At 40.8% G+C, this 144179-nt stretch overlaps 2 protein-coding genes across 5 annotated transcripts in view; both read left to right on the top strand.

The window, feature by feature from the left end:
* Window positions 1-3063, top strand: part of pard3bb (par-3 family cell polarity regulator beta b) — a 321269-nt gene extending 318206 nt beyond the window's left edge. For all 3 annotated transcript variants that reach the window (XM_053627241.1, XM_053627242.1, XM_053627240.1), the window contains one exon: window positions 1-3063. This exon is cut by the window's left edge and continues 2213 nt beyond it. The gene's annotated coding sequence lies outside the window, so the exon portion shown is untranslated.
* Window positions 3064-27451: 24388 nt separating this feature from the next.
* On the top strand, window positions 27452-105655 carry nrp2b (neuropilin 2b). 2 transcript variants are annotated; one of them, XM_053627238.1, is made up of 17 exons: window positions 27456-29566; window positions 35575-35749; window positions 48913-49094; window positions 58515-58742; window positions 60540-60695; window positions 61769-61938; window positions 64421-64576; window positions 76269-76413; window positions 77654-78003; window positions 78446-78590; window positions 89770-89847; window positions 91942-92085; window positions 95602-95867; window positions 97050-97146; window positions 98724-98756; window positions 104760-104822; window positions 105195-105655. In XM_053627238.1, the coding sequence occupies exons 1-17, from the start codon at window positions 29494-29496 to the stop codon at window positions 105494-105496; spliced, it is 2763 nt and encodes a 920-aa protein (XP_053483213.1). In that variant the 5' UTR covers window positions 27456-29493; the 3' UTR covers window positions 105497-105655. The 2 variants fall into 2 exon arrangements, with proteins under 2 accessions (XP_053483214.1, XP_053483213.1); XM_053627239.1 differs by lacking the exons at window positions 104760-104822; window positions 105195-105655 and adding an exon at window positions 100450-104753 and having other exon boundaries at window positions 27452-29566.
* The last annotated feature ends 38524 nt before the right edge of the window (window positions 105656-144179 follow it).

Below are 144179 nucleotides of genomic sequence, written 5' to 3'. Positions count from 1 at the left end.
TTTCTGTTATTCTAATGAAGTTTCATAATTGGAGAAATGAGAGTTGTGGTAATTATTGTGCAAACTGTGATATCTGATGAATTATTGGCTTAGTTCTCTGGCCTGAGAAGCGTACACAAAACCCAGAACATTGCCAAATTACATTTCTGAAGATTTCTGCTATATTCCCTTTTTTTCACTCTCCAACAGAACATTGCCACAACCAGCCTTCATACATGACTAATAATTATACACAGTCCATACAGGATTTCAGTTTTTTGTGCTTTTTTCTAAATTCTAAATTGAACTATATTGTTTTGTACAGTCTTTTGCAGTGATGTTTGTTGGTAAGTGAGACCTTTTAGTTGTACTCGTATTCGACACAGGTTGAATCGAAGCGGGATTTGGCTGCATGCGTGACGTCACATGACGCATCTTGGCCCAAATCTGTGGGAAATCTGCGGTAATTTTGAAAAATCGCAAGCTCCTCTGAATCTTGCGAAGTTTCCTTGATTTTGCGTTAATTTCTGTGATCGCTAAATCCTGGAGAGGACTGTACATGTTCAATTAATATCTCATATGATGCCTTTCTCAAACAGGATTGCTTTTCAATTTTGGGAAAACACAGAGACAAAATGGTGATAAAAAGATTCGGTTAACCGAATCCTTCAAAAGTTTTTCTTCTGATCAGATTTCATCTGCACAGGTGATAATAGTCCAGCTAATGGCAGACGCTGGCACGGCTCCTGCAGTCCACACAGCCACAGGGACCACACAAAGGGTAGAGAGCGCTGAGCAGTCCTGAGACCGCTCAGAATACTTTGGCGGCATACAGTTAAAGGAGCACGGTCGAGGATAATTTCCTTGCCATCATCGACAGCAACAGACACGCTGGTGGTGATCAGGCGCTGCACTCGGTCTACAGCCAGACACTCAACACACATGGCCAGAGGAAATCTTCTGCTCAAGCTTGGGTCTGGAGCTCTGCCACAACCGGTAACCAGAGGACAAATTTAATACAAACCATTAACCAAAATACAGACAGGAAAAGAAACAAACAAATAAATGGAAGAAAGATGAAAAGAAAGAATAGAAAATCATAAAGAAAGAAAAAGCCCCAGTGAGCAGCAGCACACACAGTATACTCTCAACCAGAAAGATGGGAGCTCGAAGATGCATTTTTGTAAAATATTCTGTTTTCAAAAGATTGGTTGTAGTTTTGTAGACAGCCACGTTGTTCAAAATGAGCATAGGACGTGCACACAAACACGCTTCTTGGTTTGACACACTCTTCAAATGAATAACTCTGTCCAATGCACTAACTCCAGATTATTCAAACATCAGGTCTCATAACTTCATTTCACCACGTCTACACACGCCGTCTGCCTATCCAGTTCTATACAAGTCCTACACAAACACAATTTCAGTGATGGGGCAATTTCATAGATTCAATTTGGGACCATTTTTCACCCAGCTGCAGGTTCGTTTGTAAGCCATAATGAAATTCTTGCTGTTTTTCATATTTGTTTTTCTCTTTTTTTTTCTTTTTTTTCTTTTTTTTTATTGTTCCGGTAGGGTTTTGTGAGGCACAGATTTCATTCATATTGCCTTCAAAAAGAGCACTGCTGTAATAACTTTGTCTTCCAGCTTTCCCAGAATCCATTTGGGATGTGTAATTATTACAAGTTATTATTAGGTGAAGTTTTAATTAGCATCGGAGGCCAAAGTAATTGCGCTTTTGTGTTTGATGTGGCTTGTTCGCACACTGTCACGGTTGTCAGGAAGGGAGAAAGCTGCGTTGTATTATCCTGACCCAGTTTGTGATCAGTCTGCTGAGTGTGTCATTTACATGATGGACGTGCTCCATGTTATTTGTGCTTTTGTCTTGACTGCGTTTTCTAATTCCTCTAACACAAGTCACAAATTTGTGTCAGATCCACTGGCATGCTGTAACTTCTGCAGGCAGTTACAGTGTCATTGTATAATGTTGTCAAAGTGTTACACAACTTTGGCACTGAAAATTCGAAATGTATGTGGTCCCACTTTGGAGTGTTTACAACTCAATCAGTTCTTTTGGCAGTGTGTGTTATCTGGAACATTCTTCCTGAGTGGAACGGGGAAGGAGGCATCCCTTAGAGAGATGTTAAGCTCGCTCAGTGGAAATGTACAGTGAATTGGAAGTGAGTGTGTGTGTGTGTGTGAGTGTGTGTGTGTGTGAACGAGAGATCAGCTTTACGATGGGTGTGTCGGACAATCTAGACCCGTTTCCTTCCCGCTCCCCATCAGGTTTTTAGAGCTTAACACCAGAATTGGTTCTCTCTCTGTAGCCTGGCCTGCTGTTTTACAGTGCCTATAACCTCTAGTTTAATCCTAGCAGTAGTGGAGCTGCGTGTGTGTTCAGTTAGCTGTGTGTGTTAGTTTTAGTAAGCACTATATATTTCTGCAATCCTCTAAAAGTATGAGTCATGCAATACACTGCCTATAATCTGTCTGTCTTTTTTTTCACACATCCTCTGTCCCTGTAGAATAAGACTCTGTATGCTGGGAGTTATGAAGCCAGTGTGTTGTGTCGAGCTGCTGTGCCAGTGTCAGGTTCACAGAAGTATGGCCGAGCGTCTCCGTGAACCTCACACCTGCAGATTTAGACCTCGTCAAGGTCACTGGTTGTGTATTAAGATAGTACGCATTATCCTACTAAAAGTGCACTAGCATTTGGGAACTATAAATTCTATTTTGTGGCCCTCGTATCAGTCTCATGGTGCCTGCGAAAACCACAGCAGCTGTTTCCTTCCCCTCTCTGCCTGACCCAAGATTACAGTAGAGAGTAAGTGTGGTTTGAGTTTCTTCTTTCAGTGAGCGTGCATTTTTAGGAACATACAGGCCGTTCTTTGTCTCCTGAGCCCAGTGGCTAGGGGCTGATGGGCTTATTTTATTTATTTATTTATTTATTTTAATTTTCCACACATAAAGACACAAAACCCACTATTGGCAAATTTTCACCAGTAAGACATAAGAACCAATCGAACTTTTAAATACAAGGTTATTTATTGACTTACTTATGTATTTATTTATAATGTTTTTGGCTTTTTTTGAGAAATGCATGATTGTGGTTTCTGAGCAATCAACTTTGTGAAGGAAGAATTTGCTGACAAATAATTAAAAAAAAAATAGATAAGGAATAACACAATAAAAGATGGAGTGTCTGTAAAATAAATAAATAAATAAATAAATAAATAAATAAAATTATTTAAATGATATTTTTGATTTTTTCCCCCCGTATCTAGTTCTACATTATGATTCCCAATAATTTAGTTGCAGGTACTTTGTACTTTATAGAATAGTAGAATTTCTTTTCTCATGTGCAAAAATTAAATAGACATAAAAATATGAATGAACATAGCTAGGTAGAAATCAGCCAGTTGTCCACTCAGCAGGAGTTTTTCTTATAAAGCCAGAGTTACTCAACATAATTCGAGCAATTTACAATGGGTGAGTTTTTGTTTGCTAGATGATGACATAATCTATGAGCGCTCTGCTTTCTCCTTGGTATATATACATTAGGTATAATTGGTATGTGTGTGTGTGTATATATATATATATATATATATATATATAAGTTATAAATGTTGCCAATTTGTTTCCAAGCTTAAAAATCCCCGATGTGCATTTCTCACTTTTTTCTCCAATGTAGGAAAAAAGGAACAAATAGATTTGTATTTAAAAATCAAGTCTGATCAGCTCTACTTTCTTGCTTCTCTCATTAAATCGCTTTTTTTCCCCTTCTTCTTGTCGACCCTCTGACTGTTATTTGATAAGCTGGCTGTTTTTGTGGAATCGAGTTTGGAGGAAAGTGGTCCGAATAGTTCCAAGCTCTTTGCGAGAGCAGAATAATGAGGCTGGCAAGCAGGCAGCTTCGTGCATTTCAAATGCCAAAGGAGCAAGGACTCACTCGTTTAAGCTCCTTGTTTTTTTCCATCTCTACTGAACACAGAATGCGATTATTAACTGTGGTTTTGGTTTTCGAAAGCTTAGCTGTGATTAGACAATGTCCAAATATGGTGTGGATAAATACTGCAGTTACCAGATGGAAGCGAAAAAAGACATTTAAAAAATGTTCTCACATGGGAGGAATCCTTTCTATCCTATAGCGATTTAATGGATGTTACCTGCATATCATAGAGGTCAATCACTACCTGCTCATACAGTGCTGGGGGTGTGAGTTCTGCTGCACAGAGTCTAATCATCATTCGTTACTTGAAGCGTGTTACAGTAAAAAACATATTGATTTGCAATAAGTGTCAAAAGTCAAAGAAAGTGCTGTTTGAAAAGGCCTGAGATTCCTTTACTTTTCTGTGACATTGTACATGGCCTATGCAGACATGTGCTCGCATTTAAAATAACTTCAGATTAGTGGAGGTTAAAATCTAATCCAAAATTACTGATGTGCCTAAGCAGCATGGTTTGAACAGGCAAAGTTGTCTGAATCTGTTCTTCACAGATACCGAGTGTCAGAACTGTGCACAAGCTTGCATTTTACAAAACTCGCAGATCACTTTCACTCTCCACAGGAAATTATTTAAGTGAGTAAAAAGCCAAGAAGAGATTTTCCACCCTGAAAAATTCCAGGCCTAGATTACTGCCATGTGGTGTTTTGTGGAAAGCACGATAATGGAAATAAATAATTAAATAACGACGATGATTGCACAAAGAAATCCTGGATTTCACACTTTGCCACAAACTTAAAGGTTTTCCCCCAGCTCAGACGCTCAGGCGATGCAGGATGAGGAAGAAGACCAAAGGAAGAGTAAGAGGAGAGTGGAGAAGAGAGAGACGCTTCGTTAACAGCTGCTGTGCCAGGGAGGTGTGAGTCGCTGCCACTCGTCACTCTGTCACACACTCCACATTAATCCTCTGTGTTGTGGAGTTCTGCTGCTTGTTAACAGGGTGTAAATTCAAATCCCCTTCAAAAAGCATTGCTTTAAAGCACGGAATTATTGCTCTCCTTCCTCAACATCCTCTTCCTGCTTTTTGGATAGAACAGATAGGCATATAATCGTGCCAGCGATGCCAGCCACCATCTTACAACTAGCAGTCGCTATGGAAACCTCACGGCCACCAGAGTCGGCTCGGCCTCTTTGGTTGTCTTGGCTAGAATGAGGGCTGGGAATAATGGCCACTCTCAGATTCTCCTCGAGGGGAGAGAGTGATGAGATCATGGTAGAGCGGTGTGAGAGAAAAGCTCTGGATAAACTGGAGTTTTGAATTCTTGTCATGTTTGCTAGAGGATTTTGAGGAGATAACGGTTGATAACGTGTTAAGTCAGACCCACACCTCTTTCAAACCCAAAACTCAGGACATTATTGGTAAAGCTTTACTGGCAATGTTCAAACTTTCAACATGTAACACTTTCAAAAAACTTGCAAAATGTAGACCGTATTTTTCCAGCCTGCACAATTCACGTGTTATAAACATTCAGTTACACACAAATCAGTGGATTTGGTGGAATTTGTCTTCTCTCTACTTCCGCCACGTTCTCAAAGCCTGCTCATGATTCAGTCCACAAATGACCACAAACCTGACTGTGTGCCATTCGTTTGACAAACACTTTGACCTTAACACAAATGGTCAACAGTTCAGTTCCATTCAATTCATTTTGGTTGTTGTTTGTACAGCACTTCTAACAAATGACTTTGTCACAACGCAGCTTTACAGAAATCCAGATGTAGATTTAGATCGCTAATGAGCAAACCAGATGCAACAGTGGCAAGGAAAAACTCCCTGAGACAACACAAGGAAGAATCCTTGAAAGGGACCAGCCTCAAAAGGGCACTCATTGTCTACTGGGTCACACCAGATAGTGGAATTATAACTCATTACCTTATACAGGTGTATAAGAGTGTGTTGAAAGGACGTTCAGTATGAGCATGTTGTGAATTAAAGTCCTTGACTGAGCACAGGACAATTCCAAGGTACATGTCTACAGTATCCAGATAACATTATCTACTGAAGAAAGGGGGAGACTTTGTGGAAGTAAAAATATTTAAGGTATCCATATGGGACTGCAACAGACGGTGAGTCAAAAGCTCCTTCATTTGTATATTACCCCAATTTCCAGACATCTCTCCTGTTTGTTTTTTTTCCTTCATTGACTTTCTTCATAGGTTTTCCCCCTGTTGTGACTATACTGTGAGGTATTACTTCATCAGAAATCTCAAACTGTCTGTGTTTTCCATGATGTGTCTTGGCTTATGTTAAATTCCTTTTCCTTCCAATAATTTCCTGGGAATTGTGCTAGGTCACACTAGGTCTCTGTCAATCTACCTGGGATCAAACCCTGGGTTCTATTAACATTTAACCCCTTCCAGATCGTATGGAAGACGCTATAGACTGAGAAGATAGTCTGGCCAACTGTCCTATATATATTCAGCATACTCTTCATTCTGATAAAACAATCATTTAAGGATACTTAAAGGGTTCTTTAAAGGTTCTCCCAGAGGGACAATGGAAACTCCTTAATGTAACATGTAATTCTTTCCTGAGAGTGTGCAGCACTATTGTTTTAAGACTGATTGCTGCAATCTGAGAGTGTTTAACATGGCTTAAATGTTTTATGGTGTTACGAAGAGTTATGGTCTGGAGCCGAAATGAGTCGTTCCTGTGAACTTGAGGACTGTACGAAGACTTGTTCTCACACAATGGTGTTTATGATGCAGCATGCCTAGCAACATTCCACTCAGTGAAATCCAAACATACAGTTCATTATTATGGTCCTAAAATCCATTTAGTTTCACTGCTGAGCAAACCAAAAATAGAGCACTGAGGAAAAATGTTTGAGGAACCATCCGCACATGAGCGGGCTGTTAGGTTTCTATCATAATGGATGTTCAAGAGGATTATTCCATTTGGCTGAGTGTATTTGAGGATTCATTTTTCCTCTTAAACAATTTCAAAGGGAACAAAAGCCCCGCCAGTGTAGCTAAAGGTGGGATGAATATTTTAAACAAACGGACAGCTGATTTCAAACATTGTGAAGCTTTAACTCTCAGCATCCGTGCGTTTGGACTGTGTCCGTCTTGTTGTTGACTCTCCGCTGGGACAGAGCGTCTGGAAGAGAGATAAGCAGGGAGAACACACCAGCTCTCTGTTCCAGAGAATGTAAACAACGTGACACCTAGTTTGACGATGATGTACTTGTCTCTATCACTCACGTTGCTTTCTTTTCTCCCCCCCCCCCCCCTTACAAGCTTTCTCACTTCCAAACTTGCTCACTCTCAGATCCACACTCTCTCTCAGGTTCATCATCTCCCCTGCTGTTTGCATATATGTCTCAGTTAGCAGGTCTGAGTGGGCTGTCATGGTACACAGCTTAGCCTTGTTCCCTAGAGAGTGACCATATGGCATTGTTGTAACAGTGGGGTGTGTTTGAACCAGCAGAGTGTGCTTGTACACACGCAGGATGTGTTTGTGCAAGACAAGCTACTCGCTCGGAGCATGCCTGCGGGTTTGTCAGCCTTGTCTACAAGCTCCAGAGTGCTGAAATCGAGCGATCATGAAGGTGATATCGTTGATTACCTCTAGTCAGAAAGGTAAGAGGGATCTTCGTTCTGACTCAGTGAAGGCGGAAGCACAGTGACCAGACATCAGTTAAATGGGACACGACCCACCAGTCTGTAGCTGCTGAAACTTCACTTCATCAGCACGGGCTCATTAGCAGCTCTTGGCTGTGGTTTGGAGGCTGCTGTTCCTGCAGATGGCCCGTGTCATGTGTTTTCTTGGGCCTGCCGGTAGTGCTCCCGGAGCTCAGCTTCAAGTGTCACCGGTGCACTGTGACTCATTCCAGCCGAGCCGTGAATAATGTCTCTCACCTGGACGTTGACTTGGTTTCAGCACTGCAGCTTTTACAGGCAACTTATCTACACACTGACCCCCCTCCCGCCACCCCACCCCCCTTCTCTCTCTCTTCCTCTACTGAATGCTTTGACATTCTGTGGACTGTTGATCCTGGATATACGGTTACTTGGACGCCTATTACCGAAGCCCTTGAAACATTCCAGATTGAGAATTTTAAACAAACGTTGGACTGGAGTGGAGAGGTACTGGAGCCCTTCTCTTGGTGAAGATGGATGGATTTCACACAACAAAACACACTCTGAGACTTCCTGTGCTCGCTGCCATCAGATCCTCACTAGGGCTGAAAAATGTCACCCTCATTAAAAATGCAATTAAACTTAATTGAGGCCTAAACTGAAAATAAACGACAGGGTCATGTTTATTATCTTACTGTCACCCCGGCCATTTCTCACTCCTCTTTAATTTTCACAGTTAGATTTCACTCTTGTCTGGTTTGTCTTCTGAGAGTTGGCACATTTTTCACCAAAGTGCTGGTCCGTACTTAATTTAGGTGTCATTCAGAACTTTAATACCTTATACTTTACATCCGTCCTGCTTGTGAAAGCTGTGTATTTGGCTTTGTAATATCATTTATGGATTTGTTTGTTGCCTTTTACTCAGTATATCATAAAATTTAAAAATGAGGCTCATACTTATTTCTCCATCTTAATCTCATCCAAGTATCAGTAAGTGTTAAAGCGGTTTCCATTTAGTTTCAAATGCAGTATTTACTGACATTAGACATTAAATAACATGCCAGGTTTTTGAACATGATGTGGATTATACACTAATAACACGGTCACTCTGGTTTGAGACATTTTATTAACATAGACAATAAACTGAAACTGGTATAAAGACTAATTACATGCCTCTAATAATTTAATAATCTAATAATAATCTAATAAATCCAGGGATCAGTCAGTTTTTGAGGGGAAAAGCAAGTGAATTGCTATGGTTATTGTTAAGTATAGGTCATAACATGATTTAAGTAACACAAGTCAATGGAGGTATATCGCAAACACTAATACAAGACTAATGCAATCAGGTACTGTTCCTCCTCAAGTTCCTGCTTGAGTACCCCTGTGAATCTCTCTTATCTCTGTATCTTTGTGTCTTTGTCTTCTCTCTCATGTCTTCTCCCCTGGTCCAGTTGCAGTCTCACACACTCTGCATGTGACTCACCAGACGGAGGTTAAAAGAGACATACTTAAGTTAACTTGAAGTTGGGTTTCCTAATGGAGCCTTACTTTGCTGCTCTGTAGGGGAAATTGAACATTTAAGCAGCGAACTCCACATGAGGCAAGAAATGAGGAAAAGACAGCCGTGTCAAAAACGAAACTCTGGAACCTGCCGTGGCTGCCAAATTGTTCAGTTGCTTATATTATCAGACATACTGGCTGGAAATGTGGAATCCATTTATTTAATTTCTTTTAAAAAAGTTTCACCACCTTTTCTGTTACTATTATAAGAGACATATAGAAAGACAAATTAATGGCATGCTGTGGTCCACTATTCGCCTTTGCTTTGTGGTCCTCTTACAGGTGATGAGTGGCAGAGGCAGTAAAAGCCACTGGCCCGAGACCAGTTTGGACCTGCACTTGGCCCAGCCGGCCCATTAGCAATGCTGTACGAGCTGCTTTACTGACAGCCAGGAATAACAGACTGTGCCAACAATCCATGCACAGCAAGCTGAGAGAGGTCAGAGGTCAGTGCGGTGGCGCTAAACCGCAGCTGTGCCAACACCAGAGGAAGTGTGGTAAATCACCCCTCACACCACCTCTCTCCTTCAACTCCCATCACACTCACCATTGGGGAAAAAAAAAGGAAACCCCAAGCCGGGATGGAAATCCCTGAATTCAAGTCCAGAGTTATAAATTTGATGCATACCATGGAGCAGAGCCGTGTAACTGCCATATAAAAGGCAACCATGGGAATGTGCAGTAAATAAATTGATCCAGAGCCAGAAACAGTCAGCAGTGTTAATGCAGAATGCCACCATGGGTGCCCTGTATAATAAGTGTTTGCTGTAGCGAAAACAACCAAAGACCCCATGACCTTTGACCTACCTTTTGTGGGAGACAGATTACTCAATTGACGTGCCTGGTGCTAAACCTTGTTAGTTTCCGAATGCAACACAAATGAGCTTTTCCATTATCTAATAACTCACAAGCTCCCTCTCAGCTGTCGCCCGCTTCATCCAAACATCTGCATGCAACCGCACACCAATCTGCATAAGCTAATTACAGCTAATCTAATCCAGGAGGGGAGAGGTGGCTGAAAAGACCTTTACAAATATCAGCTGTATCCACAGCTTCAGTAATGAAGAAAATGGCTAGTGCTCAGAGAGAGAGAGAGAGAGAGGTTGAGCTGATGCGATTCGTGTTGGTTTTTGTGTGTGTGTTTTTGTGCATTCAGTGTTAATCGCTAAAGGACAGTCAACATTTACTGTGGCTCGCTCTCTGGTCGGCCAGAGGTCACCATGGCAATAGCCAATGAATACTCATCAGCGTACTGAAACTCTGTCTCGGTTTGATGTTCATTTTAATAAGCCTCCTAGTTCAAGAGAGAGGAAGAGTCAGGGAGCTTTGTGTGCTGAACTACTGAACCCCTGACATTTCTGTGGGTCCTATCTAAGGACAGCACTTCCAACACATTGTTCTAATCTTTTTTTTTTTTTTTCCAAGCTTTTCTACACTTTGAGTGTCTGTTGGATGATGTATAATAGCTGAGCTATCTGAAGGTTTGTGAGGAATAATGGTTTACACACAAGCACTGAGTTCTAATCAGAGGTTCTTTCACTAAACTAATTCAGTGAGAAGCCTGCAGCCTTCTGCATATACACTCACTCTACCCATGGTGCAATCATACACATTGCCCATATTAATGTTCTATTATATTGCTTGCATTTATTGTCTTTATTGAATGTTTCTGTGATTCTGTTAGGAATAACACATAACGAAAAGAAACCAGCCTGATATCTACTTTGGAAACGTAATTTCCAAATTCCGAACTCCTGCATACCGTAAATGGTTTAAAGTAATTGATATTCAGTTATGCCGTGTGCTCTGCCAACACTGCGTTAGCCACATGGTTTAAGTGCAGGAAATTTCACTTCCCAGGGGCACCCCAGCTCTAATGAATGTATAATAGCTACTTTTCTTCTTGAATTGACTGGTCTGAGTTTAGTACAGCGAGCATTATTGCCTCATCGCTGAAGAGACTTGGAGATAAAACCTTTTTTCTGCAAATCTTCTATGTTGTGTTGGGGGGAAAATCCTCGACAGTTTGATTGATCATCATTTGAGATCATTGAAACAAACATTCCTTAAATATGCCCTCCATCTTTCTGACTGTCTCTTAGTCTTTGACTTTCTGAACTATGGACTTCAGTGTGAGTATCTTGTGTGCTGTCTGTGTTTTAGAAATTACTAGATGAAGGCAGATTCTGGTTAAGCTTGAGTTGAGAGGACTTCTTGTGTAATTGCATGCCATTATGTTCTTAAAACTTCACCCCCATAAACTCCGCCGTGAATGTGTGTATGGATGGCTGCGATGGATGGCTGACCGCTCTCACAAACAAACATGATCTCTGACCTCCTGAGTAAACATGTCTGAAAATTGGCTTTTATAAGCACCTCTTATCTTTCTTCCCATCCTATCACTACCTAGTCCCCTTCAGGATAGCCAAACACACTCTAAGCTAAAGTCCTTGTGCGAGGGTGTGTTTGTATGCATGTTCAGTAATGGTTTTCACAGAGCGATACGGTCAGTGTGAATGTAGCCATTGAACCCAAAGCACATGCTGATGTTGTTCAAAGCTCTGGGCTGCACAAAGAGAGACTCACTGCCCCAAAAGGCCAACCTCGAGCTCCTTCAAGTGCTCCATGAAACACGGCTTTTAGAGCGACTTTTGGCAGCTCTCACAAATAAGGTGCAATATTCCCTTCTCCTTGCTTTGGATCAAGATAAGTGTGGAAAGAGCGAGGTGTTTGGTTCCACACAAGCACAATAGTCCCATTCTGAGCAGGCAAAAGATTTGCCGTCTAATATCCTCACTCTGAAAAATCCCCGTTATTAACTAGGTTATTATAGCTCAGCTCTGTGTGTATGCTATAGGGAAAAAAATTATCTATGGCTCACGGAACTGAGGTTCCTCACACTTATCATGTGTGTGGATTTGTATTTAAAGGTCTATTTGTGTGCATGTGTTAGCTTTAGGTTATAGCTCTGAAGTACTGTGTGAGCACTTTAATATTCTGGGGTAATTCTCTCCAAATATCATCTGCAATTCCCTCCACTCTGCTGCATGCAAAAATCCTCTTAGCCGAGGAGTCTTCTGCATCTATTCACAACATTTCCTCCCTCTCTCTTTCCCTTTCCCCCCCTCTCTCTCTCTCTCTCTCTTTCTCTCTCTCTCTCTCTCTCTCTCTCTCTCTCTCGCTCTCTCTCTCTCTTTACTATAGGAGTAAAATACATTTTTTAAACATGCCATCATCTCCTCTCTAATTTGTTTGTTTGCTTACTGTGTTGCAGTTCATCTGTGATGTGCTGATTTAGCTGTGCATTTTTCACAGGAAGCTATCAAATTTATAGCACATACCTACAGTAGGGAACACATTCACAAGACAAAATGCTGCTGTTTTGTACATCATAAAGTCCTATTAGCATGACAGCTCCTCTCACCACACTGTAATTGTCTGGTTTGATTAACTGCCAGTTAGACTTATGTTCAAATCGAGAAGACTGACCACCTCAATGCTGACTTCATGTGCTTGATCTGGACACACATACAGATCAATTCCAGTGAAATATTATCATCCAAACATTTCTATGTTAATATTTCTTTTTAATCCCAGGCAGGATTTATTTTCTCAATAGGGTGTTTCGGCACCATGTAAATAATACAAGATATATATAATGTAGAACTAAAATGAGTGTTATGTATAAAAGTATGATAAGGAAAATGATATAGTAAGATTTAACAAAACAGTAAAAAAAACATGCATTTCCACTGGCTCTTACACCTCCACTCTGTGCACTTTTCTCCTCTAGCACTCAGTTAAAAATATTGTATGGTTTGTATTGTTCTCTGCTTGATATAACACTTTGTTTGTCTGTCCTCATTTGTAAGTCGCTTTGGATAATATAATTTAGGTTATATAAAGAATAATCAGTGATGAAGCTGATTATTTATCTATAACAGCGAGAAGTTTTATTACTCTTATTCCATAGCAATTTGCCAATATTTGTTCTTTTTTTATTCGTTATAGATTGGTGTCATATTTTTTCTATACTTAGTCCGCAAAACTAGTTAGTTCCTGTAATCTTATGTTATAGCAGCTATAAACAGTTATTCCCTCACTTTCCCTTGAAGTGTATAAGACAAAAAAAAAATGCAGTGTGTTGCAGAGCATCTGGACAGTGCAATGTCTTCTGTCCTTAGACTCCTCCATGGCAGAAAACCTAAATAAAAAGAGCTTTATGTTTGACTGTGAGAAATTGTTGACACTGGAGACTCCTTCCAAAAATGTTCAATAAATGTCTCCACACAGAAAACTTTACCATATCAGTGATTATATTTATTCTGTTTGTTTTCTAGTCTGGAGAGTCCACCCTGCATCCCTGTGAATGATCTGTGATTATAGAACAATTTTACATGACTATATTATAACGAGCTCATTAATATAAACCTGTGAGTTTGGATTTACTGCCAGCACTATTGCCAGACCTGTTGTTATAGACAATTAATCAAGACCTTCTGACAAATCAGATATTAAAGGTAAATACGGTACACGTATACAACATCTGTACAGCATGAAAAGCAGCCGTATGTTAGGGCAAGCCTCTCATATATGTTAAAATGCATCCATTTGCCAAATGCATGGTGGTGTTGTAAATAAATAATTTAATAAAGCTGTAAAACTCCTGAACACTTTACACCCACTGCTTAATCTCCCCATGCACCTGTTTTTACTTCATTAATTATGAATACACATGATAAATACATAGATTATTGCTCAACATATACACACGTGTTGTTAATATGATTGTGAGACCCTTCCATGTGACCATTTTGCTGGTTTATAGCCAAGCGGATAGTTGTGTTCAGACTGGCACAATAATGAGAAGCTCTTGAATTATGAAACAAAGGACAGTGTGCATCATTTAACTGCCATTTACACACACACACACAGATACACTCACTATGCTTTCAGTCAGAGAGGATTTTTGTTTGTCCTGGCATGAAGGTTCGTGTGTGTGTGTGTGTGTGTGTGTGTGTGTGTGTGTGTGTGTGTGTCTCTATGTCTTTCTTATGTGCATCGATGCAGCGAAGTGTGAAAGAGAAACAAAGATATTCAGTCAGTTAGCTTTATTAAAAACACCATCAGTGGGTGTTTGATATTGAAATGATCTGCTCCTATTGAGGATTGATGTGTTTGCGCGCGCACACACACACACGCACAGGGTTATTTCAGTGGGGGGTGGTGTCTTACTTTCTCCAGGGTTATCTGATGTTATCTGATGATCTGACCTGATAAGGGATACAGAACTGCTTATTTTCCTTTTCACGTCACTGTATGTGTTTGATGGACACGAGCCACTATGAGATCCTCTAAATACTGGTGTGTAAACATACAGAACCAGTGTTTTTACTATGACTTAATACTAGATGGATTAGGATAGAGACCTTACTTTTAAGTGGGTTTGTACTTTCATACATTACACTGAAATGCAGTCTTATACTTGGTGTAAATAATAGTCCTGAATTGTGTTTGTGTTAGATAGTTAAATTATACAACAGTGTTTATTGTTGGTGTTCATTACTAGCAGATTATTGACTGTTTTTTTTTTTTAGACAGACAAAAGATAGTCATCAAGTATCCGATCTCTGTGACAAGCCCCTCCCGCTTCAATTTCATGGTGCATTATGGGACAGTGTGAAAGTGTCCATATGTCTATCTGTCTACACTTCACACTCCAAGCATAGCCCATTATTAAGCCCTTTCTACTGTGATACATTTGTTTGTATATTTTGGTGTGCAGATAGTCAACAATTACAATTAAGTGCAAAAGTTTGCACTCCCCCATGGTTTTCTACTCCTGGACATTGAATAAAATAATTGGTGTATCTTGTAAGATCAAGAGAATTAGGTGAAATTAATAAATAAAAATATTTAAAAAAGTTTTTGATATGTCTTAAGTAATAGCGTAAGTATCCTTTTTGAGACATAAGATAAAAGAGTCAAAAGATTTCCCCTTTGGTACTGAGGTTAGTTTCAGGTGAAATACTTATTTAGCCACAGTAATACACAAGTCAATGAAATACCCCATACAATTGTAATATAATACTGAGTACATGCATGTATATGTACAGTTTGTTGCATGCATTCACAGTGAAGCTCAGATTGCTGTCGTCTCACCAATACCGGGCACAGACAGGGCACCGTACTCACTGGCACCAGCTCACTGCTGGACTTGGCAGCAGGTTACACATGCTAGCTTTGAACAGGATGCTGAAAAGATTCATATCCATTACATAGCCCACTAATCGTTTTAAATGGTAAATGTGATCCTGACGCAGGGCTTTTTCTTGAGCCCTATCGTGATGAACGTAACGTGGCCAGAGGGAGAGATGGGAGATATAGGAGTACTGAACCCAGCCAGTACCACTGCTCCTGTTACCAGGCAGTCAGGTCACAGTCTTGGAGAAGTGATGGAGAGGGGAAAATGTGTGTTTAAGAGTGTTTTTTTTTTTTTTTTTTTTTTTTCACTATGCATTTAAAAAATAGGAACATGCCAAAACTGGCCCAAACAGTACTTAGAGCTGTGGTTCATTTTCCAAAAAAGAAGATGACCTGCACATGTGGTGTGTTGATGCAATTATAAATCTGACATGGAAGAAGCACTTGAATGAACTTTGTCTGTTTGGTCATTTTGTTATTTAACTTCTTATATTATATTGGAGATCAAATGAGTGTCTGTGTCTCCCCATCATACCAGTGCTCAAGTGTTTTTTGCATTTTCGGACAAAAAATATTATTGTAAAAATTATGGTGTCCATCCATTTTCTGTAACACTTATCCTACACAGGGTCGCAGGGAGCCTAGAGTCTATCCCGGAGCACAAGACAGGGGACACCCTGGATGGGGTGTCAGTTCATCACAGGGCACAATCGCACACACACTTATACACACATGCACAAACTACAGACAATTTAGAGATGCCAATCAGCCTACAGCGCATGTCTTTGGACCGGGGGAGGAAACCTCTGAAGCACTGGGAGAACATGAAAACTGGACACACAGGGCAGAGGTGAATAATGGTATCATATGTACTCAATTCACAATGAACAGTGTTGTTAGCCCCACCTTAGGGTACTATTAGTTCCTGCTGGTATCAGAATGTATCAGGTACCAGAACTTAAACAAACATTTGGTTCTTGTGTGTGTGTTGGGTTCTACTGTTGTCCAGTTTTTTTGTTAAGGTTTATCAACAACCCCCTCCCTATTCCCAGCTGCTGCTGCGACATTGCAGTAATTTACTGACAGCCATTTGTCTTTTGTCTGCATTTTACAGCAGTGTTATAAAACTTGGTGGTGTTACCAATGCCATAAAGGAATGGACTTGTTTGTGCAAAAGCGCTTCATTAAATCCATTGTGACCGGCCCGGGCACTCGTTTGGCTAGGGAGAAGATGAAATTACAGTGTGCTGTTGGTTTCCTGAGCTCATCAAGCTCTCATTCCCTACATCAAATAAGTCACACTCTCTTCAGATAATGCATTAACTACCTGTCATTACTCTGCTATGAGGTGTTTTTTTTTTTTTAATGTAAAATGAGCTTGGCTTTCATTTTCAGGATACACAGTGCAGGATGGCGCTACCTCTTATTGTCTCTTTTTGAATGAACAACAAACACCTTTTGAGGAACAGATCATTGAAGTGTTTTGGATCAGATCGTTTGTGGCCTAGTTTCATGATGAAAGCTGGTTCTGGTTAATAACAGAACTACTGGGCTTGAGAGCATGCATTATTATAGCCCTATTCAATATATGAGCAGTGTCTATATGTATGTTTCTATAATTATATTCTTCTCTTTTTATTTTGGATGTCTTGTCTGCATCCGTATATCATACTACGTTGGCCAAAATGCTAAGATTTTTTCCGCCTGTTTCACTCAGCTGCACACATACACTTAAACTCTTTTTTTTTATATCACTATGTCTATGGAAACTGCAATCACCCTCCCACCTTCCAACTTCCGAGACTAATGGAGGGACATCAAAGTGTGTATTGAGCAGCCTCCCCAGGTCTTCTTTTCTCCTCACTCACTACTCTGGAGCTCATTCACGGAGCCAGCCGGCCGCACATCAAAGATCGCCTAGCTACTGCGCTTGGCTATTATGCTTCCTTGTTAAAAGAGCACAAAAGCAATGAGATTTTAAATGGAATTATATTGGCGTGTGCGCGTGTGTCTGTGTGCGCGTGTGTAAAGCACAGAGAAAGACACCATATGCTACTTCCAAGAATACTATGTGCAGTGTTTATTGAGTTACTGGTAAACTGACGAGTAAAGCAGCATGCTGAAGATGAGCAATGCTGAGCTCTTCCTCCCTGACATCCATTGCCCACATGTGCTTTCAGTGATTGGTTATCTGTGCATTAGTTAGCTACAGTTACATTTATATAGCATTATCACTGTCACAACACAGCCTCCTCTATTGAGCCCTTCATTATCAGCTTCTCATGCCACAGTGCACTGTTTTGATAACCGCCTCAGAGTGAAGCCAAAACCTTCTTCCCCAGTCCACAGTCTGGGCCTTGATTAATATTGTCAAGTAGATAAATTTTGTTGGCTTAGCTGAAGTCAATAATCAATAGCTATTCATTTCTGTATCCGAGTTTCCGCACTGTGTCATATTAATCACAGCCTATTTAAACAGGAAATTTTCAGCTTGAGTAAATTCCCTCAAAGCCATACAGTGTGGAGGTCCAAAGATGTGTAACATCTCTATAACAGATGTGGTAGATGCAGTTTCACTACAACAGTGCAAAAACAGTTTCATTAATCTGTGTCATTACTGCTCGTACTTAATGATTGGAATGTAGTTTTAGACTTGAGCAGGGGTTTTAACGTTAATGAAAACGTAAGTAAAAAAAAACCTTAATATCACTTTATTTTACAGTACAGTAAAGTATTTAATAGATAAATATATACTCACTTCTGGTACATTTTAGATTCTAGTTCTTAATTTTTTTTAAACTTGGTACACGATGCAAGTAACACTTTCTGTGAATTAAATATGTAAGTAAGTAATTACACATACACTGTATGACCAAAGGTTTGTGGACACCTGACCATCACACCCGTATGTGGTTCTTCCCCAAACTGTTGCCACAAAGTTGGAACCACACAAATCTATAGGATGTGTTTGTATGCTGTAGCATTACCATTTCTCTTCAGTTTCTCTTCTCTTCACGAACTAAGAGGCCCAAACCTGTTCCAGCATTACAATGCCCCTGTGCACAAAACGAGCTCCATGAAAACATGGTTTGCCAAGGTTGGCATGAAAGAACTCAAGTGGCCTGCACAGAGTCCTGACCTCAACCCCACTGAACACCTTTTGAACACAGACTGCGCACCAGGCCTCCTCAAACCTCAGAATGCCCTTGTGGCTGAATGAGTACAAACCCTCACAGCCACACACCAAAATCTAGTGGAAAGCCTTCCCAAAAGAGTGGAGGTCATAATAACAGAAAAGGGGGACTAAATCTGGAATGGGATGTTCAAATAATACATGTGGGTGTGGTGGTCAGACGCCAACAAACCTTTGGCCATGTAGTATATATATCTGACTGAAAAGAGTAGGTTAAGTAGAAACAAGTGTGTAATAATACTTAAAACTTGTATTGATTCAACATTCAGCTGAAAGTAAAGTTGTATACTTGATATTGTGACACATTGGTTTACTGTTTACTTACTTTTACCAATTGCAAAATTTGCACCAACTTTTTACTGCACTGTAGCACCAATACTGTCATACAGACATACCTGATCATTTCTCACATTCAAGGTGTATAACAGATATTACTGTATACTCTTTCTCTCTCTCTCTCTCTCTCTCTCTCTCTCTATATATATATATATATATAATATATATATATATATATATATATATATATATATATATATATATACAGTATACAGTGGGGTCCAAATATGAAACCACATTGAAACTGTGATTTTTCTTTTTCATTTAAAATTGGAAATAAACAAAAGGTTTTAGAATGTTAAAATATTTAAAACAAAGAAAGTATTATATTATATAAGTATTATATTCATGCACTATTTCTAGGTCACTATTTAAATGTAAGCAAATTTGAACATTAAAGAATAATGTTAACTGCTTCGTACAAAAGGACAGATCCTTGTGCCTAATCTCTTCTATTGAAGCATGTGTTCAGAAGACACTCCGATGTATTTGATCTAAAATGGGTCATAATGTTTTGTACAACCATGTGGAGTTTGCCAGCTCGAGTGCACGCTGTTATTAACGGAAAGAAAGGGCAAGAAGTAAGAAATACTAAAATTGGGCCTTGAAATAATGTTCTAATATAAATTAAATCAGAAATGGGAAAAGCTTAATGTGGAAAATAGCAGATGGCTGCAAGAGAGCTATGCTACATAATGTGCATTTTGTATTCAAGTATCTCCCACTTTGATCAAACACAAAAATGACAATAAGAATAAACTTAAATTCAAATGAGCATTTTAAAAATAACACAGTTCATGAAAAAAAATTCTAATCTATAATGACGCCGGTCTAAGGTTAGATCAGTCAGGCCAGACTCATGTGGAGCCACACTTTCCTTTCATTCCTCATTACCCTTCTCTTACTGTTGTCTGTTTCCGCTTCACTTCCTATGACTCCTGCCAGCTCCTCCGTGCTGTGCGTGTCTGTTGGGGACTTTAGGGCCACAGGGGCCTTATGCTGGCTTTAGGGGTTAAATCTAAGGGGGTAGGTTGAGAAAAGCAGCAGATGTTACCCCTCATCCCTACAATTCAGCCCATTGCTGCTATGCTTTTCAATCAATTAAACAGAGTTAATCAGTCACCCACATCAGATGGCTAGTGAGCTATCTCACCGAGACTCCAGCGCCAAATCAAATCTGAGAGGCACACACTCATGTCTCATTTCCCATTCTCATCTCCTGTTTCCTCCCTCTCTCTCTCTCTCTCTCTCACACACACACACACACACACACACACACACACACACACACACACAGACACTTGCACTGTATGCATGAATCAGTGTTTGAGATGCATAAATGAATGTGAAAAACTAGCACTGTTAACAAAGAATGGTAAATTCACACGAGCATCAATTCACATGAGTGTCAGTCATTTGGTTTCGTAGTAAAAGCAGTTGAACAATGGACAGAAAGTACACTGGGTTTATTTTAGTCGAATCCCCAGAATACGAAAATCTTGTGGTATCCTTAATATTCTAAATTTTTTAGGTATCTTTCTCCTTGGAAAGCAAATGTAGTTTGTTATAATTCAAAAATGTATAGTACGTATGTATAGTTTAGTTCTTTATTATTATTATTATTATTCTTTTTTATGAGTTAGGTTAATATTGTCTCAATTGCTCAGTTTCCTGAGCGTGTGTGTGATATAACTGATAATTTTATCATTTTATACCACAGTGCTGAATGCTCGATTCTGATTGGTCAGAAAGTGTTGATAAATTTTCTGTCACAGCTAGGCTTGGCTTGGCTGCAAGGTTTATATTATTGCGCTCAGTCTAACACTTTGTTGTTTCTATAGTAACAACTTCCACAGGGACTTATATGGCAGATGCTCCACATAAATAGATTAAAAGAATGTGTGTAAGTGTTGAAGCTTTCTGTGAGAAGAGTTTTGCAACAATCAGAGGTAAAGCTGTAACTTTAACTTTTTCGTCATGGGACGGTGAAGTTTGCGCTTTCCTTGTAACGTGACAAGCTGTATTTTGGCTGCATCTTCGTAAGAGTGAAAATAACAAGTGATAATGGGAACAAACTTGTTTCACAGACTTTCCACAACATTAAATGTAAGTATAAACAAATAAAAAGTATGATGTGCCTTTCTTTAACTAATAAAAATTTATATCATTGGTGTGTTATTATGGAATTGCTGAGGGCATGTTGTTAGAGGAACATTTACATTTATGGCATTTGGCAGACTCCCTTATTCAAGAGTGGCATATTTACAGTGCCCTTCACTAATATTGCCACCCTTGGTAAATATGAGCAAAAAAGGCTGTGAAAATTTGTCTTTATTGTTTAACCTTTTGATCCTTTGTTGAGTTTGTTTTTGGATGAGAGTAGAGGCTTTTTTCTTGAAACCCTTCTAAACAACTTGTGGTGATGTAGGTGAATTCGGATTGTAGTTTTGGAGACTTTCTGACCCCAAGGGACAACTAACTTCTGCAGTTTTCCAGCTGTGATCCTTGGAGATTTTTTGGCCATTCGAACCGTCCTCTTCACAGTGTGTTGAGACAATACAGACACACATCCAATTCCAGGTTGATTCATAATATTTCCAGTTGACTGGAACTTCTAAATTATTGCCCTGATGATGGAAATGGGCATTTTCAATGCTTGTGCTATTTCCTTATAGCCACTTCTCATTTTGTGAAGCTCAACAACCTTTTGCTGCACATCACAGCTATATTCCTTGGTCTTATTCATTGTTATGAATGACTAAGGGAATTTGGCCTATGTGTTACCTCATATTTATACCCCTATGAAACAGGAAGTCATGGTGGAACAATTTCCTGTTCCTTGTCACCCAGGTGTACTAAATTTTTTTTTAAATATCAATGGGAATATACTTCAAATATATTTTTCTCATATGAATTCATAGGGGTGCCAATATTTGTGACACACATATATTTAACAAAGTTGTATTTTTATTTTTTTTCATAAACCTGTGTTTTGTTTGCAATTGTTTGATATCCATGAGAGCAGAGTATTTTTGTCAAAAGATCAAAAGGTTACATAATAAAGGCAATTTTTCACAGCTTTCTTTGCTCATATTTACCAAGGGTGTCAATATTAGTGGAGGGCACTGTAGCTCATTTATACAATTGAGGGTTAAGGGCCTTGCTCAAGGGCCCAGCAGTGGCAGCTTGGTGGTGCAGGGATTTGAACTTACAACCTTCCAGTCAGAAGTACAATGTCTTAACCACTGAGCTACCACCACCAATTAACCAATTTTGAGGTGGTAACAATATAAGGGCTTCACAGCAACATGTTAGTGATTGTTTTCCTATAACAGCACTCCCCGTAGTGTTTTATGCCTTGCATACAGAATAACTGTAAGCTACTTTCCTATATTCACGTTCTAATGAATCCTGATACAATCAGTCTCCATTTGTCATTACCTGACTCTTGGTTTTTACCCCTATTCCCTCCCTCTCCTTTTCTTTTCCAGTGGTTAGAGAGCAATCACACCCTGCTTAACCCACACAATAGGATGAGGAGATTCACTCAACTAAAGTGTGGTTTATCATTAACATGCCCTGTCCTTCATTGTTATGTGCAGAGGATTTGTTAGGGGCTGTTTCTGAATAGTTAGACTTTAAGATTATCCCAGGGCTCTAAACTGTGGTGGCCTTTCAAACTCCCCCAAGTTAATTTCCTCTCCTGGAAAACCACACAGCTCTAAAATGTCACTAATCTAACTTATATTTCTGCACATTATTTCTCTTGGAATTATACCTTTTTTTCTGTAAAGTCAGACAGTGTGTACGCCAGATGAAAATAATAATCGCTAGCTGCAGGGCTTCCATACAGTATTTATTGATTTAATTCTTGAATTAGTCACAACCAAACAGTTATAACAGAAACCGTGTCAGTGACAAAATAAACACTTTACTTCTGACATTCACTGTTTCAGTATTGACACCTCATTTCTTTCTTTATTATTTTTTTTTAATTGAAAAAACCTGTAGTGTGCGGTGGAGCTGTGGAGGCTTCTAAAGCTCGCCGGATTTAATTTCTACAATGCAGAAACAACAAACAGCTCTCATGCGGTCTGTCAGACACCCAGTAAATCTGTTTTTATGGCTTAAAGCCACCTCAGGGCAGACTTGGAGCAAAATGGCAGAAGGAGAGAGAGAAAACGCAGATGTAAGCCTTATTTGTGATTTTATTAATCAAATTAATTACACAAATGGTTACTTCAGTTGATGAAATGCTATGAACACGCAGGAAAACTTCTGAACTGCAATTTGGGGGAATTTTTTAAAAAGGCTGTATATGCTGTAGTGTGGTTTGTGATCAACACAACTCGTACGGCGTGGTGCATGCTGTGCCAGCCCAATGTTAATGGTGTTTAGTAGGAGAATGCTGTATTCAGTAAACATCAGGTATAATGCAATCTGCTGTATGTATTACCCAAAACAAGTAATGCACAGTCATCACTATCCTCAGCTATTCCTGGAACTACATTTATATACTACATACAAATCTGCTGACACACAGCTCTTCCTTCTGAGATACTGTCTGGGAAATTTGGCTTTGTTGTTAGTACTAGAGCATTGGCAAAATACTGAAGAGCTTCGTCCTGCCAATATAGCAATGTACATTTGAGTGAAAAAGTTTGCAAACTCTGAGAAGGCAAATGAAGACAAAAAAAAAGACTTTATCAGCAGTTTTTTTTTTTTAATGATAAATAGTAAAATAGAAAATATGTTGTGCCAGTCAGTCACTTCCAACTGTTTGTGTTTGGCCTGGGCAAAGAGAGAAAAAGGGAAATGAACTCATTCATTCTACAAATATAGCAATTTAACTTATAGAAACACAGTCACAAATGAGGAATTAACATTACACATCCATGGGGGTGTAAACTTTTGCACCGAAATGTAGGCTGAACAAAACTGTGCTACACGCTCACCTCCAATTGCTTTAGTATTTAAGAGAGCTCTAGGTAATGTCATCTTTGCTTGCTAACTAGCTCGACTCTATTTTGCGCATCTGTACGTGCGACTAGTCGTGCTTCTTAAGACTCGAGACAAAGGGGGGGAACAGCCTGAAGGCACCGTAGTCACAAGACTTACTTCCCTCTGTATGTGCATGCTCTCTGGAAGATGAGATTTACCGTAAACAAGCTAATGGCTTGCAGACAGAAGGCTGAGCGAACACCACTCGTGTAATTAGGGCCAGAATAAATACAGAGCTCTAGGTGCAGGAGCCACAACTGAGATGGTGTCAGGCTTTAGATAAGCATGCTGTAAAAGAGACAGAGACAGGGAGGGCGCGAAGACGGATGAGGTCGCTCTCATTGTTTGATCAGTGTCCCATCACTGCCTTGCGTCTCCATGCTTGCTCAGATTCCAATCAGCCCAGTGGGGTTCCACAGGCAGGCTTATCAGTGTTCAAGGCCCTGACCTGTGACCACCAGGCTTATCAATGGCCAAACTAACCCTGATGAATAGAACCGCCCAGGCAAAGCAACTCATCACTGAATACTATCACAGGCAAAGATGTGTGCTGTAATGGAAATGCCTTGGGTGAGCTTTATCAATGGCTCTGATGGTATTCATTGCAGGGGTAGGGGTGTGTGTAGAGTATGTATCCCAATCATTGCTGCAGCGGTTGTAAATTAAAAGCAAGATTAAGAGATATGTACCTGTGATCTCAGTGTCCCAGAAAGTAAATGCACCTTGGGCATTTTACTAATTTATTTTTCTCCCTGTTGTTCCTGTCTGTCATCCTAATTGCCCACTGTTTATTGCTCCATATCAACAGGTGAGTGCAACAAAAGACAGCAAATGAAATTACATATCAAAGAGGGGGAAAAGTGTATGAAGAAAAGACTTGCGAGAGAGCAGAAATAGCTGGAGGGGAAACAAAGAATTATATCAAGGCTGAGTGTGTGATTATGATAGAAACATGCAGATCACAGTGCATCTATGGAATATAAATCTCTCTCTATTAGGAACAAGAATTAGCTATAATTTGCTTTAGAAATACTGTATCTGTCCAGAACTACCGCTAGTAATAGCTATGTGCTTTGTGCTTTGTTTTTTTCTTTTTTCATTTCATCCTCAAACTATTCCTTTGATTCTGATGATGTTTTCTTGTTAGGGCTTTACTTGACCACTTGTTTCTCCCAGTCGTCCCTTGGCAGACATCTGCCCCCTTATGGATCAACATGGAATTGCCGTCACCAAGGGACATGCTGAAGATTGACACTAAAGCAGTTATTCATTATAATTGCAGTATAATTCATAATCATCACGCAGATGCGGGTCATTTTTATCACAGTCTCATGCTTCACATTTTAGTATTCATAAAAGCAGTAGAGAATTGATATAATTCTCCATGGCCACCTTGCTCAGTCAGTTGAATATAGTCAGGCCTGCAGCACATCTACAAGTTTGGTACCGTATGTTGGCTGAATGAATGTGAGTGTACAGAGCAGATAGGCCTCAGGAGGGCTGGATAGCTCTGTAGATAATGAGGTCTGCAGTTTCCTCAGCCACTATTGTGCCTCATGAACCCCCGGACACCGCTTCATCCTACAGTGATAATCATGCCAGAGGCAGCAGCAGTGACACGCGGCTGTAAATAGCCAAATAAAAGGCTTCTCCTGCAGAGACCTGGCCCAAGATGTACTGTGCTGTGATCTCGGCCTGCTGCACACAGCCTCTGTGCTCTGATGAACAGATCAGACGAGGAGCAGCGACCCGATCGACAACCAGGATGCGTATGTGGTCCGTGGGCGGGTTTGAAAATTTGGTCACACGTACAGCTTAGCTCTTAATGAACATTAAAAAAAAAAATGCACTGGCAGCATGTGTGAAAAGAGAATGAACCCAGGACACATGTGTGCATGTGTATTAGTGTGAGCAATTGGGTTTTTTTTTTTTTTTTTTTTTTTTTTTTCTCCCCAGTTAAGGGAAAATGAAATCTATCAGCACAGCCGAGCTGTAAATTATATTGACATAGTAATTTACTGTTCTCATAAGATGAGGTCAGTACACCTCGCCTAGAGGAGGTTGTGCATGTGAGCATGTAAACAAGAATATCTTGACACCTACAGAATTCTTATAGTGGGAGCAATTCAGCACATGGAGCTATACATGTTCCACAGAACATCAAAGGGAGAATGATTGACGTCATGTTTTCTTTAGAACGCCATCCCACGCTTAATTCGCTGTGAGTGGGCATGGCCCACTTCAAGTTCTGATAAGAGTGGAGAGAGAAACAGTGGACATGTTGTAAAAACTGATAAAAGTGCTTTGTGTCTGACCTTTGCCCTATGAAAGGAATTTCTGATACAGAGTTCTATTTCAGAATGTTTCTGTCCCAGTCTTTAACATGTCTACATGCCAGTCCAGATATTCTAGCTCAGTCAGATATTGTAGATGTGGGGGACATGACACAGCTGTCTGTTGCTTCTATTCCCAAGTGAATATGAGCAATGATTAGTCTGATACCTTCAAATCTTAATTCATTAGTGCAATAGTATCAGTTATAGTTGTGAATAATTTCTAATTCTGCTGTTTCAGTGACTGAAAAAGCTTTGAATTATAATAAAGATTGTGATCAAAGTGGAAACAGGGTTGTAAACATGTGGATGCACAGGGTAGTAGCTACCACTCTTTAAAAAAAAAGCCTTAACCCTAAATTTCACCCCAAGTGTGATGTCCAATTTCATTTTTTGCTGTTTTTCAGTGACTGAAAATCACCTATGAAACATGTCAAGCAGTGTTGATTTGACTGTAGTTCTGTAGGTATTTGAACCCTTGATTATTAAATATTTACGCGGTTACCCCTTTAGTTTGTCATATAATGTCTAAAATCTGGACGCACCACTACGTTGAAAACATCCACCTGTTCTGGTGTGTATACTGAAACTCAGGCAGCCTAACACATGCAGGCGGTCTCTGCGCTCCTCTTCCTGTGAGGCGGATAGTGCGGACAGCCCAAACCACCGGACACAGAGCCCTCACTGTTCTTCACAAGGATCCCCATACTCAGCCTGCCATTAGCTCTAAAGATGGATGATGCCAGGTCAGTGGAGGGTCGAGCTAAGTGTAGAAAGGGCCAAACTGCGCTGTCAACGCTGAGCAAAGAAAAAAACTCTGTACTGTCCCCAGATCAGCACCTCATCGCCAAATATAAACTTTAACCATGGCAAAAAAAACCTGTGCGACTGATCACAAAACAGTGGACAGGGACAGCTTCAATCAGCACTGCCGCTGACAGCCTGAAGCTCTCAGGTCAAACTGGTCAAACTGTATCATTGCCTCCAAAGCTCAGAGCTCACTCTTGGCAGGAGCCGGCACTCTCAGATGGAGATAAGAGCGTCAGGGTGGACTGGGACAGAAACCCCCTGAGGATCCAGCCTGCTGACTCACTAACACTGAGAAAGCCAACGAATTGTTCCTTCATCTCTTTATCATGATCACTGAATTTTACTCATGTGGTTCAAGCATGCCACAAATACCGACTGGTCATGTGACCGTAGTAAGACTCAACCTGAGATTTAAACAACCCTGGGTCAAAACACCCAAAGCCCACAAATCATGTGCAGCTAGAGAATAATTTAAAGTGATCTTAATGACGCATTGCTTTTGGGCCATGTTTAGGGTGTCAGCGGGTGTTGTGGTCTCAAGCCATTGCTCTGTCATGTTCTGATTAGTATGCTTGAGGAGGAGCAGCTCTTGGAGTTTATTTTTGGAGGTTGCTCTGTCATTGCGGTCTGTGTGTGTATATAGTTAGAGGGGAAACAGGGGGCCAGTGACGACCCAGTGCTGGGTGCGGTACATGTGAGCATGACAGTTGGTTTGGGTCGCTCTTAAGGATGTATGCTAAAGACTTTGATGTGTGCAGTGTGGTGTATAAGGTTTTATCTATTCCTGTTCCCTTAAAACTATAATTTTCCTTTTTCTTCTCCTTTTTGTTAAGCCTCATCTCCATAGTGTTATATCAACATGCACTTCTGCACACCGCCAGGTCTTAAATTAGAGACTGACTAAAGGTGGTGTGGGTGGACACTTCTCCAGAATCTTTGTTTTGCTCAATTACTTCATCACCAAACAAGGAACTGCTACTACATTCCTGTGTTGGTAAGGATTTGTGTTTTCAGCAGGAAATCATATGACTAGCTGATGGTAATATGCAAGTGTATTCCAACTAACCGGAGACGTCAATATACATCCAAGACCAGTTTGGCCTGACTTAAATCAGCATGTATGACAACATTGGTCTGTTTTGGGGAAGTTTTGGTCCATGTTGATTTGGGAACTACATTTTTATTTTTAATTTCTCGTCCTGTTGTCAAGTACATGTTCATTAATTTCATCTCAGCTGTGCATTGCCATATTCATCCCCTTCACCTGCCCTCCATATATATCTAAACCTTAGCTCAGCATTTTAGGTTTGTGCTACATCTGTATTTTTATCCAAGTTTTTTTAGCCTGAAGGCCACTCAGAGGTATCGGGTTCTTGACTCTGGGCAGGATACCCACACTAAAGACATGGCAGTGTGGGCAATTACAAAAACCATGTGCAGTTTCTTCTCTTTACCTTTTTTTTTTTTTTTTTTTAATCATCACTGTGTTGTTATTAACATGGGTGAGGCGGCCCTCGCTTTCCAGAAATACTCTCTAACTGATCTGTGTGTTTTTGTGTGTGTGTGTGTGTGTGTGTGTGTGTGTGTGTGTGTGTGTTTTTTTTTATTATTATTATTTATTCTTTATTTTATTTTGCGGCGATGGACGTTGGCGTGGCGTTTGCGTATATGTCTCCTTCGCCCTGTCTTTTTATAACTCGGCCGAGCGCTCCTCTTTAATCACACACCGGGAGGGATGGAGGGAGAGGGAGGGAGGGATGGATGGATGGATGGAGGGAGGGAGGAAGGCGGGCCGAGGAGCTGCGTGTGTGTAACGCGATAGCTGCGCCGTACCGATGCCATTACACACACTCTCACACACACGCTGTAGGCTACAGCTCGGACCCACATCTCTTTCCTCCACGCGCTGGAGGAGTGAAGGTAGCGGAGTGGCGGACGCGGACAACTCCGGACACGCACGCGCTCAACTCCGGACACGCACGCGCTCCACGGAACATACGACCGAGCCGTCTTTACGATCCCCTCACGCGTTTTCCCCCACACAAGTGAGGAAAGTCAGAAAACCAGTCCGAGACACCTGGTGTCATTTGGATTGGATAAGAGCTTCACTCACTTTCACTACCAGCTCGAGGAACTCAAGGGACTCGAACTTAACGCAGCTTTTGTTTCTCATAGTTCGGCTCGTTCCCTGCCATGGTTCCTAGTCAGACTTCAGGAAGAAAAGTTCTTTAGAAAGCTGATTTATTCAGTAATGCGTTATTGTTATTATTTTAGCCTGTACAGCGCTATGGGCATGGTGTTGAAGCACGCGCTGTGATCGGAGTTGCTCTGCGTGTTGAAGAATCACGCGTGTAACAGGCGCGAGGACAGAAGTGATCACCGCCGTGCTGAAGAGCTCTTCTCGGAGGATAAACCCGTTTCTCCACGCCGAAAGAGGGCCGGGATTCCAGAAACAAGACTCCAAGGGTGGCACATTTCACCCAGAAAGATGGATTTAGCCAGCAGACTGTATGGATGCTTACTAGTGTTTTATTTCTCGCCGCTGGTTCACGGAGATGAGGGTAAGTTAAAGGGGGTTATTCCAGACTACTGACATTTCCCTGCACATCTGTATGCAACACACGTGTTTTTTTCTTTTTCTTTTCAGTTTTAGTGTTGCGTTTATTCTTTGCTTTATAGCTTCATGTGTGAACCCAGAATGTGTGTGTGTGTGTGTGTGTGTGTGTTTTATTCTCAGAACGTGTTTTTGGGCAATTCTGGAGGCAACTAGTGTTAATCCCTTAATACCAGCAATACCTTTTTTAAGATGCGGAAATACATCATTTTTAGTTCTTGATCGACAAGACTAGTATAAATCCATGAGGCTAATAAATCTTTTTCACTGTGAGAGGTGTAATTACTGTAGCAGTCAGTACAGTGCGCGCGCTGGAGAACCATCAAGATCCCAGATCCGTTTTTCTAGCCTACATTTTAATTGAGTTTATTTTAATTTGAGCACTTCGACACCAGGTAAAGGCATGCGTATTTCTCACTGTTCTATCGAAGCTCATTTAGCTTTATTTTTAGGAGAACATGTTATAGCATGTATTACACCGGGGAAGTGAGTGGTATGTCACTTGCTCGCGCGCTCTCATTAAATCCAGTAGATTTATTTTATTTTTTTTTGTTGCATGAATGGGATCGTTTCCCAATCTTCATTAAGTAAGCATGTATTCGACTGTTTACACAGGGTAATTAAAGCTGAGCTCCAGCACTAAAGAAATGTGCTGCTTATAATTTTTTTTATTCTGCATTATTAACTACATTTTTCTGCTCCACTTTCTGAGCCAGGTTTGTGCGGTGAGGTCTCACAGCTTTCCGTCCACGACTGAGTATTCGGTATTAACAGATTTCTTTATTAACCCCTAGACCTATGGAGGTTCCTGGGTAAATCTCGTGTGTTCGTGATCAGTTTTCATACCAGATCCGAGATCCGCGCTCTTCTCCATCAGGAGTCGGTGTTAGACCGAGCATGAGTGCTTGTAGTGTGTGTGTGTGTGGGGGGGAACATGTTCCCGACCAAGTCCATGTCTAGTGTTGAAGAAGAAATCCGTGCACACAAGACCTAAAACAATCCTAGCTTTGATCTCTAATAGATCTTCTCATTTCACTCCAGTATTATTTGGATCTGTGACAGATTTGTTGTTCTGATGTGCATGGGAATCTTCTGATATAAAGAGCTACACGTCCTAGATGGGAATTGTAATGTAAAGATGAACTTGTCCAAATCACTGTGATGAAGTTCAAGTGGGGTTCACGGCAGCGTTCGGGTCGACCTTCTCACAAAACTTCACCACCTTTATTGGACTCGATTTAAAAACAGTGTTTTATTTGTGGTAAAAGTGTTGCTCTTTGATATATCCGGAATTTAAATGTAGTTTTCTTAAACCATGCGTGTGATTGTCTTTCACTGTATTTGAGAGCATTAATACAAAACTTGGATTCATTTAGTCATTGAGTTTCTCATCTGTTTATTTTGTCATTTTGAACCTGATTTTAGCAAAAAAAAAAAATCAGTTTTAAGCATTAATAAACTGATTTCCCTGATTACAGCCTAAATAGCGTCTTGTTTTTATTCTGTTCTGACTTGAGCTGTAGCATCGGATCCACAAGGGGCTTTTCCTCAGGGATCCTTTCTGAAAGCCCAGAATTCTCTCCCAAACAAACAGCCACTTCATTAGTCCAGTTATCCTTCTGAATGGCTGCATCGGCTCTTTTAATGCCAAAGAGAGATGGTGAGGAAGAAAAAATGAGAGGATACTTGTTTGCGGGGTGGCAGTCATGCTGAGAACTGCTGTGTCTACGACGTGTGGCAGAGGACTACAGCTCACACTGAGCTTAGGAGTAGATGAATGGTACTCTGGGATGCGTCCTTTTGATTTGGGAATCAGAAGGGACAGGAGAGAAGCAGTGGATAGTTGACCTGCTTGAAGAAGCAGTTCAGTCATCAGGGATATGTGATGGCATGGAAGAGCTTAAGCTCTTCATCTCAGTGATTAAGAAGCAGTTAATTATCAGCTGAAGTCCTTGTCAGTCAGTCGCTGCTGTTTTCTTCTTGCCTTGCTCTCCCCTGGTAGTAGCTCTGGCCAACTCAACAGATTTGAAAAGAATTTCTGTGTGTGTGTGTGTGTGTGTGTGTGTACTCACTGATCCTTGTGCATTGCACTTCTTTGGCTGATCACTGGGTCGCCCGTGCCTGCAGGCAGTGCTGGTGCTGGTGGTGGTTTATAGGCTGGGGTAAATACACACACTCACCTGGCCACCTGCAGAGCTCCAGCACTGTAAACAAGCACCATCATGGCATGTGCAGGCTGCTGCTCGTGGCATTTGTACAGTGTGTCCGGAATTTAGCTTTAATATCTGGCCTTGTTAGGTTTTCTATGTGCTTTCGTTTGGCTGATAGCAGGTTGGCTGCACTTTCTGCTGCCTTTCTGAGGGGAATTGGAAAATGTTTTTACTTTCTAGCCAGTTGCTTCACAGGATACCAAGGGGATAGGATCTCTTTAAAATTTCATCGGAGGGTTTTATCGCTGTCCTGCTAAACCCATTTGTCATTTGCTGTTTTTGCCGTTCAGAGGTTTTTGGGTGTTTTTTTTTTTTTTTTTTACATGTGCTTCTTTTAAATATCACTTGGGTTTCTTCTGTACTGTTTCCGCTTTTGTGTAAGTAAGTCAGCAGTATGTTTTCTCGACCCATCTGTCCCTGTGTGAATGTGTGTGTGTGTGTGTGGGTGTGTGTGTGTGTGTGAGAGAGAGAGAGAGAGGTGTGCATAGTCAGGTTCAGTCCAGCCTTGCCTCTTATTTCTTTATACTGTTGACACACACACACACTGATGAGACACAGATGTAAGACTTTGGCAGCCACTAAGCAGCACCGGTGTGTGTGTGTGTATGTGTGTGCACATATGTGCTAACAGAAGAATCACAGGAGAGTAAATCAGTGCATTCCTTGCATACGGAGCAAACCCTCAGTCAAGGTTATGCCATGGAACACTGTGAATAGTCAAGAAACCAGAGCTAAGTGGGAAAATGACAAGAATGGTGATCCCTCTCTGTGTTGTCTTCCCTCAAATTTATTGCCACCCCATAGTATCAATTCAGAGGTAAAGCAAGAATAATTGCGTAGGTTGAGTGGCAAGCTCGTTAGAACAGCATCTGTTGCTGTCAGATCTAATTGAGCAGAATTGGATAAATGTGTGGTATCTGTGCATACAATAGCCATTATGGAGATTGTAGTTGCCTTATCTTGTTGTCATGTTGCTTTGTTTTTAACATCTTTTTTCTGTTGAAGAATAAAGTCCTCTTTAACGGAGGATGAGCCTCTAAATCTGCCAAAAAGAAGGTCAGCTATTTGCATTTGGGCTAGTAAACAAGTGTTCCTTCATTCCATCTCTGTTTCTGTCTATTGTTTTTTCTTTTTCTCATGAGGCGATAGCAAGAAACGTGCTGAAATAGTGCTATCGCAATGAAATTCAAAACAAGAAAGGAAGTCATAAATAATGCAGCTCTATTCTCTTTCTCTGTACCATTTACTGTTCCTTATTGCTCGAGAAGGGGTGATGAATACGATAAGTTTAGGATCGCGTGTGTACGTACAGGCAGCGAGTGCGGCGCTATAATCGGACCTGAGTGCGGTGTTGGCGTTCTAAAAAAGGGACATGTGGAAAATGGAGGAAAAAGCCTGTATTGAGAAATCATTGATCTCCTCTATTTCAAGCCAGAGAAACATCTCAACTCAGCAGATCTTCATGTTGACGGAGACTGTCGTGTTTGCATCCGCATGCATGTGCACATGGTTAATAAAATGGTGCTCGTTGATGCATCAGTCCTCAGGTGATCAGGTTATAGGAATGAGAAAACTATTTTGAGCTTTTATATGGCCGCTACTAAGATATGCTGCAACCATTCCACTGTAAGCAAGGCATAATCTCCCATTTTCACTGAGACACCCAGCAACGTAGCTATGCATCATCCCTTAATTCAAATCTAGTTTCAAAACACATGTGTCATTCAGCATGATTGCATTTTTCATCATAAGGAAATGCAGCATTTCAGAATCTCCATAGCGCAGTTTTAGAAATTTGCATCTACCATAAAAATCTACATATCGCTTTAATGGTAAGAGCAGCATCATATCAGTTTTACATGCAAGCACACACATGTGCACACAAACACCAAGCTTTGAGTGTGTTCTTGCCGTTGCCCCAGTCTCTGAGGCTGTGTGTTGCTCTGATAGCATGTGGCACAGTGGGTAGATGGATCGACTCCTTTAGCAGCACAGGCACAATAATTCATGAGGCCATCACACAGCATCTCTCTCTCTTTCTCCTTCTCTCACTCCTTCCCTACTTTCTGAACTGAAATAAATTCTCACAGTGGCAGGCCCATGCTGCTGAGGCCTAGAGCCAGGAGAGGAAGAGCACCCCCTAATGAGAGCCTGCAGCCTGTCAAACCTATAAGCACACACACTCACATAGAACAAGGTCTGTTGAGAAAATGTTGAGCTGGCAATATTTCTAGCACAAAACTATACATGCTAAACAGCCCTGAAAGAGCTGGAGGCAGTGGTGGGGTCACTTAATTGCTGTCAAACAGGCAGAAGAGTTTCAGGCTATTTCTTTTTGTTGTTATTGTACATATTTTGTGTGTGTAGTGTATATGTATAAGTGTAGTACGTAGTGGAGTCCTCTGTGGCCATTGGGGAAACGAGAGAAGGGCAGCCTGGCATATCAAATGCAATGGAGCAGAAAGCACACCTTTAAATTTCTAATAGCCTTCCAAATGTCACCTCTTGAAAGTCTATTACATCTCACCCATCTGGGTTTTCTTTATCCAATATTTGACCTGAAGAGCTTTGGAGAAGGGTCCACATCTTAGAAAAGTCATCTGTATAAGTGCTAAAGTAAAAAAAGACACAGGAACAGTCATTTAGAATGTCATGTGATTGATATGAATGCTGCAATAAAGTTCTGGGATCTTCATAACAACTGAGCAAGCGCATTCGTCATATATACAAGCTCACGATGCACGGTGGAAACCCGCCATAACACTTAATCAAACCTGTCACTTCCTCTGAACCCATTCCCAGCATCCCCATCTGAGCTCCTCCATGTGGCACTGGATCAACCCCAGATTCGTACAGTAATGTACGTGTGAGTTTGGGCCGGTGTGTGTACTGTATGTATGAAAGTCCTTGCTGAAGCATTGGCGGTTTAGTGTAATGGATGAGTGTGTATTTTTAGATCAGAATGTTTGCGATTCATGTGGGTCGTGTACCTCCTATCAGTGTGAGGCATGACTGCAGTTTATCAGGTCTCCCTCCTACTTGGTTAATCTTTAATATGTTGCGTTCTTCTAAAATTTAAGACATGCAGCTCATTAGAGTTATAGCACAGGTTAAACAACCTGAACTGTACACTCGGGGGAAACGATAAATGAAAGCATGATCACTTATTTGAGTCTCAAATTACAGTTTGAGTCTTGTAATGGATAAACCCGGTAAAACAGATCAAGGCTGAGGAGAGAGGGCATAAAAGAAAAAATGAATGAATGAAAGAGTGCCCTCTCTCTGTTCCTTGTGCAGAAAGGCGTCTTTGTGGCCAAATGCTGATCTCACAGCATTAAGGTGACCTTTGACCTGAAGCAGACACACAGCCTGTATGCCGTTTCCTGTGACAGGATAGTGACTCTGTGTACTAGATGGGTTATTATTCTAAAGATGTGCAGATTGAATCAGAGATCAGCAGAGATCATGTCCCAATGTTTGCAAATGGCCAGTCCTTGCTTTTTCATGACAGGAGACAAGAATGGCTAATGGACGCAAGACAAATAGCCTTTAAATATGTCTGTCGAGCATGTACACATTGATTCTTACCTTTTTTTTTCTTTTTTTTGTAAAAGCAGATTTATTGAGTTACTTGAATCATATCCATTGTATCAAGTGATGATTCATGTAGTTTAACAATATGGATCCTGTTGAATCACTTGTGTTGAATCATTTGAACTGAATCTGACCTTTGTTTCATTTCCAGAGCCATGTGGTGGGCACCGGGATGCAAGTGATGCAGGCTATATCACCACGCCTGGTTACCCACAGGAGTACCCACCTCATCAGGACTGCCGGTGGATCATCACGGCTCCAGAGCCTTCGCAGCGCATCGTCCTCAACTTTAACCCCCACTTTGAGCTGGAGAGGCTGGACTGCAGGTTAGGGGACGTCGCACAACACATGCAAGTCATAGCTTCAGTCAAAATAATTGCAAATAATACATTCTCAAGTTCTTTAATTACAACCCCAATTCCAAAAAAGTTGGGACGCTGTGTAAAATGTAAATAAAGGTGAATAAAAACAGAATGCAATGATTTGCATATCTCATAAACCCATATGTTATTCACAATAGATCATAGAAAAGAAATGTTTAAACTGAGTAAATGTACCATTTTAAGAAAAAAATAAGGTAATTTTGAATTTGATGGCCATAACATGTCTCAAAAAAGTTTGGACAGGGGCAACAAAAGGCTGGAAACGTAAGTGTTACTAAGAAGAAACATTTTGCAACTAATTAGGTTAATTGGCAACAGGTCAGTAACATGACTGGTTATAAAAAGAGTATCTTAGAGAGGCAGAGTCTCTCAGAAGTAAAGGTGGTCAGAGGTTCACCAATCTGCGAAACACTGCATCTACAATTTGTGGAACAATTTCAGAATAATGTTCCTCAACACAAAATTGAGAAGACTCTGAATATCTCATCATCTACAGTACATATCATCAAAAGATTATGAGAATCTGGAGAAATCTCTCCAGAGATTTCCAAGGGACAAGGGTGAAAATTAATATTGCATGCCGGTGATCTTTGGGCTCTAAGGCGGCACTGCAGCAAAATTTACTGTCAAAGTGAAGAACTGTTCTGTGGTCAGACGAATTCGGAAACCATGGATGCCGTCTCCTCTAAACTAAAGAGGACTAAAGAGGAGAGGGGCCATCCGGCTTTTTATCAGTGCTCAGTTTAAAAGCCTGCATCTCTGATGAAATGGGGGTGCATTAGTGCCTACTGAATGGGCAGCTTGCACATCTGGAAAGCCATCATCAATGCTGAAAGGTATATACAGGTTTTAGAACAACATATGCTATACAGATTCCATCCCATCTTTACTTCTGAAAGACTCTGCCTCTCTAAGATACACTTTTTATACCCAATCATGTTACTGACCTGTTGCCATTTAACCTAACGTCCCAACGTTTTTGAGACGTCTTGCGGCCATCAAATTCAAAATTACCTTATTTTTGTCTTAAAATGATACATTTACTCAGTTTAAACATTTGAAATGTTTTCTATGTTCTATTGTGAATAACATATGGGTTTATGAGAATTGCAAATCATTGCATTCTGTTTTTATTTACATTTCACCCAGCGTCCCAACTTTTTTGGAATTGGGGTTGTACTGCTTAGGTATGAAAAGTCTACATTATCTCAGACACTGTCTTACACAGAGGCATTTATATAACCTAAAGGCTGTAGTGTTATGTTGTAGTCTGTTAAATATGTTATGAAGCACAAAATTAATTTACACATACTGAACTGATCTTTTCTGAGGAGTGAGAGCTATGAATCATGGGCTATGTAGCAGATGGAGGCTTTTAAAGTTGTTAGTAGACTCAGGGCAGCAGGCCACTGATATTCAGTGCTTTTTTTTGGAGCAATTTCATGTCACAAGACCACAGCGCTTCTCTTTTTTTTTTTTTTTTTAACTGTTACATTTGAACAGAGCCTCCAATCTGGCACCAAGCTGTACTGGAGGATCTCCCAGTGCTCAAATGGAGACTATTGAGTCTGACTTGCAGACACCTCAAAGGACGTCTGTGACGCCTACACTTTAATTAAATATACAATAAACAAAGCATTTCTGAATCCCAGGGATTTATGGAAATGTACAGTATGGATTTGAGAGCATTCCACAGGCTTTGTTGGCTGCTGTGGTGAGTCCACCCCCTGTTGGTCAGTAGTGGAAATGCATGCGTGATGACTCAGAAATGAACTCTATTTTAGCATATTTCTCTGCTAATACAGTGCCATGTAGTGAAGTAAGATTATAGAATGATAGGGAATTACTAGGTTATAGAGTCAGAAATAGTAACTGATTTTGTAGCAGACTTCAAACCACTTCAAGCTTTCTGAATCTAGATTAACATTTTTACTGTATTAATAATACATAGCTATTTACAAAGATATTTATAAACAGGCTTGACATTTCTTTGTTAGATTTAGAGCATTAATATTTTACCAGCTGTTGTTGAAAGACTTCCCTGTCAGTGCTCTTTATTTCAGCTAACACGAAAGGAGAGGGGTGGAAGGGATTCAGCTATTTTAGTTACTCCTCAGGGATTTGTACATTGCTGCTATATTTTGTACTTTTCTCGTGCTTTGTCTTGATTTTTATAAGAGTCGGCATTGTTCCATTACATCTCACGTCTCATCTGTAGAGATGCTGCTTTTTTACACACGTGCATTAGTAAACACTACTCTGTAGGAACACTCTTATTTATTTATGGAGACCTGGTGCACATCATTATTTTAGGAAAACAGACCAGCAAGCGTTTTCCCCAGTTACTGGAAGAGGATGTTCTTAGGTTTAGATAAACAAAACTAAGACCAGCAGATAGGCACATTTCTTTTCCATCTCTATCCCATTTTCCTCCAAGCTTGAGGTTTTCTGTTATATTGCAGCGTCACATTTTGTCCACAAAGAGAATGAACGCTGTTTAATTTAGTGTGCGGTTCTAGCGCTGCTCAGAAGAGAAGTGGTGCATGTTGGCACAGTGGTACATGTTGGATTGCCTGCTTGGTTTATGGCAAGAGCTGAAAACGAGCCGAAAGCTGGCAGCTAGCGTAGAGATGAGGGGAAACTACAGAATCTGTCAGAATGACATTTTGACCATTAACTAGGGATGCTAGGTATCTAGTTAACTAGGGATACCAATATTGGAGCTGAAACCAGAACTCCAGTTCCTCTTAGTGATCAAGCCAGCTATCAGCAGCTTCTGTTAGCAAGTTATGTGAAACATCAGAGGTCACTTAGCCTGTAGGGGTATACCATGGTGTCCTGGCGAAATTCCCCCATTGGCACTTATCTATCATGGCCCACTAATAATCCATCCCCCATCTCCCAATTGGTGACATCACTCTTCTCTCCACCAATAGCTGGTGTGTGGTGGGTGTTCTGGCGCACTATGGCTGCCGTCGCGTTATCTAGGTGGATGCTACACACAAGTCGTGGTTGATGAGATTCCCCCGTACTATGTAAAACGCTTTGAGTGTCTAGAAAAGCGCTATAATAAACGTAACTGTAACTAACTGACTAAGAGGTATAATTGCAGTGTGGTTTATGGCAAGCTACGTGCTGTTTTCATGTTCATGCTAAATATTCTGTCAGACAAAATTAACATGTTTGGGGCATATAATACATCTGCAAATCAGTCCATGTAGTGTGTATCCTACATGACTTACCAATGAGCAGTTGAGAGTTAAAGACTTGCACAAGGGCCCAGCAGTACCAGTTTGGCATAGCTGGGATTTGAACTCACAGTAGCCTAATGCTTTTGAATATTGAGTCACCATGACCATGTCTGATCCCAGACAAGCCAGTATTTAATGCCAGTGTCTGATGGCACATCTCTAAATTCCAAAATCATTTCCCCCCCGATTTCCTCTTTGTTTGCTGCATTACCCTGTGTCATCAAGTTTCTTTTCTGGAGCAGCTAGTACTGAAGCAGCTTTTATAGCTAACCACGATCTTAAGTGAGAAAGTGCAGTCAACACACTCATGTCTCATTAAAAACAAGTAATAAAAAATGTACCCACTGGCACATGGTAACAAAGTCTCCATTCACTGCTCTTTGGCTATCTTACTTCTTTGCTAAACATCTTCATGAGAGTAAATAGTGTGTCCTAACAAGATAGTTAGCTGAAGGGGTTGCCATATTGGATATATCTAACAGTAACAACTTTGTGAAGCAGACAGGCATTTCTATTGTAGTATAAACACTTAGTTGGACATCAATATGCTGTGTGTGTGTGTGTGTGTGTGTGTGTGTGTGAGAGAGAGAGAGAGAGAGAGTCAGTCAGGGGGATTTTGAAGATGAATTAAAATCAGTGTTGTTCTGATGGCTCCTGTAGTGACAGCCCCTTAGGCTAGAGTCCAGACTCAGCGGAAGCTGAAAAACAGCACACTCACCCATACACATAGGGGATTCCTTTACACTGCTCAATGGCAGCAAAGGCCACTTAGCCTGTGGGAGTGTGTTTCTTTAGCTTACTCCAGTGTGTATATGCACACTGTCTAATTTGGGAGTACACAAACAAGTACTTATTTAAGAGAGTTGAGGAAGAATCATGACTTGGTGACCCGACATCACATTGCACCATATCATTCTTCACTTAAGAGTCAATCTCTGGATGCATGTGCCTCTGCTTCACTATATATAAATCACGCCGACACTCAGCCTCACTATATGGTGTAGATGTTGTGAGCAGAGCATATACATCTCATCCACAGCCCCCATTTAGTTCTCTCCTGGCCACAAAGCCACTCTTTTAGCAGCTAAATGCCCTATTTAATTTGAAGACTTGAAGAACTTTAACTGTCAGATATTATTATGGAGCTCAGGGATCGTGTCAGTGCCAACCAGACAAGCTGAACACAGTCTGGAGTAAATGTACACACTGGTGTGGCTGTTACAATTACAGATGTTACCAGATTGAGAGGAAATATGTTTCACCTTGCCCTCATACAGAACGTTTAGTCTTTAGCAGTCTGGTCTGCAGCCACACCTTTGGCCCTCCTTTATATATCTTTTCCATTTAGTCATCTCCATCTCTGCCTCTGCTTTTTTCTTCACCATTCCTACTCCCATCACATTTAAATAAGTCATCTCCAAAGCTGCAGCCCATTTTCTAATCTAGGTTCTCTGCTTTGGAGTAAACAGTGTTACTGATCCAGCCACACCGCTAGTGTTTAGCATGCTTACTGAGGAGACAGCACTTTAGATCCTGTAGTTTGTCTCATGTGTGGGGTAAAACTGCGAAAGCTGTTTTGAACAGTTTTCAAATAGCTGTTGGAAATGCGAGCCAGAGTTCATCTAGAATGGATGAGTGTGCTGAGCAGAGGCAAATGGTGTTAGAAATGCAAATCCATTCACTCTGCCTTGCAAACAATGAAGCAGGGGAAACGAGATGATCAGATAGCGTTTTCACATTCTCAACCCAGGACATTTTCGACTTATCAATAATGACACGCCTTATTCAAACTTGCAGCAAAAAATGCATTTGACACAAATGTGAATAATTTAGATCTGTACATTCAAAATCCTGTTACACAGGATAGGATTCAATGTTTAAAAAATCCCACATGCAGTGGATGTGTTTTACGTTCTTTCTACTTATATTGTGTTCTCTGTGGTTGTTGCTGATTTATTTGGTCAATTCCACATCCCGTGGTGTGGCATTTTTAAAGCCAGGACAGTGGTGTTATTTTGTATTCTTAATGGATATTTTAGGTCTCTGTGTGAATGGCTAACAACATCTTTAATCCTAAATCACTCCAATTTCCAGGCCTTTCCTCTGTTCTTTTGTATTAACTGTGAGTTTTCTTTCTGTTGTGAGTTCATTGTGCTCATGTTTTACATCAGCTTCCTCAAAAGGTGGCAGAACATTGTAGGATAAAATAGTCATCAAGCCATCATTCTTTCCCCCCCGTAATGTATTGGCTTCTGTTCGCTTATGAGCCTCTGGATAATTTTCTGTGAATTGTTCTTGTTCTTGCTGATTGCTGCATCACCTCATGGGGTTTTGACATTTTAACCTCTTCCTGATTAATGACTATTTCCTACATAAATGTGTAAGTGAAGAGTGAAGAGACGAGAGCGGGGAGAAAACAATGGGTGTCGTAGAAAACCACATGCTCTATCAGAAGAGTGCAATATTTGTGGGTAGGGCGAGCTGCAGTGACAGTGTTTGCAGTGGCAATATTTCTGTGATTGTATTTGCATTGAGAAGAAGTGCAGTGTCAGGATGGGCAATCAGGTCCAGGGCTCACAGCTCAGGTCTCAGCTGGAATAATCATGACAGCATTGCCCCTGTGCCTCACTCTGCAGTGTGCATTATAATTCAGCAGATCACTCCACACAAGCCTGGCAAAGTGCCAACTGCTTCCCGCCCCTCAGGGTTATAAATAGATTGATGTTGAATGAATATAAAAAGAGCTACATGATTTATTATGATATATTTGTAATTCAATCAAGCAAGCCACATTCCTGAATGGAATGGATAATGGATATAGACTGAGGATGAGCTGGTTGAAGATGCTTTTCCCCTCGCTTTGTCTGTCTTTCTGTCTCAGTGTACTCCTTCATCCCCTTTGGAACCCTCTCGCTTTGTGACTCCTGCTGTATCATTGTCGAGCAAATAGCCTACAAACTAGATTTCCCTCTTTTATAAGGGATTTCATCAATATGGAGTACGATCACTGTACAATGCACAAATCTAAAAACACTGTCATGGTACATGTCTGGAAATTGCTTGGTCTAGTTTAGAAATGAATGTCATGGCGCGTATGCACTGTGCATTAAGAATGTTAATTAGGTTCCAGTTTGGGAACAATTGGCAGATGGAGGTTGTTATTCCCTTTGTTTTACAATGTGGCACTGTGAGTGTATATATTAGGCTTGCTGCGATAGTCTGTGTTACGCCGCACACCGATTACATCACTTGCCCACCGCGGCACCGCCCCCCACTGTCATTTTGCTTTTTTATAGTAATAAAAATCATTTAGTTCAGTTAGAGAATGGACGCTACAATTAAAAACTGAATGCGTGTGCTCGATTCAGCATGAGCCGAATTGAGCGTGAGAGCGACGAGAGTGAGGCGAGCTGACTGACAAGACGATGGCAGAAGATTTGGTTTTAAAAGTTCTATGTTTAATATAAGCGAGTTTGTCATAATACAGTTTTGTTGTTGTTGTTTTTCATTAAGAACAATAATGAAACCGCCCCCAGTGGTGCCGGTATTACCGGTGCAGTCACATGTCAACGAACCAGTGGGAAAATTTCCTCACTTTCACATCCCTAGAATTTACCCTGAAATTAGCACTAGTGCTGCGGCTAACCAGTGTTCAAACACTCCACATGTGCTCCGCTGAGGGCTCTGTGCGCAGTGTTGGCAATGTTTTAACATCTCTCAACAGTAAGCTTGGATTGTGACAGTAGCCTTGGAGCATCCTCAAAATTTCGGTTCCTGATGCATGCCAGACTGCAATGACAGACCCAGCAGCACCTTAATGTCGTCCAGCTGGGGACAGGAGACAGCTGCCTGGGCTCTTGTTCCATCAACACTGGGGAAAGGAGGTTAGCATTAGTTTAATGCTAATCTGCTATACTAGCTAACTCTCTCAGATTGTCTGTAGTGGATGGTTCTATGAAATTTACATGGATTTAGATGAACACCAATCTACTCTGACTAGGCTCAGTGCAGTGTAGTAAACACAATCATTTGATCCATGATAAAATTTTCCTGTTGCATAGTGCTATGAAAAAGTATTTGCCCCATTCTGATTTCTTCTGTTATTGTGTATATCTCATATTAAATTCTTTCAGAAATTAAAACAAAATCTATGATAAAACAAAGGCAATCTGAGTAAACACACAATATGGTTTTTAAATGATAGTGTTATTTATTGAAGCAAAAAAGTTACCCTATACCAAATCAACACTTAAATAGAACTTTTTCAACAGCATGAAGTTGGTTAAAAGGTCTTACTCAGTAACACACTATGCCAAAGTTGAAAGAAATTCCAGAAATGATGAGGAAAAAGGTGATTTGAAATACATCAGTCTGGGAAGGGATACAAAGCTATTTCAAAGGCTCTGGGTATCGAAAGAACCACAGTGAGAGCCATTATCTCTAAATGGAAAAAACTTGGCACAATAGTGAACCTTCCAGAAGTGGCCGACCTTCCAAAATTCCTCCAAGAGCACAGTAACTACACATCCAGGAAGTCACAAAAGAGCCAACAACAACATCAAATGACCTACAGACCTCTCTTGCATCAATAAAGGTCACTGTTCATGACTCCACTATCAGAAAGACACTGGGCAAAAATGACATCCATGGAAGAGTGGTGAGGCGAAAACCACTGCTAACCCAGAAGAACATTAAGGCTCATCTGAATTTTGACAAAACACATGTTGATGACCCTTGAACCTTTTGGGAGAATTTTCTGTGGACTGAGGAGTCGCAAATGGAACTGTTTGGAAGACGGGTGTCCCGTTACATCTGGCCCAAACCGAACACGAATTCCACCAAGCATGGTGGTGGTAGTGTGATGGTGTGGGGATGCTTTGCTGCTTCAGGGCCTGGGCAACTTGCAATAATTGAGGGAAACATGAATTCTGCTTTCTACCAGAAAATCCTAAAGGAGAATGTCCGGTCTTCAATCTGTAAATTGAAACTCAAGTACAACTGGATTATGCAGCAAGACAATGATCCAAAGCATAGGAGTAAGTCCTAGTAATATAAGTAATTGAAAGACTGATCTCCAGTTATCGGAAGCATTTGGTTGCAGTTATTGCAGCTAAAGCTCGCACAAACAGACTTTAAGTTTAAGGAGCCAATTAGTTTTTCACATTGGTGCTATGTGTTGGATAACTTTTTTTTTTGCTTCAATAAAAAAATAATAAATTAACAAAAACTGTATTGTGTATGTTGTATTTCGTTTTAGGATCTAAAACTATTTAGTATGAGTTATACACAAAAACAGAAGAAATACTGATACTGAGATACTTTTTCACAGCACTGTACATAAAGCCAGATTTTACTAAATGGTGAAGAGGAGACTAGCAGATGTCTCCCATGTATTTTCCCCCGGATTATTTTCCAGTTTAAACCTCTATCTGTGAAGGATTTGGTCTAAGAAAGAGAGCAGTACGGAACTTCGAGTTCTTCTCCAATGCGAAGTGACACATTGATGATAACCTTTTCTTACACCACTTCCTGTGGGTCCAGCTGATCAATGATTATTTTTCCACATGAAATGAAGAATCAATGGACAGTATGAAGGAGAGCTGGACTCCAGGGGACTCATTAATGTCCCACACGTATAACAGTCTTACTCAGGTTGCAGAAACATTTGTTACGGACATTGAAGACGATTAACATTACGTCGCAGTGCCGGAGGACCATGGCCTGGTCTATAAGCACAGTTGTTCTGAGATATAACACTAGCTTAAGTGACTTAGCAGGACATATATCTATAAGGCCATTACTATAAAACATTTAAAACTTCCCTTGACATTAGGTTCTGGCCACACAGAGACTAAATACTAGAAAGTAGGTCTGTGCAATTTTATTTGTGCAAAGTAGTTGTTTTTCTTTCTCATTTCCGTTACTAACTGTCATTAGGAAGAAACTGATATGGACTACTTGTTTTCACACCTAAACAAATGACCAGTTTACGCTGTGATTTAAGTCTAAGTTAATGATATACAGGCATGTTCGGAATCTTTCTTTTTCTCAGGTTTTTACCGGTTCTAAGCAAGGTCCATTTTGTTTTGTTTTTTGTTTTTTCTTTTGTAAGTAAGTAGCTTTGTACCACAGGAGAGAGTGTGAAGATCTTTATCTTGGGCTGTTTACCAGGGATTTGTTTCTCATGCCATTTTAAAAGCATTGCTATTTGTTAGCATTACTGATGTTTTCTTACTGTAAACAGATCATTGCTTTGGTGTGAGACAGTGAAACAGTAATGGTCATTGTGTGTCACTCTAAAAACTGAAGGTGGTTTCTCATTAACCAAGTGCTACCAAGGGTGTGTGTGTGGCAGATCTCTGAAACTTGATGGGTATGTGCAAGTGTGAAAAAGTTTCCTGCCTGTAAGATAGAACGTGTGAAAGGCAATTAACAGGCAGCTCAGAGAGCAGGAGGTGGGGTGCACACACACACACACACACACACACACACACACACACACGTTACCCTGATCATGTCAGACCTAAGTTCCATAGAGAGTTCCCACAGATACACATGTAAAAAAAAAAAAAAAAAAAAAAAAAAAAACCAGGAAAAAAAGTTGACAAAATTACAGTAATAATGGAGTGTAAGTGTAAAGTGATGAGACGAGAAAAGGGAGAAACAAGGAAACAACAGAATGAAACTTTCCGTGCCCTTTGACAAAGGAATAAATTTCAGCATTTAGGTTCTCACTGTCGTGCAGCTTCACAAAGCCGATCATCCCAACACCTTTATCTGATACCACAGCAACAGCATCCCATAATAAAATCTATGCAAATCTAATAATCTTTTGTATTCGCTTAAAGCTGCTGGTCATGTGACTGTAATGATAGAGAGCAAACGTCACACCCCATGTATCCTCACCAGTGCATGAATGCTGCTATTATAGCCTGTGTGTGTTTGTGTTAATTGACTGGTGCACTAAATTGAAGTCTGGAGTCAACTAGAACTGCCCAAAGCCCCCTGTAGCTCCCCCCAGAGTACCAGACCAAATAACATATTGCTCGTGGCTGTCAGCAGGATGAAATTGTACCAGAACAAGAATGGGAGAAAGGATTATGATGATTATTATTACTACCATTATTTATATTACTGTTGTTTGTTTTTTAAATATTATATATTTTTTCAATTGTGAGATGTTGAAATGATTCATTCCTTCATTTATTATTCTTTTGTATCGAAGTCCTATCTTCGGCAATGCAAATGTACCTTTAACTCTCATGCCAATGAAGAGTGTTTAAACGTTGAAATGTGAGAAAATCATATATTCATAATGACTACTGCCTCTTGCGCTATTATATGAGACCTCGTTTTACTAACCGAGCATTTCGATTTAGTTAGGATTGGATTAGAAAATTAACAACTGTTCTTCCTAATTTTAAATCCATTCAATCCGTAAAGGACTCCTGGACTCCTGCTCATGATGATTTCAACCCCCACAACTGTCTCGGTTTTGTGAATCTCTGAGCAATCAGTGCTTCTTTGTGTCATTTTTGAGCTCCTCTTTGAGTGTACATGCCTGATGGTTTTAAAGACACCTGCTGGTGTCTGTCACTTAATGAACCAAAGGCAGTGTTAGGTTTCAGTGCATCTCTTCCTCCCCCTCCTTTTCCTGGCTCACAGCCTCCACCTACTAAACTGTCGCACCTTCATCTTCCAGCAATCAGACTTGCTTGGGTATTTATAAAAGGATTGGAAAAGGAAAAGGAAAGGCGGATCTCCCTAGCAGGGGTCCTAATGAGGCCAGTGAAGCATGCAGGTCAATGGCAGAAGGTGATGTTTAAAAAGTAGCAGCAGTAGAAGAGTAGAGAGATTTATTGTCGTTCTAGCCATATGCTTGTGTACAGCAGAATGAAATAGAGTTCTCCAATACCTGCAATATATTGTGTGGTACAAGTTAATCATCGGACAACATGCAGGGCAGATTAGGAAAAAGTTACAGTGCAAATTGACAACAAGATAGAAGACAATAAATTCATACTGTGCAGAACAATAAGCAACAGTTATAACAGTATGGAAGGTAGAGTACATATAATAAACAGTAATACAGTGACTGGAATAGTGTCCGTGATAAGTAAAGTCTTTAAAATAGTCAAGTTTTTAGAATATAGAGAAAAGATGCTAGTCTTTAGTTATAATTCACTGTTAGACCTTCATCCTCTGGAAGCCTGGGAGTTCACAGTGTGATGAACTGTGAACCCCACGACCATCCCGAACCAAGCCTAATGACTGGCAAAACAAATGTAAATCATTCCTACAGGCTTGAATCCAACATTTAAGCAAAACATATCCACAAGTGCTGCTTCTCATTTCCTACCCAGGAAGTCCGAACCAGCCTAAGTGATTCAGTGTTCTGAAGAAAACAGCCTTCAGACGTGTCTTTGCTTAACAGCCTTAAGCAAAGACACTCATCACTTATTCTAAAAGCTTTATATGTGAGAACACGACTTGTCTTCTGAGGGCCTAAGTGATGTGTGAGCAGCTGGAAGAAGAGAACGAGAGATGAAGCTCTTCACATTGGGGCTCGTTGACTTCTCCATCAGGCGACTCTCGACTCTTCATCTGGAGTTGATTGTTGAACAATGGCCCTTCTCAGCTCGAGTGCAGTGAGGAGTCGCAGGCTCATTAGACTGTGGTCAGATCAGCCGCAACACACTGGCACCAGTCACACTTTACTGGCGAATGAACTTGTGTGAGCGGCTCCATGAAGAATCAGCCATGTTAGTGTGATGCACAGCGATTAGCAGGATAGCCGTCTTCCTTTACATCTTCATTGGACTTAATGGCAGTTCAGTAGTTCCCTCTGTATTGTTCTCTCCGTCTCCCTGTTAAAACCAACCTTATTTCAATTCAGCCTCAGAAGAAAAAGCAGAATAATCGGTTTGATCTAATTCAATTCGTTACAATAGGAGATTGTATTGAATCTCTCTCTATCGCTCTCGCTTTCTTTCTGTTTAATACTTGTTGCATTTTAGCTGTTTTTAATCATCTACTTGTCATTAAGGTCAGGCGTTTTGTGTCTTTGAGGAATGGAGTCCATTTTGTGTAATCAGGCAGGAAATGTTCAAAGTGCATAATAGGCGTGTTTTTTCCTTAGTTAACTGAGATCGAGCCCCCTTTGACCACATAAACTCCTCAGGCAACGGCTGCTTATAAACTGGGGATGTAATGAGAAAAAAACGAGAGAGGAACTCATTGCAGTGGGTGCTGCTGAAGAAAAACTGACAGGCTATAAACACACACACACACACACACACACACACACACACACACACACAATGTGTTTGTGTGTGTATTTGTTTGCATATATCTGTGCTGAATATGTCTGAAAGAGAGTGTATGTATTTTAGCCTTCAGGGTCCTTTATAATCATATCAGGTTTTGTTCTTATTCTATTAGCGCTAATTGTGTGTATTACTTTAACCCCTGAAAGCCTCTGTGTTAATCAGTTATTCATTGTAAAGCATATTATTCAGTGACTATAAATTTTTCAGTAACAGTGAAACTAATATGAAGGTATGTATTTATAGGAGTGAGAAAGTCTACACTTTGATTTATTTTTGTGTGCTGTTTGTTACATTGATTTTTTTTCCCCACCGTCCAACTGTGTTGTCTGCTGCCAGGTTTTGTTAGAACAAAGATCTTAGGAGAAACAGCTGAAGATGTATATGTTGCCAACACTCATTTTACTGACAGGCAGGAATGTGTGCGTGACACAGGTCACAGGGTCAGATAGGCTACAATTACTCAAGCATTGACCCCACTGGCTCGCTGCCCTCACATACGCCCTGAGTAATTGGGTTTGTTTTGCAGATACGACTTCATCGAGATCCGTGATGGCAATTCAGATTCTGCAGATCTGCTGGGGAAACACTGCAGTAACATCGCCCCACCGGCCATCATCTCATCAGGACCCGTGCTCCACATCCGATTTGTATCTGACTATGCCCACCAGGGAGCTGGCTTCTCATTGCGCTACGAGATCCACAAGACGGGTAAGGAAAGTGCAGCACTGGAACTGGCTGATATGGTTATATAATATTGATATAGTGGGGAAGTGGTGGGCCAGTGTATACGCACCACCAGGCTAAAATGATTGCGTTCTTGAGCAACTGATCAGTTGCTCAAGAGTGCAACTGTGCAGTGCAACAATCTCCTCTGAGTGCAAGTCAATTTGGATTTAAAAAAAAAAATTGTATGATAAAACAATATACCTTTTTAAGTGCCCTTTGTACTTTTATAATACGAATATACTCCCAGTGTTACTCACAGATTACACAGATCTGTGTAAACTGGTTATTTTACTTTCTTTTCTATATTCTTAGTGTGGACTTTAAACAAAAGTATCATTGTACTCACAAGTTTTAGCAGCACTGCAAGTCATGTTCATATTTTGTGATGTATATTTTTTGCCATATTGCTTTCCCTTAGTCACCACATTGCATTGAAGTAAGTCATATCAAAGTGTCTGGCTTCATCTCTTTTTCAGCAATTTCTGTTATTGCCTCTGCATTTTGAAGGTTTCTCTAGTCTTTCTTTTTCAATCTCAATTTTTTTTAGAGGGATTTTTGTTTGAGTGTGTGAAGATTACCACAGTAGTCACCACAGTATGATCTCTAATGGAGCTGCCTGTATTAGCACATAATAGAGAGTTCTTTCACACAGGATACACACACTTCAGCCTTTCCTCTGATCACCCCAACATCAGCAGCAATGTGTCAAGTCCCACTTAAATGACAAGTATTGATTGACTTTTGAAAACTGGAGGGAAAGGTTCTTATCGGTCAGGTTGGTGTCAAGTGTTATTTTGTTCAACACTGGAGAGAAATGATGCCATTGGTCAGGATTTGGCTTGGTAGCAGGAAGATGATAGCAGACTACAATGTTGTGAATTGGAGGGAATGTGTTCTGTTGGTCAGGTTTGGTTCAGTAGCAGGAATGTTACGGTAATGCAGTGGTGTCTTGTGACACTGCTTGGGGCTAATCACAGCTGCCCTGTATGACCCTGCCACCATAACCATATGATTCACCTCTGCTTCACGGGTCTGTTTGACACACAGCGTGACAAATTCAGATCAAGGCAGCAGTGAGTAGAGAAAATAAACAGCGGGCAGGCATCTTCTGTCCCCTTTTCATCCTTCAGAAGGCATTCCAGGGATGCCTCTTTAACTGAGTCCTGATCTCCAGGCTCTGAAGCAAGCAAGGGAACTAGTGTTACTAACATAATGTCTGTCTGTTTCTGTGTATGTGCCTTCAAGTTCAAACAGAAGCCTGAAAACAGACAACAAAAAAAAAATCACAAAGGGCCTTTTTCCACTGCACCAGATAACAAGAATAGCTTTTTCCATTGGCCAGTGGCACAGTAATAAATGTTCAAGTGGGTTTTTTTGGTGCTTAAATTGGTACCAACAAAAACTCATAGTTGAAGTATACACACAGAAAACACAGAGTAAGTAAAACCATAGAATAGCCTGTTTTGCACAACTCTGACTTCCTCTCTCGGAAAGAACTAAAAACATGCAATCACATGTCCCCTAGTCTTGGGTTGAGTGTGTCAGTGATGCACAGAAGTACCTCAGTGAATCCATAGCAAGGAGAGACAAGCAGATGCCAGGATGAGTGCTATCATATCGGCAGGTCGCAGGCTTTCCATCATAAGCAAGCAATAATGACGAAAGCCTGTGGGATGTGGAGGTTTTGCGGTTGCCATGGCATTAAGAAAATTCTGAAAAGAAAAACACCTTAAAGGATTTGGGTGAAATTTTGTGTGTGCTGGATCTCAGCACAAAGATAAAGAGATTTATAGAATTTGAACGTGTGTGTGCGGGCCAATATGATGATGTGTGTAGTGCCTCCCCCAACCACTGCTGTTTAATTTGAACTCGCCAGCCTGTTGCCAGAGTGTGCCGGCAAACCATGTTTTATGAGATGCAAAACAAGCCTGAGGAAAGGGCAGGCAAAAAAAGACACGCAGGAAGAATAGAAAACAAACAAGCATTGAGAAAAACTCCAGTGAAAGAAGGAATGGACTAAGGCCTGGGCTGTGAGCTCTTTTTTTTTTACCATGACTGTGCGTTGGCAGAAGCAGTCCGGCATTCTCCAGCAGTGATAGAAATTTTGAGTAAATACACAACCTGGAGGTGTGTCTGCCCTGCATGGCAAAGATTGCTGGGGAAAAAGCCTAGAACAAACTACCTCCTCCTATGGAGAGGAAATCTAGCCTCCACTCCTCTGGCCAGGTCAGTGCTGGACTGCCCCTTCTCATACTAATTTCAGCTACACCAAGCTGTGCCTCGCAGCAGGACAGACCTATTCTGTGTTCCTGCATTTTATCATCAGAGGTCCTGGATGACTCTCCCATCTGTCATTACACAGCAATTTGTAATGTGTTGTATTAGCACCTACAGTGGAAAAATCCCATATGAGCTAACAGCTTCCTGATGATAGCACACTATTTGCAAAGCTATATATTTGCAAATGTAAAAAAAAAAAGAAGACATATATATGCCTGTAGGAGCTGCTGTTAAGTTTTCACAAAACCATTAAACCGTCAAACTTGTTTGCTCTGAAGTTGTTTGCCTGTGGACAAGTGATTATGTGAATTTAATGTCTAATACCTTGCTACGCTGTCAGAACAAGATACTGTTCAGGTACACTTTTGCTCCCCAAGGTACACTCAGTGTAAATGTGTCCTCACACATACAAAAGCCTCTGGTGTTTTAATGTGGTTTAACGGTATATTACATTCACTGTTCCACGTAATTAAAGGTACAAAAGATATACCCTTGAGAGTAGCTCCACTTTGACATGTTTAGTACCCTGAGAGCTGATTTATACTCCTGCCAGATACACCTAAATGTATTTGCATCAAGTCACAGAGAACAGGGTTATGGGTTAGTGGAACTAGCAGAGGATCCCTGGGGCACACTTTCCAAAATCTCAGCTACATGGTGGATGAATCTGGGAAGTGTATCTGATATTGCTAAAGTTGGGTCTTGACCCAAATCAGAACTAATGCTAACACTAGATAGAGCAGTTCAAGAATGAATTGGGTTAAGAGGTGCACTTATATGTGCAATATTCAAAACATGCCCAACAAGGTGACAGGACAATGAATTGCTGGAGGGATCTGCCTGTGGGGGGGAGCGGATCTTAGGCAAGAATCTAAAGGTGTACATGGAAAACTGGAAGTCAAATCGGGAGACAAGATTTAGCATATTATTGACAAATATTCTTAACAAACCCATCCCAGTGCTATACATGTTCTAGCTGTTCTCCCTACTAGAGTGAAATGTGGCACATTCTTCTTCATTCTCTTCATTTTCTGTATATTAAATCTTACTTCATTCAGCTCTGCCCCCTAGTGCACACAGTCATGATTCTTGCTATGTATTGTATGTTGGAAGACACCTTCATTCCTGCATGTGCATATTCACGGATTTGCAGTTGCAGAAATTCAAACCAGCCCTCAAATTTGTAGTCTAGTGTATGACTGAGCATCTGTATTAAACCAATTTCCATCCTGTAACGTTCCTTTAAACCTCCCCCACAAACCACAGTTTAGTTTACTCAACCGTACATATAATCCAGTCCTACTGTTGCCACGGCTACAGTTGGGAGACTCAACCAATTTGTTTTCCACCATTAGAGAGCTGGAACAGTAGACATGAGGAGCCAAGGAAAGCCAGTAAGAGCTTACTATCCAGCTTCCCCACAGCTATTACTATATCACCCAGTTGCCTCTTCTCTCTTTCACTCCCCCCGGGCTGTACAGTCTGGACTCTGTATTGTGTGTTCATGTGAATTAAAGTCTGTTGACGGATGGTGATAAGGCTCTCTGGCAGGTTTCTCTGCGCTGTATTACTGATCACATCACACAACAACCACCACTTATTATAGTTCAGAATTGTTAATGATGACTGAGGCGGATTTGTTTTACTCTGAGCTATATCTGCAAGCTTAATCATAAAATAGTTCGGGTCTGTGTTATACAAATTTTTTTTAGCTGCAGACAATGTTCAGAAATGTGGAACGCTACTGTATCAGCATGACACGAATGCTTAGATGTGAATGAATGCCAGCTCCCAGCGCTAGCACCCTCCAGACACACACTTGCACACATTATATGGCAACAAGAATCTGTCTCACACACATAGAGTTCACTCATCCATGACAATCGTTTCCAGTTCTACCCAGCAGCGCTCCACAATAACAAACCCCCCCCACCACACACACTATTTCCCCTGGAGCTACAGGCAACCCAGGTTCGAACACATGACCCAGTTATGGCACTTCTTTGCTGTGGATCAGAAATGAACCCCCCATGCAGTGAGCTACCAGTTTTTCCAGACTCACAATCATGAATTAATGAGTGCAGACAAAAGGCTGATGGCATTAGGCTTATTCAAGTGTACACAGTGCAGTCCAGAGCCACGGTGAGGGTATGTTGTATTGTCTATCTCACTCACTATGTAGGCGAAGGAGGTCATCTTGGGTCACACTAGGACACACTTTTCGACAAGGACTCAGATTGCTGAGTGGGTGAGAGTATGCTGGGGTATCTGAACAGATCTGTTACTGCAGGCTAAAGCACTGGTAGCAGAGACAAGCTGACCCTCTAATGTGAGGACATCAGCAGTCGAGGCAAGTGATATATAATTCCTTAGATTTATATAGCGCTTTTCTAGGCACTCAAAGCGCTTTATATTGTATAGGGGAAATCTCCTCAACCACCACCAGTGTCTAGAATCCACCTGGATGATGCGACGGCAGCCATAGTGCGCCAGAACGCCCACCGCACATAAGCTATTTATGGAGAGGAGAGAGTGATGTAGTCAATTTAGAGATGGAGATTATTAGGGGGACGTGATAGATAAGAGCCAATGGAGGAATTTCGCCAGGACACCGGGGTTATACCCCTATTCTTTACTAGAAGTATCCTGGGATTTTTAATGACCACAGAGAGTCAGGACCTCGGTTTAACGTCTCATTCGAAAGATGGATATATGCTAGCATCTACAGTATGTGATAGCAGCTGTGTCTGTGTGCTGAGAAGTGAGAGGGTCATGTGTTGGAGAGGAATCCACTGACCTAAATAGTCAGTGACGGAAAGGGTAGGAGCGTAAGAGTCTGACCTGCAGCCTTAATCTAGCATTACAAGTTCTATAATATGTTTATGATGATATTTATCGTTGCCTAACAAGGAAAAACAATTAGTAGAGAATTATTTCAATGTCTAGTCAGCTACTGTGAGTAAACATGAAGTAGGAGTGTGATTCCCAAAAAAATTAACAATACATGATGTGTCACAGTATTTTCGATAGGTTTTTGCTGACATAGTATAGCCTTATTTAGAAAAAGTAGACGTTTTGCATTTTAATTCAAAATTGACCAAATATTAAACATTTCACGAATGAACCATTTGTTCATAAATAGATATGATATCTGATACGAAAAGTTTCTCTGTACTGATAATGAAGTCGTTCAGTACCCATTTGTCACAGTATCAGTATTATATCAGCATATCACCCTGCCCTATTCGCATTCAGGTTCAGATGGAACAGTTATCAGTTATTATGTGGCGGAGCTGAGTTTTGGTTGTGTGCAGGAGAACGTTACGGGCTCAATCTAGGACATTGTATTGTGTAAAGAATTGCTATAGGGTTGTCTTTCCCTGTGAAGAAATGTGTAATTGGTTATTTCTTTCTGATTGCTGAGAGGAGAAAAGGTTGGCGCACTATCAAGACGTTTCTGTCTTAAGAAGGAGAAGGAGATCTTACAGTTAGAACGCAGTCATTTTGTGAAGTTCTGGTCATCTTTGACTGCCCTCTGTAAGTGAAATAAATAAATAAATAAATAAATACTTTATTTATATATTTTTTATGGTCATACTTGGATAGGGCGCATGGTGGCTTAGTGGTTACACGTTTGCCTCACACGTCCAGGGTCGGGGGTTCGATTCCCACCGTGGCCCTGTGTGTGCGGAATTTTGCCCGTGCTGTGGGGGTTTCCTCCGGGTACTCCGGTTTCCTCCCCCAGTCCAAAGACATGCATGGTAGGCTGATTGGCATGTCCAAAGGGTCCGTAGTGTATGAATGCGTGTGTGAATGTGTATGTGAGTGTACCCCGCCTGATGCCTCCATTACCCCGCCATTGTGCCTGATGCTCCCTGGGATAGGCTCCCCGTGACCCTGAAAAGGATAAAACGGTATAGAAGATGGATGGATGGATAAATACTTTGATCACCAACTAGAACATGGAGGTGTGTCTACTTTACTTGCCTGTCAGTCATGCTGTCCATCATGTGCCAAGCGTTTTGTGGATATAGGTTTGGAGTAAATGTGGACGGGAGGGCTCTGTTTGTTTGGATTTTGAGTATCAAAGCAACAAGCACCTAGCAGAACAAGCTCTGCTAAAATCACTGACAATATATTTAAATGTGAACGTATGTGCATGCAAACATGCATGTGTGAAAAAGGCACAGATGTACACACATGTACACAGGCATGAAACAGATGTACAGAATGGTTGAGGTGCAGGAGAGAAAAAGGATAAGGACGGTGTGTAACACAAACCGAGGCCAGCTGGTCCCTGAAGCTCGATCTTTCTATAAGCTTGACTCCCTGTGAGCTCCTTCTAAAGAGGCATAGAAGACTGTGTGCATGTATGTGCGTTAACTTGGAGTCTAGGACAGGTCCAGGTTTGTCCCTCTGGAAGGCTGTGACCTCTCATTAAGTCTCCAGACTCTGGGTCACTGTCTCCTGCTCTAAAGCCTTATATAGAGCTCTATTAATCTCTGCATGGTGCCAGGAGCCCTGTAAGGACCAGGCTGCTGGGAGCTGAGAGAGGAAGATGTAGCCTTGTACAGTGTGTATGAGTGTGTAAACATGCATATTCAGGTGTCAGTCTGTGTTTGTGTGTGTGTGTGTCTGTTTATAGCACAGTTATTGCTCCTTCTCAGTCTGAGTATTGTGAGAAGCTGCACGTGTTGCTGTCAGGCTTGCAGCTGGTCAGCAAAGTATAAATAGTTAAAGCATTACAGTTATTTAGGAGTTAAGAGCTGCAGATTACTGGCTGTTTGTTCTTTGATGCCACGATATTTTACCCCCTTCCTGAGCTCACACTATCTATTCCAGGCTCCTGTCAACACATACCAATACAGATACTTATATGAATTTGTCTCTCTTAAGCATGTGAGAGAGTGACTAGTAACTGATCGTTGCTTTTGACTTTTCCCCTCTTTTTTTTATATTTTAGCGAGTCAACTGGGCAATGTTGACTAGAACTGGTATTTATAATATAATATAAGTATTGCCTACCCTGATATTGTGACCGTTGTTATGACTAGTGCTCAATTCGGTTACATTTCTTGCCAGGGTAGTGCCAAATAATGTGGACATGTGGGTGGAGCTATAAATAATTCCAAACATTGATTGGTCAAGCACAGTTTTCAGTCAAGTCAGACAGCTGCCAGTTTGAAAAAGCACTAGCTAGCGAGAATGACATATTTACCAGACCGTATGGAAAAGCAACCTTCAGAAGTTCCTTATATCAATCTTACTAAGTACAACCTGGAAATCTGAAGCTTGTCTATTTTTTCTGTTGTTACCGTTTACTGTTAACACTAGCATCATATAGGAAATGATGTCACCACTAAAGGAGACAGGTATGCCATGGGAAACAGATGTCCAGGGTATGGGTAGTTTTGGATTTAGTAAACATACATCAGTCCCATTGTTTTATCAGAGTCCTGAGGAGATGAGTAACAGGTTTAAAGTCTCCCATGCGACATCATATTGTGTGTCTTTGTGTATGCATGAGTGTTCCTCTTTCTGTGCACATTAGTATTAATACGGCGACTGTGTGTCTCTGTAGAGTCAGTAAAGGGGTGTGTCACCTCGCCTGGCATTGTGTTGGGAGCTAGAGAAGAGTTGGCATGTAGAACACGTGTGGAGCTGTTGAAGGTGAAGCATGACTGGGCATACGTTTGAATACCCAGGATGCTCTGGGAGAGCAGCCCGACCCTGAGTGCCTCCTTTGGGATGGCAGCTTGTTTGGTTGTTCAGCTTTCTCCATCTCCTTGTAATGAAAAGTCAGTTTTGCATTAACCTGGCATGTACTGAGGAAAGGGGGAGAAGTGGAGTGAAAGAATACTGGGGGAAAGAGAGAGCAGGGACGGGGGCATAGAGAGACACAAACAACAGACGTATGAAATATGAATTAGAGAATTGCTATGCACGCTTGCCTGCTCTGAGCGAGCTGATCACGCAGACAGAGATTTCCGCTGTAGAAGTCGGTCACACATCTTTTATAGACGCATCCTGGAGCGCTCAGCACAGATCCCTTATAAAGCCCTGCTGTCTGGGTTTGAAACAATAGCACTGCAGGTGGGCTTATTCTGTGCCTTTATCTTCACAACGAGGAGCACTTATGCTTGGGGAAAAGACTGATGTTCTCATCTCTGAAGTGTGCCTACGAATAAGACTGTAAGACTTTGTTTTCTCCACTCAGACAGTGTCAGGCAAGCTACATTTAAAAACCTAAAAATAAATAACCTACAACTTACTTTATGAAAAAGTAAATCGGCTACATTAAAACTCTACTTCAGCTAGCTGCATTACAAGCTAGATGGCAAATATTGCTTAAAGGCCCCATGAAATTGTTTCTTAGTTGTGATTTGATTCTGTATTTTGAGGCATTTCCTTCTGAAACAGGAAATCAGAGAGACCTGAAGTCATGTTAAAGTGTTTGACGCTGTGAATAAATATCAAACTTGATGCATTGGAAATTGTACATTAAATAAATCGTCCATTATCTCTTATGGACTTTGATGAGATCAGAATATTTTAGCCCAAAATCTCTTTTTTTGCAGGTTACCTCTGCAAGGGGGTTAAGACTAGGCCATGGATGGATCTTTCATCAAGATAATAACCCCAAACATACCCTCAAATAGAAAAGAAAAGCAGTGTGTAGAACATTTAGAATGTTCTGCTTTTATAAAGTGGCTGAAAATGTGCAGCAGTAAAAAGATATTTCTTTCGTTTTTGTAACAGCGTCAGTATTATCAGAGACTAAGAGTCAGAGCTGTAGCAGGTTCCCTGTACAGGCAGTGAGTGAGTATTGACAACAGCTCCAAGGTCAGGATATCACTGTCATTCAGCTCTTTTGCAGATGGAGCAGTTTTCAGCGTTGATTGAATACTACGCTGTGATGAATGATCTAATATTCACAGGCTTCAGTGTGTTCCATCAGGCAGGTCACTCTGGCACTGTCGACCTATGCTTTTGTGTGACTGTGTGTGCATGTAATGGATACAGATAGCAGTCAGCTCTTAGATTATCGCAACAGTGAGTGTGTATAATCTGCATCCGTGTTTCTGCTCTTCTTTAACCCCAGTTATCGCCTGCGTTTTTTAGGTTCTGACTGCTCCAGAAACTTCACCAGTCCATCAGGTGTGATCGAGTCACCCGGTTTCCCTGACAAGTACCCTCACAACTTGGAGTGCACCTTCATCATTATTGTCCCTCCTCACATGGAGGTCACACTCACCTTCATGACCTTTGACCTGGAAAACGACCCTTTGCAAGGCTCAGAGGGAGAGTGCAAGTACGACTGGCTGGAAGTGTGGGATGGCCTGCCGCAGGGTAAGTCTAGACGCTTGTAATCCTACAGTACGCCCTGTTTTTTTCTGCCAATTGGGATTAGTGCCCTGGTGTTGTCGAGTCTGGAGTCGCCAGTGGCGCACAGTGGAGTGCATTTAAGAGGATTTCAATCCACCATCGTTTTTGACCTCATTGTCTGGCTCCATGCAAATCTGTAGCCTCAATTCCACATAAAACCATAATTCAGTCATCATGCCGATGTTGCGGCTGCATAGCAACATAGTGTGCTGCACTTGTTAACCATCTGGCTAGGCGGTATGCCCATCTCAAAGCCAAACGCCTTGTGCCCAGAGTGACAGCAGCCGTGCCAGTGTAGAGCTGAGCCATGAAGCTGCCATGATGCTCAGCCTGCTAGTCTAATTGTTATTTTAGAGCAGTGCGTTGGAAGATGAAAGCACAGCCTCAGGCCTCACTGCCTTATCTCTGCCAGTCGGGCCACGAAGCCACTGCACCCATATTATTCTATAAGGAGAGGGACTGAGAGGGTAGGCAAGACAAAAGACACTGAAGGAGAGAGGAAGAGTGGTGGTGTTAACCCTTATCAGTAGAGTAAAAATAGGGCGTGAATAATACCGGAATAGGATTTAATTCTTGTCTTATATTCTTTCTTTTCTCAATCTGGTGTAATAGTGTCACAGTCCTGAATCATTTGCTTCTCAGCTCACTTTAGCCCCTATGGAAACTCAATCCTATACTGGAGCCAGATTTCTCTCTCTCATACACACCTCATACAGATGGGTGCTACTTTCCAGAGAAGCTACTACAACAGGATTTGAACATGACTACTGAGAGTCATTGAAGTCTAAAATGACTTTCACCATCAACTTCATTACAAACGTTTATCCTTCACTCCTCAAGAGCTGGAGCTCTCCTCCTCCGTAACACACTGCGATCGATCAATGAGCCGTCCACTCATATACGAGTGGATACATCCAGAGATCTGAAAGCTGCGAGTCCTCTGAGGATAGAGCTCAGCTCTTGGATCTAAACTGGCTGCATCACTTTTATTTCACACTACATCTTGTTTTGCCGACTGTCCTAGCTGTCAGCAGAGAGAATGAGTTATCCAAAGCGTTTGTTCAACAGACATTTCTACTTCAGATCTCCTCTGTCTCGTAAAGGGAGGAAAATCAATGTGTGTAATCAATAAAGGGCTATTTCACTTGCGTTTTGTGTGTGTGTGTGTGTCAGTGTCAGTTTTACATTCTATATTATACTGGATCACTAGAACATTTTTAAAGCATGGCTAAAATTAATTAATGGTATAGTTTGGGCAAAAAAGTGATTTACACCAAAAGTAAAGGATCAGCTATAGGATAAGAAAAATGTATGTGTGTGTGTGTGTGTGTGTGTGTGTGTGTGTGTGTGTGTGAGTGTGAGAAAGAGATGGATAACTCTATTTTGAAGATGAAGGCCCTCGCTGTGAGAGGAGTAGGTCTTTGTCATGTGACTAAACAGCCAGACCGGGTAAAGAGAAACATCTCATTAGAGAAAAGTCCCTCTCCACCTCACTGTGACTAAAGTAGCAACACACACCTGACACACACTGATGTTCACATGGGTCTGTTTTTCCCTTAGGCCCCACCATCATCTGCCTTGCTGGATTTAATGCTTTAAAGTCCAGCCTTGAGTGAGACTGTCTGAGAAATACGAGGGGGAAAAAGTCTGTTGTTCATTACACGTCCGTGGGAACAGCTCAGGATGCAGGATATTGGTGTAATTGTTGAGTGGGATGGTCTGATTTTTTTTATTTATTTTTTTTATTTCTGTGTTTTGTAGTTGGACCTCTCATTGGACGCCACTGTGGGACTAAAATTCCCCCTGAAATCCAGTCATCCACCGGGATTCTCTCACTCACCTTCCACACGGACATGGCCGTGGCAAAAGATGGCTTTTCTGCTAGTTATAACATGACTCTAAAGGAGGTTACTGACAGTAAGTATTGTTTGTTCTAAAGAGGTTTTTGAAGTACAGGTTTTTGTTTTTTTTTGCTTGACTCACACACCAAGTTCAAGGCATAGCCATTTTTTCTGTTTTGTTCTAAAGAGGTGACAGAAATACAGTCAACATTAATAAACGAAATGGTATGAATCACTACTACTACCATATACAATACTCATCATCATCACCATGAAATATGCTGTATAGTGGTGATTGGACTGTTTGTTCCTTAAGCAACCTGATGTATATTTGGGACAATGTATTTTATAGCTTCGTTCCCATTGGTGGGTAAAAGGAGCAATATCCAAAATTATTTAAGACTATTTTCATATATATATATATATATATATATATATATATATATATATATATATATATATATATATATATATATATATAATGTGTATAATGTATATAATGTATATATATAATAAGAATACAAGGATGTACACATTTTTATGGAAAACATGATCTAGTGACTGTTTTTCTTCTTGAAAGACTCTCTTTTTCAAAGTTAAATCAATTGATTTACTATAGTCTCTTGCAAATTTACATTTTCTTTTCTGCAAACTGCAGTGGAACAAGCCAGAGAACAAATATAAATATTTTATAGTGAACAGTAAAGCGGTACTGTGTGTCCAGCAGCAATGCAAAAATGACTAATGTTCATAAAATACTATTAAAAGAGCCATAATTTATTTGGCTGTCGGTCACCACACTGTGAGCAGTAAAAATTTTGAACTACTTTTTAATAACAGGGATTGCACATCATTCATCATTCACTCAGCAATAAAAACTAAAAGTATGTAACAGTTACCCCTGTTTCAGTCAGGAGGCAGAAAACACGGCACTTTCACAATATTAAAAAGATGCTTTTAATCATCAATATGTGTCTTTAGCAGCAGTCTTGAGCAATGGGTAGTATTTTTTTTCTTTCTTTTTTTCTTTCTTTTTTTTTTTTTTTTAGAGATTGCATACACAGAATGAAAAAATAAACCTGAATTAGAAATAAAGCAGTAGGGACATACACTCTTCGTCTTTAGTATATGCTGTGTGTCCTATTTTAGATTTTCACTGTAGCAATCCTTTCGGGATGGAGTCAGGCCGGATCACAGACGACCAGATCACAGCGTCTTCATCATTCAGCGATGGACTATGGTCTCCGCAGCAGGCTCGCCTTAACTACGACAACAACGCCTGGACGCCCAGCGAAGACAGCAACAAAGAGTACATCCAGGTGAGCTTACACCAAACACATGCAAAGATTAATTCTTTCTGTCTTTCATACACACATCCCTTCTCTATTTCTATCATCCCCTCTCTCCTACACAGAAGGAAAATGCCATAACCTTTTCTGGGTGCCTCTACATTTTATTAACAGGTCACACAGGCAGTGTGCACAGAAAGCAGAGGCTTAGGAGACGCTGGGCTATTGTTAGTGTGGAGAGTAATGAGAGCTATATTCTCTCTCAAACATCAATCTGTCCTTTCTCATTTTACAGCATGTTGTAGAGTCCCAAAAGGGCTTTGGGAAATAATTCTGTTTCAGACATACTTCTGCAGGGGTATTCAAGTGAAAAATTGTGAAGGTCCAGCTTCATGGAATTCCTCGATTCGAACATCCCGGATAAGCAACTAACACGACTGCATGTCAGTTTCCTTTTAATTCTTAACCATTATTGATTAGTTCATGTGTTTTGTTTCGTAGTGGCGCTTCATGTTAGCACTTTTGACTAGCCGTACAGACTCGGAACTGATCAAATACATCGGTTTTGAACATTCTTTACTGACTTGATGTCTCTGGCCCTGTAGCTAGTCTCTGGTCTGCTGAGCTTCCTTCAGTGAAAGCATTTACATCAATGCAGGTTTTTGGACAAGGTGGAACAGAAACCTTTTCTGGTTCATGTTTAGAAATCTGGATTCACTGAAGCATGGCCAGTTTGCAGATTGAACACTCGGCTACGGTATTTATTCAGTTCTGCTAAAATACATTGTCACACCAGTGCTGTGGAAACAGCGAATTTTCTATCTGACAGATTTGCCTGCACCTAAGTGCTGTTCAGGCTTGTGTGTGGATATGGCTCAGTCTTGGCATTCGTATTCGGCCACCAGCTGATATGCCGTGTTCACACCTCACATCCTTCTCCCTTGCGACCTCGGCACCTTGTAGCCACACATCTCACCACAGTCTAACCTGATGTAAATTACTGTGCGTTACCGAGGAGGTGTGTAAGTGTGTGTTGGGATTGAGACTATATATGTCTATGTGAGGGTGTGCACACGTGGGCACTGGAGGTGTGCAAGCACAGCAGTTGCTTTCACACTGTTGCCCACAGTGGGGTGTAGTATGGGTAAGCTGTGTGTATGTGCGTGTCTTTGTGTGTGTGTGTCTCAGAGGAGGCCTTCTATCTGAACTGCCCGCGGTAGACATTAAGATCTCATCACTTTCCTCCCCTCCTGGCTGTTTTTCAGGTGTCACAGAGACAGAAACAATCTGGCCCTATCTCCATCCCTCTGCCTCGCTCTCTTTCCCCCTTGCATGCTCTCACTCGCTTTTTTCATCATTTTTCTTCAAGGACTGATGTGTTCTACAATGCCGTGTTTGCAAGAAGCTCACTCTTGCTTTCTCTCAAGATTAAGAGGCTGCTGCATTCCTCTCTCTCTCTCTCTCTCACACACACAAACACACACACATACACACACTCTCACACTCACTCACTCTTGGGCTGATGATGCGTGCCCGGCTCTGATGGTAACAGCCACTTGATTGATGATGGCCCTTTCCCAGGAATAAATAGTTAGCAGCAGTCTTCTGTGCTATTGATTTTTTTGTGTAGGTATGATTCTTTGTGGCAGTAAGCAGCAACACACAGGGAGCTGTGTGTGTGTGTGTGTGTGTGTGTGTGTGTGTGAAAGTTATGCTAGCCTTCCTGACAGATTACAAATGTTACAGTTACCCTCCTTGTGTTCAAATGACACCTAGCTGAGACAATAGAGCAGGGGATCATGGGTAGCCCTCTTCTGAAAACCGTTGCCAGATGCCTGGGGGGAAGCCGACCTGAAGACAGGAAGATGTAAGGTGTACCATCCTCATGCTTGTGCTCATGCTCATTCCCGATGCTGTCAGGCAGTTGGGTGTGGGAGGGGCAGCAGGGCTTCGTCCTGTTCCGTATCGATCTGAGAGAAGTGATTAATGTGACTAATGTCAGGACGCAGACTGATAGCACTGCATCTGCAGTAAGGAGAAGAACCCTCATATTTCCAAAACTCATGTACATTTCCCAGCTCACCATTTCCTCTCTTTCAAGATATTTCCTTTTCTCACTTCTTGTTCTCAGCCTCTTTTAATTCCACTTCTTTGTTTCTCATCACTCTTCACTAGGTATGGGTGATACTGCAAAAATATCATATCATGACACATGTGATATGATACATAATTTGCATCATGATATTTATGTTTTCTGAATTGGTACCAAAACAGGTTTGAACATCCAATGGGCTACCTAGGAACATCATGCAATACAATCAATTAGAATTATAAAAGTGCCAAAGATACCTATAATAATCTCAGAAATGTATCATGACATAATTTATTAAGATATCAGTATCATATTGCCACTTTGCCCAGGCCTGTTCATCACATCCTTTGCTCATATCATTATCTGTTTTTCTCCTACTGTCATATTCCCAGCTTATCTCTTCTTTTTCCACTCCTCCAGGTGGACCTGCACTTCCTAAAGGTTCTGGCCGGCATCGCCACGCAGGGAGCCATCTCTAAAGAGACGCACAAGTCTTATTATGTCACCAGCTTCAAACTGGAGGTCAGCACCAATGGTGAGGACTGGATGGTCTACCGCCACGGCAAGAACCACAAGGTAGGAGCCTATGAGTGTGAGAAAGTAAGGCTGTTTGTTGTTCTCTTGCTTTTGTGCATTGGTTGTTTATCACTGTATATGACATGCTGGTCCTAATAGAGCTGTCCGAGAAAGGGAAAAAGAAAGGTCATAAAAAAGCCACATTTCTCCAGACTGACGTCTGCTAGACTCATTGCTACAGGTTAGTTGGATGATAGAGTTCATTCCTTGCCTTGATGGTACCCTATTCACAGGCTGAGAAGAGAAACTGGAGAGGGGAAGTAACTAGCAGACGTCCCCAAAGGACTCAGTTTCCCACAAGTCTCCTGCACTCAGCCTTGAATGATGGAGTGAATAGACAGGCAGATGTGACGGGATCAAGGAGGGGGGCAGGGGGAAAGGCGCACAAGATATCGGGGGGATTACAATAGAAGGAGAGAAAAATTAGAAACCAAAGAGACAGATAATGGAAGGAGGTAGCAGAAGCGGTTAGGGAGGAGCTATAATTCAGGCTAAGAACTGTACAGTGCATGTTTAGGGAACAGTGGACAGCACTGTCCTCTTGTTTTATTACCAAAAAAGCCTGACAAATCTGGTTGGAGCTCTGACTTACTGAAGAATGTGGAAAATTTGTGCTTTTGTGTTGCTGATTTCAGGGGTAGTGAGTGAAGAAAAAACATTAGCAACAGCTGGGGACTGGTGTTGGAGTGTTTAGCTATAGACTCCCTGCTGCTTTAATCCCCCCAGCATATCTCCAGGCTCTGTACATCACCATGTGCCCTGTGGATCCACTTTCTTTATGCTCTAAACTTTATTAAGAAGTGGCACTGTGACACAGTGACTGTCACTATACCAATTAGTGTCCCTTTTTACATGCCTCCATAGGGATAGAGAGTACAACAAAACAAGGCAATATGATGATAAAGGACATAAAATAACTAAGTAGCCCAGCTTTTAACATATCCCTGTACTCAAAAAAGTTATTTTTAAATGATTCATTTCTCTTAAATGTTGGTGTTTGGGTCAAAATTGTTATAACATTCCTAAATTCACATTTTCCCTTTAAAACAAACACCATGCCCATATTTCCATACAAATTAACCGTGCCCCATCATGTCTGATCTTCAAAATTATGATGACATTGACTACACATCATATTATATGCACATCAGTATTCCGATATTAATCAGAATTTGGTGATATTCTAATTAGTACTGAGTCATGTAAACGCTACAATCTGATTGAACGATTCAGACTAAGACAATATGCTGATTCCCCATATTCTGATTTCCATCCCTGGAATATGCCTGTTTTAATCAGAAATTTGTTGCATGTAAACACCTTATTCAGAAAATCCACTGAAAGGAGATACAGTGGGGGAAATAAGTATTGAACGCGTCAACATTTTTCAGTAAATATATTTCCAATGAGGCTATTCACATGAAATTTTCACCAGACATCAGCAGTAAATCAAGAAATCTGGAAATATAAAGAATTCACACCATTAAAATCCATAAATGAAGTTATGTGTAATAAAGAGCAATGACACAGGAAAAAAGTATTGAACACACTAAGAAAAAGCATGCTCAGTCTGCAAGGAATTGTGGGTACTGACAGATGCTTAGCTGTAGGCTAGGTATTTAGGAATGGCAACTCAGGCATACGTACAACAGCCATGTATACAGGGATATTCTGATGCCTGTACGCATATAAACATCGTATTCGGAATATGGCTACAACCCGAATATAGACCTTAAACGGAATTTGATAAATAAATCACATTGACTATGACTATGCAAATTGAGACTCTGATACTGAAATCCCACTTTTATCTTTGACGAACATGACCTAGTTTACTAGCAGTTAGCTAGTCTTTTAGCTATTTGGGATGGAAGAAGGATATGGCAGGAGTTCCAGATTTTTTTTGTGCAGCTGTAGATGTAGAAATGTTTTAGACCATTTTGCAATAATGTATTGATCTACATTAGTTATTTGAATGGTTTAAAACATCATGTTCAGAGGTACTTTAATGAACAAACCAGGCAAAATAAATTTAACTGTATTTCTACATTTGTGGTAAACATTGAGCTTAACAAAGCCATCTATTTTAGTGAATATTCTAGCATGCCAAACTCTACTAAGTTCTACCAAGTTCTAAGTAGAAATTATGACATGATAGACTGACAACCATGGTTGTGGGGTGTATTGTTATCACACCATCAGCTGTGTGTGTGTGTGTGTGTGTGTATACCTGTGTCATATTGAAAGTGTGGTATCAGCATTTGCAGTGCTTAATGGCTCCTCTGGTTGTCTCCATCTCTGTGGCAGTTCAACAGAGATGACCTTTCCCTCTCCCTCTCTGTCCTCGAACCAAATTACCTGCACCAGCCTCATTCAGCACAAGCTAAATCAGCTCTGATAAGAGCACACACACTCATACACACTCTCACACACACACACAGACACACACACAGCACCAATCACTGGTCTGTCTGTTCGTAAGTAGGATAGACACTTTTACATGCGGAAGGGATGTGTACACTCAGGCCTGGGCAGAAGCCTTTCCCTCACACAAGCACACACATACACACACTCTCGATTCAATCACTGTCCTGCCTTTCTCACACACCGTGGTGACCAATCACTCCCTCTCTCCTGAGAAAGAGCCAATGCATCTGATAAAGCCATCACTGAAGTGACAGGACAATTTATGTTGTTTCCACAAGTGTTACTTTGTTTCAGATCAGCAGAAACCATGTAGACCCGAGAGGTCTTAATCTCCATCCACTCAACGGGAAAAAAAGAAAACAGAACCTAAGCCAAACATTTGTGTTTTTCCACATATTTGATTTACAGTTGAGCCCTGCTTCCTTCTCACAACCCCTTAACACCCGTGTGACAGCCCATTCAAATTCCACTCTTGTTCTGGATCATTGTGTGGGTCTGGTGGATGCGTTTTGGGATTTAATATTGCTGTTAGGACAAGAACTACGGCACATATGCTATGTGTGTTAACACTGAAAGCTCTTGAGGTGGTGCAACACACAGAGGCGGGACACGGAGGACAGATCATGGCTATGATGAAGACAGCAGTCATGCACCTTAGTCTATCTCTCAGCGCTCTTTGGATCCTGATGTAGAGCATCAATCATCCAAGACTACAGCCCAACCCCACATGCCCACCCCACCCCACCCCACCCCACTTGCGCCTGGTGTTCTGTTCTTTGTGATTTTAGTGCACACCACGCAGAGAATGGAGTGCCATTCAGGAGACATGACAGCTAGAGGTGATGAGGAAGTATCGCTTCTGTAAGCAGAAAATGGATTCCTTGAGTATAGGTATCATTTCCTCCGTCAGCAGCTTTTGATGTAGCTATAGTTTATGTTTAGAGCAGAATACTGGTACTATAGCAGAGGACATTTATAGAAGATTTAGATGCTTCAACAGTTCCTTTATTGTTGAGTTAGATGTTAGAGATGCTTCTGCAGAATGACCACCAGTTCTCGTTCATTAGTTGATTTAGTGAGACTGTGAGATGGTGAAAACAAGTTTTTTTTCATTGCGCTCCAATGTAAAGGCAGCTACATATGTAGGGCAGCAGTTATGTGCTTCCAGGATAATGACTATGCCAGTCAGTGGGAAACATTCCCACTGAGGTCCCTCGTTGTTGCCAAATTTGAAGGCAGCACCACATGTATTCTTCTCTGTGTAGGCTCCAACCACTGAATACATTTACAAATATAAACTCGGTGTTTCTAGCTAACAATCAATCATATTTGTATATTTATTGGTGTTCTTAAATAGCCAAATGATGTTCTGTAGCTAATATTTACTAGCTAATGTAACATGCTCTCACAGCTGATGGAGCTGAGATGCTAGCCACTGCTACACTGGACTAACAATAGTTTGGCATCCATCCACAAATAATCCAATAAACTGTCAAGCAAGAGTGACAAAAAACAAAACAAACATGCAACATCTTAAAATTCTAGATGCCCAAGTAGTATCCAAGTAAAAGACAAGAATTAGTCAATTATATGGATTCCATCCATTTTTACTTGCTTGGAGAGCACAAAGCACTGGATGAATGAGAGAGCAGTAGGAAGACTAGAACATTAAAAACAGTGTATAAAACAGTGACTTTGGTCTTTGTATTTTCATATCATTAAGTTTTGAGTAATCATGACATAAAAACTATCCATAGGTAAGTAACCATAGAAATGAGTGAAGATTACACCCACTAAAGTGTAAGATAATAACAGGTGTGGAGGAAACACTCCTGAGCTTTGTGTGGTGCTTTTCTTCACCTCTGCCTCTTCTGTTAATTTCTTATACTGAGACACTTTATGTCTTAATCTGATTACGGTTATGGCTTTTTATAATGATGTAGCTGTTTTAAAGTCTACATGCAATGCTTATACTAAAATAAGACATTTGTGTCTCATTTTAGGGATTTTATTTATATCTGGAATTTATATATTTTGGTAAAAAGAAATATACAAATAAAGTTGAATTGAATTGAATTGTGATAATGTAAGGAAAGATTGTGCCACGCAGACTAACATAAACTAGTCTCATGGATAATTAACAAACCATGTATACCTGTGCTAGTGTGCTGCCTTAGTCTGGACTCCTAGCTCTGAGCCACACTGAGACAGGCGATGATGGAATATCTCACCTCTCTCTGAAAAGTCACATGGGCCATCAGTCAGCAAGCACACTGACAGCATTCAGCAGGCCACAAAGCCGCACGCCGGCAGTGGAGAGAGGCCAAGGCCAGTGATCCAGGGCCAATGTGGAGCTGGAATGGGATGAGGTTCAGAGAAAGCCATAAAGACAGACAGGAGACAACAGATGGATGGAGATAGAGATGGAGAGGAAGCGTGAGACAGAGAGTTCGAAAAGAGGGATTGTGTGCGTGTGAGAAGAAGGACAAGAGAGACAGGTCTGGGGAGAAGCAGGGATTAATGAAGGCTTCTGTATACAAACAACATCAAATCCCTATCAGTGTTTGCTCCTCACTTTTCGCCATCTTTCCTTCTCTTTTACTGAGTCATCGCTGACTTTGAGCCAACTGGAACCAGCCCTTTCTGTCAATGTCTTCATCTGCAATGCTGAGTTGTGGGAGAGAGACGGTGAGAGAAGGCCATGATGACAGAGAGGGAAGGAGAGCGTAGGGGAGACGTGAGATAGAGTAATATAGAGTAATTGCTGGAGCAGAGGAATGAGCGCTGACTGCATTTCCCAACGGTGCTATCAGTTTAAAGGGAAACAGTGCGGCAGCATGCCAATGCAAAGAGAGCAATGGAGGCACATAGCAAAAGAGGGAACATTCTCCTCTTTGCTGGTGGCGGGGGCGGGGGGGGAGGTGGTATATATTTGATGAGGGCACTCGGGTGCTGGCTGCATTAGACATGCATTGGAAGGTAAAATGGACACTTCTTCTAGGTAACTGCCTACTCTACTGTTCCTTATGATAAGTTAAGATGCTTGGTGTGTCTCTGCTTGTCCCATCCTTCACATACCTCAAGCGGATTTCACCGTAAGTCCTTCCTCTTGCCCTTTTTTTTGGGCTCTTTATTCCACTTCAAAAATGATACCTCAGTAGCATACACAGTCCTTCTCTGTCATTCCACTTTCCATTTTTTATTTTTTTGCATTTCACTTCTCTTTACTTGGCTTTATTTTTCCCTCATATCCCCCCCCCCCCCTCAGTTGTTTGCTTTGATGGGGAGGGATGCTTAAAAATTGAGCATTTCTCTATTCACTAGACCATTTACAGTTCTGAAATGATGACGGACAGCTCTCTCTCTCTCTCTACCACTCTATATGTATCTCTCTCTGTCTTTCCCACTCTCCATCTCTCAACAGGGGGTCTTTACTATTTCAGCCATCCCACAGTGCCAGCAGACACAGTCTGAATAATTTAGGCTGGAATTTTTGCATCCCACCTCAAATATTCCTCACCAGACACAGCCCTATAATCTTAGCACTGGAGACCACACACACATGCAGTCATACTCATGCCTTGTATTCCAATATAAACCTTCATTCACTGTTGGTCACAGATTCCCGAAAGATGGCGAACTAGTGAACTATCACCCCTTCACTGTCCTCTGAGGAGTTATCTGAGGATTCAGGGGGACAAAAAACTGGCAGACTTCCTTTTTCAATTATTCACACAGCTGTTTACCTCCACCCACACTCACTGGCTTGTCCATCTGTCTGAGCAGAGTTATGCTCTGTATATCCAAAGACATAATTAACTACATCTATGATGGCTACATGATTAGAAAAGATGCCTCTCGAATGATGTCTGCATGCATCCTGATCTCTGTCTCCAATGCATTACACTTCACCAGGGTTCTGTTCCTGTAACCGTTCTGATTCTTGTTAATTTGTTTTTTTTTGTTTTTTTTTTGTAACTCATGTTGCAGGTGTATTTATTTTACGGAAATTGAAGTCTCTTACATGGTGAATTTTAAAATGCTGCTCACGCAAAGGTTTTTATGGCCTTAGAAGCTTGCGAGTGATTTGTCTTGGCTCTGTAAATCTCCTGCCGGCTCTGCAGAGTCATGTACTGTATATCAGCGTAAAGGTGGTACTGCAGTCAGCCGGCTCTAATGAGATCGGCTCAGCACAAACCTACGTAGCCGTAAAATCTGCACTGCACAGAGGCAGCGTGAGTGGAGGAGAGGAAAACACAGAGAGATGGAGGAGGGGAAACGATGAGTGCCTGCTTTCCATTAAAAAAGAAAAAGGAAAATGCCCCTCAGCCAGTACCACTCTCCACGTCTAATATGTAATTATAGTGTGTGTGTGTGTATGCGTGCACTCAGTGTGTTATGTGCATATCCTAGCAGCAGCATTAGTGTTGGTGGCTTAGCTCTCAATTCCTCTTCTGTTTCCCTCTCTGCTGTGGATTACACTCAGACCTGTAGGCCTCGTAACAGTTACAACACACTCGCTCTCCCTTTAGTCTCCTAAAATATCACTTAAGGAAGTATACAGTAAGGTTCTCTTTGTCTCAAGTTGGCACCGAGACAAAAATAATGCTGCAGTTAGAGTAGGTGCAATTCATAGTAGCTACATGAAGTTATGGTTCTTTGATTTTTCAAGAAATCTACTTGAATATACTTACACACTTACATAGCTATGGTGGCTATGTTTAGACAGGCAAGTCTTTCTGAGTTTGACTCAGATCTGAATCCGATTTCAGATGTAATGTGTTATTTTCCCAGCGTTCAGTGAACTGGAGGTCAGGGACTGACAGTACCTCGGGCTCCAGCAACGAATGTGTGTCTTCTTTCTTTGTTTTAAAAACCATCTAGCTTTTGTCACTGTTGCACTAACTATGGTTAGCACTGAGACGTGAAATTGCTCTGATACAAATCGTGATCCATGGCAAAATTGTGATATTGGTAGTAAGCTAACTGGCTTTTCTTTGCGAGCGACCCTGCAACTACAGTCTGAACACATAAATCAGACTGGCTAAATGAACACTCGGAGTTAATAAATGAGATTTGGCCTGCTGTGTGAACCATGCCCTTTCCTAAGCCTTTTAAGAAGTACTTGCTAAGGTACATGCAGGCAAGTAGGCTATCCTGCATTTTTACATTGATAATAACCTGATAAAGCCACTAGGCATTGGATCTATTTCTACTACTTAGTCATCTACTATTGAATAATATCTGCAGGACTGGTAGGAATCCCAGATGTGCAGCGCATGCTAATGCACTATTGCAATTTAGCTGAAGCCTTCGAATGCCACAGTGATGTGCTGCAGCCATTTGTTATAGCAGCAGTGCTTATGCACAGGAAGTGTGTGAGTGACAGCTACTGCAGAGACTGTTCTGTGTGAAAGAGAGATAAAGACAGATAGAAGGGATAGGGTGCATGAGGCAAACTCAAACAAAGAGGCATGGTAGAAAGCGAACAAGAGAGATCATGGGAAAGAGAGAGAGAGAGAGTCTGATAGGGTGAAGAGAGAGAGTGAGAGAGTGAGTAATAGATGGAGAGAGAATGAGGGAGTGATGGTGGCCTTGGATCAGTAGATGGCGGGTGGCTCACGGCAAGGCCTGACAGCAGCTCTCCTGTTTCAGGACGTGGGAGTCTGTCACTACAGGCACCTGTGTGTCTGTCAACGCAACAGCAGTCAGGGGCCAAGCTGGTACAAGGAGAGCAGTGGCAGGTGTGTGTGAGAAAGTGTGAACAAAAAGCATGGATGTGTGTGTGTGTGCAGGAATGTAAGATTGCAGAAAAATGTGTAAGTCTATCAGGAACACCAGCTCTACTGTAGGCAGCTGTATTCCAGGCTGTCTGGTTGAATACTACTCAAATTTGACAAATATTTATTTAACCAGTGGCACAGGATCTCCATTGCCACATTCACTTTTAGTAACTAACAATCTCGGCAGCACACTTCTCATAGAACCCAGCACACTAGGTTAAGAATGCGCATGAGCTATTATTTATTGATGTTCATGCCTCCTGACTCGGTCAGAGGACAGTAACGTAAAACTAAAAACAAACAACAAGCATAGCTTTTCAGTTTGCTCTGTGCTTATCCAGCTCAGCGACAGCTTTGCTTAGCTCACAATCGCACACACGCATGCACGCACACACACACACACACACACACACACACACACACACACACACACCCACACCGCTTCCTACTCTGAAAGAAAGAGAGAAAACATAAATAGGGCATCTGACATAATAAATACATGTGTATCACGTCACCAGTCACAATTTTTACTTTGGCCTTCAAAATTGGTTCCAGATTCCCTCTAAGCCACACCCCAACCTGCTACAGCCATGTGTTGTAAGTCTATCGAAATGTGTTTTCTAAATATTTTGGCCAAAACGTGCTAAAAGGTAAGTAGATAATGAATTCCAACGAGCAGTTATCTCAGTCATTTCTGTGGCTGAAACTCAAATGGCATTCTATTAGGCATCTAGTGCACTTTGTAGTTTCTTTTGTTATACCAGACCATACAGGATTTCGCTGAGATTAACTGTGATTGTTGCGGCCAAAAATGCTTGACTTTGCGGCGGCTTTTTTCAAAATTTGTGATACAACTTTTTTATGATGTTTTTGCGGAAAACTACTTGAATTGGTGAAATTGCAGTTGCATGAAATAGTTTCGCACAGTCTTTCACAGTGATGTTTGTTGCTAAATGAGACCTTTTAGCTGTACTCATGTTCGACATTCGTGAACTGAAAAGAGCTTTGGCTGAAGGCGCATTGTGACGACGTCACAGCCCAAATCTTGTAATCTTGATAATGTTGAAAAATTGCAAGCTCCTCCAAATATTTCAGAGGTTGCTCGATAATTTCTGCTATTACAAAAAACACACAATCCTGGAGGGACTGTTATAGCCCATGTAGTGAGCCTACATACTAGTGAATATGAAGTTAGATTTGGTCCATCTATGTGCTGCTGATGGCGACTATTACTTGAATCCTGTTTCACATAAGAAATGGAAAAGCAAGCTAATTAAAGCAAAAAGAAAATAGTAATGTGGGTAAATAAATAAACAATACATGCAGAACAAAGCAACCCTTCAGTGGTTTATGCAGTATGAGCACAGTATAGCCGTACTGGTAATGTTGGCGCTGTCTGTGCCAGTATGAAAATGTAGTCTCATTAATATTTGACTGCATTCCAGTACTAAATCTTTAATGTAATTAAAACTCGAATGCAATTTTTAAAGGAATTTGACAGGCTTACCATCTATAGAACCAGAGGGAAATTATAGCTCTTCAGTCTCATTTTGACCTCCAGATAATTGGACTTTCCAATCCTGTTGCACATTTTTACAGATTTTCATTAATTGTTTTTTTTTTTTCCCCCTCTTATTCGTATATCAGTGGTTAATAATCTGTTACTGAGCAGTGTATTTAGCTGGGCTTGAGGATTCTATACTGTAGTTCCCATTTTACAGCAAGGCTGATTATGGGTAAAATGTATGCAGGTCCTGGTTTATGCACCATATGAGCAGTAATTGTATGATACTTATCGCTAGCTGGTTGTGTTTGCCTGTGCTCAGACCTGAAGGTGCCCTTTACTTTACGTTTCTCAACATATATCTCTGAAACTCAGTGCCTATGAGGCCACAGATGTTTAACTTTCCGAGTGAGCAGTGTGTGATAAGTGCATTTCTTTTTTTCTTTTTTTTACCAAGCAGGGTGTGTGTGTGTGTGTGACTGGAATGTGAGAAATAGTATTCGCTCATACTTTTAAGGTGATATATTACATGCCATTTGCCCTTGGTCCATATACACACATGTACAGACCATGCTGTGGTGCAATGCTTCACATATAGACAGGGGGTGAAAGGTCACACATAGATGATACAAATTAAAAAAGCAGAAAGCTTCTCACTGTCGTACTCTGAGAGAATTTTTACTCACTGTGCATGTGTGTGTGAGTGTGTGTGTGCATGCATGAGAGAATCAGGGATTGAAAAAAGAGGGATTGGTGTAGTCGGCTGTATACATATATCAAATTTGAAGCAACTACTGTGCAGCGTTCTGTAGTTTGTAATGTGTGTACACCAGCCTCTTTCCCTTTCTTTGGCTTTCACTCTTTCATCTCTTGCATTCTCTAACCATATCTGACTTCCTTGCCCCCATCTCTCTCATTTCCTCACCCTTGCTGCCTTTAATGCTTTTTAGCAAACCATCTACACTGTGATTAATGACCACAAGCCTTTGGTTCAGTTCCTTCTCTTTCATTTGATGATGTATCGGGAGTTTGTGCCAAATGTAGACAAGGAAAAGCTCCTCACGTCTCACTTTTCTTCAACCTCCGCCTTCAATTGGCTTACCGTTTCACCCTGCTTCCTTTGCTTCCTACACAAACACACTGAGGTCTGACTCGGGCCGGTCCCAGGCCATCTGGCCCTGGAGTCATTGGATCCTGAGGTGGGTCGTGTCCTCAGGGTCCGGCCTTTCTGTGTGTGCAGTGAAGCAGAACTTACACTGGTCTGCTTCTTCTCATCTTTCTCCCTCCTCTCTCCTGAGACCAGCCAGAGACTGGCACATACACACAGGAACGACTGAGTGAGAAGGAGATGGTGATATGCTATCTGAACTTGTCATCTTGTCTCCTCTCACCACCCCTGGACCCTCTGGTTTAAACACATGAATTTGGCCAGTAAGGGCCAGCTTTTGCTAGGAAGTGTAGTGGAAAATGTTGAAAATGTAGAAATGACATAATATAATAGTTTATTATAGTAAACTGTAATAACCTATGCAAAACAGAACAGAAGAACAATAAAGAACACATTTAGAAAGAGTGAAATATCCAAGTGTATGGGCTGTGTATATGAGAGCTGTGTATATGAGAGCTGTGTACATGAGAGCTGTGTATATGTGAGCCTGTGTGACTTTGTAACAAACTCATACGCACACCATGGTGTTTGTGTCAAAATTCAATCGTTCATCCAGACATGCAGAATAAACACTTTATGTTTAAGCCATAGCTGCGTGTACAGGGCTGTGGAAGTGGGTGTCTGTTTGTCCAGCAATTAACAAGATGATCTTTCCTGGCCACAGTAAAGGCCCGCTGATTACATGTTTGTTTACAGTGTGTATGATTGTGTGCCTGTTTATTTGTGTTACTGGCGTTGCATTGCAACCGGGGCATTTAAAAAAAAAAATCCTTCGTTGCTAATCTGCTCCTCTCTGTTTCTTCTCTGTAGACTTTCCATGCCAACACGGACCCCTCTGAAGTGGTCCTGAACCGGATCCCTCAGCCCGTCCTGGCTCGATTCGTCCGAATCAGACCCCAGACTTGGAAGAACGGGATTGCTTTGCGCTTCGAGCTCTATGGCTGTCAGATCACAGGTGTGTATATAGTCTCTGTGCATAAACACAGTACGTTATGCCCGTTGGCGTTGTCTTGATTTAACCTCTGTAACTTATCTCTCAGTTTATGGAATGGCTTCTGTCAGTAATGAACATGTACCTCTCTCCTCTTTCCAACATCATCTCTAAACCAAACAGCTGCCTCCGGTGTACAATAGATGATGAATATCGTTCCAGACGTCGCCATTGTCCCTGTCACCTGAACTCAGCACTGTATTTATCTGCTCTATTCAGGCCATGTAATTGAGTTTGGCTATTTATGGAGATGTGGAGATTAGAGCACCCTAATTCTGTTTGTTTCCCCTGACACAGACGTGAGCCGGGCTGCTTTTTTTGAGCTGATGCTATCACAAATTTCCATCACACTAAATCATTATAGCGTTAAGCAGCGATTCGCTCCTATTTTTATCGACAGTAAGCAGGACAAATGCGCTTTTAGGGACAGGGCCTTTTTCAACACTGACACAAATGACACATAAACATGGAACTCATTACTGTATTAGTCCTGCTCTGGTCCTAAAGGGGCCATCGCCTGTGGGCACGTAGCCTAGAACGGACTGCTTTTAGCGGTTCGAGTAAGTGCCCTCACCCCCTAACTTATAGAGGACTGAAACCCAACTTGGATTAAACTGAACAGTGCCAAGCCCATAAACACAGTCATGAAAACAGCAACTCAGTGCCTTGGCATTATTTCCAAAGTTTTAATGTTTTGTTTTTTTCTTCTGAGTGTGGGTGGAATACAACCGAGATAGTGTAGGATGGGTGTTCTGCATTTGTCTCATTCGTATTTTACTTTGGTTCTGTTTTTACGCCACAGGCTACAATCAATCATTTATTTCTGGAATCATCTGTTTTTCCTGGCCCTGTGGCAGAAAATGGGTGCTCGGAGAGAGTAACAGCTAAAGAGTAGGAGTGAGAAGAGTGCTATGTGTTAGTATTTTAGCTGCCCTTAAATGGAGTCATCTCTCTTTTGGGATGAGCCTCCTAACACCTGAGGTCATAGGTCACTGAAAACAAAAAGCATCCACCCACGTACACATAAACTCCCACTCAAAGACATGAATGTTTCTTTACACATTCGCTTCACATTCACGTAAACTTCTGTTTATTTATTATTTACAATTTTTTCATTGGCAGAAGAAAATGTTGATTCCTGAAGTCTTAAACTGCCAGTCCTCCCCTTTCTTACCCTCACTCATCCAGTTTCTCTCTTGTTCAGATGCTCCATGTTCAGAGATGCAGGGTATGCTCTCAGGACTACTCCCCGATTCGCAGATCACTGCGTCCTCCATGCGGGACATCCACGGCTCCATGGGTGCGGCTCGGTTAGTGGCGAGCCGTTCTGGATGGTACCCCAACCCCACCCAGCCTGTGGCCGGGGAGGAGTGGCTGCAGGTTGATCTCGGAGTCCCAAAAACAGTGCGGGGGATCATCACACAGGGAGCACGCGGCGTCGACGGCAGCACCAGCGCCGAGAACCGAGCCTTTGTGAGAAAGTACCGCCTGGCGCACAGCATGAACGGGAAAGACTGGACATACTTCCTTGACCCCAGGACCGGCCACCACAAGGTGAGGGATTAATCACTGATCCGGGGTTCGTGTTAATCCTACTAAAAGCTTGACTTCATTTAAGAATGCGCTCATCACTGGCTCGGTTTATTAATATGTAATAGGAAATTTACCACAGCAAGTCAGCTAATAGTCTCCAGTATTCTCCGTTCCTGAATCAATAGTAAGTAAAGGCCATTTCATTCATTTTTGCTCCTCTCAGCAGCGCAACACTTACGCCATCTCTTTTACTCGATCCATTCTAAGAACAGAATTCAATTATACTCAGTTATGCTGCCTGCGTTGATAACATTCCAGTGAAATCATTTACAGTTGCGTTTAATTAAAACTTTAGCTGAACTTCCTCCTCAGGCCACATGACACTCCTAAATCTGAATTCCCCAAGAGTTTTTTCCGTTTTCTGTCTGTCCATTAAATCCCCGATGTTGTTTCTGCTTTTCAGATTTTTGAAGGGAACACACACTTTGACACGCCGGAGATCCGCCGCTTTGATGAGATTGTGACACAGTTTATCAGGGTATATCCGGAGAGATGGTCGCCCCCTGGCATTGGGATGAGGATGGAGATCTTGGGATGTGATCTGCCAGGTTAGAAAGTGCACATGACATCACCGATCAATCACAGATGACATATCAGAAATGCTTAAAGACAGACACCATGCCAGACAACATTTCTGAGCTGAATTTAAGTATTGGGTGTTCAGTGTATCACATGTAGCTGAAAAGGCCACTTGGCTGTTCCGCTGTCCTTCGCCTCTTTTCCTCTTCCTGCTCTGCCATGCTGAATGTTACACCTGTCGCAGCATGATGAACAGTGGCATGGACAGGTGCCCACTTCCCCCAGGGCCTGCCGCAGCCCATAAAGAAAAGCCCGGCGGCTGCCGTCGACAGCCTGTCGCTCTGACTCTGTGTCCACATCGCTACTAAGAGCACAGGGGCTCGAGTGCCTGAGGTGGAGCCTTGGGGCAGTGCCCAGCTTTAGAAAAGTTTTTATCACAGTGACAAAGAAAAAGAGAGAGAGCTAGAGGGCAGAGAGGACTGCCAGCATGAGGCTCAAGACTGTCTCTGTGCAGGGAGTGGATGAGGGGGAACATTTGTATCCTGGCTGCCTGCATTCACAGTATTCATCATATATCCTCTGTAGTGCAAAATCAAGCAAACTGCAATATTCCATATTTCAAAATGACCACAGATTTCATGCAAATTTGGGCCAAGACGCGTCATGTGACGTCTCACAACACGCAATCAGCCAAAGCCAATTTCGCCAATTTGAGTTGTTTTCTGCTAAAAAAAAAAAAATCTAAAAAAAAAAAAACCTCGTTTTTAAAAAGCCGCAGCAAAATCAAGCATTTTTGGCCACAACAATAAAAAAACCCAACAAAATCCAGTACGGAGTGAGATATATGGAACTTATGTTTGGAAGATATAGGTAAATATCTGTGATGATTTCTGGGATAGTGATGTTATATATCAGCAGCCACTACTGAAGAGTAACGCTTGTGATGATTGGTGAACCTCAAGACAGCACAGTGTCACTGTATTAAGAGTGATGTCTGTGCAGCTTATGCTGTTGTTTGAGTAATAATATTCAAATCCAGTGTCGTGGTCTAGGAGTTGTGAGTTTATTCACTGTTTAAACGTGGGCTCTGTTCAGTCTAACTGACAGAATAATAAACATGAGGTTTATACTGTAGTTATTGCAGTACATGAGCACAACGCTGTCTAGAACTCCGGATTCTGTCGTAATTGTTCAAGCTTGTCGGTAGGGCTGGATGGTACAGCAGAAAAATCTATCACGATATAATGTTTCATATCATTCGGTATCGATAATTATTGATTAATTGAAACATTTTTTAAATAAAGACCAGTAGAAAAAAAGGTTTGAATTTAACCACTGTGTTTTTATTTACTCACTTTATTAAGGCAAACAACAAATCATTTTAGCTTTAACAGTCAAAAACAAACTAGAATTTAAACAAATATCTTCGCTTATATCTTATATAAAGCTTAAGTAAACAAGTGTTAAAGAAACTCTTGAACTTAATAAATAAAATGTTACAAAATGTGTGCGGTGTAAGAGTGGAAGCGTAGAACAATCAAGGCAAACTGGTCTCTGGTCTGTGCTGAGCCTGTTAGCATAGTTAGCCTAGCCTCGTATAAAACTTCCACTTTAACACTTATTTCTGGATAACACTGTGCTGAGGTCCGCGTCTGACGAGGCGAGCTCCTGCTCTGAGGACACTCGCTGTCCTCTCCAGAGCCGACATTTTAACACAAAACACAAAAAGCGGCAAAATATCACATTTCTTCCTCGCCCGCTGTTCAGAGTCACGCGCAGTATACATGTGCGGATGGCTGCGCATGTGCACTACAAGTCTCTCGCAGCTTGTTTCTCCGTACTTGGCTAGGACATTTTTTTTTTTTTTTTGGGTTTGTTTTTTCGTACGTGTTGTGATGTCACATGGCGATGGCGTATCCGAACCCCACAGATACGCAACTTGTTATTGGCGGTTTGCTTGTCACATGTAGCACACTCCTTTATCAAGGCATATGATTGGCTGTTTATGATCCAGGGACGGTGCATGCTTGAGGATTGTTCATGCAACCAAACTTCATGTCTGTTTACATTTTGTCAAGTGTTATACCGAACAATTTTGCTATCATTAACGATAAAGGTGTACCGTCGATAAATACCCATACCGGTTTATCGCTCAGCCATAATTGGTGGAATGGAGACTTCAGGCTGTGGAGAGGCTCAGCGTTTTTTCCTTTTACATAATACATCTGGGGTGCACGGTGGCTTAGTGGTTTGCACATTCGCCTCAAGTGTCCGTAGTGTATGAATGGGTGTGTGAGTGTGCCCTGCGATGGACTGACACCCTGTCCAGGGTGTACCCCGCCTTGTGCCCGATGCTCCCTGGGATAGGGTCCAGGTTCCCCCGCAACCCTGAAGAAGGAGTAAGCGGTAGAAGATGGATGGATGGATAATACATTTGACTTTTATTTTCTACATTTCTCTACTTTCTACTCAATGCATTTCGCTATAGTTATATATGTAAAAAGTCATATGTTTATTTTTAGCACCAGACAGCTTAAATTGCTAACAAATCTAAACTTTAATACTCATCACTGTATGATGCTGATATTAGCATTCAGCTAGTTTGCATCATCAGAGTCATTATCATGCTAGCTGGAATTTTTTTGCACAGATTAGGAATGAAGATCTTAGTTAGTTAGCTTTAGCTAATGTTTTTGCACATTTCTCAGTTCCTTTGTGAATGACGTGCTTATTTAGAACTCAGAGCTTTCCAGGTTGTTCATGACGACTTTGTTGTCTGGAACACTTGTTAAAATAATTAAAAATGCTCGTATTTTTAATCCTCGCACATTGCAAAAATAGAACAGCGTGAAAATGTCACCGTGTTTAAATATTATTTTTCTATGCTTCCAAAGTTAGCACTTCAGTTAGCACTTTAACAGATGTTTTGTAGATATGCTGTGCAAGGCATCATGGGATTGAGGGATATTGTGGATAGAAGGGTGTGGTTGTGTGCTTTAAAGTGAGTGTATACTACACTGTGTGTGTGTGTGTGTGTGTGTGTGTGTGTGTGTGTGCGTGTGTGACTGTGTGACTGTGTGGAACAGTGTAGTATGTACAGTTGAGGCAGTAGAGTGAGTGATTCAGTGAGTAATAAAGCTGTGCAGGGCTGTCTGTGCACCAGATGTGTGACACACAGGGGGTCCAGTCTCCTCCTTCCCACTCCTACAAATCCAGCCATAAGCTCACTACTCTATACACACACACACACACACACACACACACATTCTCACACACGCACACAAGATGCTTTTTCTCACTCTCGATTACATATATGCAACCACTTATGTGCACTTTGTGTACTTTCTTTTTACTGTTTGTTTCACACACACACACGCACGCAAACACACACACACGCACACACATAAACACATGCATGTATATAATCCCACACTCTCCTCACCCACTCCTTCACACGAACACACAGTGTGACACTGATATAAATAATTAGTCTCTTGCATATTTTCCTGTCTGTTATTTGCAGCTACAATTCTGCTTCACGTCTCCTCAAATCTCTAGTTCAACAACAGAGGCCATCGAAAGCGTATGTTATTATTAGTATGCCTCTCAGCACAGTGAATGTAACACTCCAGAGCACTCTAGCATGACCGATCTGTTGTTTTTTTTAAGAAGTTCTGCTTGCTTAAGCAGTCAGAAGTGTGAAGACATGAGGGGGACAGAGGACAGTGCTGAGTGGACAGCACATGGCGCCTCTTGTTCCGGGTGAAGAATCAGAGACAGAATGAGAGATGTTAAATATTCAGAGGACTAACTCAGTTTCACTCCACCGAACAGCATGATGTACCTCACACACATCTGCTGCTACTATTATAGCCGTAACCTGGCTGATGGAAGCATACTGTCCAGAGTAGGGCTGTCAAAATCCTTTAAAGATTTCATTAGCTTTAGTATTCAGATGCATCTAAATGCTGAAGCACTTTGCTTGCACAGCTAATAAAGGATTTTTGTCTGAAATGCCCTGCTTCCCTGGAAACTTTGTGCACTGTGCTTAACTTTTGATACATTCACTAGCTGTACTGAAGTTACTTCCTGGAATCTTCACAAACTTTAAGGAATGCTAAAACTAATGTAGTCTTATATAAGCTTCAGTGTTTTAGATTTTTTTTTTATTCAGCACCTTTAACTTACATGCCCAGTTCCAAATGGCTTCCCCTGCACACTATGCTCACTACTTAATGCGTAACATCCTGGAGTTTTAGACTGTTAAAGCCTAAATAGTAGAGATGCACGATACTAAATTTCTCTACCGATAACCGATTATTCAGAGTGATATCGGCCGATAGCGATACCGATAGTTCTGCATTTTATTGCCTTCTTTTAAATTAATAATAATTAATTCCACAACTCTGAAAGAAATGCAAATAAAAACTTTATTCTCTTCATTTCAAGAAGTTGTTTCACATTAACTGGTCTCATACAGAAAACACATTACTCACATTAACATTAACACATGAACTAAATTCTGAAGATTAAAGTAAGATTTCTTAACTTATTGAATGTTGTTAATTCATATTAACATTGACTGAATTCTAAAAAACCTCCTGTTAGTCTCACATTCACTCACTACAAACACAAGCATTTCTACTTCATCATTGAACATCAAACTGGTAATATATCATATCAACTTTTTTATATATTAACATTAACTGGATATGAAATATACTACTCTACATATATATTTTTCTGTGCAATATATATACTTTTTTGTCAACTCATCTTCATTTAAATCTTTCAACGGTGTACTGGCCCTTTAATTCAGAGTGCATGAAGTGTCCAACGTTCCACACTTCTTTTTTTTTTCTTTTTTCCGGTGAATAAGCGCATCATCGGGGTATTTGAAGTGCACTTCCTCTTGTTGGAATTTTCAGTGTGAGCACACTACTCACACTATTTATACTACAAAATGGCGTAGAACAGTGCATAAGTATGCGATTTGGGACACACCTTAAGAAATATATTTGAAAATAAAGTATGGAATATGCTTATTTTGAAATTAGAAAATCGGACCTTAAACTTTCAGCAATTTTTTTGTTGCCTGCGAAAACATAATTTCTCAAAATTCAAATAGTCTCCATCTGTGAACTTCATTCTTACGCTTCTGCTTATAAACAACTTACAGTATAGACACACACTTATAAACACTACAGTGTATAGTAAGCCACTCTGAACATTCACACTGATACACAGTGAAAACTCACATACACATACAAAGTGAGAGAAGCAGTCAATCCTGAGAGCACTCACCTGGTTTAAGGCCGTCTGCTTCCTCCAAGGAGAAACATGGGGAGAGCCGGGGACATGATTGCGGGAGGGACAGATATAATGAATAGATGAATAAGTAAAGCCCCTCAGAACCACTTCTGAGTATGAAAATGTGAAAGACACACAGAAGGACTTTGGACTATTTCAATCAGATTGGTTTCTCCATTATTAATCAGCAGCCTCCACACCATGGCCGGCCACAGTTGCCTGTACTGGTGGGTGAGATGAGACAGAGAAAACACTGACCTCTACAGGACCTGCTGATAGACACTGCAAAACAAAGAGTTATCCATCATGTCCTTGTTTTGCGAAGTTCAGAAGGCCATGCTTCTGTACGCTTAATGTCTTGCCCAGCCATCGTGCTTAAACCTGCTGTGAAGAAATAAACAGTGTCACAGCAAAGAGAGAGAGATACAGTAAGGAAAGAATGGGAGTGTATAACTATCAGATATAACACATAGAGAGCTCTGATCATTCCCACGTGTGTGGGTGGCCAGCTCTAGCTGTCAGTCAATGACAGAGTGAGTATTGTTTAGTTTAGTACCTTCTAGTCCTGTGAAAGTCTCCCAGAAGTAAATCTGACTGATGTTATAATCTTGAAAACATTTTTTAGTTATCCAAGGGGCTTATCCGATGGTGGAAAAGTCCATAAGATTTAATCATGTTGCAATCACTGTGCTCCTCTCTGCCAAGGATCGTTCTCCTGTTATGAAAAGTAAATGTTTTTTTTGGGTTTTTTTTTTTTTTGCATATTTATCTTGAGTAACTGCTTGGGCACGGTTTGGGTGGATCCGGAGCATACCCCTGGAATGCTGGGCACAAGGCAAGACTTCACCCTGTATGGGACAATTTAGGAGCATGTTTAGGAGATGTTGTTTAGAGTAGCCAGTTCACTTAATGGAATGTTTTTGGGAGGTGGGAGGAAACCGGAGAACCGTGAAGAAACCCACATGCAGAATTCCACCCTGACAGTAACCTGAGCTAAGGATCAAAGCGAGGACTCTTGAGCTGTGATGCAGCAGTTCTACCTGCTGCGCCACCACGCCACTCCTAAAATAACTCATGAGAACCATCTTTCGAGTTCAGCAGTAAAACTATGAGGACGTCATGGTGAAGATTAAAACTCTCCCACTCCCTGTCCATATCTCTGTATGAGAGGAGTAGGTGTGGGAGACATCAGACCTTGTCCTTCAGCTTGCTTTGGCTCTTTGAAGTTTTCTTACACATGTTTCTGTTTAGGTCTGGGCACTAGCTTCTGGCCCAGGCTTACACACACATACACACACTCTGGTTCAGCAGTCTTTCTGTACACGCTGTCTGTTCACAGCCGTATGAATCGAAGCAGAACAAAAACACGAGATTCTTCGCAAAAGACACATTTTTCACCCCATGTGTATTCCTGATACATTCTCCATTAGTTATATCATTTTTTTTTTATCCGTCCGTGTTGTTGTGTTTTGGCTGCTGGCCTCAACAGAATGTGTTTGGGATATTGGTGCTGTTGTTTGTATCTCTGTATCTTGGAGGGAAAGTATCTCTCTCTTCTCTCGGTGTAATATGAATATCAATAGTCTGTATTTCAAATGTTCTTGGAGATGATATTTATCACCTGGTGATGATGTGCTGTTGTGTTTTCTTGGCTCTTGGGCAAAGTCCTTATCACAGCCCAAACAAGCATGCCTGCCAGCTCTCTCCCTTTCTGAGTGTATGTGCGTGTGTGTGTGTGTGTGTGTGTGTGTGTGTTGGGGGCATGTTTTTTATACCTTGGTGGGGACCAAATGTCCCCACAAGGATAGTAATATCTGACAGTTTTGGCCATGTTGAGATATTTGGCTGGTCCCCAAGAGGACAATGTCTTGTTTAGAAAAAGTTGAATTTTTTAAAAGTGATATTTAAAAAAAAAACTTAAAAGCCAGAATGTTTCTTTTTGGGTTCTGAAGTTCAGGTGTGTATGAGATTTAGGTTTAACCTAGCATTAATTAGCTGCATTATACCAGTGGAAGGTCCTTAGAAAGATAGCAAGACAAACATGTGCATGTGTGTCTCTTTATGTGTGTGAAGGTTGCAGTCCGTTAGAAGAATCCAAGACAATGACCTCCTTGAAGAAGAACAAATACTAATATAAAGTCAACATTCCAAAACACAAGCCATGTTTTATCTGGAAATTAATTAGATATGAATGTTTTAATTGGCTTGGTGCATTTGGAAATTTGTTTGTTATTGACTCCTGGAGACCAAGAAGCTTTGTCTCTCTCTTGTTTAGTGCTTAATTAAGTGTGTGTGTGTGTGTGTGTGTTTGTGTGTGTGCGTGTGTGTGTGCATTTTCCCAAATCTCTTGCAGGTGAACTGTCATACTCTCTCACACACACTTGTCTCTGTTATTGTTTACCTCTATTTATACATCAGTTTCTGATTTTCAGTCCCACTCTTCATCTGCTGACCTTATTGGTCTGCACTCCTTCCTGGGAACAGAACAGATTATTCGGTCATGCAGCATTTGCTGCCAGAATCTGCACACAGGCATCGAGTGTTTCTCTCTCTGCCTGTCTTCCAGCTTGCCAGAGGAGCAGATTTACTCGAAGGTTTCTACATAATTGAAAACCTTTTTCCCTCTCTTGCTCAGAAAGAGCTGTCAATAGCCATGGAAGCAAAGAGGTTAGCTGAGGGTTAATGCTGTTACCCCATCTCAGGATGGGATGGCTGAACAACATCTAAGCCACTGCATGAGCAAGGATGACCACACTATCAGTCAGTCCACGCATGCAAACTAAGCCTCACACACGTGTTACTGTAGATTTTCTGTTTTTTACCATCAGACTTTTAAAATTTTTCACTCACCCTCTGGTCTGACATGATTTTGATGACAAAGCAAAACAGTTCAAGACAGTTGGACAGAAAAGCATGCATATATTCTGCACTTTAAGATCAGAACAGGTGTCTTCAAGTGTCCGTGCTACTAGTCAGAAGTGGTAACGGTGTGAAGCAAAATATGGAATTAACACTGTGCTTAAGCATTAAATGGTAACTGTCCAGTAACCAGGGGGCCATGACTCCGTGGTTGGGGGTTTGACGTTTGCATGTTCTCTCCGTTCTTCAGGGGTTTCCTCCGGGTACTCCAGTTTCCTTCCCCAGTTCAAAGACATGCGTTGTAGACTGACTGGCATTTCCAAATTGTCCATGGTGTGTGCATGTGTGTGCCGCATTAGTTGCTTATCTGCTTCTTTATTCTTTATTTTCTCTAGCTGAACCTTCACAAATTCTATGTGAGTTATGAGTAACGAGTTTTAAGATAGATAGATAGATAGATAGATAGATAGATCACTTTATTCACCCCAGAGGGACATTCACCAAAGTTAAAGTTATAAGTCGGCATTATACTGTACTTGATTTTAACCATATGAACATTAACAGAAAATGACCCCGAAATGTCTCAGCAAACTACGACAAAAACTTCTGAAAAGGGTGGAAAGTTTTCATGATGGCAGAGCGTGTTCTGCATTACTCACATGAAATACGATGTTTATATTCCACTCTACAGCTATAAGTATATTTGCCAGAGCAGTTGGTGTGAAGCGAACAGGTCATGTACACACAGTTATGTGGAGTCCACAGTTCAAAGCTGAATAGAAAACTGGAGCAAGGTGATGCTGGTAGATGTTGCATCAGTCTGAAATTCTACCGTATGAGTCAACTGTACTTGTAATAGCTAAGATGTCTAAGATGTACGTTGTGCTTGTTGTTGATAAGCTGTCTGTTAAAAAAAAAAAAAAAAAACAGTCCTAGCTGTATTTTCATTATAAGCAACAGGTCTGTCATGGCTGTCTTTCTCGAGGCTACTGTTCTCCTGACACCACTGACAGGCACAGTGTGTTTATACTCTGAATACAGGTGACCTTTACACAAAGAGGGGACAGGGGTATGAGAATCCTACAGGGGGTGTGTATGACAGCGCACACTTGCCCTTACTAATTACAAAAGGAGAGAGGAAGAGTACGTTCATGTGTGCATGTCTGTGTGTGTGTTTGCATGCGTTTGAGCTCACTTCCCCAAGATGCCGCTCTTGCTGTGGGTTAATTGCATTTGTAAAGGGCAACAAATTAATGGACTTTAATGTGAGAAACCCAATCAGCTGGGGCTTCTCTTTCATGTCCCCTCCTGCTTATAGATATTAATAATATATTTACATAGCTGCCCTCTCTTTTCATGTTCCCCAGAAGTGCCAGCTGGATTACTAGTGCTGCTCACGTATTTGCCAATTAAGCAGTGAATTGTAAAGAGTAATGACACTAATGAAACTAAGAGCTGACAATCATTAGTCACTTACCTGCTTGTTTTTCTATGTCTGAAAGCATGAACGATGGTGGGACTGATTTAAAATAGTGTGCTCTAATAGCGACTGGATGTCGAACTGGATGTTTTATGCGCCTGCATTAATGTCATGTTTTACCACATATTTTAAAAGATGAGGAATGAAAGAGGGTTGAGTAAAGAGCGATGAGGATGTGAACCTTTATCAGTGATGAATTCTTTGCTGAAAAACATAAAACTTAGTGTCTTCACACAGAATGTTTAGTTCATGGATGCATGACAATGGCATGCCAGGATGCACAGGTTCACGTTTTCATGCAAGTCTTGTTATATTGGACGTGACGTATACCAAATCCCATGACATTTCCATTGTTCTTCTTATTCTTTGCTTCGTCCTTTTGTCACTTCATTGTGCTAATGATTTAAATCAGCCAACTCAAAAGATTTCAGCAGGTCGTCGAATAAACAGTCATCAAGACGTAATCCTCTTTTTCAATAATATATCAGCTTCCTGGTAATGTGTAATTTCCTGTAAATTCTACTTTGCAGTGTCAATCTTCTCGGGATTTTAACTTGAACTCACAGTTAACCCCTTTGCGATTATTTACAGTTGAATTCCTGTGTAAATGTGCGTGTTTGAAAGTGGCTAAAGAGAGTTTAATGATCCATGCTGACTCATGGAAAAGAAAGAGAGATGGAGAGGCAGCGGGTTGGTTGTGGTGGCAGGTTTTGCTGATCCATAAAAAGAGCTGATGTGGGTTTACGCCGCAGCCTCAGGTGCTGTGATGGAGGTAAACCTATAAAGCTGGCAGTAATGGGGTAAAGCTGTAAGGCTGGCACTAATAGGGTAAGGCTCTTTTGGAGGTCTGTCAGTAATTGTGTGGGAGGTAGGGGTGGGGGGTGGGGGGGTTGGATGGGGAACGATTGCAGACTGGCATAGTGATGTGAAGAGGATTAAGAAGGAAGAAGCAGTGTTCTTTCATGCTACTCAAACTCGGCTTCAACCTTCTGCTTAATTACATCACCCGTTCGGCATCTCTATCTCCCTCTCTCTCCTATATCTCTCCCCTCCGACTCAGCCAATAAGAGCTGGTTTAATCCTGCATTAGCGTTCACTAACCACTTGCAGAGGGCTCTGTGCTTTGAATTGATTTCCAGCTGCGTGCGTGTGTTTTACTCAGGGTATTTTTGAGCAATAATTTTTTTCCTCCTTTGTGTGTATCATCATGTGATTTTCCCCATGTTTGTGTGTGTGTGTAGTACTACTACTACTCCAAGGTCCTTGAAGCTAGAACATTCATCAGTGGCAGCAGGAGCCATCTCTGTGTGTGTGTGTGTGTGTGTGTGTGTGTGTGTGTGAACGAGAGATATTCTTTACTGTAGAAGTTAAGCTTCTCATGTATAACCCGGTATTAAACCTTGCCAGGTGTATAGGATGATATCTGAGGCTACAGTACACTCATTTATCAGCAGTGTAAAGTTCTAAAGGTTATTCTCTGGCCATGAGTCGAGTGCTCCCTTTATTTCCGTTTTCACCCAGAGCATCTTCACCAAATGTGTTCCTTCTCTCTGTCTCAGAATCCACCACTACTGCCAACACAGCCACCCCGACTCTGGCCCAGCAAGAAGAAACCACCACAGCCCAGAGGATACCAGGTGAGTTGCCGGCAAATCAACCAATCAGAACACTCCAGTGCTTGTATTTTCATCTAGGATAAATTTGCCAAAGTGCTGAGTGGGACTGCGGGAGTTCTCAGCATGCACTGAACTCTCCTCATTAGAGCTATCAATAAATGTTATCACTTATACTGTTCTGTACAATACATGTACGAGCCCGACATTGAAGAACGAGTTCATCATTTCTGTTGTGAGTGTGTGCATGTTTGTGTGTATGCTTACTCATGTCTGGGTGTTTTGGATGATTAAATGCATAGCAGTACACAACCATATGTCCCGAAACACATCCTGTTCCTTATAGAGTGCATTAGTTTTGGAACCTTTTTTCATTTTGTAAGCGTAGACTATTCAGGGGATTCACGAAAGAGGATGTGACACACCCATTTATGCACGTTGCTGTTTGAAGGAAATAGGGAGTACTGCATCATTTTGGACTTTTGTTTACAGTACACTTTAAAATCACTGCTGCAGAACTGCCTGTGTTGCACCCATGATAATAATAGATTGCGCCTACGTTTGTGGAGACTTATGTGTCGTATGCAGCAGGGGTGCTAACATTATGCTAAGCAGCCTGGCAGTGTTTGTGGCCTGTGTTTGGATTGATTGCCGATGGAGTGCTGGTGCACAGCTCCATATAGATGAGACCAGTGTGGCTCTGCTTGGCGTAGATCCCTCTCATATTCTCTTTCGCTCACTCTGCCTAGTTCAAAAGAGCCACATAATAACTCTACCTGCAGATATGTAATCCGCCTCCGCACTCTTCACGGTGTGCACTGAGCCATAAGATACTCTTTTTTGTAAAATATCCATCTGCATACATAAATTTATAATTACGGTTGAATATACATAATCTGTAAAAGTTTCTCAAATTTCCATATGCTGTAATTAGACTTATTGTAGATAATCATTTGCACAATATGTCTTTGTGGGAGTTGTGGCTACCGCGTGTTGACATGCTCAGACCCTGCCAAACTTTTTCACACCCTCTCAGACTGCATCTAGAGCTGATAGGAGCTGAGAGATGGGAAAAAAAGGCGGTGCACGTCAGCATTCACAGTGAGCACAGAAATAACTGGAGTGGCAGCCAGATTAGCTTTTTAACGACACAGCAATGTGTTTATTTGGAACAAGCATGCAGTGGGCCACCGGAGAGGAAGTGCTGACAGCGACTTGAGAGAGAAACTGGGAATAGGAATGACATAAGCTGGGTATTTATACAGTTCCGTAGTTTAATTGGAGAACTTCACTTCAGATATACATGTCAGTATCTTAAAGGTTTTAGCAAACACACACTTTATACACATTTAAACTAGTGACTGAGGGTCAACAGGAAATCTCATACAGTGTTAAAAAAAAAAATTACAAATCTGCTAATGATTGCAGCACAGGTTACTTTTAAGTATATTAAGTATATTAAGCCACATTATAGGTAAATTTCTGCCATTATTATTATTATTATTATTATTATTATTATAGCGTTTTATTTCTGAGATTTCCACCCAAACCAGATGCCGTGTGTTAAAATATATATTTGAATCATTTTGTATCATATTTGCTATATTTATTTTAGTATTTTATCATATTAACTTTGATTAAAATTGCAGTTCAAGTTCAAATAAATAAAGGCTATTGAAGTTAGCTATAATAAGTTGATTATAACTATAAATGCAGCTCATGCTGATCTCCACCACTGTAACATCATTAAAGAATGAATAATACAATTGTGAGGCACCTGATTATATGAGAAGAATCCCTGAAGAACTACTGTCTTAAACAACATTACGGAAAAAGAACGAGAGAGAGAGATAGAGAGAGAGCATCATTCCTCTCAGGGCCTGTTAAGTTCAGTTTCTGGAACGGGAATATGGATTTCACCGGTTAGAAGCAGCGGGCATTGATCAAAGCTGTGAAAGAGAGAGAGAAAGCGAGTGTGTGTGTGTGTGTGTGTGTGTGAGTGAGCGTGCACTTTTGAATAATTGTATAATTTAGAGGGCAGGAAATGGGTTTTCTGAAGGTAATGAGTGTAACCTGTTTCTGTTTCTCTGCTCCTTATTTCTCTCCTCCTTTTTCTAGCTCCCAGCTCCGTGTCTTCTCTGGGTGGATTGTGTGATTTTGAGCAAAATATGTGCGGCTGGACCCATGACCCCACAGGTGATGTGAACTGGGCTCTGCATAGCCCCTCCAGTCCTGGTCTGGACCAGCCCATGGGAGCTGACGGTATGGAAATCATTCACTTACAGAGCAACCCTATACACATGTGCAACATCCCGTTACAAATAAATCCCAGAACATTAACATTATATTAAGTGTCCATGTATTTGGTGCACTTATTGCACTTTCCATCTTTGATACAGACATAATGAAACGATATCCTGCACTGGCAATTGGCTACATGTCTATCATACTTAGAGATTATCTATAATTAGATTTGATCATAATTGATAGGAAGCAGTATGAACAGAAACCTGCGATGTGCCTAAAAGCCAGGGCTGTGTATCTAATTTAGTGTGGCCGCAGGTAAAGGAAGTAGACGAGCAATAAATAACAGCATGCACAGTGACTCATAAAGACTTTCATTTGCCCTTGCAAAAACTACACACATGCACACACTATGCTTCAGCGGCCTGTGTTATTCCTGAAGAGTAATTATTGTGATAGCTGAGGTCTGAAAATAGTTCTTGTCACTTTATCACATCTTCTCTCCTGTTTAAAGACCTCTTATAATATTTTATCCCACTTGAAGCAAAAGGGCAAGCTCTTCATGTAAACCATCAAAGTCACATACATACACACACACACACACACACATATACATATGCATATCCCCTGCTCCCGAGGACCTCCCGTGTCAGAATGCTAGCTCTGTTTTTCCATCTGTGAATGTATTTAATGACAGAATCAGAATCTGATAGGAAAGAATTCTCTTCTGTTAAAAACATTACAAAATCAGATCTTCTCCCATTCCTCCTTCCTATCAGTATCCTCCCTTCTCTCTCTTTTCTTTCCTCCCTCTTTCCTCATGGGGGAATAGTCACTTTACATTGCAAACCTTTTCCAAACGAAGGCCTCAACCTGTTTCTATTCACATAATGATTCATGAACTCTTTATGCGTGTTCTCAGACCCTCACATTGTATCTAGAAGAAGAGTCGAGATGAGAGGGCACACGTTCCTCCAGCTTAATTAATTTCACTGGAACGTTGTAATGATGCTCATCGACCTGCCTGTCCTGCACCGCTCCTTCTCTATAGGCACATCACTGTGCTAAATAACCACCCAATTACAGTAAAGCTCCTTTAAAAATGGCTAATTCATTCTTATTGCCAGGATATAAAGCAGTGATCCTTATTGATTAGACACCCTGTAGGTTACTCACACCTATTGCAGTTATGGTAAGAAAAGAATTTGACAAGTGTAATAGGGTTCAGGGGTAAAGCTATTTAAATTGTTTAAGATTCAGCTCTACAGCAAGGATAAGGGATATAAATACTATATTATGGTCTCTTTTAAAGTAGAAAAGATTTCTCTCTTACTACTTTCTTGTTCCAAAGTTTCCAGAGCTGGACAGTTTAAAAGATTAGTTTCATAAATACAACCCCAATTCCAAACAAGATGGGATGCTGTGTAAAATGTAAATAAAAACAGAATGCAATGATTTGCAAATCTCATAAACCCATATGTTATTCACAATAGAACATAGAAAACATATCAAATGTTTAAACTGAGGAAATTTACCATTTTAAGGGGGGAAAAAAATAAGGTAATTTTGAATTTGATGGCCACAACACGTCTCAAAAAAGCTGGACGGGGCAACAAAAGGCTGGAAAAGTAATTGTTACTAAAAAGAAACAGCTGGAGGAACATTTTGCAACTAATTAGGTTACTTGGCAACAGGTCAGTAACATGATTGGGTATAAAAAGAGTATCTTAGGGAGGCAGAGTCTCTCAGAAGTAAAGATGGGATGGAATCTAGATGGAAGCATATGTTGCTCTAAAACCTGTATATACCTTTCAGCATTGATGATGCCTTTCCAGATGTGCAAGCTGTCAGAGAATCAAATCATTGCATTCTGTTTTTATTAACATTGATTTACATTTTACACAGTGTCCCAACTTTTTTGGAACTGGGGTTGAATGTAAGCAAAGTGCCTTAACAACAATTACTGTTATGTGATGACTTTTTTTTTTTTTAAATGCTGACACATTAAATTAAACATGTTTATTTAAACATATATAGAACATCTCTTTTAAAATAGATTTTTAAGTGCAAAAAGTGTGCAGATTACACAGCACCACATGCATCAACAAAGCTCACTGCAGTAAGTAGTAAAGTTAACGGCTTCAGTTCATTTATATGACTAACACTAGACCAATCATGCACTGTTTATTTAACTGAAGGTGGATAAGTCCCGCCCCTTCTCCTTTTTCATTGGTGCTAAACCAGTTTTACTAAACCAGTCACACCTGTTCCTCCTGTTGGAATTGCCATGATTGGTTGCTAGAAGTTAAAGTCAAACAGATTTCTTTAGAAATAGCATCAATAAAACAAAGGTATTGTTGTTATTGATAAAAATGTTGATTATTGCCCAGCTATTTTTATTTTTTATTCTTTTGGAGCCTTTTCTCACTGAAGTGACATCAGCGCTTTCCCGAGCGTATTCCGCTGAATAAAAGCAATAGCAGCAGTTCTTATGAGTGCAGAATTCATATTTCCTCTGCTGACGGATGAAGAGATACAGCACGGTCGTTCATTTAAATAGTTCCTAAACTGTAGTGTTGTTCTACTCACTGAGCCATGCTGAGACACAAAGAGGCCTAAATGTAGAGATGGCAGCACTCTGTAGCTCGTGATCTGTTTAGTGCAGATGTGGTGATGATAGCGGTCGAGCTGCAAATAAAAGATACTGTGACACTTCTTATTGGTGCTCCACAGCCCTCAGGTGGTGAGAGGACCACTGTGTCAGCAGACCATGAGGCTTAATGCAACTCCTCCAGTGGAAAGATCCTCTGCTGCACATTCAGATAGGATTGCAATAAGGGGAATAAGATCATCTTCTATTCAACACACATCATTATACATACTTATGCTGCACAATAAATCATATTTTTGTAGTAATTCTTGGATAATATTACCTAGTTGTCATATTGGTGTGTTTTAACTTTTTGGGACAGTCTAAGGACTGTTGTTTGGTTCAAAAATGTGTACACTTGAAGAAATGCGGCTTTATAATGCACCATGGAATAAGAGATTTACCATTTGCTTGATTTGAAATGGTAAAATAATAACAGGCATAACACTTGTCAGTGCCTAAATTGCACAAATAATTGTAAGAAATGATTGTTATTTTTATTTTGAGCAAAATAAGCAAGATTCTTAGGTTTAGTCATTATCATGCAGTACTGGTGTCTGTGTGTGATGTACAAGTTACACAAGTTTGCATTTGCAATCATCAGTCTTACTTTAATGAGTCAGGGTGTGTGCAATTAGTTGTGGCTTGCCGACTGTCCTGAGGGTTCACATGTTCAGACCCTGCCAAATCTTTTCACACCCTCTCAGACTGCACACAGAGAGCTACAGGGAGCTGAGAGATGCAAAAAAGGTGGCAGACATCAGCATTCATTGGGTGCACAGAAATAATCTGTCTCGTTCACAAACACAAGGTCAGGCCTGCAATGAATTTATTGTCCGCTCACTTCTATCATTAACCTCCTTCTCAATCCTCATCCTTTGCAGATTACGGCAGCTTCCTGTACCTGGAGGCGGGTCCTAAGACTGAGCATAAGCGTGCGAAGCTTTTGAGCCCCGTGGTGGGACCCGAGCAAGGGCCGCTCTGCCTGCTTTTCCGCTACCAGCTCTCAGGAGAGGCACAGGGAAGGCTGCAGGTCCTGATTCGCAACGACAATCAGGACGAGACCCTGCTCTGGACTCTGAAAGCAGACCATGACCACAAGTGGAGAGAAGGACGAACCATCCTACCTCAGTCCCCTAAGGAGTACCAGGTGAGAAGATGTAGTCTGTCAGCTCCTTCCTCACAGTCCTGATTCATCACTCAGACAGGAGGTGTGAGACTGTTTGAGTTCTTTTGGTTCTCATTATCTCATTATCAAGTGTTGGCATTAGCTGATGCTTTATCCCGAAAGTATAATTCCACATTATTGTACGAATGAATGAGTAATTAGTAATTGAGAGCTGAGTGTCAGGATTCGATAAAGTTCACTCTGGCGCTAATTAATGTACATTTTCATTCGTTTTACATTTACATTCATACATTTTTTGCAGCGCTCTCGATTATAACTTGAATTTCCTCGTCTTACGTTCAACCAGACAAAGTGCTTCCTTTTTACATGTAGACCATTAATGACACCTTAATCTTGCAAACTCCTTATTCATCTTATATGCATACTAAGCATACTATTCAGTAACTGTTATGAATTATTCAGTAACTACAGTGAAACTAATAGGAAAAGTTTGTAATTATGAGAGGAAAGAATGTATGACTGGACCCATTGAAGAATCCTAGGAGTTTAAAGGGTTTGAACCAGCCCAAAAGACGCCATGTCACACCCCTCTTCATCTCCTTCCACTGGCTTCCTGTAGCCGCCCGTATCAAATTCAAGGCCTTGATGCTCACAAACAGCACCCTCCTACCTCAACTCTCTCCTGAAGGCTTACGTTCCCTCACGCAATCTGTGATCGTTAACGACCGATGCTTAGTAGTGCCTACTCAACGTAGCTCAAAGTCCCTTTCCAGAACCTTCTAACTAACTGTTCCTCAGTGGTAGAATGAACTTCCAACCTCAATCCGGACCGCAGAATCTGTCACTATCTTCAAAAAACTGCTAAAGACCCACCTCTCCCGTGAACACTTTGCCGACCCGCACATTATTTTAAAAAATAAATAAATAAATCTTTCTCTGGCTCTTACACCTCTACTCTGCGCACTTTGCTTCTCAAGAACTCAATTATAAATCGTGTTGAAAAAACAAATTATATAAGTTAAAATAAGATTTTAATATTAATATACAATATAATACTAATTAACAAAACGACATGGTCTAGAGTGTAACAAGTATGTCATAGTATAGAATGTATACATTATTATAAATACATATTCTCATGTTCAATAGAATACTAATACCACAATATATCTTATAAGTTATTGATACTATTTGCTCTATCAGGTTGTCATCGAGGGCTTGTTTGAGCACGGCAGCCTAGGCCACATCTGGATTGACAATATCCACATGAGTTCTAGCACAGAGCTGGAACAATGCATCGGTAAGTCCGACATCATGGCCATTCCCCTTTCTTCCCCTCTTTTTTCCCCTCCATCTTCTGTATGTTTATCTGTTTATCCCTGTCAGGTGAACATATCCTGTTGTGACATCCCAGACTCATTTAAGTTCAATGCAAAATGAGTGAGCTTTAAAAGTTCACTCTTCATGCTGATCAGTGAAACTAGGTCACACTTGCCTTGTGGGCACTGATCCTAATCTGGGTTTAATCAGATTTTTCTTCGTCTCCTCTCTTGTTTGCAATTAGAGCTTTCCAGAGTCGAGGCAGAGAATTATTAGACGGCTGTCTTGTCTGTCATGAATATTTTTTTTGTAGATACACACAGAGAAGTCAGCATTTGCAGTGTTGTTCTGTATGCATGTGCCTATTATAGAGAAAAAACACGGGCTTTCCTCTGTGGACTTTTCTCTCACAAGCGATATGTACAAAAGGCCTGATAATTAATAACCGTGTTACATTGCATACTTTCTTTCTTAATCCGAGCTCTGGGGGTACACTTATCAATTAGTGCTGTTCGGCTTGAACACAGCAGCGCTTGCACCCATGCCAAATCAGTCCCTGCTCTCTGTGCACAGCTTTTTCTAATTGTGTCTGCATTCCAGACTTTTCTAAACACCCCTTCTGTTTTCTGAGAATGTGCAGAGCACGCAGGCGCCTGTTCCTCTCTGTTGTCTATCTCTTCATTTTCTAGCCTCTCCCACTCTTTTTTTTCAGTCATCAGCATAGCCATTCCCCACACTGTAATGTGTTTGTGCAGATCTGAAGGGCCTCGAGAAGGCATGCTTTATGCTCCAGTCAACTGGCATTCACTCTTAAAGGGATACGCCTACATTTTTCAACCTCATCTCAAACATGTTGTGTTTGTTTGATTAACATTTCCCTGTACTAAGAAAAGAAAGGAACGCATGTTTAACTGTAAATCACATATAATGGAAGTTGGTAGGGCATCAATAACCATTTGTGCAAAATGTTTTGTTGTTTTTTTTTTGTAGAATGCCTTTATGTATTTTGCAGTCAAAGGGTTTTGTAAATTAAGCTCCGTATAATTTGTCCTTTCAGAGATTGGACTACATTTCCAGTTGGAGGAATTTGTGCTTATCCATTAACAGTGTATTTTTGTGGTTTTGATTGCATGTGGATACCACAAAACCCAGGGAAAGCTCCTAATAATGCAATTACTTTTACAGTATTGCTTCAGTGTGCAAAAAACAGGGTTGGTAAGATGTTCTTTTATGCCTGCATCGTCCTAACACTGTTAACTGACAGACAACTGCCCAAAAGCTTTAATTATAAGTGAGTTCATAAGAAAAAGGCTTGTTGGGTTTTTTTTTCTCAGTTGAGACCTTGGTGCTTGAAGTTTTTTTTGTCCAGATGCAGGGTTGAAAAATAATAATCTATTATTCCTTTAAGGATTCAGTGCCAACGAAGGGTGGCCCATCATAGATCAATGCACAACCTTCAGTCTATATTATTTATACCAGACATTTGGTTTTTGTGTTCTACTTTTAATTGGTTCTTTCTGCACTCTAATTTCTTTTTGTATATTTCTCTGATTTCAGAACCTTTCCCTGCCTTCCCACCGGAGATTACTGGTGAGTTTTCTCGTCATGTTCCCACGCTAATGGTTGTCGCATTTCTGTGCAGATGTTTATGCTTCCTGCTTGTTGCCCAGCACAGCTTGCAGCAGCTAATTTGCTCTGTCAAAGACCATCTATTGGTTGAGTTTCGTGTCTTTATAATGATGGACATAATGCATATGAGCTCCGCGTACAGTATACATGTTTACGGCAGGCTGAATCAGATCCGTTGTCTGTGACGTTTGTGTCCTCTCCGGCATCATCACCGTTATCATCTTTACCTTGCCATTCGCAGCATGGACAGTATCCCAGCATGTAAATGTCTTTTCATGTGAAACAGTCAGTGATGTTTTGTGGTTGGTATTGTGGTGCAATGCGATGATCACGGCATACGTGTGGATGCAGCACCAGCACTTTATCACCGCACATATAGCACCAGTGCACTGTCCTGACCCTAAACAAGCTGGCAGCTGTCGACAAGAAGTTTAGACGAGTTATCGCTCTGTAGTCAGCATGAGAGGTTGTGAGGAATGGAGACAGTGGGTTCAGTGTGCAGCAGTGCCATAAGCCATATTAGCGCACAGGCTCTCTAATGACATATTCCTCTACTGTCATCACACATGCACTCTTCGATCTCACTCTCTCTCCATATATTTTCCACTGCCTCATATTCCTCGGCTCAACACCTCTCCAGGTTTCCCTCTCTCTGTATCCACTATATCTGGCTCTCTGGATGAATTCAGCACCATATAAGGAGTGCTCTCGACTTGGGAGAAACGCGCGACTGACTTCTTAGTGGAATTCACTTTGGTTTCAGTGGCTGCCTGTATCCTTAGACAGCTCCTGGAGAAATGAGGCAGATACACGGACACCTCGAATTACACACTTGTTTTACTTTTGAATTCAGAGACAGAAAATGAGATTAGATGAAGCTGGTGATTTTGGTGGGGCAGGAATTTGCTGGATTCTGTGTGGATGTGTGTGTGAGGGAGAAAGAAAGAAAGAAGGATGGGTGAGTTGTTTCCCTGCAATGCTGGATGGGGTTCATGGAGGAGTTTGGCTTGAGGGAGATGAAGCTGGCACTGATCCATGCATGAAAGAACAGGCACACACAGACACATAACAACACTTCAGGATTTTAGTGTATGCATGTGCACGTTCACTCACACACAACCATACACGATGACACTTTAATAAAAACTCTCTCTCTAGCTGAGAATGTGGCCTTTTCTTGTAGACAATTCCTGTCAGTATATAACATATGACCAAATAGGAAAGCTCTGTGATCTCAATTGTGATAGAGTATGTCAGTTTAATGCAGTAGGCTGTACACATGGAAACGCAAGCTTAACAAAAAAAAAAACAAAACAAAAAAAAAAACACTTCTCTATGACTATATCATGTAATTTTTCATTACACCTCATAAATGATCACAAGACTCCTGATCTGGTCCAGTGAGAATGTGGAAAAGCTTGAATCAGCTATCAGCTTGAACAAATCATAAATGGCAAGGGCTAGGGAGAGGCAACATGCATGCACATCTGCCTGTCTGTGTGCAGCGACTGTCTGTTTCATTTCTGTGCAGAAAATCAGAGCCAAGAGCCAATATAACAAATATAACAACAATAAAATTAGTCAAGCTGGCATTAAGCAATGCACTCTGCATGCTTCTCTACCCCAAGCCAACTTTTCTGTGTCTGTCCACCAGGGGGAGTCCTTCCTGGCATGAGTGATCCCACTGTAGACACTACAGTGTCCCTGCAACCCATGCCCACCTACTGGTATTACGTTATAGCCGGAGGGGGTGCACTGGTGCTGCTGGCCTCCGTCACGCTCCTCATGGCGCTGTGCTGCCATCGCTACCACCTGGCTGCCAAGAAGAGCCAGCACTCTGTGTCCTACCACAGCACCCATTACCCAGGTGGCACCGCTACGGCACCCCCAGTGGAGCCCATGCTGACCATTAGACAGGAGAAACACGAGCCATGCTCCCAGTGCTAAGTAGAGATTGAGCAACGGAGACTGAGACTATGGAGGGGGTTCTAGACTCTCTCTCACTATTATTCTGCTGCTTCATAACTACCAACAGGCACAGACGCCCAGTGATGCACCCGCAGTGCCCTTCAGGAAGGATTTTGCACCAAGGATGACCTACGCACCAATTAATCTAGAGATATTTGAAAGCTGCCATCAGTGAAAGCAGACTTTTAAAAGCGCTTAGTCACTCAAATTAGGAGAAGAGAAGGCGACACATAGTTGTGGCCCTTTTGGAACCTTTGGACCTGTGTGAAGCTCTGATTGGAGTTTTACAGCGTTTGCAGTTCCAGCTCAGAGTTTGTTGAGAAGAGACGTGCATCTAACCAGAGTCCTGAGTGGCAAAAAGCCACCTCTGTGTCTGTGTGTGTGTGTGTGTGTGCGTGTGTGTGTGTGTGTGTGCGTACGTGCACACTTCTCTCGCTCTCTGGGTCTCCCTGGAGAGAGCGGCTGGATGGGAACCTGACTTGGCAGGGTTCTGATCCCCTGCTTGTGACCAATCCTGTTGCCAAGAGGAAAAAATGGCTGTGCAGTGCTGCCAGAACTACTGAGAGAGGAAAACACAAAAGTGATATGAGAAAACTGCAAGAAGGAAACCAGGATACTGCTGTGTCACATTAAAGCTTTAGCATGTGGACTGAATAATGCACGCACATACACTCATACACACACTTGGCAAGGATGTGGGAGAGTAAGAGGGGAAAATTAATGTTAGTTAAAGATGCCTTGTAAGCAGCAGTGTAACAAACTCACAGTTGTTTTGTTTTTGTTTTTTTTTTTGTTTTTTTTTAGAAGGAATGTGTCTTTGTGTGCCTTGTTGGTCCACGTGTGTGTGTTTGTGTAGGTGGGTGGGTGGATGTATGAGTGTTATGTGGGTGCATGGGTGCAGTTGCTCTCCCAGACTCACGCCACCTAGTGTTTTACCTTCCTCTTCCTTTTCTCACAAGTCTGTCTCCTAACTGAATGGCGTATCCAGAAGGAAGATCAGTATCTGTCTGTTGCTGTGTACATTTCATTTCTTGACTGTCTATGAAGCTCTGTAACTTGCTTTGGTACATCTGTGTCTAAAGATTTCCTGTTTGATTTTTCTATATGCAAAAGTTATGTGACCCTGCCTTAGCCAGTCTTACACCTCTGAGCAACCCACAATCTTTAAGTCTCATCATTGGCCTTAAATATACAAGTGGCACAGGGCTGTTCAATGCCAGTCACTAAAGAGCCTCACTTTTTTGCAGAAAAGACTTAATGTAGTTTACTAAATGTACTTTATATGCTAGTTATTTTCTGTAATATTTTTATATCCAACTTGATATGTCATGGTTGCTGACTGAAAGGCTAAATGGAAATGTATATGCACATGACTGATGCACTGACGAACGTTCAGCGTTCTCTGGTAGCCAATCACGCCTGTTGACTTCTATTACTATTTTGACTGCTTTAGGCTGTTTTTATCGGCTTGTATGGAAGCGGAGAGTGAAACTCAAGCTGTGAATATGTGGCTTTGCTTGGCTGCTCCGCTTCATGTTTGACATTGGTGGGGCTTTGCCATGTTCGATAGCACTGCAGAGAGTGAGAGAACTCACAGACTCTATAGGTCTCAACGTTGCACACTGTGTTAAATCTGACGGCTATCCTTTATGGGTCCTCTGTATCTCAAATATACAGAATTATTTTTGTGCAATTATCATACTTGGAAATGCATTTATATGGCATAAACAATTTGATGTTTGATGATGTGCATACTGTAATACATGTTTATTCTAAAGTGTCTGATAGCTTTAAAGTGTATGTTCTTGACTTGATTATGAAAATGGTAGGTTTACCTTTTTTTTGACAATCCCCCACTAAAATGTGATCACTTAGTAAAAACCCACCGATGATCTGAGGAACATCATTCAAGATCAGTGTGAATCAAAAGACTTTATATTATTGAGTATTACCACACAGCCAAGATACCCAGCCTAGAGCCTGGTTCATGAACATTCCATAAACATCTTATTCCCTTTAGTCATAAAGAGTTCGAGGCATCATCTATTATAAAAGAAAGCTGGCCGTTAGGCAGTTGCTTCGGGTTTTTACATCATCAGATGCATTTTGGGATTAAAGGAGAATGTAAATCCCAATACCTACTTATGTCCTCCATATGGCAATAGGTGAAAATAATCCTCCATTACAGAGACGCAGGCTATTTTGCCCCATTAATCTGCTCTTCACAAAAGAATGCATGGAAAGGTGGAAGGGGAGATCAAAGCGAGAGGTCGGTCTAAAGATACACCAGCTCTGGTTCGGCCCGGAGTCTGAAGGGGTTTGCTTAAGAACACAAAAGCACATGAAAGCTGCTTGGAGACAGCCAGATAGAGCACCTGACCTGACAGACCCATGATGTCACTGGAAGAGGGGGGAAAAAAAAAGTATTCTTTCGCTCCCTTTTCCATCTTTATTCTCCTTAATCCCTGTGTACATTAGATCCGTGTTAACAAAATTACAGCTACTGTAATGAGGCCAGGATTCAAGCAGGCCTGTCTGTCATGCATAAAGCAGGCTGTCATTATGGCTTTTGTTTAAGATTTAATGATAAAAGTACAATGGCAGGTTTTTTTTTTTTAAAGTGACAGCAGCACTAACACTAGCTTCAAAGCTTTTTATCTCACAAACAATGCAAAAAATGCCGACCTACATTACAGTGCTTGCCCCCTTCTATAAATAATGATGTCACTGTCAATTTGTCTAGTATAGTGCCAATAAGAAATCCACCCTCCATTTCCTTCTCATTGTTCCTTTACTTCATACTACCTGCGAGTCTAGCTCATGGGCTCATGTGATTCATTTTGACATAAGGCTTTTAACACAGACTACCCAATAATCATACCTTCAAAGTATTTGATTTCCCTGTAGGAATGCTAGCTTGAGATGGTTTTATTTATGATCAGTAGTTCCCCCCCACCCCTTCCCCTGACAGGTTAGCAGAAATACAGTTTGGTCTCGATGTGCGTTTATATCAACCATGGCTGCCCGGTGCGATTTCTATGTAGCTCTAAATATTTCTAATTAGATAATGGGTCGATTGCATTCTTTCTCTGGGCCCTTTTCCTTTTGCTGTCCATCAAATGATATTAATGAGCAAAAGCACTTAGGTCCTCCTGGCTGTATACAAGCCTCACAGTGCCAAGAGCCTGCCTCAGCACAAAAAACACATTGCATATGCAGTCTGATGTGTTGCTTTAGAAAAATAAGTCATTTTAATATTATTTTAAGTTGTCATATTGTCCGTCAAAGTAGAATATGAGTCTGTTTTGGGTTTTTTTTGTGAGTAAAATACGGATTTTTAACCAACCTGACAAGTAGCATTAATAATTTGGAAAAGGTTAGTGTTTTATCTTAAATATATTTTGATCCTGGTGCAGTGTATTTGTTTTTTGCTTCATGTTCGTGGTCTCAAGACTCCGATCTCTGATACATTTGTGGCTGTGTGCTCCCTGCATCTTCTCTTTGTGTATATTGGGTCTTGACTGGGATTGTCTGTTTATGTGCCATTTCTGCGCTGCACTTCAGCCTGTTTCAAAAAGATTTGAGGAATATTTTAGCCTGTTGAATTTTATGGTCTTGGAAAATGTTGTGCGGAATGTAATAATAAAGTGATATTTTTCTACAAACTGCTTCTGGGGTGTTTTTATGATGTAGCAATCCTGCATTTTATGTGTATTTGTTAGCTGATTGTGGATGACGTTTTTTTCATTATGTTGGTGGTTAAAATGTAAAATGTACTACACGTGCGTCAGTTCCGCTTCAGTGAATAGCCAATAAACAGTATGTTACTGAGGCTGCATAAACTTGTATTTTCATGCCATTAAAGCTTGAGTCATAGCATGCAGCACACACTCATTTAGCAAAAAAAACCCTGCAAGGTTGTTCTCTTATTTGTTTTTGTAGCCTCTCAAGTTGAACCCCAATAAAAATGGTTTCTTATTTTTGTTTTCTGTTCAGAACGAAGACCTGTCGAATTTGGAAACAATCCTCTGTTTCATGACCGAAATCGCCTAGATCAAGGTGAGCCTTTTTTTTTAATTCGTAAATACTGTATGTAGTAGAACATTAGTGGTTGTAGTTTGTTACATCTAATCAGCTAATTTTTTTTTTTTTAATTCCATAAAAACGCCATAAAAACTTTTAGTATATTGCTGTTTTTATGTTATTCTAAGGTGGCAAACAAATGTAGGGGCCACATTTAAAATAGTTAAAATAGGGCCACATTTAAAATAGAAGACACAGTATTTAAAATAATTTTTTTTTTCCCCCTCAGGGAGTTGGAGCCACAGAAGCAATAATAGATAAAGCCATATGTTTCTATTCAAATGAAGCATTGCATAAACACTAAAAAGTATAATGTGACTAACAATGTTCTCCATGTCCTGTTCATAGGTTTTCCGTATTCTGCATGGAGCACACCCGAGCCTTCACGTAGTCCTCCAGTGACACGTGTCTCTGAGAAGGACAACGCCTGGTTGTTAACTCTGGATCCTATCCTGGTCACCATCATTGTGATGAGCTCTCTGGGCGTACTGCTGGGTGCCGTGTGTGCTGGCCTGCTGCTTTACTGCACCTGCTCCTACAATGGTATCTCTTCCAGGAGCTCCACCACGCTGGAGAACTACAACTTTGAGCTGTACGACGGTATCAAGCAAAAGGTGATCAACCAGCAGCGCTGTTGCTCAGAGGCCTGAAGCTTTGCTACAACTCTTTCAGCCTCCCTACAGCTCAGTCACAGACTGTGAATGAACCTTACTTTCCTGCCAATGGCCCACTTGCCACTCAGAGCAGATCTCTGATTCGCCAATATGATTCACAGGTGCTCCCAGTGGACTGTGGGAAAATATCAACACATATCAATTGAATGCCTATCCCAAAAAATAATGAACTAAATTTTAAAAAAGTGTATATGAATATAGATTTGTAAAGATTTTTAACAAAAAAAATCTAAAAGTGGTTAATGGGAGTTAGAAGTGAGTGGCACTAGAACATTGTAAACGGATCATTGCTTGTGAAGTCTTGGCCTCCATTTTGTGAAAGACGTGGTCTAGAAGATTGTGGACATGTTGTTTAGTTTTAGACCTGTGTCTTTATGCACATCTGCTTGAGTTATTGCTCTGTACCATAGCCATTCTTCTGCCATCTTTTTGAGCTGTGTCATACCTTTTTAAGCCAGTCTTACGCTTATGTTCAGTCTGTTTTTGTTGTGATTCATTGTTATCAGAAGCGGGTAGATGAAGAAACCGAAATGTTGTATTACATTTGGAAAAAAATCCTTTGGCCCAGTAAGTTAGATTCTAGTATTAAGATTGTCTATGGTGCTCTTTTGCTTTTATTTGTTGGATCTATACACATGGCAGAACGCTGTGTGAACCACTGAAGCATTGTTTTAATTGCAACCTATGGATTGCGAAGAGATAAGAGCCTCTGAGTTTGAGTGTTGGAGACATGGGAGAAGGACGAGGCTCCTCCGTCCACAGACAGACGGTCTTCACTACATTCAAGCTCCCTTATCCCGTACCCTAAAGTAAAGGACTTGGCCAAAAAAAAAAGAGAGAGACTTTATTAAGGAAGCTGGGGAAAAAATCCCCAAACTTCTTATATGGACCCACAAGTGAGCCTTAAGCAGACTGTCTTTGGAGGAGAGCCATTGAGAAACACCAGTTCTTGGGTTTTAAACCTCCAGGGCCTTGGTGAAATTGGGCCTTATGCTTTCTTTCATTTCACACATTTTCACACACAATGTTACATTATGAGCTGTTGAAAAGTAAAAGTGCAACAAAACCACAAGAGCAGGTTTGCTGTAAAACAGAAACATGGGTAGAAATTTCACAGCGTGTTTGTCTCAATGTGAAATGGGAGTGTGAATGCGATAAAATGTGCTTAAATTTCTTCATTGTACCCACTGACTACCCCCACAGCGTCCTACAGAGGCATGCTGGGAGCCGTCAGGATTGTGGTGGAGTGTACTGATTAGGAAGTGCTGAAAACAGAAACAGATAAGAACTGCTTAGCTGTTTTGGGGAGAAAGAGTGAAAGAAAGAAAAAGAGGTAGAGATGTTTTGTCCAGCTCTGTTGTCACTGGACTTTGTTGACTCTTTTCCAAGTGCCTTGGAGCTCTGACCTGTTTTAGCTTTGCTGCAGAGCTGTGAAAGTATTACCTCTTCTGTCTGGGACAGGGGGTCAACACCAATAGACGTGGAAATCCCGGCACTGGTCAGATGATTCAAAATTTCCTCTTTGTAGACTTTGTACAGAAATATGTTCTTTTTATTGGTATTATTATTATTATTTAATAAAGGATGAATAACTGATTTACATGTGATGTGGAATGTTATTTGACTTTATTTGACCTGAATGTATAATTCACTCAGATCACTTTGTTGTGTCCATGTTGGTATACATAAAACTACAAAATAATTTATTCATGTAAACTATTATCCCTTGAGCAGCCTGAAAGCTCATGCACACCCACACTCCCCTGCCATTCAACTGTCCCTCCCTTATCCCCATGTCGCTGTGAGGGCATGTTACTCATCACACCAGACCCCATTCATTTAGGAGTTAGTCATCATCTGTTTAAGGTTTTCCTACTCCATACACACATACCGTATACACTCACAGAACATCTCAGGACAGTAAATGAGATGTCTTCTCATGTCTTCAAGAGAAATCTTCTCCTCCTCTTCCTGCCTGAGACAGAGAAACAACAGAATATAAAATATGCTTCAGTGTTCTCTGATCTTGAAGGGGGGGGGGTCCTTGTTTTAAGGTCTTTACCTTTTATCTAGTATGCTTTCATCATGTTCTCTAACATCAGTATCAACCCACAGCCTCTGGAGCACAAAGTGAAGTGAGAAGGGGCATGAGTACTGACCCTTTGAGGCATGCACTGTCAGTTTTAAGAGACGTGCATGGCAATGCATACAGAACATAATAGACAAGAAATAATTTTAGCGGTATCATTTTTCTTTAGCCCTTCATTTTTCTTGGATAGTTTCATGATTTGCTAACTACAGCTAAACAGCATCAGTGATTCAATATTTGTTAATAAACCATTTTGCTTAATTTTTTAAAAACTAAAATATAACAGCTCAACCATAGCTTTCCTCACTGAAACCAATGCATTCTGGAGAGAATTTTGAAGCAATACAGACAGCAATCCTTTCTTGAATTTGCTGTATACAATCATTTGTCCCTCTACCCAGAACCTCAAAGAGCGTAACCAGCCTGGCTTCAAAGTAACACAATCTACAGAAATGGCCTTTAACAACCAGAAGTGGTTGTTATTGAGAAGCTTCATGCCACTAGATCAGCCAAACTGTCATCAGACCTCATCCTGCTTGACCTCTCAGCAGCCTTTAACACTGTCAATCACAAGACTTTCTTATCCATCCTCACAAGCCTTAGTGGTACTGGTGTCCCCCAAGTCTTAGTGCTCGGTCCTCTTCTGTTCTTCTTTTATACCTGCTCTCTCAGTAAGGCAATATCCTCAAGGTTTTTCATGCATCATGACACGATTTCTGCATGGATGTTGTCATTTCTGGCAGACATCTCATCATGGATGACAGCTCGTCACCTGACAACATATCCCTGCAAGACTGAGCTGTTGTATCTTCCTAGAGATGCCTAGAGATAGGCATACTCTCTTTATTGCTGTACCAACTTGCTGTATAAACTTCTCTATAATAGGGATTCAGCATGAAAGTATTTTTGGACCTTGCTCCATTTGTTCTAGTATGAGGATGTGTTGATAGGTCATAGAGACTACAAAGCACTTCTGTAAGTCGCTTTGGATAAAGACGTCTGCCAAATGCTTTAAAGGTAAATATAAGTAGCTCAGGAGTGGGAGAAAAAGGAGGCACAACCTAAAGACATGGAATGATGTTTCAGGTGCAACAAAAGGATGTTGAGCAAGAACATGTCCGACTTGAAGAATTCAGATTCGCAGCTTTATTGTCTGTCATCAATGTCCACAGAGTCATAATAGGAACCCTTTAAGAACTCCTTTCTTAAGTATATACAGTGACATACACTATCTGGCTAAAAGTATGTGTACACCTGACCATTGCACCCATATGAGCTTGATTAACATTCCATTCCAAAATTATTGGTGATAATATGGATTACCCCCTTTGCTGTTATAACAGCGTCCACTCTTCTGGGAAGGCTTTCCACTAGATTTTCGAGCACGGCTGTAGGAATTTCTGCCCATTCAGCAACAAGAGCATTAGTGAGTTCGGGCACTGTTGTCAGGTGAGGAGTGGAGCACAGTCAGCATTCAAATTCATCACAAAGGTGTTCAGTAGGGTTGAGGTCAGGACTCTGTGCAGGACACTACAGTTCTTCCACATCAGCCTTGGAAAACCTTGTCTTCATAGAGCTCACTTTGTGCACAGGGGCATTGTCATGCTGGAACAGGTTTGGGCCCCTTAGTTCCAGTGAAGGGAAATCTTAAAACTACAGCATTTAAAGACTTCTTAGACAATCGTGCACTTTCAACTTTATGGCAACAGTTTGAAGAAGGCCCACATATGGGTGTGATGTTCAGGTGTCCACATACTTTTGGCCATATAGTGTATTGACATTGGAAACTTTTTTGTTATTTATTGATTGTACCCCTTTGCTAACACTGCATACCATTCTAACAAATGGTTCACTTTTGGTCTCCTTGTGATATGTGCACTTTTAAAAGGCCAGGAAGAAGAGCAGTCTTGCATAGAAATTAGTACAGAACCTAATGACAAGTGAAGAATTTGCATATTTTCTTCTCATAATGATGGTGAGATCTGTTCTTCTGGTTTAAGACTAAACATTGAGAGACATCTTTTGAATAAATGTATTTTATAATAAGTTCATACAAAGAATCTGTTTCTTGCAGGCTCTGCTTCTTTCTGTAATTATTTTTTCTCTTGTGATGAAGCACAGATCCACACAGATACAGAAATATGTTTGTTTGCTGTGTCTAATACTCCATGTGGGTAATTACGTTGTGCTGAATTCTGACAGCCTGGAGCTCAATAATGTAATAAACATGGGTCATGTGCTGCCATTCCTCTGTATTAACATGACATCATGATAATGAGAGGCAAATCACACTGTGTCAAAGCCGTGCGCAAGGGAAGCAGAAAGGATACAGTTGCAATCAAAATTATTCAACCCCCATTGCAAATCAGGTTTATTGTCAACATATACAGACTTTCAGCTGTTTGGAACGAACAAATCAAACAAAAGCAAGTGAAATAGTTCAACACAATGAATTCTTCAAGTGGTTTCCCCAAATTCAACTGAAAATGCAACTTATAATAATTTCTCCAAGTTCAAAATTATTCAACCCCCTGAATAGAATCCCTCACATCAGCACAAATATGCAGAACAGGTATTGTCTCAAACACACCTGATGCAACTAATCAAGGGCTTCATTAGTTGCACCAGGTGTGCTTGAACTGGAACACATGAAATACCTGAACTGGCTAGGGGCAGAAAATATGAAATACCTGGATGGGGTAGAAAAAGGAAACTATCAACGGCTGGAAACAGATTTCTGAGAAGGCAGGTTGTGAAAATCCCTCGAGTGACTGCAAAAGACCTGCAGCAAGACTCGGTGACAACAGGCACTGAGGTTTCAGTGAGCACAGTAAGGCATGTACTAAACGCAGAAGGTTTCCATGCCATAACTCCAAGACATATGCTGCTACTGACCCAAAAGCACAAGAAAAGTCGGCTCAAAATCATATAAATAAGACACAGAAGTTTTGGAATTCTGTTCTGTGGAGAGATGAAACAAACTTTTCGGCCTGATGGATCAGCAGTATGTCTGAAGGAAGAAGAATGAAGAAAGAACACTCTGTCCACAGTCTAGCATGGTGGTGGCTGGGTGATGCTCTGAGGCTGCTTTGCATCCTCTGGCACTGGAAACATGTAGCGTGTGGAAGGCAATAAGGATTCATTGAAGTATCAGGAAATCCTAGGAGAAAACATCATGCCGTCTGCGAGGAAGCTGAAGCTTGGGCATCATTTGACCTTCCAACAGGACACTGACCCTAAGCATACCTCAAATTCCACCAAGGCTTGGTTGCAGAAGAAGTCCTGGAAGATTCTACAGGGCCATCACAGCTACCTGACTTGAACCCCATAGAAAATCTCTGGTGTGATTTGAAGGCGGCGGTTGCAGCATGCTAATCCAAGAATATTACTGAACTAGAGGCCATTGCTCATGAGGAATGGGCATCTCATTTGCAGCAGGTCAAAACAACAAAAGGCTGCTCTACTAAGTACTGAAGATGCTTGCCATGCAGGGGTTGAATAATTTTTAAACTGGAGCAATCATTATAAGTTGCATTTTCAGTTGAATTTGGGGAAACTACTTGAAGCATCCATTGTATTGAACTATTTCAATTGCTTTTGTTTGATTTGTTCATTGCAAACAGCTGAAAGTCTGTAAATTTTGACAATAAACCTGATTTGCAATGGGGGTTGAATAATTTTGATTGCAACTGTATGCATGACCAGGTCATTGTCAAACATGATGTCAATAAGAAAAGGTAAACATTGATCTTTACTTCATATTTTGTACATTTGTAAGTCATGACCCAATGACCAATGGTGGTAATATCTGATGTTAAATAACAACCGCCAGTGAACTAGCAGAACTTCTAGTTCTATCATAGCCTAGTTCAAACGTAAATGGCTATTATGTTCAATTTTACAAACTATTAAAACATTGCAAAGATTGCATTGCTTCAATAAAGACTTACGTTATAGCTTAAAAATTACACCTACCCCCTAGTAGGTGCAATGTTCACTGTAAATAAAACACTAAAACAAAAAAACTTGATTGGTGATTCTGTTCGAAATGATCAATGCTGGCATGCACATAGTAAAACACAAAAGCAGCACTGGTTCAGCAGTTAGGGATCTGGACTACTGCTTGAAAGGCTGTTAGTTTAAATCCCAGTACCACCAGGCTGACACTGCTGAGCCATTGAACCAAGACCCTTAACCCCAATCTGCTCAACTCAATGTGGATAGTTGGATATGGATGGTCTATGATCACTGGAAATGGACATGTCATAGAAATATAGTGTCTGCAACATAACACTTGAAAGAAGAGATTATAACACTATAAATAGGCTAGTTTTTATATCAGCAAGCATAGAGAGCTCTTTCATCTACAATGGAAACGGTCATCAAATTGAGATATTGGCATGGAAGTACCAACCAGTGGTTCTCAAACGGGTGTCTATGATGCATAACCTACTGATCCATGAGCTCAATGTTATAAAAGCTGTTTTATTACTGAGTTCTTATAATGGTTTGCGTGATCACTTGGATTAAGTCAATTTGGATCTAAATCCCAATTACAATAAAAATAGTGTCATTTGGACCAAATGTGCTCTGTTGGTGGAACTTTTAGGAATAGAAGGCTATCAGAACGCTTTACTGAAAATTAAACATTATTGTACACATTAGAATAATGTATAAATTGCTTAAACTGGTATGCACCACAAAATAATTAAAAAGTTTACCATAAATCAAATGTTACACTATCATTCAGCATATTCAAATGTAGATTAAGTTTGCAGGATTATTTTTATTTTTCATTGCTATGGTTCGTTCCTAAAGTGCTGTTTAATTTGTTGCAGAAGAGCCAAGAGCCAGAGCAGAACATTAAGGCACAGGTTCCCAACCCTTGTCCTGGAATACCCCATTTCCTGTACATTTTAGTGCTTTACCTGCTCTAACACACCCACTCCAAATCAGCAAGAGCTTTTAATTAGCTGATTAGTTAAATCAAGCGTGTAGGGAGCAGCAAAAACACTCAATTGTACAGGACATAGGGTACTCTAGGACCAAGGTTGGGAACCTGTGGATTAAGGTATTGTAGCCTTTTGAGATGCCTCGCTTATAACCACACCTTATTTATCAGGTTTTTATTTATCAGGACCTAAATTATAATATATAGTGTGATCCTCACCCACTTCTATAAACAAACAAATGACCTTATGTGACAACAACAAAAACAAAACTGATTTCAATATGTTTGAATTTTTCCCAAAAAGTAAATCAACATTCAGAAATCAGGTGGAAACAAATAAATGCACAAGATTAGTTAATCATCAGAAGTGTGCCTGCCTCTATAAAAGCAGAACTTTGGGCTGGTTCTGGAACACTCAGCTGTGTCTGCATCATGCCAAGAAGAAAAGACATCAGCCATGATTTCAGAAAAGCAAGGGTCATAAGGCCATCTCCAAACAATTTGAAATTCACTATTTTACAGTGTATTGGATTGGATTGTTTACAAATATAAAGCCTTCAAGGCAGTTGCCAATCTTCCCAGGAGCAGGAGTCCCAGCAAATTCAGTGCAAAAACTACATCATGTGACCTACAGGATAAGTACATTAAATGTTTATGTTCATCAGAAAAAAACTGAACTAGTATAGATTTCATGCCTGGTGTCTCAATGTTGGTTTACTGTTTGGGGAAAAAATGACTACATATTGAAATCTGCTGTTTTTAATGTTGTGGCATTAAACTGCTACTGTTTTAGTAATTTTACATTTTTAATTAATTTAGTTTAATTGTAATTTTCTAAAATATTTAGCACTACTGTTAAATAGCTTTAAAATGAGTACTGTTAAACACCGTTAAAGTTTTCTTTGTCTCATGTTTACTTCACATCAAAACACCAGCACAATACAGGAAATGAAAGTAGATCTGGTGTGTATAAATTGTAGCACAAAGGGATTTTTGTTTGTTTGTTTTTCCCCATCATGATCAATTGATTTCATGATTATTCACATTTTTCTGTTGTATTAAACCCTATCGTAATGTTACTTTAAACAGTGCAAAGTACGATAACACCCAAATATTTGTCAAACAGTGGCATCCATGAGCATAAAAGCTTAATAGCAATGTCAGAACACTCTTTGACACTGCATACTGCTTTATCCCAGGAACATACTCTTTCAAAAGGTTCTATCTAACATGTTAAATGTTCTTCAGTCTCTCCTTCAGGTGGAACCATTAAAGGTTCTAAGTAGAACCTTACAACAGCGGGTTTAACTTTTCAGAATCAACCCAAGTAGAACCCTTAGGAAAAATGCTTGCAATAACCATATACAGAAATCTTGAGGAACTTTCCGTTCACCTTTTTTTCTATCACAGTGTGAAGATTATTTGTTGAATTTGCCATGTCAGTTATTTCATTCAGTTATTTCATGGTTACCCTTCAAACCAATGTTCCTGTTCAGTCTTCAAAGTCTGTTTCTTTCTTTTTACTATGAGGCGGTTACTTAAGTGAGTTTAATCTTTAGGGAATAACAAGGATGAATCACTCTTTTTCTCCCTGTCTCTCTCTCTCTCTCTCTCTCTCTCTCTCTCTCTCTTTCTAATTAGATACCTATGTATTATAAAGAGAAAAAAAAAACATTTGTAACAAGATTTGAAAAGTGCTTTAAAATCATCATGTTATACAGTGGCAGAAATAAGTATTGAACGCATCAAAATTTATTTCAGTAAATATATTTCCAATGAGGCTATTCCCATGAAATTTTCACCAGACATCAGTATTCCACAAGAATGACTGAAGAAACTCAACAACTCAAGAAATCCACACATAAAAGAAATCCAAACATTTAAGTCAATAAATGAATTTATGTGTAATAAAGAGGAATGACACAGGAAAAAAGTATTGAACACACTAACTGAAATGTATTTAATACTTAGTGGAGTAGCTTAGTTTGTATTCACAGCTTCAAGATGCTTCCTGTATGAAGAAATTAATCGGTTGCAGTATTCAGGTGTGATTTTGGCCCATTCTTCTAAACATATTGTCTTTAAATCTTGTCTAATTGGATTCAAGTCAGGGGATTGACTGGGCCATTCTAACATCTTGATTTTTTTTTTCTCTGAAACCAATTGATAGTTTCCTTGGCTGTATGCTGTGGATCGTTGTCCTGCTGGAAGGTCCACCCACGTCTCATCTTCATCATCCTGGTGGATGGCAGCAGATTCTTCTCAAGAATCTCCTGGTAAAGGGCTCCATTCATCGTTCCTTCAGTTATATGAAGTCTGCAGTACCATGCGATGAAAAACAGCCCCACATCATGATGATTCCACCTCCAAACTTCACTGTTGGTATTGTGTTTTAAGGGTGATGTGCAGTGCCATTTCCTCTCCAAACATGGTGTGTAGTATGACAGCCAAAAAGTTCCATTTTGCTCTCGTCTGACCAGACTACACTCTCCCAGTATTTCATAGGCTTGTCCAAGTGAGTTGCAGCAAACATTAAATGAGAGTCAACATGCCTTTTCTTTAGTAATGGAGTCTTGCGGGGTGAGCGTGCATAGAGGCCATGGCGGTGGTGTGCATTGCCTATTTTTTTTCTCTGTGACGATGGTAGCTGCTGCCTCCAAGTGTTTCTGGAGCTGTTTCCAAGTGGTCCTTGGCTCTTGGGCTATTCTTCTGATTATTCTTCTGACTCCCTGGTCAGAAATCTTGCGAAGAGCTCCTGTCTGTGGCCGGTTGATGAGTGATGTTGCTTCCACTTGCAGATAATGGCCCCAATGGTGCTTCCTGGAGGATTCAGAAGTTTTGAAATACGTCTGTATCAGATTCCATCAATATGTTTATCAACAATAAGGTTGCGAAGGTCTTGGGAGAGATCTTTGCTTTTACCCATCATGAGATGTTTCTTGTGTGACACCTTGGTAATGAAAATCCTTTTTATGGACCATCAATTTACTAACCCAGCTGATATTAATTTGCACAAATAGGATGTATAATTACTTTCTAACTACTTACGGATTTCAGCTGGTTCCTTGCCTTACCTTGCCTTGGAGAACTGCTTTGCCTTAGCATGTTCAATACTTTTTTCCTGTGTCATTCCACTGTATTACACATGACTTTATTTATGGAGTTGGGAAATGTTGTGAATTCTTTATATTTGCGAATTTCTTGAACTAATACTGATGTCTGGTGAAAATTTCATGTGAATAGCTTCATTGGAAGTATATTTACTGAAAAAAATGTTGACATATTCAATATCACCCCCCCCCCCCACTGTAAACGATGCTGTTGTCTGTCACACTGACAAACCAAGCTTGAGGACATGTAAATAGGACACGCTTCATATATAAATACATGGTTCATTACAGACTGTAGAGAGCGGGACAGGTGCAGTGGAGAGTGACTAAAATCCGTTGGGACTCTTTTTGGATGGGGCTCAGTTTCCCAGTGGCAGATGGCTGAGAGATGGACTGATCGACCAGTGATGACAGAAAAAAAGTTGTTTGTTGTGTTGATTAGTTAAGCAAAGAGAAATACTTTCATGAGTGTTCAGACTGTTCTTAGTGCCTGTAGTGTGTTTACTGGAAATTGGTCCTGTGTAGAACACCATCTTTTCTCCATAAAGCAGCCAATTTTATCCGAGAGAAATAATTCTGTAATTTATAGAGTTCTTTGGTTCTGCTTGAAAGCCATTACGGATGGAGTTGGCTATGTAAGACAGCTGAAACCAGCACATGTTTTTCTCTCTCCAGCCAAAGCCAACTATGACCAGTCATTGGTGAACACTTCAAAGTGATGGGATTCTTCCCTATTTAAAAAAAAAATGTTTATTTTAAAACTAGAATGAAAATGTTCTTTATTTTGTTCAAAGGAAAGTTTGACTCTCATTCCCTCGCCACAGTGCTTTGAAAGTGAAGATTAAAAAGCTAGTTTGCTTGAGATATTTCCAATATGACTCACCTGTTCTAAGCACTCATTTTCTTGCTCCAGCATGAGTAAGGTCCAGAAGATTCCACAATGTCTCTTCTGTGGCTGACTAAGAATCGCTGCATTAATATCACTTTGCTGTGTTAGTTTTGTCACTAGTAAGTTAATGTGTAGTGTCTTGCAGTCTGTGGGAGTTAGTGTTTTAACGCCTGCTTGCAAATGCACAGACAGCAGCACATTCACAGTCATTATATTCCACACATGAACACAATAAATATACCACAATGTGCACAATAAATATACCACGGGATGTGCGCAGGCCTGAGGTTTTGCGTGTGTGTGTGCGTGTGTGTGTATGTGTGTGCTTGAACAGAAAGCCTTTTGTCAAGGATGTGTAAACATTGCAGACTGTCCAGAAGCATTTGGGAGAAGGAAACTGGTGCTGATAAAAGACTGGGCATCACTTTGACTGCATCAAACCCTTGAACAACTGTGTAATACATGTCTCAATTATTTTTTTTATACCCAAAGTAAATATCATACCCACCAGCAAAAGCACAATACACTTCTCGCATCACTTTGTTTGATTATTGTTGTAAATGTACATAATATATAATAAATACATAGCGGCAGGGAAAATAATTGGAAACGTTTTTTAATACTGTATTTTTTTTTCCCAAAGCTTTTGATTATTATCATGGCTGTCAGAAAAAAATGGTTTTCTTCCCCCCCCCCCTCTAGGATTCCTTTGAAAATAATTATTGTGGATTTTTTTTTTATACATTTGCTTTTTTCATTATTTGTGAAAATGCTGTTTATTATTATTATTATTTTATTTTTTTTACAGAGAATGCTTACGCATTTTAAGATGGTCATAAAAATGATAAACTCACTGTTATATCCAAGCTATAAAAATGGCTTCAATTATTATTGTTATCTATCATCTTTTCTGCTGATTATTTATTCAGAAGATAATCAAATTCAGATCTCAAGCAATGATAATGGTAGCATGTGTGAGAGAAAGGGAGAGAAAAAAGGGGACAGAGAGGGGAAGACAAGGGGAGAGAGTGAGGAGGAATAAATTTTTAGGAGAGAAGCTTAATTGCAATATAAATAATGCATCATTTTATTCTGTTAGTGTTACTTTGGGATAGACAGATTAGACATCATGTTCATTGCCTCATATTTTTTCCTATCAAAGAGAGAGAGAGAGAGAGAATTACAATGGTTATGAAGTGTGGTCTGGGAATCCTATATCTGACATTTTGACAGCTGTTCTAGGAAATTATTCATTTCTCTGTTCAGTGTGAGCCTTGCATTCTAGCTCTAACCTCCTCAGACCCTTCCATTCTGTTTCGGGAGAAGTGTGAGGTAAGGAATGGGATGTCTAATTTAGCTATACAAACACATACAGAATTAAAAAGTTTTACAAACGCACCTGTCTTCCTCCTCATTTGAACTACTTGTTTGCAGCATCATTTTGATGCACTGTTTGATCAGGATCAGTTGCAGGCTTGTTGTCATTCCATTACCCCATCATGTTTCTTCTTCAGACAGGATTCTGTTCATTCCAGAGGCCTGACAGACTCTTTTATTGAGTTAGCGTATGATTTCAAACAGCTGGCCTCAAAGCAAGAATGAAAATGTAGTCTTTAGAAGCACTGCCCACTGTGACTCATCATTTCATTTGAATGGCAGTCAGTCACAACAGATTAGTGGTGTAACGCAATGGCATGCTCTGTATCTGTATCTGTTTAGTGCTCTAAATATCTGTATCTGTATACAGCTTTAAACCCAGGTGGGTGTGGCCTAAATCCAATTTTTCAAAAATCCTCCCACTATGCCCTCAGAAACACTGTGGGTATGTCTCAATCAGCTCCGAGGTTCAGTAGTCAGTGTGCTGATCAGGGAGTCGGCCATTTTAAGGGCTGTCTCAATCGCAAAATCCTTCCAGTACACTGGAACGTTTGCTCCCTAAAAAAAAATCCCACAATGCACTGCAAAAACCAGGCAGCATCAATGCTCACTATGTTTACTTACTGGAAATGACATCATGTTTTCTGGAACCTGTCAGCTCGAAAAAAATTGTGGACGATTTCTCAGCCCTCTTCCGCTACAAATATAAGTAGCTTGTTATTGTTGTAATTTTCAGATCATTACTAAGGTTTGTGATTTTTAACTTTATTTGACGTTCTATATACGGGTCTATATTTGAGTCTAATGACTTTTAAGTGTTTAATGTTTAAAAAAAAAATCCACTAGCTAGTTTATGATCCTGCTTGAAGTACCATGACAAAAATGTGTGTAATAAAGCTAACAGATTTATGACATATAAAACTTAAATATATTTAAGTTTTTAATTTTTGTCACCGGAAATTGAGTCCCAATGTGTAGTGAGCCAGAGTCCTTACCAGTGCCTGAACTCATGTACACGATTTACTGATTCACAACCTAGGGAGCTAGGGAGCTGACTGAGACACATCCTATAAAACACTGGGGAAAAAATGGCAGCAGTGTCAGCGTGTGTGAGTTCTGTCTCTGACAGTTCCTCAACCTTAGATACATCAATCCAATTCATAATTGGTCTCAACTAGAGAAGTGTGCAGGAATGTTTATTAATCTTGCTCACACAGTTATTAATATTTTTTGGACGTGCTCACAGTGGTTTCTAAGAAATTTAGTTGTTTCATTTTTCCAAAATATGAACAAACTGGTAGCCTAATTTAAACCACCACAACCCTGACCAAACAGTATTTAAGGATGCTGTAAATGCATTGTGTCACGTCAACACAAAATTCAGTGTTAAACATCATTTACCAGAACACCATGCAGCCTAAAAATCTGGCTGCTAAGGACTACAACTCCCCATCACAGAGACTGTCATGTTCATGGTCACAGTTTTACTGATCACACACACCTGTGAACAATTACTGCCACACTGTTTAAGAACTCTATGTCCTAGACAGCAGTTGATACCAAGCCTTATATTCAACTTTATTGTTACCTGGTTTTTGGTTCTCTGATTCTTGCCTAGCCTAGTTAATGATGTTTGTTGATCACCTGACCATTGCCTGTTTTCTGTTCATGATTTTGCCTCTTGATTTGGATCTGAATACTAGCTTTATCTCTTAGCTTTTTACTACACTTCCCTACACTGCACTTGCATCCATTCCTGCCACTTGGCATATTGCTTAGCACCACACGTTTAAGTGTTAATGAACATATTCTTTCTTTGTCAAGCAAGCTTCATATCTAATCTCTTCCTTACACTCTCTAACACTCATACAAATTTTTGGTGGGTTCCACGGGATCTCAGTACGTTTTGGGCAAGCTTTCTAAAACAAAGCAATGAATAGTGTGCCTTCTGTAGTTATACTATATGACTAAAAGTTTGTAGACACCTGACCATCACACCCATATGTGCTTTTTAGTCCCTCTTTGCTGTTATACTAATCTTCACTGTTCTGGGAAGGCTTTGCACTAGATTTTGGAGCATGGCTGTTGGGATTTGCTCATTCAGCCCAAGAGCATTATTGAGGATGGGAAAAGATTTGGTGCACAGTCGGCTTTCAAGTTCATCCCAAAGGTGTTCACTCGATTTCTTCCACTGTAACATTGAAAAAACATCTTCATGTCTTCATGGACCTCGCTTTGTGCACAGGGGCATTGTCATGCTGGTACAGGTTTGGGGCTCTTGATTCCAGTGAAGGGGATTTGTAATGTTACAGCATACAAAAACATCAAAAAGACAATTTGTGCTTCCAATTTGTGGCAACAGTTTGGGGAAGACCCACATATGTGATGGTCAGGTGTCCACACATATTTCTTTATTCATCTAAAGTAAACACTGTATGCTGGTCATGGTGGATCCAGAGCCTATCCTGGGAACACAGGTTGTGAGGTGGGAATACACACTAATGATAATGATAACGAGTCTTTATTTATCACATATACCTATGCACAGTGAAATTCTTTTCTTCACATACCCCAGCATGTCAGGAAGCTGGGGTCAGAGCGCAGGGTCAGCTATGATACAGCACCCCTGGAGCAGAGAGAGGGTTAAGGGCCTTGCTCAAGGGCCCAACAGTGGCAGCTTGGCAGTGCTGGGGCTTGAACTCCCCACCTTCTGATCAGTAACACAGAGCCTTAACTGCCAAGCCACCACTGCCCTAAGTTGGATTCCAGCCCATTGCAGGACATCATACACACACACACACACACTTACAGCCAATTTTGTGTAGCCAGTTCACCCACATGCAAGTTTGTTTTTTGGGAGGTGGAAGACAATGCAGAACTCTGCACAGACACTGAGTACAGCTCAGGATTGAACCAGGAACCCAGGATCTGTTTGTACGGAGGAGGTGTTTTATAAATGCAAAAACTGAATTGAAGCTTTTTTGGCGGAGAGGAGACTTGATACACTGGGCAGATGCATAAGCACTGAGCTATACACTCACAATCATACACAATCAGGAGCTTGTAAATTATTTTGTGTTCTGCAGCCAGCCCATTACCCCTTTCATTCATTTTACAGTCTGTTTCCAGACATTTCCAGCCCCCCTCTGTGGTCTAGTGCAACCTTCAGCATAGGAGCCCACGGGCCTTGTGTCTGTGTGTCCGTGGCCACAAACAGCAGCCTGACAACCCTCCTGAGAGCATGAACCACAGTGTGTAATACAAAACAAACACACTTGCACAAACTGCTTTCCATTGTGCCACCCCTCCTTTCCCACTTTCTTTCATTTAATAGACTGAGTGTGAAAATGCCATGGGTAGAGGGGGAACATTCCAAATTACCACAGGATCTGTGGAAGCCTATCATTACCTTTTTTCCTAACGTTCTCAGCCAAGCCAAGCCTGCATGTCATGTTTTATCAATCACAGCCTGTTGGAGCTGGTCCACCCCTTCTGTGTGCTGGTGTATGTATGTTCATGAGAGTATATATGGGTGTTTTATCTTTATGAGCATGATAATGATGAACAGGCTGAGGCTCGTGGTTTGTGTATCTCTCTCTCTCTCTCTTTCTCTCTCTCTCTCTCTCTGTGTGTGTGTGTGTGTGTGTGTGTCTTTAATGGCACTTGTGAGTTGTGGGGTTTGCTCTGGCATGCAAAATAGGGTGGAGCGCTCTACAACATCCTATAAACCACAGTATAACAGTCCCCGCAGGAGAGAATTTACTACTGTGCCCAGCTGTTATTGCCGGCAGTACACTGACACACACAGGCAGTGTACATATGGCACATTCTCTAAGCCCTAAGTGCACAGTCACATGCATGCATACAGCATATTTATAATACAGTACAGTAGCTCATAGAGACATTAGCCATATGCTCGGGGTGCGTAGTAGGATGTTTGCACACACAAATGCATAATAATAGTCTTTATTTATTTAGCCATTTTCATTTTGAGTCCAAATTCTCAGTGCTTTGCATATGAAATATTGAAAAACATTCAATAAACAAAGAAAGTGTTGAAACAATGTACAATTAGTAATTAATTACTACAAATCATAAAGATATCAAATAGTATGAAAGAACCAATAACTACAGTTAGGCCAAATGAAACAAATACATTTTAATGTGCGTTTGATAATACCTATAGAACATTTCTAATGTCTTTTGGAACACTCTTCCAGAGTTATAATATAATAATATATTGTATATAATAATAAATCAGCCATATGTATAATAATACATATGGCTGAGCTGTGAGTCATCTGGGTGATTAATAGCAGACATGTGTCACAACTGAGAGAAGCGTTCGTGATAGGTTATACTGCTTCAGGAGATCAGCAAGGTACACAACAGCGCAAAGCGGCCATCACACTGAACATTCTCTCTCTGCCAGTTAATACAACCTTGACTGATGCTTCTGGAATATCAGGTCCAGTGCAGTAGAACATGGGATGATGACATGGATCACAAAGTGAGCCATATCATGACAGAGTATCCAGACTGAATTTTTTATCAAAAGTTTGAGGACACCTAACTAACACACCCATATGTGGGCCTTCTCAAACTGTTGCTACAAAATTGGAAGCACATAATTGTATAGAATGTCTTTGTATGCTGTAGCATTACAATTCCCCTTCAGTGGAACTAAGAGGGCCAAACTTGTTCCATCATGACAATGCCCCTGTGCACAAAGCGAGCTCCATGAAGACATGGTTTGCTGAGGTTGGAATGGAAGAACTCGAGTGACCTGCACAGAGCCCTGACCTCAACCCCACTGAACATGTTTGGGGATGATCTGAAACTGCATTCCTCCTCACCTAACATCAGTGCCTGACCTCACTAATGCTCTTGTGGCTGAATGGACACAAATCCTCAAAGTCACGTTCCAAAGTCTAGTGGAAAGCCTTCCCGGAAGAATGGAGGTTATTATAACAGCAAAGGCAGATTAAATCTGGAATGGGATGTTCAAAAAGTGCATATGGGTGTGATGACCAGGAGTTTTACTCATGTTCTGCCCACTTTTGCCTATATAGTGTAGGTTTGCTCACAAACTTCCAGCAATACAGTAGTGTTGTTTGAAAATTCATTGAATATCTAGAAAAGCACATTAATTTTATTTTTAATATGAAAATGATCATTTTCTTTATAAAGAATAAAATACTAAAAAGGAGAAAATAATGAAAATATATATTTTTAAAAAGTTGAAACTTTACAAATTTTAATGATAAAATGCAAAAATTTTCAATCAAATCAGCTGCTTCCAGTCAGCTTGTAATTAAAAATTAAATTAAATTAAATTAAATTAAATTAAAAAGGTATCACAATTTGTACACTAGTTCAGAAAAGCTTATTTAATCACAATATTGATATTATATCATCATATCGCCCATTCCTATTAGAAATGGTGCAGACTGTTGATTGGTCAAACACAGTCATCACAGAACTGCCATGAGTCATAAATCCAGTGAAAATAAATAAATATACTAGCTAGCTAGAATTGCTTTCCTACTTGATTGTATTGCACACCAATCTTCAGCAGTAGTGTCTGATCACATTATTATCAGATACAATGAAAAACAAAATTCCTTCATTGTTGCTAGTATTAGTGTTTAACCCCCCTCCCACCTGGGAAAGTGAAGCCAGTCAACATTAAAGCCTCATTCAATCAATGCACAACCATGCTCCTTAAGGTCTAATTATGTACCTAAAATGGGTACATTCACAGACATACATGCATACTTAACAAGTACCCTTGAGGGTGCTATTCTATTAACAAGAAACAAACATGAAGTGCATGAAACCAGCAGAGAGCCTGGGAGTTTTTCTTGGAGACTTGACTCATGCTGCTTATTTTCACTCTCGTCAATCTGTTACAGAGGTGAGTTCACACAAGTCACACATACCAGCAACAGAAGAGACAAGGAGGAGGTGCTTTTATTTTATACATACTGTGTAGTTCATGTCTAACAAGAGAGAGAGGTAGAGAGAGAATCAGTAAACAAGGGAAGATCATTAGCCTTTGGTGTGAAAAGTGGCCTCCAGGGCACGGAATAGGAACCGTCTCATTTTTCCATTGTGTGTGTGTGTGTGTGTGTGTGTGTGAAACTGACTGTCTGATGCTTTCTACACACAGTGAGATCTCCAGCAGTCACTGGCTGTGCAGTCTGGGATACAGGTGGTTGGTCCAGTTCCTCCCTATGGTTTTATAGACTGAACAGACAGCTTCAGGGGCAACACATAATATTTCTTCCTTTCCAATTTACACCGCACACGTTCTCTTTGTGTTTTTCCTGTTTACAACACACACACACACACACACACACACACACACACACACACACTGAGAAATATCCTCCTCTGTGGCACTGACCTACCTGATCTCATCCCCTACAGACCTGTTGTTACTCTGTGCATTAATTGCTCAGTATGGGGTGCATCATTGGGGGACACAGATAGCTGTGTGTTGACGTGTGTGTGTGTGTGCGTGTGTATGTTGGGAGAACTGGATGTACAGTTACAGATAAAATTGTTCAGTAAAGCTAAGGTATTATTAAAAACTAACAGTTGTGCACTGCTCTCTCTCTCTCTCTCTCTCTCTCTCTCTCTCTCTCTCTCTCTCTCTCTCTCACTCACACACACACACACACACACACACACACACACACAACACTTATCCATTATGACAAAACTGGCAGGCAGTAGGAGGTTGTTTTTGTCAAATTTGTTGTTTTCTTTTGGAGGCAGTGCAGGCGGATGCGTGGCCTTCAGAGACATCCAGGTGGCTAATTAGACCCGAGGGTTTTGTGGGAGGGAGGAGCCAAGCCCCTGTGATGATTGATGCTGGCAGACAGACTTTGAAAAGCATTTTCACCTCACATAGTTCCTCTGTAAACAAACACAGGTGACATGTCATCCTCATGCTTAATAGACTGGGTTTTAGCCCATAAAATACAGAGGTCCTGCAGGACATAGAGACAGACAGGCAGGACGGGAGGCCGGTCCCACGTGCCTCCTATATCTTCCTGACTGATACAGTCTGCCTGACACATGCGAGAGAGGGTTTAAAGATATGCGTTGGTAGAGAATAGAACACATTATTGCTGATTTGTTGCCTCTTTCTGATAGATTAAGAAAGCATGACCTGAGAAAATATCATGGCATTGGACCAAGGGGCAACTTGTTTAAACCTTTGAAGGTTCATGAAAAGGCCATATTGACTCCATGTGACTTGAGACATGGCCTGCAACCACTACTTTGTTAATAAATTGAATTTGCTTATGGATGGATAATTACAGATTGTATATTTGAAATCAAACAATTATTTAGAATAGGGATTTGCAACAGGACATGACCTTAGTGATCTGTAAAATGAGATACTGGGCTTGATATTGCAGGTTAAACATCTCTCCCTCGAGATTTCTGATGTCATATTTCTTATGACTGGTCGAATGACCCAAATAGCCAGACAACAGTATCAGATCCCAAACAATCTGTCCTGCCGTAATGAAGCTGAAATTGAAAACCCAAAACTAGAACAGCTTGTGTCATAGAAAACGTAGCCTAGTGAAAATAAGGAAGTATGTAATATCACTTCATAATAGCCTTTTGTTGCTTATTTCCTGACCACCTGAATCATTGTTCACCAACACCACAGAGCCGTTTCAGTAACGTTCTATTCAATAGACACTACAGGGAAGCCCTAGGACACGGTAGAGAGATTACATCTCACAGTTTAGCAATGTCTTGGGCTACCCAGGAAGAGCTGGATTCTATGATTGGATATAGAGAATTGTGGACCGACCTCCTCAGCCTGTTGCCACTGTGACCCTCCAACAAGAAGTGCTAAGAAAGACAGAAAGAAAGACAGAAAGAAAGAAAGAAAGAAAGTAAGTTGTTTTTAAGAATTTAAACGATTGCCACACTCAAACTTATCCTACAACACCATAGCCAGTGGTTTCACTCAGTTTGGTCATTTACATGAACATTTGGAACATAATAATAATTAATTATTATTATGATATACTTTACAACAAATAAGGAAGAATCTAAGTTACTTAATGATTAATAAAACTCCTTATTCTGAACAAAAGAATTAGGAGTTTTATTCATTTCACTCAGGGTTGCCCTCAGTGTAAACAGTAATGCAATGTAACATCAGCACAGTGGCACAGCTAAGAGCATCTCATTATATCTCTATGGTGATGAGTCAGGGCTGCCCACAGGTGGCTCCATTAAACTGTCTGAGCATAAATGGTAATGCATCTAATAAACACTGGCAGCACAGCACGAGCCCACTGTCAGAGCTAACCACCACTGCTTCACTCCAATTAATCTGCACAGGTGAGGTTTTAGGGTGTGGACATCTAAGACTTTCTACTCCATCCATCAATGGAAAGGGACCACCCTATGACAACTGCAGACCAGGTATCATTTGGGCGGTGGGCCATTCTCAGCTGACCATGGTGTGTAGCATGAGTATGAGTAGATGGAGGCGAAGCTCACAGGTTCCCAACCTTGTTCCTGGAGTACCCACTATCCTGCACGTTTTGGTGTTTTTGGCACACCTGACAACACACCTGATTCAACAAATCAGCTAATTAACAGCCCTTGTTGAGTAGAAATAGATGTGTTAGAGCATGGAAACAATAAAATATGCAGGACGGGGCTATCATACCACTACAACATCAATGCTGCTGATGTGATGATGCCAATGGCTGCAGCCATTGGTGTGTGAGTGTGAGTGTGTGCGTGTGTGTGTGTGAATGGGTGAATGTGAAACAGTGTGAAGTGCTTTGTAGAACAGTACGGTAAAAAAAAGCACTATATAAGTGCAGACCATTTACCATGTGATGAGAATGGGTGGTCAGCAGTGGTCCTTTGGTGGTCCCTTTCTGTTGATATACAAGGCTACAGTCAGTAATTGTATATGTACAAGGTTACTTTGTTTACCTGATTATTACAAATTGACATTTCATTGTACTGTGTCTCTGTAGTAAACAGTATTCCATTTGCAAGTGAATAAGACACAGTGTGTCCATCATCCAATTTAAACCCCCTAGCATAGATCAGAGTCCACAGTGGTCAGGATTTAGACCCTTATTTGAATCCCTAAACATTTTCTCATTAACAAACCAGCTAGACCAACAGAGAGCGCTTTGAACGTGCACAAGCATTGAAAAAAAAAACAAATTGTGATTGTGGTCCAGTCTGCTGCCTGCAGGCTGCTGTCTCCTCTGAGTTCTCTGCTAGAGGTGAGCTGAACATTAATGATAATAACAGCGATATTAAAAGAAAAAAAAAAACAGAGCCGTTTTTTTTCCAGCCAAAGGTTTAATGCAGTGACCTCCCTTCAAGCAGGAAAGGACCTGTGTGTCTGCTGCATTTAGATTATGATGCTGTTAGTTCCTGTTGAATTTTTAATTTCATTCTTAATTTTTTTATTTAATTCAATGAGTTTCACATTCAGTGGACCTTTTCGCAGCATAACTAGTGCTTTCTGTTAGGATGATATATATGGACTGTGTACATATGGAGTGTATTAAAGAAAGAAGTAAGGGATTTCTTGTGGGAGGCTTATTTTTGCAGAAACTTTCAAAAGAGACAGGGGAAGTAGACTTAAGTCTTAAGCTGAAGATGGATTTGCAGCTTGAGCAGCACACCTGTGGGAAACCACACACACACGCACACACACACACACACACACACCCGTGACCTCACAGGATTCCTGGACCCCCTGTAGAAGATGAAAGGCAGTGTCGGGATACAGAGGATAAAGTGTTCCCTTCTTTGCTTCCTTCCTGTTTCATTTTAAGATATCAGACAGGCTGATGCATGGACTATAAGCGTGCATGGTGGCTGAGAATCTGACATGCCAAAGCATCTGCCAATGTAATCTGCCTCCAGATCTCTGCTTATATTGCATTGTCATTATATATTGGCTAAATGCTTTTGTTGTTACAAACGCCCTTGAGGTTGTTCTAATGATGATTATGATGACTTTATGTGTCTTGAATGAACATTTGCTAACTCCATCTTCCACACCCTACTTGCTTCATATAACTCATAGAACAAGTTCTGCATTTCAGTGCATTATAAATATACATAATCAAGATTTACAATGGTGATAACTCTAGGGCTTGGAAAATATCATTATTGACAGTCTTCTGAAGCAGCATTAGCCTTTCTGGCCAAAGTAATGAGCACAAATCTACAATCAGTCCTCTTATTGATCTCAGTAAAGCATGAGTGTGGGGATGATTCCTATTCAAAGGATCACTCTTCCACTGGAGCCTTTAATACTGCTAATCTCTAATTCATGTCATTTATGAATTAGAGATGAGTGGCGCATATCAGCAATATGCTGTGATTGTCACATCATCGTCATCATAAGAATATTTCTTTGACACTCTGAATCTTATATTTCTCAGGGCATTGAGCATTTATATGATGTAGGCTTTATGCATGTAATTTTGAATTTCAGTTTTAATTCAGAGAGACACATTCTCCCAGTCTGTCTGTTTTTTTCCTCCCTCTCTCTAGCTCTCTGTTTCAATCTTTCTCCCAGATTGTAATCATTCTGAATCATTTTTCCAGCACCATGATGTGTTCTACAGTAAACTTGCATGGCATCTGAGTTATTCGCCTCATCGGTGTCTTATGAGTGCTATATTTCAATATGGCTTGCTACCGGCACATTTATTAAGGCCTGCGTAGCAGACTGGCACCACTGTGGGGAGGGGAGAGTAACAGCATTGGAGCTACAGGTCTTAATTCAAGAGCACACTATTTTTATGTTCCACCAGTGTGTGCATATATGGGTGTGTGTCAGAGGGGGGAAAAAAGTGTCTGTGTGAACATAGTGATGGAAAGAAGGCCCTGAAGCTCTGTGACAGTTTAGATGGCCATTAGAGGGTGGAAATCAGCATGTCATCTGATGTAATTGCAACTGACTGCAGGATTGATGAGAGTGCGCTGTTGCTTTTTAAATATTTATACCTAGAGCCGAAGGAAGGTTGGTATACATTTAAAGTGCTCGGACAGAGAGAGAAAACAGACAAAAGAGACACTGAGGAATGGGAGTCAACAAGAGAGGAAAGAGACTTTTCTCAGGGTGGTCAGGATGGACGGAATAAATTCACCGCTCTGGCATGTCAGTTTCATGCTCTGGCTCTTCCAGCGTGCCAGCCCCTCTTTCTCCTCGCTCCTTATCTGGAGTTTCCTTTCAAAGGGATTATTATGTTCATGGCATCGCCAGTGCAGGATCCCAGAACAAAACAGAAAGGGCTGTGCCATTCTCACTGCTTTTATTCAGTTGTTTTTTGGACAGATGTCCAGGACGTTGGTCGTTTTTTTGATGTTTGCTTTTTTCATCTCAGGGTGGTCTGGCGGTTTCACAGACACGCCTACTCCACACAAGGGCAGACCGAGATTTAGGCTCCTCTCTTTCTCTTTTTGTCTTTTTTCCACCCCGTGCCAGCTTGCCAATGCACCTGCCCTTTTCTCTCTACCCACTAGCCACCATTCATTGTGGTTAATTGGCCTGTTCCAAAAGAGACCTGGCCACACCAAAGCATAGGATTACACCATGCTGCCCTATAGATCTTCTGTCCATCTCAGTCATTGAGATGCGATTGAACTAAAAGGCTCTATAGAAGTATCTCAGCCTGGTTGTGGCCATGTTCCTGATTTTGACATAATTTGTTTTCCACGAAGAAGTCCAGTACATTTCTTCCTCTATAGTGATGTCCAAGAACCTAAGAACCATCTGATTACTTTCTGACTTCTTTCTTTCTACTGCTATGGAGCAGATTGGCCATAAAACCAGAGAATAGGACTCTCAGAGTGAATCAATTGCTCTCCTGGTCAAATGGGATAATAGAGTTATTTTACTCAAAGACATAGAGACACAGTTCCTCAGAGTGGAGGCGTACACCTGGGGAGAATAATAGCCAGAAAACCAGTGATTCAGAGACTAGGGTTTTTGAAGGTTTGCTGTGAGTCTACAGGAGACAGGCGAGAAAACTTGACTTCCAGTGTAGAATGATTTGTCTCTCTGTCTTTCACAGTGGTTGTGTCAGAAGCTCATGTATTATCATAGATCAAGATCACCTAGAGCAGTATCTAAACCTCACCAGACAATTACAAAAAAACCTTTGAAATTTATATCTTAGGGGTGTAATGCGATACACCATGTGTTTCTGTATCTGCATATATGTCTTTATTCAGAATTAAATCCGATGGATTGTTTTTAATTGAGATGCTGAGGCAGTCATTATTTTTATGTGTACTTGCCCATGACATTTTCTAATGAATTTACTTGGTTCTATTTCCCCAAGTAGACACTGTTATAACAGCCTCCACTCTTCTGGGAACGCTTTTCAATAGATATTGGAGCATGGTTGTTCGGATTTGTGCCCATTCAGCCACAAGGGCATTAGTGAGGCCTGGGGCATGTTGGCATTCCAGTTTCTTTAAAAGGTGTTCAGTGGGGCTGAGGTCAGGGTTCTGTGCAGGTCACTCGAGTTCTCTCACACCAATCTTGGCACACCATGTCTTGGACCTTGGTTTGTGTACAGGGGCATTGTCATGCTGGAACAGGTTTGGGCCCCTTAGTTCCAGTGAAGGGAAATCTTAAAGCTACAGCATACAAAGACATCCTATACAATTGTGGGCTTCCAACTTTGTGGCAACAGTTTGGGGAAGACTCACATAGAGGCGTGATGCTCCGGTGTCCACATACTTTTGCCCATACAATGTAGGCCAAAACTAGTAGCCTAATGTAAACCACCATAACCCTGATCAGGCAGTTACTAAGGATGAATGAACTCATTGCTGTAAATGCGCTGCTGTAAATGCATTGATTACGTTCACCTTACTGAATGTGGTCTTTCATTTTCCTGTAAGCTGCACATCTACAGGCTTCATATCTGATCACTCAGCTGCATGAAAATAAAAACCTCTCTCTCATGTGACTTTTGTTGAACCTCTCGTCTCAGCAGTCTCAATCATATGTCATGTGAACCTTTCGGACAAGCTTTCTAAAAAAACATCCAAAAAAACAAACAGTGCACCTCATTCATATCTGTATCTGTATCTGTTTAGCGCACATTATCATCATTCCGAATAACATATTTATATTCGGATACATCCCTAGTATATCAGCTGGTTTATAATACTCCATGCAGTAGAAACGTACCATACACTTAAGGCTTGACTAATTATTTGGACAGTGCACGAACCTCGGCTTCTTGCTGTGTCTGGCAGCTCAGGAAAACACTCAGCTGGGACACTGCAGTCAAGCTCATAATCAGTTTTTGAAAGATAAGCAAACTTCCATTCTTCCTCCAACAGCTGCATTCAGCATAAAACATGAGTCATAAATAATCACCAAGGTAATTCTGTCATAAATAATCACCAGGGTGCACAAACAACAAACAAACAACAGGATATGCTGAAGTAATATCCCAGATTTTCCATACATCATTTTAATATCCGATTGAATTTTGCGGGGTCTGCGATGGATGTTAAAAAAAATGGTACTGCATTTATAGAATACTGGGTTGTTTCCTTTTACCCTGTCAAGGGCACAACCAATGAGAAATGCTGAAGATCTTCTTCATGCTTCTATTTTATACATCATCATGTCTACAACCTCTGAGAAAGGCCAAGGCATAGATTACTTATATGTTTCTCTCATATTCTTGGATTTAGTAGGCATTATTCTTTCCTAGCCTCTAATATGAAATCCTTGTATTTCATTTCCGAATCAATTATCAGAGCCAGTCTGGGAGTCTTTGAAAGAGGCAGCTCCATATATGCGCCTTCAGGGAGCTTACCTAATTTAAAGTTCATCATGCCTTTTCCTACTCTATAGCTTGCACCTGAGAAGCAGTGTCATTAGTGAAATGGAGGGAAGGTATGAGATATTTCTTCCTGACTCTGGTCAGATGGCTTTATAAAGGAATAAGATATTGTTAAAGCTGGTTGATCCTGGCCTGAGGAAAGGCAGGAAAAAGAGAGGATTTCTCTCAGTCTGGCATATTACTCTCAGCTCTCTTTCATTATCATTGCTCTTAAATCTCATTTGAGGCCAAGTCTGCTCCCTGAGCTTCTCCAAAGTACCCACAGGGAGTGTGGACCTGTACAACAATATCAATATTGCACAGCTGAAACCTCATCAAACATCTCCAAACTTTTTGTTTACTCCTTTTCTCAAAGTTTGACTTTGCTATAGATTGTCTTTATAGCAACTTTGGGAATAAAATGCGTGTGCTAGAGAAGCTTCTTGCCTTTCCTCAGAAAACAAAAGCATGGATGCTAGTCCGTCCTATTCACTAGACTAAGGAGGCGACTACACAAACCGTTGCTACTCAGCATTCTTCTCTCCAATGCCAGATCCATCAACAACATATTGGACGAAATTTGAACAAAACATCAAATGTGCCACCTGGGGGACAAGTACACTAGACAAGGCTTATTCAAGAATCAAGAATGGTTTTAGGTTGATACCACTACCACACTTAGGCAGTCAGATCACTTATCCATACTCCCAGCAATCCCAGCATACACCCACCTCAGGAGAAAAGCTCAACCGACCATAAAGACTGTTAAAACATGGCCTGAAGGAGCTTCTAAGCAGCTGCAGGACTGTTTTGAAAGGACAAACTGGGACATTTTTGAGGTTCAGGACTTGGAGGAGTATACATCAACTGTACTTTGCTACCTACAGACCTGTATTGATAATGTCGCTGTCTACAAAAACATCAGGGTTTACCCCAACCAGAAGCCCTGGATGACAGAGGTCAAAACTCTCCTCAAGGACCATAACACCGCCTTCAGGTCTGGCGACAGAGCCCTATACAGCACGGCTAGGGCCAACCTAAAGAAAGGCATCAGGGAGGCAAAAGCGGCCTACAAGAGAAAGATCGAGGACCACTTCACCAACGATGACCCACGGCAGGTGTGGTAGGGTATCCAGCATATTACAAACTATAAGACCAGCAACTGCACAATTGTCAACAGTGACACCTCCCTGGCAGAGGAACTTAATTGTATCTTTGCTTGCTATGAGGTGAAAGCAGCAGAGACAGTCAAGAAAACAGCATCTGCCACAAACAGTCACGTACTCACTGTGCATGAGCACGATGTGAGTGTGAGTGTGCTGAACCCAAGAAAAGGTGCCGGACCTGATGGTGTGACAAGAAGGATGTTGAGGTTATGTGCAGACCAGCTCTCTGAGGTTTTCACAAAGATCTTCAACCTGTCTCTGTCTAAGTACAGCATTTTGCCTGAACTCTGCCAATCATCCCACTGCCTAAAAAGATCATTATCAGCAGCCTCAACGACTACTATGAGTAGTTTGATTGGCTGGCCATACAACATATCAAAACTAGTCTCCCACCCAACTTCAATCCATACCAGTTCGCATACAGAGCAAATATGTCTACAGAAGATGCCATTGCCACTGCTCTTCACACCTCACTGACCCACCTTGAACATCAAGGGAGCTACGCGAGGATGCTCTTCATAGACTTCAGCTCTCCCTTTAACACAGCCAACCCAGGCAGACTGGTCACTAAATTTCTGATGTTCCCAACCCACTTGCCACTGGATCAAGGACTTTCTGACTAATCACCCCCAGATGGTAAGACTAGGCCCCCACCTCTCCTGCACTCTTACATTCAGCACTGGTGCCCCACAGGGCTATGTCTTAAGCCAGCTTTTCTATGCTGTCAACACTCATGACTGTGCCCCCATTTATCCTACCAACAACATTATTAAGTTTGCAGAAGACATGAACGTGGTTGGACTTATCTCAGGAGAAGCTGAGACAGCTTACAGAGATGAATTCCAAAGACAGCAGTGTGGTGCTCAGAGAACAGTCTCTTCATGAACTACTTAAAAAGAACTCATGATAAACTTCCAGAAGAGCAGTGCAGTCCCTATGTCTCTATGCATCAACGGGGACTGTGTGGAAAGGGTCCCTGTTTTCAGGTTTCTGGGCACATACATCTCTGTAGATCTTTCCTGGGCTATCAACACCACCACAGTAGTCAAGAAGGCACAACAGAGACTCTACTTCCTGAGGATCCTCAGGCAAAACCAGCTGCAACAGAAACTGCTGGTGTCCTACTACCACTGCTCCATCAAGAGTGTGCTGATGTACTGCATCTCTGTGTGGTATGCCAGCTGCTCAGTAGCAGACAGGAGAGCCCTTCAAAAGGTCATCAACACTGCCCAGAAGATCATCGGCTGCCCACTGCTCTCCCTGAAGGACTTATTCAGCTCTTGCTGCCTCAGTAGATCAGTCAAAATACTGAAAGACCCATTCCACCCTGGACATCACCTGTTTGATCTGCTGCCCTCTGGTAGATGCTTCAGGTCCATTGTATCATGGACAAATAGACTCAAGAACAGTTTCTACCCCATAGCCATAGGAGAACCGAACACAGTCAAACACTGACACTGACTTTTGGACCTGCATGACTGTTAGTACCACAATACTTGTAGTTACATTTACAGATCACTGTATAGATGTTACATTTTAACTGTACTTTGAACAGCTACATTCCTAACTGCACTATTTGTACATAGGGCCACTGCAATTCAGTGATGTGCAATATCCTGATGTGTAATATTTCCCTTCAGCTGTTCAAAAGTTAGTTATTTTCCTACTGGGTTTTTGTTTTTTTTTTTGTTTTTTGGGGGTTTTTTTTTCATCATAAGGATTTTACTCTTTCACAATATACTGCTTTTTTTATATATATATATATATATATATATATATATATATATATATATATATATATATATATTTCACTCACATTTCATATGACTTGTAACATCAAAGTTGGGAGGCTTGGATTAAGATATCTTTTGAGAAAATCACCATCATACTAGCTTCAGCAAGTGCTGGAGCAAAAGCAGATCATGCACCAGGATTTTGTGCACATTCACACATTCATTCTTAATAGCTAAGTGTTTTTTTTATCACCTGAAACAAAATGTTGGTGCTATTGTTAGCAAAGATATTTATAAACCAAATATAAGCACAAGAGAAACTTGGTCCCATAGTGCGTCATACAGCTTCTGCAACAACCTACTGTGAGCTATGTTAGACACATCAGTATACAATGAGAAGCTCACTGCACTGTTAGTGAATAACCTGTGTCTGAATGAAATCCTGTCTGATGTAGAGCATGTTTACTGCCAGACCACCTACATGGTCCAAGTGCAGCTGATGGTCTATTGTAGGAACTGACATGCATATGTCTGAATATCATAGCCTACATATGTCGTATAAATATCATCAAAGGCTTTTTCAAAAAACACCCTTGCCTACACACATCCTTCAAGAAATAAATGACAGTAGTACACATAAGTAAATGTTTTCTGTTGTATGAGTCGAGAGGTAAGGCTTTTTTCTGTAGTAAACAAAAAGCAGGTTTCCTTGTTGCCCTGACCAATTTAAGAAACAAACATTATGATATAGCACACCATTATATGCCATATTTCCAGGAATCTGCTTGAATTTCTTTTTGTGCATTTAAGTGCATTTTTATATCTATATTCATACATTTGACAAATGCTTTTATCCACTGACTTATAACTGTGGTATAATCTAGCTGGTTCAGTAAAACCAATGCTTTATTATTCATTCTCCAGACGAAATGCAATATATGTTGTAGCTGTAGAAAAGGCAGGGGGATAGTAGGATTAATTGCTTGCATAAAGGAATGCAACCTGGACACAAAGCAATCAGTCGAGCTACACATGGTATAGCCTTGATGCTCTTTGATATTATTCAATTCAATTTTTGTTTTTATAGAGATGTGTGTGTGTGTGTGTGTGTGTGTGTGTGTGTATATATATATATATATATATATATATGTGTGTGTGTGTGTGTGTCTGTATGTATATATATATACGATAGGATCATCAGCACATAGCTGCAAAATGGTCAGAGTGCCCATGCTGCGTATGTAAAGCGATACAACGTGATAACGTGTCACAAAATATAAGCCCGGTCGTGTACGTTGACAAATTAATGAACAGCCAACCCAAAATGACAATAATCTGGACACATTTCATGAGTAATGATGGCAATCAAAACATACTATTCTCTGCAACAACAAACTGTGTTCTCTGAAAATATCAAGAAGAAGAACTACAGCAACATCCTACAATACAAATAACTCTTATAACATCTTAAATATAAAATTCAGCATGAGGAGTTCATTGCTAATGTAGAAGCATACGGCACCAACCAGCGCTGTAGAGAATGCTGGCTAATGCTAGATGAGAGAAAATAACAACACTTACCCAGTGCATTGTTCTTGATGATCAGCCACTATCTGTCATTAACAGTGAAGGATTCTGACAGTGAAAATGATAAAAGATACTTTATTACAGCTGTACAGAAATGCTTCTCCCACTCTTCACCACTATAGCCCTACACATTCCAAGGAAGCAATTAGTTAATGTTATTAATAACAGGCTTTGTAGCCTAACACACACACAAGTCAATTTTCATGACCACTATTTAAACTAGAGAAACATAATAAAATGTTCCATGGTGCCCCTGATTGCTTAATACTAAGTGGATTACTATTAGTATCAGTATTGACAAATACATGAAAACATGTACTTGTTCTAGTACTCGGTCTTAAAAAATCATATTGTTGTATCGATAATTATAATCAAGTTTAAGTAACTGTGAAACATGTTGGTTTACAGTGCACGGTAATAAGAAAGTCAGCCCTGACTACACACGTGACATGCATACACTCAGAGGAAGAGAGCTAAGCATTGTTTAGGTGCTTCTGGAAGAACTACACATTCAGATCTTTCTATAAGTTTGTGAGAAAACCCCACAGTGGTGGTATCACAAGGCTTTGGTCTCTCACATATAAAGACTGAGATATAATTTAGGCTCTGACTCCACATGCAACTAGCTATAGGGAGACTAGTCTAGTAGGGTGAAAATAGGCATAATGTGTAGATTTTAGATGATTGACAACCAGACATAATATTGAGCTTTAAGAGTCTTTGATGTTTAAATGATGTTTAAATTCATGACATCATGTACTTTGGGCTGCAATACATCTGCCACAAAGCAAAATAAAAAAAACACCATAACATCCAGACATTACACACAGGAAATCCTGGCATTCTCAGTGTCTTATGCATGCCACACACTGTATAAATACAAACACAAATACTTCCTGTATTTCCTTCCAGCCTGGGCTCTATTTGTGAGAGTATTCATTATAGAGACAGTTATGAAGATTTACATAATTCCAGTCCATCCTTGGCTTGTCACTGAAGACTCCTGTGTATTGACATATTGAAATGTGCTCCTCAAATGTCACTGTGGTCTTTTCAAGATCGTTTAACGTGTCCAAAGTGTCACTGGTTAAATAAACAAAAAAATAACAGTCTATACCGGTGAGTGGGCTCTCTGTGTATTGCATTGTTATCGTTAGCGAGTGGAAATTCAATGGCAATATTCTTTACTGGACAGGATGACAGCAATACAGCGCAAGGGTGAGTGCTTCTGATGGCAGCAGCAGCCTTCCCACTTTATCGGTATCACCCACACCACCACTACCAATCAGCAGCCTATGGGGGGAGGCGCTGTCACTCACGCAGATGGACAAGGAGCTGGGCCGGGTTGCCGTGGCAGCAGCTGGAGGTGGCTGATGCCGTTTGGATGGTGCCACACGGCTCCTCAGAGTCCATGGTGGTGCCAGCCAAACCTGACAGCCCAATGACACAAATGAATGGATGGGTTTATAAAAGACCGTTCTCCAGGGATCTGCAGGCAGTTCTTATGAAAATTAAGCATTGAGCAGCTTTCTGTCGAGACGTGTTACCTCTGCTGTAAATAATGTGCCTAGTTAATCTGTGAGCGCTGACAACTCTTTCTTCTCTCCACTCACTGATGCGAAGGATGTCTTTACTTTGCACCTTATACTCTATGATAATGGCCACTGCTGAAAAAGGTTACCTCAGATTTACTGTATAATCATTTCAGCTGCATCGGACTATTCAGTCACTGTGACTGAATCTGTGATCTGTCCAAATTGAAGCTCTCGTGTCTCCTCTTGTGTGAGTTCAGCTTTCTGGTGTTCAAGACCAACAGTCTGATGAAGAACAGAAAATCAAGTCAAGTCAAATGGGTTTTTTATTGTCATTCCTCTATATAGCTTGTATAGAATGTGACAGCATGCAATGCCATTCATAAACAATGTGTTTCTTTTTTTGACTAATTAAAACCGACAGAGAAGAGTTCACTAATTAAACTGAAATCCCCAAACAGATAAACAAGCAGTGTCTTCTCCTCCATCTCGCTACTCCAGATGACCAGCCATTTGTTCAGTGCTTTCCTCTGCAAAAGGCTTCATCTTTTACTGAATGTAGACCAAAAGGGAATCAGATGGCTGTCCAGGGATGAGCTAAACATTTCAACATTTTTAAAAATCCTTTATGCTTGTTATTAAAAACAGATTTGTTTATCGCTCCTCAGAGAAGTCTTGGATTCAATGACAGCCTTCATGCTTGTAATCAGTTTCTTTTTGACTGTAATAGGCCGTTCTGGTTAATTACATTGGGTTATTTCATTGTACATGTCCTCAGAGAGACAAAATAGACACAGAGTTTGGCTTTTTGTGATTCCTTTATTCATATTTATATATTATATTATATATTCATATGATTATAGGGGTCACTCACATAGTAGAAAGCAAATGAAGGCATCCTTATATGTAGTGATGGAATTAGACTGCCCTCTAGTGCTCTGAGGTCCATGTCTTGAATTCTATAAATCTGTCTTCTCTGGCAGATAGAATTAGTGCCAATATGGGGGCAGGCTGTGCAATCAGCCTCCTGATGTCATCAGCCAGCAGTGATTGGTAACGCCATAAATACTTTAACAGCAGTGCTGCGCTACGTAGGCCTGCAATTCAGAAAACACTTGTGATTGAGATTTTTTCACCATAGCCTCACTCCTACCCTAACACAATGCTTCTTATACAATCAATCCAAGAAAATAATCCTTCCAAAGACAACGATCCTCTAAGCAATGCTTTCGAATACTTTGTTTATCAGCTAATGTGATCTAAAATTGGACAACTTCCCTTTCCATGATGTGGCAGTACAGCATGAATATACTATCGCAATCACAGTTTAATGGTCACTTTACTGGCTCCAAGTCATGGAGTACGTTCAGATAAATAAACGCTCTCTCTACTCTTGACAGTATGCTGTGTGATAATAATGGTTGTTCCTGATGTTATCTACAGTACATCCACACTCGTTGCATTGAGGAGAACAGGACAGTTCATGAACTCTAAGAAAGAGGCCCATTGTGGTTTCAGTGAATGACTTTAGTGTGATGAGATCTTATCATGTAACTACACTGGCAGACCACAGACTCTACCAGCAACTCTAGCTGCATGTCAGGAGCATGTAATGTCCCCATCAGATATCAGATAACAAGCTCTCTTCCTCTTTCTGTCCTTTTGAATGGACCAGAAGCTGTAGATAAAATGTGCATGCATGGGAGTGTGAGGCTCATGCTGACTGCACATTGTTACTGTCAAATAGAGGAAAGATTGGATTCTGGCGGTCTCCGTGTCCTGATTCCTGTAGCTGAAACACAAAGAGTGAGGGAGAATAGGCAACAGTTTGCCCGGGCTGCATCTATTCACACACACTGCCTCCCTGCTGTACACTGCAAATGCTCCAGCAGGACTCCCCTCTGTGCAGTTCTGTCTGGACCTGAACACACACACACACACACACACAGAGAGAGAGAGAGAGAGAGAGAGAGAGAGAGAGAGAGAGAGAGAGAGAGAGAGAGCATGTACACATACATACAAACAAAGACTCTTCTTATAATGGGAAATGCCACTCCTGCAGAGAGCTATTTTGCAGCATCAGACAGGAACACACATACTCTAAGTATAATGCTGAGTGTAAAGGTTTGTATCCCCTTATATCTGCCTAATGAAAGCAACAAGACTTTTAATGTGAGTTAGGGAATAATAAGTTCATTCATTATCACAAACAGTGCCAGCTGGGCTGGTATACAGTAAATAAGTTAAAACCATTCCTCTTTCAAGAAAATAAATATAATTCAATGTTTGGCAAACACAAACAAATGCTATTAACAAATGGCTTTAAGTGCTTTATTTATTTATTTATTTATTATAACCAAAACAATAGAACCACCAACTGTCATAAGTGACAGTTGTCATAGGTGACAGAATCTGGGGCCGATTTCTTTTCAGCCCAGACTGTTAATTCACAGAGCCTATCAGCGACAGGGTGAAACATCACCTAGATCTACCGTCTATTTGGGTTCATTTATTCAAGACACAAAAATTCTCCAGGAAAATCAACATTGAACTGAATTAGTCATTTTCTTCATTTAATGCACTACTTGGGTTATGTTGTCTCAATTCTCTTGAATTGATGGTCGACCACTCCTGGGGAAGGTAACAGAGGTCTTGAATTTCCTCCATTTGTACACAATCTGTCTGACTATAGATTGGTAGAGTCCAAACTCTTTAGAGATGGTTTTGTAACCTTTTCCAGCCTGATGAGCATCAACAGCTCTTTTTCCGAGGTCCTCGGAAATCTCCTTCATTCACACCTGATTGTCATCCCATTGATTGAAAACACCTGACTCTAATGTCACCTTCAATGAACAGCTAATCCTAGAGGTTCACATACTTTTGCCACTCGCTGATAAATATTGGATAATTTTCCTCAGTAAATAAATTATAATATGTATAATATGTAAGTATGATATGTTTTGTCTCGTTTGTTTAATTGGGTTCTCTTTGTTTAGTTTTAGGACTTGTGTGAAAATCTGATGATATTTAAGTCATGTTTATGCAGATATACAAAAAATTCTAAAGTATTCACAAACTTTCAAGCACCACTGTAGTCCAGTATTATTACCCACAGTGCACAGTAAATCCAGTGTACAACAGATGCACACTATGCTCACTAAAGTACCACAGTGAGTTGAAAGCAAGTGCAAATGCTTTCAACTCGAAATTTATCTAAGGTCTAATGTTGTTTAAGGGCCACCAAAGCCTACACATATAGTAAGTGGTCTAAATACTTAATCACATTTCATAACTCTGTATATTTGTGGTTTCAGTTTGATAGGTAATTTAGAACATTTAAAACTTTTTTATACAATTGTAGGTCATGATGATTGATTTCTGGCACACTCACTAGTGAGTGTTGTCTGAATTTGTGTTTGGTGTCTCCCTTACTGCTGCTCTAAACAGAGCACTCTATATGTTTAATAGTGAACAAGAGTATGATGGCACACTGTCAGACACAGTGACTGTCTGTATCTATTCCTATCACAAATGGAAAATGCCAACCATATCGCATCATTTTAAACTCAACAGATAGTTCTTCAGAGGATTGCCTTGACATTTACCTCCTTTATTTCTCTCTATTTCTTTTCTAAGTCCTTAAAATGCACATGGACAGGTTAGACATAAAAGCACATCGAATGACAATTGGACGGACACACACATTCACACACACACACACACACTCACACTCAGCCAGAAGGAGATACAATATGTAGGTGGATGTAACTGGTGGTTATAGGAAGCAGCTCATCGTGGGCTGGTGATGATGATGTCTCCTCTCCGTCCCGTCACTCTTTCCTCTCTTTGTTGCCGTTTTCACATGTACCATATCTACTTCTTCTTCTTTTTTTTCATATTTCCTTCCTCTTTTGTGAAGACTTGTTGCATAGGCCTACCACATATTTTTCCTTCTCGCTTGAGGGAAGGAGAGAGAAAATGAGAGCGTAGTCTACACACACACATGCATGCATGCATAGAAATAGAAATATATATATATATATATATATATATATACACACACATTTATATTTACACACATATTTATATTTTTTATATTTATATATATACACACTTGCAATCAAAATTATTCAACCCCCATTGCAAATTGGGGTTTATTGTCAAATTTCACAGACTTTCAGCTGATTCCAATGAGCAAATCAAACAAAAGCAATTGAAATAGTTCAACACAACGAATGCTTCAAGTGGTTTCCCCAAATTCAACTGAAAATGCAACTTATAATGATTTCTCCAGTTTCAAAATTATTCAACCCCTTCATGGCAAGTATTTTTAGTACTTAATAGACCTTTGCTGTTATGACCTGCTGCAAATGAGATGCATAGCTTCCGGCAACTTAGCCCATTCCTCATGAGCAATGGCCTCCAGTTCAGTAATATTCTTGGATTTGCGTACTGCAACTGCCGCCTTCAAATCCCACCAGAGATTTTCAGTCAGGTGACTGTGATGGCCCTGTAGAATCTTCCAGGACTCCTTCTGCAACGAAGCCTTGGTGGAATTTGAGGTATGCTTGGGATCATTGTCCTGTTGGACGGTCCAATGACACCAAAGTTTCAGCTTCCTCACAGACGGCATGATGTTTTCTCCTAAAATTTCCTGATACTTCAATGAATCCATCTTGCCTTCCACACGCTGCAGGTTTCCAGTGCCAAAGGATACAAAGCAGCCTCAGAGCATCACCCAGCCACCACCATACTTGACTGTGGGCAGAGTGTTATTTATTCATTCTTCTTCTTCCAGACATACCGCTGATCCATTGTTAGGATTTGTGAATCTATATCCCTGGACGAGCCCCCAGAAAGCTGTTTGGATTTGAAACTAGAGAATCTCCAGGATTCTTAAGAAGAGAGAACTTGAAATACACAAGAAAGATGGCGCCCTCACCTCGCTACACACTTCCCACACCAAGCACTTGGGAGAGTTTACCAAATGACACACAGACACACATAGATCAAATGGCAAGATCTCTCATTTATTCCAAGAAAGGCAGAGTATATATCATACTTGACACACAACAGAGACAATTTGTTAACTCTTCATTGCCTAGGTGGAAGGACTTATTTGCATAAAACAGGAAAGTATGTAAATGAGCAAATGGTGAGGGGACAAAGGAATGCACAAATGGTGAGGGGCTTCATCTGTCCACACCTGAGTCAACAAAGAAGCAAAGAGAAAAGGTGCCAACACATGAACCAGGAAACAGAAAAAGGAGGGGTGTTCACAGAGAGGGAAGAGTGTTAACAGTAAACTTATCATCTATCATGCCGAAAAGTCCCAGTTTTGTTTTGTTGCTCCACAGAACAGAATCCCAAAACTTCTGTGGCTTATTTATATGATTTTGAGGCGACTTTTCTTGTGCTTTTGGGTCAGTAGTGGTTTACGTCTTGGAGATCTGGCATGTAAACTTTCTTTGTTTAGTACATGCCTTACTGTGCTCACTGAAACCTCAGTGCCTGTTGCCACCAAGTCTTGCTGCAGGTCTTTTGCAGTCACTCAAGGGTTTTTCACAACCTGTCTTAGAAATCTGGTTGCAGCCGTTGATGGCTTCCTTTTGTCTGCCCCATCCAAAGATTGCGTTAATTGTCCCCTACCCTTAGTCAATGTAAATTTCGGACTACAGAACACTTTTGACTGAATATTTTTGGTGAATGCAGCAGTGACATTGATAAAAAAAACTCATCAACACTGTTGAACACTTGTACCAGCACCACGCACATTACCATGTCAGTATCACTGTTTACTGAGATTGGTCCTCCAGGCAAATATCTGGTTAGCAGTGGTCATATGGTGGTCCCTTTCCTTTGGAGATCATGATAGCAGTGCTGACAAATGGTGCGTAACAGCAGATGGTCTACAGTCAGTAACTGCACAATGTCTAAAGCGCACCTGGTACCTGATAAAATGGCCAAGAAATGGAAGTACAAGGTAGGTGTGCCTAATGAAATTACTGAGTGTTTCTTTTTATTTTTTTATTTTTGTTTCTTTATCAATTTTCTGTCAGAATGATAAGTGTTCATTTGATCAAACTGGACGTTCATTGTACAGTGGTGAAGTAGGAAGTGATGCCGTCTCACGGCTATAGTGTGCTTGGTTAGATCCTGAGTTTAAATTGCTGTGAGGTGGAAGGAACATATGGAGAGAACATGCAGAACTACTATTCTACTGACAAAATAATTGTCTGGGAGATCATTGATACTGTGAAAAAAGGTCTTCTTTTATGCTGACTTTCCCAAGATGCTAGCCAAAATAACCAGATACATTTTATGAAATAGAACATATCACACATG

This window comes from Ictalurus furcatus, chromosome 6 (assembly GCF_023375685.1).
Source record: "Ictalurus furcatus strain D&B chromosome 6, Billie_1.0, whole genome shotgun sequence".
Taxonomy (NCBI): domain Eukaryota; kingdom Metazoa; phylum Chordata; class Actinopteri; order Siluriformes; family Ictaluridae; genus Ictalurus; species Ictalurus furcatus.
This window is presented reverse-complemented; position numbering and strand designations above follow the sequence as displayed.

What these genes read in the sequence shown, in the direction of transcription:
- nrp2b (XM_053627238.1), top strand. Translation starts at nt 29,494, where the DNA reads ATGGATTTAGCCAGCAGACTGTATGGATGCTTACTAGTGTTTTATTTC. An exon ending in CTTGGGATGTGATCTGCCAG is followed by an intron (nt 78,591 to 89,769) that starts GTTAGAAAGTGC and finishes TCTCTGTCTCAG; the next exon opens with AATCCACCACTACTGCCAAC. An exon ending in CCGAAATCGCCTAGATCAAG is followed by an intron (nt 104,823 to 105,194) that starts GTGAGCCTTTTT and finishes TCCTGTTCATAG; the next exon opens with GTTTTCCGTATTCTGCATGG.